This window comes from Epinephelus lanceolatus, chromosome 18 (genome assembly GCF_041903045.1).
Source record: "Epinephelus lanceolatus isolate andai-2023 chromosome 18, ASM4190304v1, whole genome shotgun sequence".
Lineage (NCBI taxonomy): Eukaryota > Metazoa > Chordata > Actinopteri > Perciformes > Serranidae > Epinephelus > Epinephelus lanceolatus.
Window position 1 is genome coordinate 22,686,825 of NC_135751.1, and position 109,712 is coordinate 22,796,536.

Sequence of the window (109,712 nt, forward strand, 5' to 3'; positions counted from 1 at the left end):
GTGTGTAGGATTACGTGGCATCTGGCGGTTAGGTTGCACAACTGAAACTTCTCGGTGGTGGACACGAAAATGCGAATGGTCCTTTCTAGAGCTAGTGTTTGATTTGTCCAGTCTGGGCTCAAGTAGAAACAACATGGAAAACTCTGTGGAAGAGGGCCCGCTCTGTATGTTGATATAAACGGCTCGTTCTGATGTAACAAATCACTATTCTTATTTTTAGACTGTTGCATACTAATGAGAACATAACTATGAATATTATGCACCATTTCTGCCATTAGATGCCCCTAAATCATACAAACTGGACCCTTAATGATTTCCTTACCAGAGAAGCAGTACAGTGTTCTGGCCTCCACTGATCCAAGCAAGAATGCGTCACAATAACTGCTCAAAAACATTAAAGCTCAATCTTGTGTAAGACTGAAGTCAAGTGTGCTACATTGTGACTGTATTATTAATCAGCGGACTTGATCTTTAGAAAGCATGGGTCCATTTAGAAACAACAAACTTCACCCGCAATAGTAACATGTGTCCAAATTCTGCACGTCTGCAGCACCAAAAACACTGATGTTAATATAAAGCAGACTAAAGTCAAAATCAACTAATTCAGTGTTTCAACAGCCAGCAGTCACTGTTAGATGAGGAACAGTTAGGGTTTTAAATCAACATCAACTAACAGATGAGTTACGGTTGTTGTCTCCTATATATATGTACACATTTGGCTTTGGGTTATTAAACAGTTACTACTGTTCTGGGGGGGGGGTATATTCTCTGGTGAGGAAAAGAAAGTGCACTAAAGCTTTGGAAAACACACTGACAGGATCATGCTCGTCTACATCTAGAAATAACATTATAGACTGCATCTTCAAAATGGATACTTTAAAAGACAAATAATACATTTTGGCTTCTAGATTTCCCTCTAAACGTACAATATGTAACTTAGCAGCACTTATTGTCAACATTCGTAACCTCGGCTCAGGGTTCCTGTCACGCTTCACCACTGACCTGTATTGCACATCAGAACATGAAGACCCGCAAGGAGTGTCAGTATACTGCACAGTAAATCACCTCTTGGTGCTTCTGCTTCCTGTGACATCTATTGCAGTGTGTGCTCAGAGTGCCTCCACCAGTACTGAGACTTTTGTAAAGGCACACGTTGCAAAAGATGCTATACTTAGACGAGATAATGGGTTGAGGAGCGTAGTGTACTTGTGCTCGTAATCTGTGCGAGACATCTCTTTCCTGCATCACGCCATGAGATAAACACCAAGACCACCACGCCGAACAGGGCTGTAAATATACTTTGCTAAGAGACCAGCTCATTAACAAACAATAGCCTGTTTTTTAGGAGCCTTTAAAACAAGATTCTTGACCTTGTAATTAGTAAAAATATATTCAAATTTTGGTTGGCAAATCTCAAAGTTTCAGGTTCAAATCTTTTTTTTGAATCTATATTTAATTATTTAAGCCAGTCACCATCTTATGTGCAATTAGGCCTCAAAATAAGACCTATTATTACCAGGATGCTCAATGCAAAATGTGCAAACTGCACATAAATTAATTAGAAACTGTATTTCTCTTGTAAACATAGCAATTTCTCTGAACCCAATTGGCTATTCTGCTGAAATATATTAAGGAGGGAAGACTGCACTAAGTAGAAGTGAAGGCGTCTAGCCCATTTTGTCCCTCAGGCTCTATGCAACCAGTTCATTTATCACCACTTTCACCAAAAACAGTATAACATGTCTGGATTCCCATGGTGTCTTGTGCGTGAGCTTCTGCATAGAGAACTTCATACTCTAATCACAGTCTTTTACAAACTGTCATGCATAATAAACAACAGCAATCGGGACCAAATTCAAGCTAGTTTGATCGCTGTGGTACCCTTCTTCACCCCTGCAGTCATATTTCTGATTCTGCTGTCAAAGGCCTTGATTCTAAAGGCAAAGAGTCCAGATTGCATTCAGAGTCTGACACCATGTCTGTGTTTGTGTCCTCGAGTGCACAGACCTCAGCACCCCTTATCTCCCTGTTTTCCTCCTCGTCGAACTCCTCCTCCATCTCGACTTTTTCGAGAGCCACCTCGTTCTCGTAGCAAAAGGAGTTCCTCGAGCTGGAGGCGTCGGATTTTTTCTCTGCTAGTTCCCTGGCACTACAGTGGGGTGTGCTGGGCACCTCGTAGGTGTTGTCAAAGCGAGAGTAGTCCACTTTGTAGTAGTTCTTTTCTTCAAAGAGCACCGGCTCGAAGCGGTAGCCCCAGAGGATCTCGCTGGCCACATAGGAGCTCCGACACTGAGTTGTCATGGCTGTAGCTTCCACCATGCCCTCCAGAATCACAACGATCTCAAACTCTGATGTCTCCAAATCCTGTTTGCTCATCTCATAGAACGGGCTGTCCTCATCAATCTCGTGCACAATGGTGATTGGAGACACCAGGAAGATTCTGTCGATGCCACTGTCAAAGCCTACATCAATGTCTACCTGATCCAGGGGGATGAACTCTCCCTCTGCAGTGGTGCGGGACTTGAGTAGCTGGGCCCTGACGTGGGCCTCCACCAGGTGACTCTTCCTCAGGTTTCCCACGCGCCACATCAGACAAAGTTTACCGTCCCTCATGGCCACTGTGGCATAATGGCTGAACACTAGGGTCTCATTCCTCTTTTTGGGCTTGGCCATCTTGGCCATGACAGCACCGATGATGAAAGCATCAATTATGCAGCCCACAATGCTTTGGAAGACGACCATGAAGACAGCGACAGGGCACTCCTCTGTCACATAGCGATAACCATAACCAATAGTGGTTTGTGTCTCCACTGAGAACAAGAAAGCAGCGGTGAAGCTGTCCACATTGGAGACACACATCTGAGTCTCATTCTCTAAGTCCCCGTAAGAGAGTGCCACTACCCAGAACACAAAGCCAAAAAACAACCATGACAGCAGGAAAGAAAGGCAGAATATGAGCAGCATCCAGCGCCAGCGGATGTCCACGCAGGTGGTGAAGATATCTGCCAGGTACCGCTGGCCCTTCTCACTCATATTGATAAACTGCACATTGCAGTGGCCATCCTTCCTGACAAAGCGGCTCTGATGTTGGTGCTCTGTATGCACCTTGTTGACATTGCCATTTCCATAGCCATTCGGGACGGCAATAGCAGCCAGCTTCATGCCATCTTCCTCGGAGGACACAATGCTGTAACGGTGGCTTCGCACACTCCCCATCGCTTCCGCCTGGGAGGGCTGGGCCGATTCTGCTTTGGAAAACAGTCTAAGTTTTTGGTAGAAGCGTTGGAGAAACAGTTTTGAATTATCCTGGGGACAAACTAAAGCGGAAATCGTGGAGAACAGGACCAGATCCTGCAGGGAACAGGGGAGAGCGGGCCTGTGCTTCTGCAGGCGTGCTGTACACCTTTCATGCGGACAGGTCACTCCTATCCGACGGCTGCTTTGAACCTCATCAGTGAAGTGGGCTGTGGAAATTACAGAGAGAGAGAGAAACAGTTTTAAAGTAATTGACAGGAGGCAGAGCAAAGATCACTGTATGTGGGTGTGTGGTTACCTGTTGTCTAAATAATGCAGTGTACACTCAAAGTGAGCTGAGCTATTCTTGCATACACAGAAAATGTCCATACAGTGTGTGCGGTGCAGTCAGAAAGCACATGGAATGCATTGTGTATTATCAGTAGTAGATTAAAAATATGATTCAAGCACTTAGATAGCTGACAAAGTGGGAAAGGATGTTTACCCTGCTTAATGTAAGTATTAATTAGGCAGGTCAGTCCATGGGGAGTTGAGTCAAATTACAGATCAAGTCCATGTTAATCCAGCGAGCCACTGGATCAAAGTAGCAGCTCTGTGCAGACGCTTCTTTAAACTCTACACAAATCTGCACATGTAAGTGAGAAAGCAATGCACGCAATTATAATATGATGCATGCGTGAAAAAACTTACAGCATGTTCAGTAATTAATTATTACATTTAATGCTGTTTAATCTCAGTTATCAAGAGCACAGCTTCAGTAGCACATGTAGCCAAAACTAATACACAATCACAGTTTGCATCACTACATCATGGAACAAGATTTAATTAACCTAACAGTATTTCAGAGAGGACGGGTCTCTTTCTCTGAAAGCAACAGTAACCTTGCATCATATGCAACGGAGCAGCAAGGACAGCTAAATTAGAAAAGCTATTGACTCGGCGTGTGTGGCCTGAGAGGTCCATTAAAATGCAACACCACAGGCTACGAAAGGCCATGGTCAGCCAGACATGCTCTGCTAGTGCCAAAACAACTCCCCACCTCCACTTTTGCAACTGTCTCATCTGAGGGTCACGATTGTGTCATAGTGAGGAGATCCATAAAACCCTCATGGACTTTTTCAGTAAATGTTCTGAAATAAAGCTTTGATTTTGTTTTAAAATCACAGCACAGGCGTCAAAAAGGAAACTTTTGTTGACTTTGGTCATTTTTTTTAACCCACCGTCTACTTGTGTGCATGTTAAAGTCATGAGAAGTCATGTGGCATAAGACGTGAAGGACGTGGTACTAAATCCCCATGCATCATATTTGTTTTTCTCAACTAATGATGTCACTGCTTGGTCGACTACAAATAGCAACCGATCTGGCACACTATTGGGAATATGGAGGCTCCATTCATTCACAGCTCAGATGATGCCAACTAAATATACATGATGTATTACAGCGATTTTATATTGTACTGGAAACTGTATTCATTTCATAATTGCTTCTTTTATTCACAAATTACTTACATTTTCTTAGAGAGAAGGGAATCTTACAAGTATAATATGTAGTATCTAGTGAGACTGCACAAAAGCATCAAATGCACCTTTACAGAGAAGTAAGGCTCAAACTATCCAACAAAAAGTGAGCATTTGTGTGACACTTTTCTCTAAAGCACCCTGCAGTCACCAACCAGCACATACATTTTTAACACTGCTGACCCCCAGTGTGAGTCAAACCTCTAACTTCTGTGGTGTTAATGCGCTGACATTGATCATTAATACACACTAAGGTCACACTCTCCTCCCCTCGGCTGCAACTGTGCTCTTTGTCACTGGGCTTTTATCCGCTCACTATATATCACATCACTTATTACTGCAGGTTGGTACGTGGTGACAGACCGAGGCTTCCACAGGCTGCACAACCTGTGATTGTTTGTTTTGCATGTGTTCTCAATTAGAGCCAACAGCTGAGGCAGATGGAAACTAGTTACATAAAGCTGCTCTATTTTTTATTACACCAATCAATAACTATGGCCAATCAGTCAACATATAGCATCTAAGCCTTTGCAACACGTATATAATAGAAGCCTATATATAGTTTTGCAGACATTTGACATATTTGTTTTAAGGTCATATTTATCATTTTTACTGAAGGGGCAAGTATAGTATTATAAATTCAAATAAATTAAATAAGGACAGGGGCAATATAGATGTACATCCTGAAATCTCAAATGGCACAAGAAGAAGCGTCTAATAATAATAATAATAATAATAATAATAATAATAATAGGCTAATAATAATAATACTTTTCCTGAATTGGAATTAATTAAAAGGACATCAGTTTAAGCATTCTGCGTTGACACTAGCAGTTATGGTAGAGTAAGCTATATTTCCAACTCCACATCTCTCTCGTCAGTACAGATAAATCTTATCACACCTACCTGTTGGTCCTCGCGGCGCAAATCTGCCGTTTCCTTGTTGTAATAAGTCCCATATGCACTCCGCGTCCCTTTTCTTCTCGCTGCTCTTTTATTATGCTCACTTAGCTTCCCGTCTGGCGCTGCAAATTCTGCCATAACCCTCCCCAGCAATACTGAAGATGATGTTTGTCGTTGCAAAGACAGACTTTAAAAACACGTGTGCTCCTCCCCGCCCCTGCTGGCAGCGGTGGCCAATGGGAAGCAGCAGCGCCTGTTTGAGGGTCTGAGCCCGCATGGAGGGTTTACATTGTCTGTCTGTGATTGAGTGAGTGAGTGAGTGGATGACAAGGGGTGTCAAACCTTGTTATTTCTCACAGGGACGCTGAAAACATGGAGAAAAGCGTCAGTTTGAGCGCAAAGCATCTGCAGAGTTGCTGCAAAACTGCATTTGTGAAACTGGTCAAACTGTCAACCACAATTGGAGTTTAAACGTCACGAGACAATGTTTGTCCTTTTCTGTTTAACAATCAAATATAGTTTGTGGTGAGGAGTACTTTTATTTTGAAATCTGTGACTTTCCTAAATGAGAATCACTGCTGGAGTGATATTGAGTGCACTCAGTGAACACAAGGTGGCAGTGTGGAGCTGCAAACTGGATCAACACACCCAAGTGCTGCCAAAACATTGTGTGATTAGTATTATCACACGAGATGCACAGTCATCTTGATATTACAGATACTTGCTCAACAAATGTATCCAAATAATTTTTTTCTGGTTTTAGTTAATTAGGATCCCCCACCAGCGAGCACACTGATGTCAGCTAGTCCTTCTGGGACTTGATGCAGTCTAACAAGCAGTCATGTAGGCAGGCTACATTATATCCTCCTGAGACCAGAACTTTTGTTTGCATTTTTTATTTCTCCTCACTATTTGGGATCAATAGGACGCAATAAGTAAAAAAAAAACCTTAACATTGTCTATGATAATTAAGTCCCAATGTCCTCAAACGAGTACTTCTTAGTTAACAGTGTCTTAGCTTGTTACTGTTGCTAAAATTGGTCAAATTTGTTGCCGTATCAAACTACAAACATTATTAATCATAAATAAAAAAGTTTCAACCATACAATGTGATCAGGTTTTGGACCTTGTCCACTTTTGTGTCGGGATCAGCTGCAGACTGACTTGGCAGAGATGGCTGCCATCTTGTTTTTACATGGATTAGTGTATTGTGCAAATTATCCTTCACGAATCGAAACCTTGTCACAACTTTTACTTTGTCTACATAGTCAAGTTTGATTGTCTTCTTTGCGCTCTGCCAGGGCCACTAGATGGGACAAAAAAGTGTCCATGGACAAGGACAACGGGTGTAAGTTAAGTAGAATGAAGTATAAGGTCAAGTAAACCCAAAATGTGATGTCCTTATATGAGGATGCAGGGTCTCAGGAGGACATACATTTAGACATACCAAAAACAAGAAAAAAAATCCCTTTTGAAATGTTAGACACTGTAAACAAAAATCACCAAGAAAAATTAATAATTTACATAATTTCATTTAATTTACTGTTCCATCATACAGTTTATCTCATTAAAAAGCTAATTATTTCTTGAAAACAGCTCTAATATATTTTTTTAATAAATACAAAATACTGGTATTAGAAAATGTATTTAATTAAAATAATTTGTTATTGAAAAATACAAAAACACAATATTTACAAACTGGTATTATCACATTTTAGGCATTTAGTAGCCTCAGTATTGCTCTGACCTCAAAGGTTCAATGTGTTAGATTTTGAACATTAATATAGCACCAGCTATTTGCTATGTAAAGATGTGGTCGAGTAATGGCGTCCTGAGCAGAGAATGAAGTCACACTCCCGCTGTGTTTGCTGTTATCAGAGCTTCTCTGTTCTTTGTTGAGGTAGCCAGGCCAGCCGCACGTGCTTGTGAGCTCCTGTGACTCCCTGAGTGTGTATCCTACTGGCCAGCTAATCGCCATTGCTCTGCACTGCGCTCATATGGCAGTTAAGGATAATAATGCCATTCTGACCAATGGTGGCAGGACGGTGTTGTTGCGAAAGCATAACACCCACCTTCTACTCCATGTTAACACTGTTAGCTCTGTCAGCACTGTTGCTGTTGTTAGCACTGTGAGCAGTGTTAGCCAAAGACGATTCCAGCCCAGACTCTGAATGTCGTAGGCTATATGGCACCTTTACCACCCTGCATTGATGAGCTCTGACATTTTCCCACATCATCGATTTGAGGTGGCCAATCAGGATATATTGGGAGTGTAAGCCTGTGAATTCGGGAGTGCATGCTGGGTGGTTTCTGTCAGTCAAAGCGACCCCTTACTGACTGAGTAAACAGCCAACTGAAACACAAAGTAAAGTGGACAAAGTAACGTACGATGTCCTTTAGATGACAACAAGACTGAGCCTTTTTCAAGAGCGATAAATATAAGAGCAGTGGAGTGAGGACATTTCTAAGATCAACTTTACAAGCAACTTACTGGTGCACAAAACACTAAACGACCATTACAGCAGAGTATGATACAGTACATAATAGTAGAGAAGAAATGAGAGAACCCCCCTCTCACCGATACCAACAACAACAACCTAAAAATAAAGTACTCTCCTTTGTGTACCCTCCAACCCTACAGTCCAGGGAACACAAATATAATAGGGTAGTTCACAGTGAGCATATTGCTGTGATGGGATTCACTTGCATAAAGCCAAAGACTGTGGGCTATAGGGTAATTGTTGTACCTGGGGATACAAAAGTGGTCTTATTTGAGAATAAAATGATATATTAACTAATATATTTTAAGTATTTTGAGTGTAAGAGTACAAGATTTGAAGAATTTTTTTTACAAATTGCATCTTGTTTTTTTCTGTCCAGCAAAATAAAATAATAAAATACCTGCAAGTATGATTATAACAGCAAACACGTTTTAGAGTTTTACAAAAACAGCTTTTGTTTGACTTACATTTATGGATTTTATTCATCTTACACAACGGCATGGTGGTGTAGTGGTTAGCATTGTCGCCACACAGCAAGAGGGGCCCTGGCTCGAACCTGGGATGGGGGAGCTATTCTGTGCGGAGTTTGCATGTTCTCCCTGTGTCAGTGTGGGTTTTCTTGGGGTACTCCGGCTTACTCCCACCGTCCATGCAGGTTAACTTGTGACTCTAACTTGCCCAAAGGTGTGAATGTGAGTGTGAATGGTTGTCTGTCTCTGTGTGTCAGACCTGTGATAGTCTGGTGACCTGTCCAGGGTGTACCCTGCCTCTCGCCTAGTGTCACCTGGGATAGGCTCCAGCCCCCCCACAACCCCCAACAGGATAAGTGGTTACAGAAATAGAAATAAAATTCATCTAACACATAAAAAACAGGCTGTAAACACAAAAGTTACACATAAATATATTTACAAGAGCACATCTTATCACATTGTCCATCACATGCCCGCTTTACAAACAGGTCTGCTGCATCACCTCTTCAATGATGTCAGGATTCACATTGCAAGCATGTCCGTTGCTCATGGTTGATGCAATGAGAGGACCACTGGTCTCACCCCCCTCTGTCGGATGTTCCCTCCTGTCAAACTCCTCCGCACTGAGCAGTGGCACAGGCACCCAGGTGGTCACATTGAACAAAGCGTAATCCACCTTGTAGTGCCTCTTGCCCAGTTTCAACATGTCCTGGAAGCGCTGTCCCCAGCGGATGTCTGCTGGTGTGTAGGAGGTTCGTGTCTGGTGGAGCATACCCGTCGAGTCACCGGTGTAGGTGAAAGACACCACCAGTTCAAAGTCGTCCCCCAGCAGGTTGTCAGGGCCCAGGCTGTAGAGAGGACTGCCAGGCTCCAGTTTATGGATGATGGTGGTCGGTGTGGCGAGGACAATGTCTCGATTCTGGATGTGCAGTTCCTCGTATGACATCACAACAGTCCCAGCTGGCTGTTTCACATGGCGGACTACCATGGCTCTGGCAACACCCTCCAAGATGTGATTACCCCTGAAGTCCCCAACTCGCCACGACAGACACACAACCCCGTCTCGTAGGTTGACCACTGCACAGCTACTGAAACCAACCGTCTGAGCTCTCTTACGAGCTGAAGCCATTTTGGCAATAACAATACCGATGACGATGGTGTCAATGAGGCAGCTAAATACATCTTGAACTGTCACCACAATTATTGCCACGATACAGTTCTCGGTCATGCCCCTGAAGCCATAGCCAATAGTCGCCTGGGTCTCCATTGAGAACAGAAAGGCCGCAGTGAAGCCACGCACGTTCTCCACGCAGGGTGCGCTATCTACATCGTCAGTGTCCCCATGTACATACGCTATGAGCCAATAGCAGAGACCAAAAAACATCCAAGAGAGAATGTAAGAGAGGGAAAAGACAAGGAACATCACCCTCCAGCGGATCTCCACAAGAGTGGTGAAGATGTCCACCAGGAACGGGCTCCAGTGTCCGGGGGCCTTCTGGAAAACCACTGGGAACCTTCCATCCTTCTGCATAAAGCGCAGCTGCTTGTCCTCATTTTGCATGCCCAGTGTATGGATTGTAGTGTTGTAGGTATCAATGACGATCTGCTCGTCCCTTTCCGTGTCCATTATGACCACAGTTACCTTTCAGTCGCCTGTAGGAATACAGAGATGGAAATGCATGTTAGGATGACAGTCATTTAACCACAGGCAGGAGGGACGGCGATTTACTCATTACATATGACTGAAATGTAAAAGGCTCTCAGACTTGTTTGTTGAGCCGAACTCTTCATGTTTGAGCAAGCAGCTTCGGTCACCTCATGCCTTGGGCTATCAGCAGCAAATGACTTGAGCTCTGGGTGTGAAAAATGTACTTCAAGAGCACAACTTTCTTACTGGTTGATTATTTACTAAGTTCCATTATAGTCTGGAAACTTTCCAAATCAGCTAAAGGCTCTCTGTAAACACTTTGTGTTAAAACCAAATGTAATCATGCAGAGGATTCTGTTCATTCAGCTTGTTGTGTGTGACAAATAGAAGAGGTAGCGATTTAATTTGTTATTGCTTATTTCTTTTTTTAGTCTATTTTTTTTCTCAATATGTATCTCTTCTGGGACTTTGATGCATTGTAGGTCAGTTGTTTTTCAGATTTGTCAGTGCACCATGTGTTTGTGAGCACTGATCAGCATGTGGAATTATACAATATACGTCAGAATTTTTATAGTCCATAGTGTTTCCGTTTGTTGACAGCCAGAAGTGAATTCATGTCCCTGAGAAGAGCACCAGCTAGCAAGAAGCACTATAATCTTTTTGACCTGTTGAAGCTAAATAGGTGGCATTTGATATATTTCACACTCTGTAACTGTTATTTGTTTTTTACTTTTAGCAATGTCTGTTACTTTGCCAACTAAATTTTTTTTTGGATTTCCCTGTTTAGTTACTTTCATCTGTTATGTTGGTCAACCCGGTCTCACACCGAAGTCATCAAAATTCGGTGCTTGGGCAGTGACTTGCAGCGTCAGACACTGACAAAAACAGCCATCCTTTAACGTTAGCATGATATGCAGCCAGTCGCTGATATTATTTTAATGGCACTCGGCGGCATCAGGGGGAAACGCGGATGGACAAGAACGTAAGTTAAGGTGATGAAAGTCTGAATTGGGTGGGAAGGGTGGTGGATGGGTCCAACAAACACCAACTTTAACCCAGGAGAGTGGTGTTCATGGTTTTCCCCAAACCCAAGCATGTGCTTCTGTTGCCTAAACCCAACCATGTGCGTTAGTTCTTGGAAGAAAAAAAATACTGGAATTTGCGTAGTTGTACCAAAGAGCATGGATACCAAGAGGCGAAGCTCTGTTGAATTTTTGCAAACAGCCACTAGGGGCGCTGCGGAACCGCTGCCGCCATTTTGGACTGTTGAGCTTGAACTGTTGCACCCAGACAACATGCAAGATGTCAAGGAGAGAGGAGAAAAAAAGTAAAAGAAAACAGCGTAGTGCAATTAACTGCAACAACTATCAGTGGAACACCCCGCACCTGGCCTTCCACCGTTTCCCGAAGGATCCCGACAGGTAAGAACTCCTGAGGTGTAAGTTTTAAAGTGTTTTAATATCAATTTCATATGCCAGTTTTGGAGGGAAGATAACACTCCTGACTATGTGACGTCGCCATTAATGTGTTTCTAGTTAAAATATTGAATTTTTTTATTTTTTATTTTTTGGTAGATTGGCTTATAGGGTGATTTTGAAGGAGTAATTAAGTTAATCTTCTCATAAGTGGATGTAATATGTAGAGATGCCATCTAGGCCATTTTTTTAAAGTCTATATTTTGCTTTACAAAAACGTGAAAAAGCAGCTGTGACCAAGCTATCACAAGGTGAGTAGCATTGTAAGCATAATTAATAGCGATATACTTCAGTTTATCTGTGTGTTTTTGTATGCAAGCGGGTCTGCTGCGGTCTGCTGACAGTCCAAAATGGCGGCGGTAGGACGAAACCATGGGCGAGTCTGTTGCTATGGGGCGTTCTATTGAGCTTCGCCTCTTGGTATCCATGCTCTTTGGTTGTACTGACGTAGTGCGTTTATTTTGAAAGAGAATGTATGTAAACGGTAAATTTCCTGTGAAAACGGGAAGTGCATTCTGAAAGAAGACAATGCATGTAACAGGTAGAATTTGACACAGTGTCCCAGAACGTCAACAACCAACACAGCCAGGGTACCTTTCACGTCATATCTGGACATAGAAAGTCCATGATATTAACAATATTAATAATAGGATCCATATTTAAGTTTATTTCTCATCACATAATTAACTGATTTTCCATATTTGTCTTTGTTATATGTGCACCCTCAAAAGGTGGCGAAGGCGCTGTCCTTTAAGTTGGCGTGCATGGTGCATAGCAGAAAGAAGGCTGCGAGTCTGACACACACTGCACCTGCACTCTCCCTGTGGTGCGAACAAAGGAAACTGGAATAGGGTTTCAGGGGAAATCCCAATCTTTGAGCCATATTTAGCGACCTGCAGTCCCTGGGCGAGAACAAACAGAATAATTACATTTATTGCAACATCATTAGTAACACTGGCAGTTACATAAACAAAACTACAAGCGCACTTCAATATCTAATACAGCTGAATGTTAAACTGTGACTTAACTCTAGGTATTCTATATGTTAAACTGAATCGTTTTAATGCTAATTTTATTAACTGGACCCATTAAACTTAAAGGGGCCTCTCTGCCCTTCACTGCTCATGTTCCCTTTGGTATGTTGGTTTCCGTCAAGGCTATAGGTGACACATAATTGAAGGTCATTAGGACACTGATGACATAATATGTGAAAGAAAAAAAATGTGTGTATGTTTACCATGAATTTTCTCATACAGATAGATACATAGATAGATAGATAGATAGATAGATAGATAGATACGATTAATGAAGGCTTTGGGTCAGGGAAATCTAACCCTCCATGCAGCGAGGAACCTCTTTTTAATCAGTTTGGCTTATCTCTTTAGTTAGTTGGCAAAGTCTGTTGCCTTCCAGATGTGACCCAGGACAATGGCAAGCAGGGGTCACACAGCAGGCATTTGACAGCAGTCCTAAACTGAGTTAGTCAGAGAAATAAAAACAAAAGAATGTATAGCACTCTGTGTCAGTGTTTATAAAAGTTCTTTATGGTTTTGCCCCAAGTGGCTGTAAGTCAAACATGTATAGACAAAATAAGATACAAGCACAGTGTATGTATATATGTCGTTACTCCACAAGCCCTCCGAAAGTATGTCTCGGTTAATTAAGCAAAACCTTGACCTCTATTGTTGTTCTCATGAGGGTAAATTATTATCCTCTAACCACCTCTAACAGCTTTCACCTACAAATGTTTTCTCAGATGTAAAACTTTAACCGCACACCTTCTTTTCAGTCACACTTAAAATACAACACAGTCAGGACACTGTTATCACTTCCCTGTACTGTACTTCTCTGTAGTCTGACAGCTGTTTGAGGTAACACTGATGAAAGGCACGTTATCACTTTAGCTTACTCACTGATCAATATGTTTTTTAGAGCCACGTCCTTCCTTGCAAGAAGTCTGTTAAACTTTTATCTATTATTTATTGCTTAATTATGTCACCTGAGAACACGTAGGTGGTGTTTATCTCAGTTTATGATACATGGCCGCTTAGGGGTTGCAATAGTGCCAAGTGCAGTCTTAGCAAAATATTTAGAGACTGACAAAGTCACAGATTGTGGAAACATGAGCTGTCATGCACAGAACTTTTAGGAGCAAAACTGCTTGTACACAAGTTTTGTGTTTCAATAAAATCTCAAAAGATCCATAAATCAAATAAAACAAAAATGATGAGACCAAAAAAGCTCTCAAAATTGAAACATGCGTAAAATTACTGATTTATTTTGCATTGCCGAAAAGGCCACAACAATGTTGCAGCAGGTGGGGATGGAGTTTAATAAATGAGTTGAGGAAAATGCACTGAAAAAATAGCAGGTGACCAATTCAGCATGCCATAAGTGAGTGAATCCTTGGCTCATAAGCTGCGGTGTCACAGGTCTCAGACTGCTGATTTCTACACAGCAATCGCTGAGTTCATGAGACAGAAAGAAACAGGTTACAGGACAATCAGGTCAAAGAAAAGGGTCAGTGGGGCCCACCTGCCCACCCCACTTTATGATATAGTTACAAAACGAGCACAGAATATTACTAAGACTAGCCTGCGTTACTACAGTTTGATGGTTCTAATATTTTCATGTCTATATCAACTCAACCTGTGTATAGTCTATGTGTAACCTTTTATTTGTCTTTTTGAATCCTTCTGTATGACACTCTGAGCTCCTGAAACTGCAGTCTGTGCTATATGAGAGCACAGTGGACTGATAAACTCGAGTCTGAATGCTGACGTTAATGTCATGATTCCTACAGAATTACCAGATCATGGCTACAGGAATTAATTGTGTTATATTTTGTTATTTGAGTTTAAATTATGTCACAAAGAAAAAGAAAAAAGGAAATAAAGAAAAATGTTCCCATGCCATGATATCTTGTATGATGTTTCTTCATTTCATTAATTGCTGTTGTATTTGTTTGTCAACAAATTAATTTTATGACGTCTAATTATTCTTTTATTTTTATTAATTTATTTAACAGGGACAGTGCACAGCTACTTAGCTGCACCAGAGTTAGCTATAAGCTGATTTTAATCTGTAGTCCCTGGGCAGGAAACAGAGAATAATTTCTCTGCTAAAAGACACTATTATATATAAAAAAAAAAACACAGTTGCAAATAAGAACATGACACAACAGTTTTAGCAACAACAACAGCAAGACAACACAACAACAATAAAATTACAACATGAAGATATAACAAGATTTCATTGTGTTGGATCAAGTGTTTGATAGCCATGATATCATCTTAGATTTACAACTTGTAGTTAATTATTTCCCTATTTGCTGGCTTGACCCTGCTAATATCTCATAGTAATATCCTTTAGATTTAGATTTAGATTAGACTGGAAGTGTTTGTTGAAACACAAGTCTGATTATTTTCCCCTCTCAGCACAGAAAATTGAAAACTCTATGTCAGAATTCTTGTTGAAGTCTTTTAAAAAGCATGTATTTTAATATTCCACTTACTTTCAGAGTAGAAGTTAGGTCAGGTGTCACAGAAGCCCATCAGTTCTGCCAAGCATTAAACGATGTGTTGCCACAGTGGAAGTCACCTCTGAGTTTGTTGGCCGCAGAGTGTCAGGGGCCGGCCTGGTCCTGAGGCAAAGTCCCATTTTCTTCTGATATCACAACACGTCCCTCTGAAACCTCATTGGACAATCTGGAGGAATTTATGACCTATGGAATATTTCCGAGGTTCCTTCGGACAAGTACATCCAGTGTCTTCTGACTGTTTGCTTCTGGATGACGAAACAGAAATTGCATAATCTTCCACAAAATGATAATGGCAGAGGAATATTGATGGTTTGTAGGGTTATTTTTGCAGGTATGTACATTTGAGTTATTTCCGTCCGGATTTCCATGATTCATTAGACAGAAAGTTAACCTTTGCTCCATCAGGTGGAGACGCTGCCATTGGCACAAGGATTTGCTTTGTCTCAGTTGTCTGCAATTAGATTCTGATAAGAGAGATCACAGCTGAGCCGCCAGAACACACTTAACTTTGAAACCACATTTATTGCAGCCATAAGAGCATCTAAAGCTGTTTCATTGAGGTCAGCAACACCAAAACAACCCTGTAGTGTTTTTAAAAATAGAACATGACCACCCCTCCCCCCCCCCTTCCCACCTGATTCATCACGTATTGGATGTTTCAGATGATGTGTGAAGACAGAGATAAGAGACATTCCTCCCCAGATAACCTGCAAAGATCAGTTCATCAGTCGTCATTTACAGGCATCAGATGAGTGTGAACAAAGGGAAAGAAAATGGTATTACTTCCTTTACTGCAGTACATGATAATGCCATAAACTGTAAAAGTACAGGAAGGTTGATTAATTATTTATCTGTTTATGTGTCCTGCACCGTGTGCCACCTTACAAGACACTAAAGCAACATCTAACATCTCAGGAGACTCATTTATATAACAGAAATGTGAAGCTTAATTTACTGAAAATATATTTCGCAGAAATCTTAACCAGATTAATGACTAACTACATATTAGATATATTAGTAAATTAGTAGCACTATAAATAAAACAAGCGCTACAACATTTGCCATGAAAATTAAACAGAAAACGTCTGTCAGCAGAAAAATTATGTTCTTATGCTATTAAGTAGTGGACATGTGGAAACTTTACATGGTGGTAATATGTGGTAAGGTTTAGGCACAAACACCACTTGGTCGTGGTTAGGAAAGATCATGTTTTGGCTTAAAATACCCAGGTTAAGTGGCACAATGCCTGCTGGAAAGTAGCAATGTCTTGGTAAAAAATCAATCACTTTTCATACTACTATCCTGGCAGGAAATGCAGAGATGTCTCAGTAAAAAGCAACCACTTTATCTTGCTACAAAACACCACATGTGGTGCCAAAAAAGCCACTGGAAAGACAGAATTGACTCGCTAAATCACATCTGGTTTTGTTGTTTGTCGGTTTTGAAGAAAAGGTGACATGTCACCCGCCATCCTCTTGACCTCCTGGTGACAAAAAATATGTCTAAAAAATGAAAATGTAATGTTGCAGAAACATAGCCTACAACATTTTCTTCTGGCAACGGGGCTGCAGCGGGACAGGGCAGCTTAGTTTTATTCAGAATGGGCTTCAGATGGATAAAGATATGAGCCAAGAATGCAGATATGAGATTTAAACCTGGTGTCAGATTAAGAGGAGATGTTATATTGTAGTATTTCCTTCATAAAACCTAAAGCAGATACCAAAAGAACCATGCATCTGTATTTCCTAGAGTATACAAGGTGCCAGAGGTGCCAGAGGAGAAGGAGGTCGAGCCTGCAGTGTGGAGAGCCTTTGAAACAGTGAAGGCTGTTGTTTGTCTGACATATTTTAGGGCAGAAGGTGATAACCTCAGAGGTGACTGATAATGATCAGGTCAATCAGGTATGACACAAATGTGACGTTCAAGATAAAGCACCTGTTTCCCAGTGGTCCAATAATCCAGGAAAAAGCAGACAGCTGAAAAATTTAGTTTTACAGAGTATAAAGGGTTTGATATCATTGTCAAAATGCCTTTTTCATAAAGCACTTCACTTGACTGGAGACACGCTAATAGCTGGCAACCTGTTGGAAATTTGTTTTAATCTCCTGGAGATTGTTTTCACTTTTGCAAACTTATAATGAATTCATTTTTGTCTTTGATTAGCGCTTTTAAAATTGTCCTTACCCTACATGCCTAGAGACCATCTTGCTGGGTGTTGCTGTGATCTTGGGATCACCCCAGGATGCGTCCAAGATGCAGCAGTCCGTGAACAAAACAAATTTGGGCCAGGGGCATAAAGTAGGGGTGGGGACGAAATACCTGCCAAGGTACTAAAATCTACTACGATAGGTGTCACATTTTGCCGTGATCACACACACACACACACAGACCAGCTGTCTCTACGTTTTCATGGCACATAATGACACAGGCACCCATTAAACCACTCAAGATATCACCACAGAACGTGTCAAAATTGTAAATAATATTATTCGACTGATTATATGCAAAAATAACTCAATTTTGTGCCTTTTTCATTGAACATCTATGTATGCCTGTAAATCACTGAAAATATTGATAATCCATTATAAAATATTGATCATTTGATATGTACTTTTACATTTTTAAGGGTCCCACAGACACTAAAAGCCCCATAGAGTCATATTATAAAATCATCCAGCTGTCAAAACAAAGACACGCCGTCCCCGGAACACACTGAAACCACAGTCTTTGTCCTGTATCCACGACTAAGGGACTTTCAGGGTAAACCATGTCTCTGTTATTCAGTGTACTCTTTTGTCCAGCAGTCACAGGTCCATTGTAATGCAAAGTAGCATGACCTGGTATAACAACAAATAGAAGCTGGAGATAGCAGGTAAACAGACAGTATGAGTAATTGCATTTGTGTTCTGACTGTTTGCACAAGATCACTGAGGGATGCACTGAACGCTCACTGTAATTAATCACGAGATGGTGTTTTCTTGCAGACCATTGTGGGTCGCTCATATTGTCTTGTTGTGTTGTGAGTACGCGGGTAAACGTCACAGACAGGCCTATTTAAGTGCGAGGAGGAACGTAAAGGGATGACACACAGCTGTCAGTCAATGAGTCGTTTGTGAATTAAATTGTTAGACATGGTGAGATTTTCTACCCACAGCCTGTGGAAGGCAGTCCTCTTCCTGGGTTTACTAATTGTAGGTAAGTGTAAGCTCACAGCTCACAAAACGTTGTTTTAGGGAGAAGTAGAGTGGGAGGAGTATTTCTGAATATATCTTAATAATTGTCTCTAATTTCAGGATGCCCACATGCTGAATCCACATGCAAATCACGCAGATGTCTGGCTGAAATTTTGGTCAACAAAAAGTTTACATCTCAGCCTCAGTATGAAAACTGCAGCCAAATGATTATGGTGCCATTTATTGAGTACCAGACTCTGTCAGTTGTAAGTATCATCTTATACATTTTAAAGTGGAGCTAACTGAAAATTCTTTTTTTGTTTCTCTTTTTAGACCGCTCATAGCTTGAGGAGAGCTCATTACTTTAATTATAATTACAGTTGGTGTTATTATTCCCAAGCTTTGTTAACATAAACCTGCTAAATATGTGTTGAGATCAGGTAAAAAAAAAGTAAAGGATGTCCTTTAACTGAGCAAGGATACAGATTAGTTTCCACCAGCACTCCAATGGTGTTGACACTGCCTAACCACTTTTTTTTTTTTTAATCAGGACACTAAGAATCTCCGCTTAAATAGTCGTCTGCAAGCCTCACTTGTAAGTTTCAAAATACGTACAAATGAACAAAAATAAAACAAAGAGTATGCTTCACTGATTTTGATTTGAAACCACAGAAATGGGAAGATCCTGAGTTGGCATGGGACACATCAGTTTATCCATATGATCAAGTGGTCCTGCCCGTAAGCAAAGTCTGGACCCCAGAGCTCCGTGTAACAAATGGGTAAGTTACGTAATATTTAGTAACTTACACAATTCTTACAAATTCAACGCACAATCTCCTCGATATCGCTTTGTTGTCTCTCACCTGTGTAGAATAACAACAACTATGAGGCACAGCTCGCATGATCTGCTGGTGATGAGTAATGGCACAGTGAAGCACAATGTGATCATCACTGCCGAGGTGAACTGCGAGGTCAATCTTTTCAACTATCCCTTTGCTTGGGACGCATGCCCTGTTGCTATCCAGACTTGGTCAGATGATGGTGAGTTTCGGAGCAAACTGGATGTTATCATTGTACATATCAGTGTTAATCCTGAAGATTTTGACTTATCTTCTTCATGGTGTGATCATGTTTTTCTTTTATGCTTTTAAAAATGTGTCCTACTGTGTGAAATAACCATAAATGTATATTTTTTAAAAATACAAGTTGTTTGTAATCGTCCTGCCAAATTGTTTCGTGCAGCTTTTTTGTGGCAAACCCTCACTTCACCACATTGAATTCAGAATGCCACCAGTTTTACGCATAAAACATCTGTTTACAGTTAAGAGGAACGCAGAACCTTTATTAGCCAAAGGCTTTGACGTCAATTAGAGAGAGATGTATAGGGATATAGCCCTATAGAAGTCTTAGATGGGGCCTTGCAGCCCACACGCTGGGGTAAAGTGTTGGCATTGTATGTTTCTGAAAACCACGGATGTTACATTTGTATGTTTCATACATATGACACAGTTTATTACATTTATATGAGTTATATTAGGTAGGCGGGGGGGTGATGGATGGTGTAACATCTAGGCGACACCACTGTTTAAGTCCAAATTAAACCAGTCAGCTCTCACAAAAACAAACAAACAAAAAAACCCACATAGGTCAATTGTGCAAGCAGGTTATTACAACCAGGCCCCTCCAGGAAGTGCGCTAAGCTTTGAGGTCAGTTTTCATAGTGGCCAAACAGTGGAGTTACAACTCCAAAGCCTGTCATGTGATGTAATTGACCGATGGCTAAGTCCCGCCCTCAAACGCGATGAGCCAATCACAGTGCGTATAGCCATTCCCATACACCTGGACATTCTCTGCCTGGACGTTCATTGAAATGCATTACAGAAAGTCAGTTTTGTTCGGTTTTATGAGCTTTTTTGGAGATTTGAAGTTTAAAAATGGTCAAACGGTGTGCATGGGGTACATGCAACTCCGAAACAAGGTATCCTGAGAGGCTAGGCGATGAGGTGTATTTTTTACACTTTAAACCACATCTCAACCAAGAAAAGTGTCTCCTTTGGATAAAGTTGTGCGGTGACGTTAGACCACAACATCAACTCAACGTGAATAAGATTAACAAGGATGTCTACATCTGTTTTAAGGTAAGTCAACATCGTGTTCGAGGCAACATATTGCCACTTTGCTGGAAAGAAATATAAAGTTATCTTTAACATCTCTAGCTAACGTTAGCTAAAGTTAGCCTAACGTTAGCTCCTAGCTGCATTGTTCATCATGTCACCTTGTTTGCTGGGAGTTCATTAGCCTGTTCTAGTTTTGTACTTTGGTGATCGTACATCATTGTTAGCTGTTGTCCAAAGGGCTCTAGTTAAGCTAACGTTAACTTCTGGAGCTTAGCGTCATTAATTTATCTGTAATCGCAGAGATAACAAAAGTTGGCAAACATTATGCCGAATGATATGAAATACTGTAGCACCAAACTAACGGAGAGACACTCTAGGTAAAGGTGGTAAAAGGCCGTTATCCTTTTCTCATATTCTGAGCCAAAAACCTTAACTTCAGTGGCACTTTAACTTCTTGTCTTTGATGGCGACGGCAACGAGATGCGGTTCACAAGCGTACACTGTGACCTGTAAAATTTGGTTTGTAATTTAAGCTTTTCATCGACCTTCTCAACAATAAAATGATGAATATAGCCTATCCCTCCAATGTGTAGTTTAGGCCCTTTTGATTACTTCTCAATGACATCTGATCGTTATGTCCCCAAAAATCATCAATTGCCTCCTGCGAAATGCCGTGTACTATGACACCTGCCATAGCACCGGTCACTGAATGTTGATAGTTTGTCCGAGTGAGTGGATGGGGGCATGGCTTAGTCATAGGTCAATTGGGCCCAAAAAGACCTTTCCCCATTGACATACATTTGGAAAAAGATGATAAGATATTGTTAGTGGATAAATTTTTTGAGCATCACTTCCCATGCAAAATTATATGTTTCATTATCAGGATTTGATCCATGTGGTCTGATAACCTTTGAAAAGTCTAGCAGAGCTGCAAGATTAAATATTTATATCCCCATTCAAGTTATTCATTCATTTTCTGTAACCGCTTGTCCTGTTAGGGGTCGCGGAGGGGCTGAAGCCTATCCCAGACATTGGGCAAGAGGTGGGGGTACACCCTGGACAGGACACCAGACTATCACAGGGCTGACACATAGAGACAGACAACCATTCACACTCACATTCACACCTATGGGCAATTTAGAGTCACCAATTAAGCATGTCTTCAGGGGACTGTGGGTGGAAGTCGGAATACCTGGAGAAAACCCACACTGACATGGGGGGAACATGCAGTCTCCTCACAGAGGGGCTCCCCCACCCTGGGATTCGAACCCCCCACATTGGTTTCAAACCAGAAACCCTCTTGCTGTGAGGCGACAATGCTAACCACTATACCATCCCATTCAAGTTAGCAGAGTGCTAAACCAGAGGTAGCCAGTTCACTGCCAGAAGTCTCTAGTGTGCTGGTTCTATGGGCCCTGTGATGCAAAAGCCAATCATCTGGGTAATTTCGGACCACTGAAATTGAGCTTTTTCAGCTACATGCACCACTGATCAACTTTCATTGGAATGAACAGGGTCCCGCCTCCAATGCTGTATCCAGGTCTCTTGATACATCCATGATTACGACCGATGGATACGTTTATTGTAAGGCAGTGTCCTCTAGTGGCCATAGTAATTATTACAGGAGCAGAGAAGGAAGTGACGTGTTAATCTCCCGGTGACAGCTCACTAACTCTGACCGTAGTTGGGAACAGGCTAGCTTATTAACATTACCTTGGCTCATTAGTAGCTGGTAACAAGCTTCTAGTGGTCCATACCACTCTGCAGGAGGAAGGATGGCAAGGCGTTCAGTCAACAACGAACATGGCCTCCTTGTGAGGTCGAACAGTAGCCCCGAGCTTATCTAGACACTTCATTCTGCTGACTATCATCACTTCTTGCCACCATGACAACCTGAGAGAGCTGCTTCCCCCCATACACACTGAAGTACATGTTACAATCTCACAGGTTACCCACAAGCCCACCGACCTTAAAGGGGAAAAGGGTGAGCCGGTAACAGACATGATGAAGCATAACAAGTAACAAAGTCCATGCCATGTTGTACGAATACCAAAGAAGACCCCTGTAGGGTGTGTGGGTGGGTCAAACAACCGTAGGACTTTCACCCAGGAGATTGATGTCCGCGTTGGGAAGTCAACATTGACTTCTTTTACTAAAAACATAGCCTAGTATTAGGGCCGTAACAGTACATGTATTTGTGTCGAACCGTTCGGTACGCGACTTCGGCACGACCCTGTACCGAATTATTGGGCACAGGATATTATTTTATTTTATTTAATTTTGTTTTATTTTAATTCCGTTTTTGCGAGCCGAACCATTTAAAATATCTACTTCCCCGACGGACATAATTGAGTGACAGACCGAGTCCGACCGTAAATCTCCGCTTTCACTTTGTGCAGCGCATTCTCGCATTTTGACAACCTGAAGACCCACCCGCAAACCTTAAGTCCTCCATTTGGGAACACTTTGGTTTCAGGGTAAAATACGAAGATGGAGATAAAGTGTGCCGACACTGCAGAACAGTGGTCGGGTATGTACTTGGAAACACGCCTAACATGCTAATGCATCTAAAGCGACACCACCCGAGTTTGAACGTTAACCGGCACGACTAGAAAAAGCAATCTGGTGCAAACTACGATATCGTCGTCATTTGAAAAGAAAGAGCGTTTCCCTGACCATCGCGCTAAAGAAATAACCAATGCCATTGGAGTTGAGTAAAATTGTTTAAGCTGCACTTTAGATATTGAAGCATGTTTTGTTTACTGCACTTTAACAAAGTGGGAAAGCTAAGTAAGTTCCTAGTAAAACTGAATCTGAGCAGGCTTTAAAGCTGACCAGCTGCACCTTACTTTTTATTTTAATTGAGTAAAATTGTTTAAGCAGAAATTTATATTTATATTTTTCATTCAAAAAATGTGTTAAAAAACAGCAGGATTTTATTTTTCACTTTTATATTACTATTTTCATTCAAACAATGTGAAAAAGCAGGATTTTATATATATTTGTTTCATTCAAAAATTGTGTAAAAAGAGTTAACTGCTGTGGTGGTATGTTTTAATAAGGTTACCAATAAGTAAAAGATATTTAATAGTTGTCTATTTTTTTCATTACTGTACCAAAAAAAAACGAACCGTGACTTGTGTACCGAGGTACGTACCGAACCGTGATTTTTGTGTACCGTTACACCCCTACCTAGTATGCTTGTGTGTAGCATGCTACTAGTGACGTCTATGATGTGACGTATGTGACATATGTCGTGAGGAATCGTATGTGATATAATTCACATTACACTGGTGACAAAAGTACTTACGATGTCTTTCCTAAACCTAACCACAATGTTTTGGAGTAAAACTGTTTATTGGCGTTAGGGACATGTTTAAAACTGCTACCATAAGAATGGTAATGGTAATGTAAAGATTCAACATACCCGCTACATATGAAACACATGTAATACATCAATGGTTTGCAGAAATGTACAATGACAGCATTTAGTCTGGTATTTTGGGTTCGGCCTTGACATCAGTTGGAGACTGCGGTGAGAGCAGAGAGAGACAAAAGAGGTAAGGTGGTTAAAATATTCTTAAGTTATGGTTATTCCTAGACAGGGAGCTGCCCAAAGCCTGATTAACTGCTTTAGGCGAATGACTAAAAGTTTGAAAATGAAAAAAATCTGTGAGTGTGGGGTTGGAAAGGAGTTTACAAGATCTCTGCAGCCTTTCAGCACCTCAATGTCCAACGAACTGTTGGAGGGTGAGCTGTGCATTGTGTAAAGGTCTGTTAAATTTCTTCAATGGTTACCCTTCAGTGTTTTAAAGAAGGCTTCATTTTATTCAGGATGTGGCACACGTTTGGAATTTGATCAATTGAAAATGGTCGATGGGACCCATGGAGATTGGCAGACTGACGATGTGTTCCTTGCCAGACAGACGGATGAACGCAATTACATCCTGGTAAGATCACAAATGTGTGAAATAGTAATTTATAATCTACTTAATACAGGCCTTTATTATGAATGGCTGGAGCCTGTCACAGCTAACATTTTCAGGAAGTAAACCAAAAAGCTAGAAACTTGTTTTGGTGTATGCGCTAGGTGAGCAATTCCATTTGACTGAATAGTTGCCATTTTGGGATCTGGTTTCTATGGACCAGATTGGGATAAACAGCTCATTCTAAGGTAATGACAACACAATGATTGTTATTTTTATGTGATTATAAACATATTATATTATATTCTCCTCAGGTGCAATTAAGCATCAAATACACCAACCCCTTCATAACATTAATGCTGCCCAGTATTCTGATCGTCCTGGCTGATGTGGTCAGCTTCGCCCTGCCGCTTGGAGGTGGAGAACGCAACTCTTTCAAGGTCACTCTTGTGCTCAGCTTCACCATGTTCCTCATCATCCTCAACGATCAGCTCCCTGGAGACAGCGCCTGCAGCCCCGTCATCCGTCAGTCAGCTCACACACAGACAGAAATACCCTCACAAACCAAATACTTCAACGGCATTACACTTTGATTCACTGAAACATTTTGTCTTCGCTGCAGGAACCCACTTCTGTATTTGTCTGGTCCTCTTGGTGGTGAGCATGCTGGCGTCCATGGTGATGACACGATTGGCCAAAGATGGCAGCCTCATTCTCTGCTGCTGCTCCCCAGTCCAGAGAAAAAAGAAAGACGATGAAGGTGAGGACAGCTTCACTGTAGTGACTAAGTAGGGTGTTTAGACACTCACAAAATCTTGATTTTTCATAACACTGTATAACCTGCTCTGGTTGCGACTTTAATCCCTACAGAAGACAAAGCTGACATCAGTGTCGTTCAGGTGGATGGCACAGTGGAGAACACGCGAATGCTCCGAAAAGTGGTGAACTTCCTGGAGAATCTTGACGCGCAGACACTGGAAAGTGAGAGACATCAAATGTTTGCCAACAAACTGGATAAGGCATTTTTCTGGCTCTATTTCATTTCGGCCATCCTCTACTTTTCTGCTATGACGTATGTGATGGTAAATTATAAATGCACAGTTAACCATTTTGATTTCTGGTACTAATGAAATGCATGTCGTTACTATAACGACAGAGTGAGCTGAAACAAATACAATCTTACGAATTCTAATTCAACATACAGATTCAAAGACTGATGCAGATCACAGCATACGTTTATCACATTCTCTGTATCTCAAACACTGTAGTGCTGATTTGTATTTGTAGTTCCTCTCTCGTGTCTGATAAAGATGTGTGTGTCAGCATATTTGTGGGAATTTACCAAATAATTTCAGCCTGTTGATGTCATTTTAATCACATAAAGTATGTAAGTATATGGAATAGTTATTTAAAACTGGGGCATCTGCACAAAGGACAAAACCATGTTCCTCCAGCTCCATGTCTTTTTTTTTTATGATGACCCATCTCACTTGGTTAAACACCTGTGCACAGTGTAACACAAGTACACTTTTGTATAATGGAGTCTATATTCAGTTGCAGACTTGCAGTCATTTGTTTCTCTGTGTAAACCTGTTCAGTCTCTGCAACCACTGAGTTCTAGCCGGTGGTTTTGTGTCCTTTCATTTCACAGTTCTAATTTTCTTTGCAATCAGTAAAAGTATCCACAATATATACCTCTGGTCTGTGCCATATGTGTCTTATTTATAGATCCTTGCAAAAGTAAAAATGGATGTGAGGGCATCCACTTCTTTTCTCTGAACCCTTGAATTACTGGACAGTCCCAGAAGATGTTTTTTCTCCTGTTTCTGTACAGTTTCTCAGCATAATGCTGCAGCTGGTTCTTTCACATATGAATAAATAATAAAATGTGTATTAAAACATCTGCTTTCTTACATCCAGCCAAATTCTTTCCATCTTATCTTACTATATAATGATGAAAACTCTGTCTGTGGGTGTGTCTGTTCCATGTTTTTCTCCTCACTGGCTTGGTCAATCCATGTGAAATTTGGCACAGTGGTAGAGGGTCATGGGAGGGTGCGAATGAAGCAATATTACATCAATTGGCCAAAGGGGGGCGCTATAGCAACCGATTGAAATCGCAAACTTTGAATGGGCATATTTCATGCCCCATATGTCGTAGACACATGAAACTTTGCACAGAGATGCCTCTCCTCATGAGGAACAAATTTGCCTCAAGAACCCATAACTTCCGGTTATATAGATTTTCCCCCATTTTGAATTTTTGAAAAAATAATGAACATAATCTAGGGACCAATATCTAAAGTTCCCTCTTGGCAAAAGTTGGAAAACTTACTAAAACTGAGCTTCTATAAGGCAATGAATATTGTGGAGGGCGTGGCTCATCACATAAAGGTGTATAACATCTCAAGGGTTTCACTGATCATCACGTAACTTTGTAGGCATATGACCACACATAATCTGAGGGGACCCCTCCATTATTGACCCCATCAAACAAAATGGGGGCGCTTTTCACTAAACTTGGTAGATATGTAGAACAGGACGCCTCAAAGTGACTAGAGAAATTTAACTCTAATTGGCAACTGGATGGCGCTATAACAAAAGAAAAATGCTTAAAAATGGCTAAAATGCGACTGATTGCTGTGGCTCCCCCTGTGGCCGAATGTTTGGGTTTTTTTCTAATTTTTGGTGTGACTAAGTCATGGTATGGTATGCTGTACATAATCACAGAAACTGTCAGTGTGTCATTTTGTCAGTTGGTCATTATGTCTGTCCCATGTTTTTCTACTCACTGACGTGGTCAATCTATGTGAAACTGCACATAGGCATTGAGGATTGGCATAGGTAGAAGGTGACAAAGCTACCAATGGGTATGGACTAGTAACTTTCTATTGATTCAAAAATCAGAGATTTTATTGTTGAGGATTTTCTAATATTGAATAAAACCCTCCTCAGTACTTGTATTCCAAGATTTTTTGGGGGAATTGAAATCCATAGAATAAAGTGCACAATACACAATAAATGTCTACAATTACAAATACATGAAGGAAAAGACAAACAAAATGATGTAAAGGACTCAGAATCTGCTCAACACTGATGTAACTTTGTTGCCACCTAGTGGTTGAATCATTCACTGCAGACAGACTAGTGACCCTGGTAAGTGTCTGCACAGCTTCTGATGATATTTCAACCAGCTGGACTCTGTCTATGTTCCGGGATAATAAAAAACTATATAAGGCAGCTTATGAGAGGTGATAATGTTAATTTTTAATTACATGTTTAGAAAATTAAACGTTTACACTTTGAACATAGACTACCAGAACTCACTTGTGACATAGTGTCTCATTTGGAATTACAGTTCAATATACAGTAGATAAGACAATCACAGAAGCCACTAAACAGATTGACATTAAGAGCCACAAAAGACAGTTTTAATTTCATTGTTGTATTTATCATTTTATTCTCTCAGAAAACACGATTTTCCAGAGACATTCAAGGTAAATGACCAGTTTTTATATAAAATCACACCCACACCTTCTTTCAAAACATGTCAAACTTAATAAACTTCTCCCAACCATACCTTCTTCTAACAAAATACAGTTTGATTAAAACAACATAAAGCAGTAGTATAAAGGTCCACAATCCAGGTTTGAATAATAGGCACAATATGGTGACAAATATATGTATTTTATCCCCAACAGCCCTTTTTATAACAGTATACAGTACATTCATAGATGCTGCCTGCAGGGCAGAGGCAGTCACAAAAGTGCACATTGCCTTGATCCGAGCACCATCAGGAACCAGGCATTTTAACATTACCTTCCTAAAGGGTAACTTCTGTATCTTCAAACCTGGACCCTATTTTCCCATGTTTTTGTGACTGAGTGATTAATGGAGACAACACATTCTACAACCTGGTCAGTATTGAGCGACTGTGAAGTAGTCTGTAATGTAACCATTCAGGCATGTTTGCACTGTCAATTTACTGCTACTACAATTGTTTATTTTTGCTACTGACAGGCTCAGAATTTCTTTGTAAGTGTCTGCCAACATTATGAAAATGATCTGTAGAGGTCGACCTTTTGGTTTAAGAGTAAAATTCTTTTTGTTTAACCAGGAACAGCCCGGAAATTGCAATTGCCAAACCCACCAGACTCCATTTAAATTAACAGTAATTTTATCATCATAACACACACACTGCATTCGAACTTGACAGAAACAAAATAAAACAAACAAAAACTGCTTTGATTTGTCTTTACGTTGTTCTGAAAATCACCAACTCTGGTTTGGTTAAAATTGATCCTTAGTTCAATCAGTTAGCTGTGAAAATATGCTGGTTCTATACACGCTAAAATTATTGTTTATTTACATGGAGTCTGGTGGGGTTGGAGATTGTGATGGAGATGGCAATTTCGGGGATGTTTCTGGTTAAACAAAAAGGATCTTCCTCTCAACCAAAAACATCTATCTCTGTAGTGATGCTTTCCACAATGTTGTTGTGTTGAGCCGTTCAGTGGCAAAAACAACTCCATAAATGGCCATAAATTGACAGTGCCATATGGCCCGCGTGGTCACATTGCAGCTTGTTTTCCCACTGAAGACTTGCTTAATACTGGACTAACTTCTATAATTGTAACTCCCATTAGGCACTTAGCCAAAAAAACATGGGAAAAAGGATGAAAAATACCGAGGTTACCATCCTGCTTTAAGATAAACGAAAGCCTATTGTGACAGTGGTTTACATTTCACAATTAGCTTGCATTAGTAACAAAAATACAGCTCTGTGTGCTCTGAGCTAATTGGCAATAGGCAAAACCACTGTATGGAATGTATTTTCAAAAGCAGCGATAGTGTATTTCAATTATTAGAAAAGTTTGGCAATTATTCATGAATTCACCAGTCGATGAATTCCGAGGAAACCACATATACAAAATCAGTCCTATCAAAAACTTGAGTGAAATTGTAAGAAATCCACAACCCTCACAAAAGATCATGTATCATGTAAATATAACATGTCCCATCACATTCCAGGTGTGTCGTCACTTGTCTCTCAACTTCAAGGATCTTCTGTTTTCTTCATTGCCTTTAATAAAAAACAAATAAAAAAAAATAAAAATGGAGAATGTAATGAATAATGCCAATCAGATGGAAGCAGGGATATATGATTAATCTTTACATACCTGTTTAAAAATCTGTACACCAAGATAGTTCTTTGCCATGCTACTCAGGTTGGACTTCCCTCCCACCTTGCATCGCACATAGCCATACAGATTGGCCCATTGTAAAACCAAGCCCATGATTACTACAGCCTGCGTGGCACAAACATGAACGAGACAATGAGCAGCTTGTTAGACAGAAATCAGCATTCACTTTCACGTAAACACTGAACTGACCAGCCATTTGATCTTGAACGAGATGATGGTGCTGAACACAAAAACGATCCAGAACATGGGGCACACGATAAGTCCGAGCCAGAAGATCCGTGACTCGGCGCTGGACGTCATGCTCAGACTGTGCGTCTGTCGGGGAAAAGCAGACAAGATTTCGTTTCATGCTATTGAATAAAAATCCAAGATAAAAGTTATAGGCTTTGGAAATTCATGTCAAATGTCTCCATTGTGCCGTATGATATTTCTAAGAGAGGACAATGCAGCTGTTTTATGTTACACTATCTTATATTGTGCAGTAAGGTCACGCGGCTATATTACACTGTAAAAAGGATTAACAAATGTGAGACTGGCACTTTAAAAAAATCGCTGCCAGGTGTACTGAGGCCGTGTAATTGTAGATGCACATACAGGAATGCAGTCACCTCTGTGCTACTTCCAACACCCCTGTATTTACTGAGATCCCTATTACTACCCAAGAAGTGGCGCTGACTTGCTGCCAAGGTCACATTTAATTGTAAAAAGGAAACGCAATAAGGCTGTTTAGCTTACAAAGGATGTTGTTTTTACCAAATATGCTTTTCACGTGAGAAACCTTTGTTAGGAAAACTATTCTTTTCTCTTGCGTTGAAAAGAATCCTGAGCAAATGCCCGCCGGCCTCTTAGGATTGTATCTGATGACCATCTGCTTACCTTCCTTGACTCAAATACCCAGTGGCTCTTCCCATCTTCATCCACTTGATTCCACCACCGAAGGCCCACCAACAATCTGCCAGATACATTCTGGGGCAAAAAAGAAACACATTTGGAAATGAAAGCCTTCTACTTTGAATGAATGAATGAATGAATGACACCTTTACTGCACCAAGGGGGGGTTAAAGAAGTGCCAGCTCAAGACTTTGTGGTTAGAGGTTGTTCAGCAGCTGAATACCTCATGAGACAAATGATATGATGCATCCTGGGCATGCTATACCTGCACCCTGAATGTAAGAGTGCATATTCAGGCCAGAGAGGATGCAATGAATCTGCTTTTTTATAGATTTTAGCAAATACAGGACTCAACTGCTCACAACACTTCTGTAGCACATTCCTATCCATTCTATCAGGAGCGTTGGATTTCCTAGTACTGATCTGGGTGCACCACACTGCCTCTGATGTGACCCGAATTGGTGTACCATCCTCTGTCCAGGCCCCTTGGGGCTCCCACTGGGATGGTACTTTGATTTGATTTGACATGACACACACACACACACACACAACCCCAGATTTAATCTAACAAGGGACACGGAGATGCAAAGAGACAAAATAAGACAAACGTGGAATAAAAATTGTTAAATAAAAGAGACAGCATGTAAATGTAGTTAGTGTTGGGGGTAAGGCGTTAAAAAATTTACAAAAGTAACACGTTACAGCAATATATTATGCTTTAGCAGTAACAAAGTAACACCCCCATTCTCATCCAACTACACTGGCTTCCTGTTCAGTACCGGACTGATTACAAAAACCTTCTGCTCACCTTCAAAGCCCTCCACAACCTGGCCCCCACCTATCTCTCTGACCTCCTTCCAGGAGTACACCCCCTTCCACTCCCTGTGCTCTTCCTCTGCTGGTCTCCTGACTATTCCCACCTCACGCCTCAGGCCCATGGGTGCTGCATTGCCCCCAGGCTCTGGAACCCCCTACCTCCACACATTCAATGGGCAAACCTGCACGCCACTGGACTTGAAATGAAATGTAAGCTGAAAAACTGGAGCTTTTGTGCTTTGTTCACCTGCTGTGAAACATTAGCCTCATCTGATTATAATGCCTAGTTGTTCTTCTGACGTCATTTTGGTGAAAGTAAAGCAAAAGTAGTGTAAATTGTGAATGGAATTTTGAGGAACTGATGATTCTGGTGAATGATTTGATGCTTTTCTTCATCCTGTGTGATTGTGAAATAAACATAGTTGGAGTTGGGATGAAAGAACTAATGTGAATGTGTCACCTTGGGATATTACAGTAGGAACATTCACTGTTTTTCTTTTTTTTTTAATTAAATGATTGTTTACTCGGGAACACAATTTGCAGATTTATTGCAGCTATGAGTAATGTCTGATTGCAGCCCTGCATGCACGGTGTTATGTATTAAACTCAGGCATGAAACAGGAGTATATATATCCACAGTGGTGCATCTGACCTGCTCACCTTGACAGTCCAGAAATCACATGACAGCAGGAGGATGATGGTGACCATGCAGGCGATGAAACGACTGCTGAAGATGTCGCACAGTAAGTAGACCAAGATGGCACTTGTTCGGAAGAAGAGATGGAAGAATGAGGCCAGTGGATGTCTGAAACAGATTTTATTGTTTGTATTTGGTAACAGCGGGACCTTTAATAGAGCAATTAGCCATAACCACAAAGTAGCACCTTATTCTGGACTTTCTCAGCCCGACGTTACCGTCATCTTCGCCAAAAAGAGGCGCATCTTGGGAATCCTGAGAAGATAAATACAACATTAGCAGATTAATGCTAATGCTAATCTGCCAAATTAGCTCTCTGTTTCCAGCTTAGTTCGTCATTTCAATGAGAAATGTGTGAATATTGAAGTGAAAAATATCGATTCAGACGAGGTACACTACACCCAAATACAAATATGTGTCTAGGTAATCACAAATAATCATATTTAGCATCGTTCACCTGTCTCCGCATCTCGACACTTCCGGGTGACGTGGTTGTAAACAAAACCGTGTGCTGAGGACCCCGAGGAAGAGTGGCTTCAAATGTGCCTGACTAAAAGGTAAGCCTGACATATCTAGCACAAATAAATAGTAATTTATGTCGCATGTGATTGTTCCTGTGCTAATAAATGCTTTTATTTCAATCTTCTAAGCTGGGATACACTTTTGCAAAATGACAGGAAACCAGGGGCCAGTTTATAAACATTACAATGTATCAGTTATTAATGAATTGCCTTTTTTTCAGCCTTTCCACGTTTACTGTCCTTACTCATCTTTGTCAAGAGGCAAATACAGAAGCAGCAGGTCAGGTGAAACCTCCACAGGGGCTTACCTAGAATTAGAGGACCTTCTGGGCTTAGACTGGACTTCCATCCGGGGTGTCCTAGGGATCCACCCCTGGCTCATTGTCATGAACAAGCTCTACTTTGATGCTTTTTTTAGTGCACTGTGGTATCTTATTGACAATGAGAGTACAAAAGAGGAGTTGGCTCTGTGAGTTGAGTATCACTTTTGTAAGCTCTTCCAAAAGCTTTAGTTGGTTTCTTTAGTGCATTTAATTCATTGACTTGTTGCATAGTTTTTTTTTTAATTTTTTTGTATTTCATATAAAATCACTCTGATAGATGCATAGGTAGATCAATTCTTTATTGTTATCACCACGCAACCAAGTTGATAGTTTTTTTTGGCACAGCATGGTAGCTCAGTTCAAAAGAAAGAGAAGAGAAAAACAGACAAACAAACAAAAGCAAGCCACATACACCATAAACCATAACAACAGTGCACACAAAATACCACCCAAATGGCATTTATTTCAGAAACTTGCACTTGTTCATTTTCATTTATGACAAAATTTGTTTTTTAACTAAATACAGCTTGATTAAAACAACATAAAGTGGTACTTTAATGCCCGAAATCCAGGTAGCAGCAATAAGGTAACAAAGCTATTTATATAGGCTGAGCAGCATACAGTACATTTAGAGCCTAATAAAGTCTCCCCCCAAAAAAATAATTATGGTTGCAACTAACAAATGATATTATTATCCATTTAGCTACAAATTCTTTTATGATTAAATAAGTTAATCATTTGGTTTATAAAAATTTCCTGATGTCCATGAATTCAGGAAAAAATTCAGCAAAATTAAATCTCTAAAAATAAAATAAAAACTGTTATTTTTGCTTCAAAACTTTGCTTCAAACTAGATGCTAGCTAGAGCTGCTTTCAGACTTTGGTCTTTCAAAATAAGCTACTATAGTTTTTTTCATTAGGTCAACTACTACAACTGTGCGTGCTCTTAATAATAATCACACTAGTAATGATAACACCTGGTGACATAATCATGCTCTCACTCAACTTACATATGCTTGCCTTTATTTTGTGCATAAAGAGGCTGACACATAAAACGAGTCATACAAGATTAGCTTCGCAACTCATTATTTTTTTACTTCTAAAAATAACATTTGGAGTATATTTACACTGTCACGCACACAGGCCACAACATCACAAGAGGCGACGTGTGACAAAGTGATGATATTCGTCAGTCAACATCTGCTTCACAATTTTATGGAGAAATAACAAAGCATCATCAAAACAAACTACGATTTATACAAAACAGCTTTATATTGTCAAAACAGTTGGCTGTACACGTCGGATGCCCCCGCAGCGTTATGTGAGCACAAAGACCTCAAACAGGCTGGCGACTGAGTGCATGCGGTAAAAGATGCCAAAGGGGAGTCCAACATTCACAACCGCAGCCCACATGTTGAATTTGTAGAATCCAGTTTCAGCGTCGTGGTCGAACTGGGGTCGAGCACCGAATGCTGGCATGATCCACAGCTGTCACAGAAAGGAAGGAGAACAGGTTGAGTACTTGGTGAATTTTAAAACAGTGACTTTGAGCGTGTGAGGGAGAATGATACTCACTATGATGTTGCCCATCAGCAGAAACGCGCAGACCTCCTTCAACACCCGTCTCTTCCATGACAGTTTGTGCCTGTGCTCAGGCATGTGGCTGTGCTGGCTGTGTGTTGTGAGTACCGGGCTGGCCTTTGGGTCATTTTCTGATCGTTCAAGCATGCCCAGGTCTTTGCCCGACTGCAACACGTATGGATTCGCAACCACAGTGATCGGATGCACCTCGTGCACCTCGTGGAAGGGCTCCCGGTGTAGACCTTCGATGATGAAAAGGTTCTGCAAGCCGAGTTGGATGATCATCAGGATAGCCCAGGTCAGGTTGAGCCTGTTCAGGTGGCCTTTGGTTCCGGTTGCAGCCATGGCAACAATGGTGAAATAGCTGATGATGAATTGCCCCAGCGAGGCTCCCACCAGCAGCCCCACATCCAGGTTGCGCGTGGGGTTCTTCTCAGACACATGCTCCCTGTGGTCAAACTTGTAGACGGCACAGCCGATCACAGTGGACACAGACATCAGGGTCACTATCACTATATTCATGACAAAGTGCATCATCACTGCGTGGTCTTTCTCGTCCTCCTCACTGTCATCGTCACCCATTACCATCTCATACACGATGAAGGTTGCCAGACCTGCCACGACTAAGAGAATTCCTGCCAGTGGGCCAAAAAATACATCCTTGAGACGGAACTTGAAGTGGTGGTGTCCGTGTTCTTCTGTCAGTCTGCCCACATTTTTCCACATGACGTATGCCATGGCAGAGGCAAAGAGACTGTACTCAATGTTGAAGGGGTACAGGTAGTAGTATGCATTTTTGAAGGTGCTACATGAACCGTGGCTGCACTTGCACTTATCATCTCCATAACCAGCTGTAAGACATGACGGGGCACAGGGAGACAAACGTGTTATGGTTTGTTTAGGGTTGCAGCAGTAAACTGTGGAACTGTATACTGTGGTAGGAAAACTGACAGTTATGATACCGTGTACATTTGCTTATCTATGGTTTACATTACTTTATGGTTCATTGTAACCAATAATAATACTTATGCGTACACCGTGACCCTGAAACTGTACGAGATGGTTATCCAACCATGAAATTCTCGTACTGTTGTAGCCCTTGTTGTGTGGTATTATACTGACTGCTATCTGCTTTAATTACCTTTAGAGATGTACATTTTTCGTCCATGGATTTTAGTTTCGTTCTCCGGATATTCAGGAAATGTCGTTTGGTGAACGGACTCCTCAGTGACCAGAGTCATCCACACGACCAGATTTGTGGAGAGGGTGAGCATCAGCCCACAGCTAAATGGTAACACCAGAGGGAAACAAAAGGAAATCATGATCAGAGACAAAAACAGTGTACAGGAACTTGAATCATCTGCTTTAATGTCAGATTTTAATCTCATATTTATACTGAATATGGGCGCTAACCGAAACTGGTGTATTACAATTTTAAAAAATGTTAACAAATTAAAGTCATTTAGGCAAAAATGACAAAAAAAAAAACACAATTTCCAGCTTTTTGATATATTAAATATGATGTGAATACTTAATGATTTTCTTAGTTCTCTATTATAGTGAACTGAATACCTGGGTTTTTGATTGAATAACCACATTGTGATAAGCATTTTACACTATTTTCTGCAATTTTACCAACTAAATCATTCATCAACCAATCAAGAAAATAATTAGATTAACCAATATTAATCTATTGCAGTTAATTGTAATACAAACAAAATAATAACCGCACGTTTTAAGGTCTGCACATAAAGAGAAATGTATGTAAACATCAGTAATGTGGCTGCAGCTCCAGTATAAATATACTCTCAGTTGTCTAAGTTACTCTCAATTTCTCGGGGAACAAATGTTCAAGCGGAAGAGTTCATTTATAAGTATCAGATAGATTCCCTCAGGGAGCGGACGCTTACAAAGACAGCAAGTGATAAAAAGGGAATCCATTCATCACCAACCGTGTAATGTTCCTTTGTAGCTGCACACAGTCTTTGGCGTGGATCCACAAAAAGAATGTCTGCAAAACGATTGCACAAACATATGAATATTTTGCAACGATAAAAGCAATTATTTTTGGGAAATTTCTCTGTGATAGGTACCTGCACAATTATGAAAAGAAGTTGCACCACAGGGAATGCAACTTTAACAGCAGAGTCGCAGTGAAGGTAACCCACATAGCTGGCTATCTTGAAAATGTCCATGATAATACTGAGCAGTCCAAACAGCACAAGTCCACCTGAAGGAGCAAGAATTAAAATCATGAAACTATTTCAAAATGATCTGTTGATTAAAAAACAAATTCTGAACTTTTTTTCTTCACTTACCCCTGAGCCACACAGGTCCAGCATGACCATCCTTGTAAACAATAGCATTTTCTGTCCTGGCTGTATAGATGACATAATAAATCATCCAGATGGAGGTGAGGAGGATGATGATGATGAGGAAAACCTGCAGGTCAACGCTGCTGATCTTTACATTGTTGTAGGCGCTGCCGCTGACCAAGGCGCAGCCCAGGATCAGAATGTTTACACAGATGATCCCAGACACCATCCATCCCCAGTTGTGACTCCGCTCCCTCGCTGCTCCCATGGAAGGGATGTTCAGGTCAGGTTCACATATGCTCGCCGCTCGGCTCGGTGCGTTGATGTTGTTGGACAGGTGGGCCTCCTCTGCCTCCTTCTCTTTGGCAGTCATCCTGCATGGTTCACAGGGATCACCATCGTTCAGACAGTGGCACGGATAGCCAGTGTTCAAACACATCCTTCTTCTCCCTAAGCTTGGCTCACATCTGCACTATATACTGCATGTGGTTTCATATGAGACATTACAGGTTTAACAGCTACACCCACTCATTGACTTCTTGTAAAGACCGATCCCGCCCAAGCAAAACCTTTCCATGAACACAAAATCAGCATAATTGTCACCCTGTTGGTGCTAAACAAAAACTTCCCTTTCATCCTCTTGGCAAGCAATGCATGTTAATGGTGCTGTAGTGAGTGAGAATCCACAAACATGTTTCCTGTGCATTAGCTGTTATTTTCTCTAGGTAATTAATCCACACTTTCCTTCTGCATCTCTGATGAAATCAGGAGTAACATCAGGACAGGTGAAATATAATCAGGTAAAAGTAGCTCTTGTCAATTTAGCAAACAATCAGACAAAGCGGCGACCTTTCAATAATGACGGAAAGGTTTCAGGACACCTGTAAGCCTACCTGATGCAGTGTGTTTCTGAGAGGCAGTCTGAGCTGTCTTGGCTTTTATACGCCTCCAAAACCCACGGTGGTTTACTGTACAGTCATAAATGTCAATAAATCTGTTATGAACAACACCATATTATCACCAAACACAGGGTGTTTTGCACAAAATATTCATGTAAAGTTCAAAAGATGTTTCCAGGAAATACCTTTAATCACAAATTCCAAAATACCAGAAACCGGTTCCTTTTCAGATAAACAGCAATTTTTTGATATTATACAATACATCTTCTACGTCTTAACAGCATGCACAAAATAAATGTAACAATGACAACAAAACTGCGTGTGACATTAAATATCATTTCCTCATCATCTGTTTTTTTGCAGTTATAAATACTTTAGAGGCTCTATGAGTTGTCTTGTCCCGTTTTCCTGCAGCTGACCACATGCAGCTACGCCTCAAAACTTAAACATGATCTAAATTCTCTAAATAGGCGGAGCAGGTGTTAGTCACTTATCTTTTTTGTTTGATTCACTGCTTGGAGGGAATACTTTCAGTTCTTTAATGCTATTCAATGGCTCGATGAAGTGCGGCTTCTGTATCTTATCTCTGTGAAACGCCCGAGGGGTCGTCCATGAAAAGCCTGGCCATTATCTCTGCCTATTGTTGTGGAAGTTTCAACTGGTTGAGAGCTTCAGTCCAGTGCCTCTGGTGCAACTATGCTTATTTCAGATCGATACTTATTTGTGGAATGGCCTGCAGGAGGGGATCAGGGAAACCATCGCATTGTCTTCCTCTAAATCTCTATTTTAGGCTTAATTTTGATTTTTTTTACTGTTGTTTTATCCTCTTTTGTTGCATTTATCATTATATTTTAATAACTGTTTGCTTATTTCCCTTTTAATTGTATGTAAAGCGCCTTGTATCTTGCTTTGAAAAGCACCTTAGGCCTATAAATAAAGGTATTATTATTAGTAGTAGTATTAGTATGACCATAGTTTAGAAGATTTATTCCCTTTCATCGGGGTGGGGCTGACAGCAGAGGTACTTTTTCATTCAACACTCCGTGGCACTCGTGAATTCGTCCTTTCTCTACACTCATGTGTCTGAGCTGTAAAACTTACCAGCAGTGGAAAGTTTAAAGTGAGAACAATGGCTTATTGAAAAGAACTTGGACAAACAATGACACCAGAATGGCTCTGGCTCTTCCTCGTGTTTCACAATGAGCGAGATGCTCCAGTAATGCTTACACATCCTGAAATGCTTGTGCTAACTATTTCCTGAACAAGTTTATGTAACCTAAGTGCTGTGACTGTTTTTGGCTTGACAATTATTCCTGGGTGAGGAATGAGAGAGGAAAGGAAAGGTTTCAGAAATGTTTTCAGATTTATTAAAACATAAAAAACATATAAATATTCTACCAGATCAAAAGTCCATGGGAATATGACTTTTATATGTAGTCACTGCAGAGACCAAAGAGGTGCAATATGTTCCACAGCACCTCATACATCCTCCAAAATGACCATACAGTTGAATGAACACATCTCTAAAACAACCCTTTTCAAGGTGGGGTTTATTGCAGGATTGTTGCATTACAGTACATCACTTTAATTCTGTGTGCTTAACAAACTGGCAACTATAATGTCTTTTTAATGTGATTACTGAGAGCCTCAGACACACACAGGCTTGAAATGAATGGTGACATCATTAAATAACAGTACGAACTTTAATTTATCTGAGATAAACTACCTGTTTGTGGGCTTATTGTCATTTTGGGGGGATTCCTTGTGTGTGTTGGACCACCTCGGCCACCGGGAGCACTGTTACCCACACGGTGCGCACCGTGGCGTCCCTGGATACCACCGACGCGCTCCTGCGCTGATCAGGAACCACTGGCTGTGAGGGAACGGCGGGACTAAGAGGCACCTCAGCCGGTCTGCTCCCACTCCCATCGCCGCATAACGACGACGATGGTGGTGGTGATGGTGTTGATGAAACGGAATGGAGTCGAGCAGGGTGGATTAATTCTTCACCATGAATGACAGGTACCACAAGGCGGCCCGGGACGGCTACCTGGACCTGCTGAAGGAGGCGACTCGGAAGGATCTGAACGCGCCGGATGAGGATGGCATGACGCCGACGCTATGGGCTGCTTATCACGGCAACCTGGAGGCTCTGCGGCTGATCGTGGCGAGGGGGTGGGTAGCGAAACTTTATTGGTTGCTGCATGACTTTCGAAGGCGTGTGCGCACCACGGTGTCCATCTTCAGCCACTCGTCTTGGGTATTAAAACGCAAAAGGGACTTATTTTACTATTGTCTGTCTTGCAATCAATTTGCAGTGTCAGATCGGGCAGAATGAGGCAAACAATAACGAAAAATCATCCAATTTAGTAGAAATAATAAGGTAAAACAATCTTTAAATACTCAAACTACTTAAAGAGGCATTTTGCATTTAAACCGCACAAAGTCCAGCTACTCAAGTAACAATACACCACTGACAATGTAGGTCATCGTTTACAGAGTCCAGCAACTAGGCTATTGTAGTTGAACATACCAGAGGACCTGGCATTCTAACTACACAGAATCCTCAGGCTTTGCTCCTGGACAAGAGGAGCACTTTGAATCCTTAAAGTGGGTCAAATTTAAACTGTTTCGACATTTGACAGCAGTCAAACCCTAAATGCATTCTTTTAGCCTTAAATTTGATGACTTTTCCTTAAAGTGACCACACAAAAATGGAAATATTTTAAACATGTTATACTTTTATACAGCTGCCATTAAGTTTTGGACATTGCGGCTCTTCTAGGTCAAATTTTAACCTATTGACATGGGTTTTAGATTTTTAAGGCTTTTTGGTTTGGTTGATAGGATGGTTTTTGGCATTGGGGGGGCGGGGCGGGGGGGACGACATGCGGCAAAGGTCATGGTTTGCCCATGTGTGTATTTTTTTTTAACGGGACATTGGTAACAGCAGGGACCTTGTCACTTGTTCCCACCACATTGTCCCAGGTTCCTATCGAGACAGGCACCTGTTGGTCTTATATAACAGCTAATGCATCATCATTCATGGTGCACATAAGGAACAGAGGCCAAAGCATGCCTTGACACTGTCCCCATGCACCTGCAGTGTGACGAGATAATCTCAAAATAAACACACTGACACCCATCAATTCCCAGCTAACCAACAGAGCTCAAAAGCATAATGTAAAGGAACCTGACTGAGATCATGGCAACAAGACTTAGTGTCCAAATGGTCATTGATATGTTCTACAAAGTACAGCAAGCAGAGAGTGGGGACAGTGATTGATGGTTGCAATGGTTACTAGTAGTTATATAATAAACCCCAAAGCAGAGCAGCAGCACTCCAGAATATTCTTGACATTTTCACTCATGATGGCTGTTGTGTTTTCGTGTCTTAGGTTAAATAGGACATGACAGTGTGCAACAGTAAATGTTTATTCAACATAACGAGTGGTGTAAAACCTTAAAATACACTCTTCCTGCTCTATGAAACAGAAATTTAGGATTAATCACCCATTTATTAATGTCAGTCAGACCGATTGGGCTTAATGTGGTCCATACTGTGAAGGTATAGAATATGAAAAGTATTTAATGGTTAACTAAACAACCAGTTTGGGAGGTGCCTGGTTGGCAATGTCAAAAAAATGTTGGGGTAGACACTGTATTTTCAAGATGAAAAATATTTCTGCACATGATGTTAACAGGCCTGTACCCACCATTTCAGGGACATCTTCTTTTTTTTTTTGCATATTCTACATTTTTCCTACATTTCTTTCCGACCTTCACAGTTAAAGCATTTTAAATCGATTAATCACACATTCACCAGATATTTTCATAACTATGTAACTTTATTATCACTATCTAAAAGAGGATTACCAATATGTCATAGCAGGAGATGGTGAGTCATTTTCAAAGGCACACAGAACCATTGACTGTGTAGCTTTCACACCTCTATTCCATTTAACATGATAACACAGTTCAAGGTCAGCTGATAGCAGGAGCACCTCTCATTAAAGTGCCTATACATGGGATAAGTCATAGAGATATTGCTGTGGCAAGTACTGTTCATCAAATGCTCTGCAGTCCTGCACTCAGTGACAGTATAACAACTCCAGCGTCTACATTGGCTCATGAAATAACTTTAAAACATAAGTTATAACTCACTCCTAATCACGATCTGTTATGTAACAGGGAGCATTTCAGTACTTTTTTGGGAGATGGCTATATGGAGAGGCTGTAACCTATCATTACATAAGTGCTGATTTTATATCATCAGATGCAAAACTCAAATGAGCAGCAGATATGATAATTTTAGGAGACTGTGCCATGGTATAAATGCTCGCCTTTCTTCAGCAAAGTGTGCAAATCTGATTGGTCATCACGAACAGCCCACTCCTCGTCATTTCTGGCTGACCTGGTTTGCTTGTCAGCCAGAAAAATGGGCCCCATTATGAATCTGTTTAATTGAGGAAAGTTTGTGAGAGACTTGCTGTGAAAGTGAGTCGACATCTTTCATCTGTGTTTGGTTTGCTGAATGCAAAATACCACACATGAGGAAAGTTTTTTTTTATTAGAACATGCAGGCAACAAAGTGTGCAAGCTTCCTGTGCTATACATGATAAAAAGAAATTCACCATTTCCCACAGAGTACATACAGACAAACTCTGGAGGCATTCAGCTGCCAAGGACATAGCGTGCTTCTATCGATAGCAAAAACATAAACTTCTGATTGACATGAGGTACTAAAATTAAACCGTAATAGCCGCCATAATGTTTCACAGAAGCACCAAACGTGTGAGACCCAAAGATATAATGAAGAGAAGTTTAACGCTGCTTGACAGTTTCATGGGAAAGTTGCCATGCAGTGCTATATTTGGCTGGTATATTGCACTGGGCGGGCTGCAGTAACATCAAGCTGTCAGAGGAAGTGAAGACGCGCACAGCCATAATGTGATAAAGAACGGGGTGAGATTAGTGGGCAGACCTATCACCGCTGCGGTCAGCATTTTACGGGGACTGACATAAATTATGACACATAAAGCTATCATGCGAGATGGTCTCTACCTACAACCAGCATATTGCATAATCTAAGGGTGATAAATATTTCTTCTAAAAATAAAAATTGACTAATTGCTGTTTATCTTTTGACAGCAGTTCATAGCATTGTATGCTTCTTTGTGTATTTCAGCCTAAGGTTATCAGTGCAACTCCTTTGTTTGGTCGTTGTTTAATTGTGTCTTTCTTGGCTGTTTGCCACGTACTGTCCATCACGCTCTGATGACATTTGGACTCGACTTTGCACTGATCCTAAAACTGCCTTTTCTTTCTGAACGTTTAAAAGTAATCCTGTCCGGACAAAAGAAGAGCAAGGGGGCTGAAATCAGAGTGGGACCTTGCTAATCGCTGCCCAGGTTGGGCCCAGCAGATCTGACACACATTCCCTGAGAAAACCTTACAACACAATCCATCAATTATACATTTGCACTTCAACAGTAGCTTCATGTCTATCGTATCAAATATTCAGCAGCCTGTACGTGGCTGCATTGGAAGACAGGGACAAGACACAAGACAGCTCAGTAAACATGCCATCTCAGGGGGTGGGATACAACCAGATGACTCTAAACTGAAAAAACTAAATGTCAAATTACCACTATTTAGTGGTGTTGGCCACAAACAAGCTGTATACCGTTAAAGAATCCTGAACATTATTATCAGTAAAATGCTTGATGGAATACTAGTTTGGACAACATTTTAATAATGGGCCACAGATGGATTATTAAATGGGTCTACTGGGTACAGGCCCAGGGCCCCCAAGTGTCAGACATGCCCCTGGCCTTCACCTGCAAGTTGTTATTCAAATTGATATGTACGGACCAGCAAGAGACACAAAAAGACCACTAATAGATGCAAGGGAACTACCAAGAGACACATATTTACTACAAAAGGGCTAAAACAACCACAAAGAGACACCAAATGAATGCAAAGAAATACAAAACAACCACAAGAAGACATAAATTGACCCTAAAACACACACAAAATAACCAAAAAGAGACAAAATGACTGCAAAGAGACATAAAACGATTACAGGGAGACACAAAATGACCTCAAAGACACACAAAATGATTACAAAGCAACACAGAACAGATACAAATAGACACCAAATGACTGGAGAGAGACACAAAATGACCAAAAAAGACACAGAAAGACTTCACAAAACAACCACAAGAAGACACAAAATGAATACAAAGAGACACAAAACAACCACAAGGAGACAAAGTGACTTCAACAAAGAGACACAAAACTACTACAGGAGACACAAAACAACCACAAGGAGACAAAATGACTACAAAGAGACATACAAAGACCACAAGGAGACACAATATGACCACAAAGAGACAAAAGACAGCCAAAAAAGACAGAGACAAAGAGAGACAAAACCACCACAAAGTCTATGACTCTTGCTCCTGTTTAGGAAAGGTTGTGGGGCCTTCTGCATATCTGTGCCCCAGAGCCCATTGTCTTATAATCTGCCCATGTAATGAGCCATCAAATGAGCCTTCATAGATTTACATGCCAGGCTTATGATGGGAAATAACAGTAAGAAAGTTCCACGCATATCTGTCCTCCACATCATCAAATCAGTCACTGCATGTTTTGACTTGAGGAATTCAGCGTGACATCACCAGCCATGCACAGTCGCGCTTTCGGAGTCAGGCACAACCTATTCGGCCTCCCCTGAAACTGGAGACAGGTAGTGTAGCAGTGGTGCTGGCAAGCCTGTGGTCATATTACAGACAAGGCAGCGACAGTGCAGCACACACAGAGATAACCTTAAGGTCGTGGACTGTCAGCCAAGGGTAAATGTTGCTTATAGTTTTAGTTATGGCCCCTGCGTAGTGGTAAATCCCTTTAACTGGTCGTTTTAATCAGACCATCCTATTTGCTGATTGGTCAGAGCATTTTAAAAAGAGAATTTGTCTATGGCTGGTGTTCTGAAAGGGCAATGTGGTGTTTAGACTATAAATTATTAAATAAGGCCCCATTAACAACCCACGGATGGCAGGTCAGTGCTGAAAACATAATCAAAAAATCACATGCTTACTCATGAGTGAGTCATCTGAACAGAAGGCCAAAGAGGCAACCGGTATCCATAACCTTACTAACAGTCTGAGCAAGAGACGAAAATATTTATGTAGTAAATGTGATACAAAGTCAAAACGCTGTATCTAACATATTTTTTTATGACCCACAGAGGAAACCCTGATAAGTGTGACATATGGGGGAACACGCCGCTCCACCTGGCAGCTGCCAATGGTCACGTCAACTGCCTTTTCTTCCTGGTGTCTTTTGGTGCCAACATATGGTGCCTGGACAACGACTACCACACGCCGTTGGACATGGCCGCCACAAAGAATCACATGGATTGTGTCCGCTACCTGGATGCCATCGCTACCAAGCAGACAGGCCTCAACACCAAGCTGGTCACCAAGATGAAGGACAGGGCGTTTCGCGATGCTGAGCGGCGGATCAAACAGTGCGTGAAGATGCAGAAGAAGCACCACAAACGCATGGAGCAGAGGTTTCATAAGGAGACCTCTGAGGCCTCCGCGTCAGATGTCATGAGTTTTTCCAGTTACACCAGCAGCTCTCTCAGCCACAAGCTGCACAACTTCAATGCAGCCACTGTCAGTGTGCCATATTCTCAGGTCAGGAGTTTTTATATGTCTATTTTTAAAGGACAAGTCTGTTTGTTTTGCAGTTTTGTATGGTTCATGTTGCCAACCATAGACTGCAGGCTATGTAAAGATGGACGATATGTGTTCTCTTCTTCCCACTGTACAAATGAAAGCCCAAATATCCCAGATATGGGCGTGGTCATCAGATGCTGGTGATGTTATTTGTAGCCAGAGTCTGTGCAGTAGTGATAAGGGAGTGGAGCTGTGGTACTGAGCTCCCGCCCATACACTCGCCTGAGTCAACCATAATGTCATACTCCCTTTTTAAAGCATCAAAGAACTAATTAAAACCAAACTTATCAGAGACTCTTGAACATACATCAGCATGATAAGATCAACCTAAAATGACAGAAACGATCACATTTATTTGACATGATTACTTTGATCTTTTAATTTGTCTCCTTTCCTATTCACTAACATGGAGGGGGCAGGGTCTATGACCTCATCTGCAGCCAGTCACGAGGGATTGATTTTGCTTCAGTTTTGAGGAGCTGTCATGTCGTCCATTTTCAGTTTCCTTCTCGTAACTGTATAACATGACAAGACTAAGCTTAATTCCTACATGGTCACAGTGACACTGCAAAAATAATTAATATTTAATGTTTAACAACTATCTTATATAATGTTCACCATCTTAGTTTAGCATGTTAGCATGCTAACATTTGCCAGTAAGCACCAAACAGGAAGTACGACTGAGGCTAAATGGATTGTCACTGGCTTTAAAAGTATTTGGTCATAAACCAAATTATTGGACAAATGGTAATTTTGGCCAGATGATAATGTGAGGGCTCTGACACACCAAGTCGACGGTTAGCCATCAGTCAGTGTTGGGACAATGGTGGGCTTATGTTCTCCTATTTTTTGCAGTGTGTCCCATAGGGCTGTCAAAATTGCTCAAAAATGACGTTCGAATATTCCTTCTAAAAATAACTCATAGGTTCAAACCATTCGATTTTTTTTTTTTTTTTGCATTATGTCCACAAGAGGGCAAACTAATACAAGGAAACATAACTACTTGTAGGTATTTTTATTTCAACATAAAGGTCTTTGAAAACATTTACATACCTACACATTAAAACACATAAAACAATTATCTATAACATTATGTTATAAACGACCGCGGACCTCTCGCTCGCCCCCCCCCCCCCGACCCGTCATGCAGTGCGTTCAGTGCAGTGGCCCAGGCCAACGCCCACTCGCAAAGAGGACAGCTGCGGTGGTGTGTTTTTTTTTCTCCACAATCGAATATCTTTTTTTTTTTTCAAATTCGAATTTAAATTCGAATTTAGAATATTCGTTGACAGCCCTAGTGTCCCGCACCATTGGCACTAGCTTGCCCCTGCCTGCTATTTTTCGCCAGTTTCAGCATGTTGAAATGGCGACCGAGACAGCAGAGCCCGAATGAATGAAATCACTCTGATTGGTAGTTCAGTTCAGTGCATGAGAAGAGAAGAGGAAGTGAGGAAAGCAAACAAATGACTAAATTCAAGGGGGCATGAGATAAACTTGTTATATAAGGTAAGATTATGTTTTTAGCCATTGAGTTCTTCAGCAGAAACAGTTCATAATTGTTTGTGTTATCAGATAGTGCACAGTAAATATAATCTGTTGTCTTAACATCTGGTTGCGCTGTTAATGTGCTAACTGGCTAACTAGCGTCTTGATTCCGACAGGTCGGTCCTCGGTTTCCCTTTTAGATGAATACAGACTACCACCACCTGCTGGTATGAAGAACGTATGTGCCAGTTAACTGTCAGCTGTAGTCTTTGTGGTGTGTTTAAGTAGAATTTTTTGCTTGAAGCACAAGCGACTTGAGGTGAACCAACAGTCGCCCTTCGTCACCACCAGTTTTTTGATCTCTGTATGGTGTGTCTGCGCCTTAAGCAGAAAAGTAAAGGGATTACCAAAGTTAACACAATTCATCTGAACCTCTGTACAAAATTTCAGTGCAATCCATTCAATAGTTAAAAAGACCGATCTTTAAAAACAAGAATGTCAGCTGGATGGAAGTCACATATCACCAAAGTCAGTATTTATCTTCTGGGGCCCATGAATATCTGTACCAAATTTCATGACAGTCCGTCCCGTAGTTGTTGAGATATTCCAGTAGTGGGCCTAGTTAATGAGTCTATCTACCTATGAGTCTATCTGTCTCAAAGCTTTTAACACTGGTCACTAGTAATGTTTGGAAAATCTAACCCTTTGATTTGTGATTGTAATTGCTGTTATTATTCATGTCTTGTTAGGCTACCCTCCACGCCACAAACCGAGGGAAGACAAAGATCCAGAGGAAGCTGGAGAAGAGGAAACAAGGAGATGGGACCTTTAAAATCTATGAGGATGGGAGAAAGAGTGTACGCTCCCTCTCTGGACTTCAACTGGGCAACGATGTCATGTTTGTCAAACAGGGGACTTACGTCAACCCAAAGGACCGTGGCCGCCGCAACATTCGTGACATGTTCCCCAGAGACAATTACGATGCCATTTCACGTGCCATGAGTGAGCCGGACCTCCACGGGCCCGATGTGGATTACTCTGAGATCAGCACTGACTCAGGACACGATTCCCTGTTCAACAGGCCTGGTCTGGGCACCATGGTCTTCAGGAGGAACTATGTAAGTGGGGGGATGTTTGACCTCGGTGGTCGGGATGACGGCAGTGCGGACCAGTCAGGCAATAATGTACGTTTACGCAGTCGGTTGCAGCAATACCCAAGTGCAGATGAAGACAGTATAGGAAGCGCACGCAGCCTGCAGGAGAGGAACGTGGAGGAGCTGCCCTGGGATGAAGTCGAATTAGGACTGGACGATGATGATGAGGCTGAAACCAGCCCTCTGGAAGTCTTCCTCGCCACGCAGAGCATGAGTGACTTTTTCTCCATCTTTAAGAGGGAGAAGATCGACCTCGAAGCACTGCTGCTGTGCTCTGACCACGACCTTAAGAGTATCCACATCCCCTTAGGACCGAGGAAAAAGATCTTAGATGCCTGTAAGAGACGACTGGAAACCATAGAGGACCCAGACTGCATCGAGGACACAGAACTGTAAGTGAAAGGATTTTCAGTTCTACAGTGTCGTCGGAAAGTATTTGTTCATGTAGCTTGTTATGATGTCTTTGTACTCCAGCATAAACCCTTTTCAGTTACAGTTCCTCCTCTTGTCTTCATTCTATCCTGCAGATAATACAAGTTGTTGTAGACGGTCCCTCTTGCTGTGTGCTCATCCACGCTTAAAGGTCAGTGGAGCATTGTGGAGTGAATGTCACGTATGGGCAGAAAGGATGTAATGATTTACCTCTCCTGGTACATCCATGGTCACAAAGCAGAAAGGACACTGTCAAGATGAATATGTCAAGCAAGAAGAGATGAGCCTGAGACAAATTCTTCACAGGATTTTTTCACTGCGTCTTGTTAGCCGCAGCAGGATCCCTGCAAATATCTCTGTATTTCGCTGGTTGGAGTCGCCTGCACTGCAAGGTTTGACAAACTGAAAGACGATTATCAGAGTGAAATGCTATATGTTCACTGTATGGATCAACGGAGAGTTGATTGTGTCGCCTAACCGTGTTTGCCCCTATGGGGTAAATCCTACCCCCTCATGTGCCTGCATTGCTCGTGCCTGTGCATTTGCTTAAACGTGTCTTTTGTCATGAATACCTTTGACATTAACTTTATTATAGCATTATTCTCTGTGTAAATTCCAAGCAACACTTTCACCACTTGAGCCACTTGACTGTTTCCTCACTCACAGGCTACGTTCACATTTCACAGCTTAACGCTCAATTACGATTATTTCCCCAGATATGATCTTTCTGCCTATACTGTTCTTATTCATGCTTGAAGTGACACATATCTGTGTGAACAGATCTCTGCCCTGAAATGCCTCACATGCAGCCGCTAACATGGTTAGTGGTTGCATGACATGCACATTGGAACTACTACAAAAAGCATCACATTTGTGATACAGGCACTGAAATGCAAGCTTAATCTCTCAAATGATTGCCATATTCTGCATAATAATTAGCCACGTGCGTCTGCTTGGCAAAGTAGCCTATGTGGTGTATTTTTGAAGATCTTGACCTTCGGAGCAATGGGTGTTTAGGAGTGGTGGGGCCGTGATGTGGAGGGTTTAATGGAGGAACAGTTCCTCTATACGTTAGGATGTCCAGGACTTCATTCCATTCATCCGGTACATCTCTGTCAGTGCCTTTCGTCAACGCTGTCTCAGCATGCTGTCCCGATTATGAAGCATCTGCAGTTGGGCTCTAATGACTGATGACTGGAGCAGGCTACCACAGCCTTCTGTAGTTTGGATGGACCACTCCAGCACTGTTTGGTGTGCTATCTGCGCCTACACAGTAAAGTATGACGTAAAACCATGGTTGTATGGAAAAACACACATGAATTCCAATATCACCGTTCCCGCGTTGGTTGCATGGCTAGTGATCAGATATGTATCGGATTTAGGACCACATATAAAAGTGGCTCAGATCTTATTGGAAAATATCTTATTTCTGTGTCCACACTGCTCTGAAGAAATCAGATCTGCACCATTTGAGAGCAAAAAAAAGGGATTTGGGCCACATTTGCTTGTAATGTAAACGTAGCCATACTTAATCTCTGTACATGTTTACACACAGCAAGCCGTGTCAGTCCAAGTGTGGCTCACTGGCAATGCAGGCCAAGCACTCACTGAGATTACTCTAGTATTGTGAAGTATATGAAAATACAGTATCCTTAGATAATTTTGTAATACAAAAAATAACATGTTGCAGTTCTGTATTTTGCATGTTCTATCCATACACTAGGAAATTTGTAACCTCAGTGTATCACTCATATGAGTCTTTACAATATGAAAGTCTTCCAGTTGTTTGTATCCTGTAGGTTTATATGTCATAGTAATAATAATAATAATAATCTGCACAGACGCACATGTTGATGTTTATTATCTCAACTTTTTACATTTAGGTGGACCTTTAATTTTAAAAAAGCTGTAAATTACTAACTAACTAATATATGTATACATTTTGCTTTCTTTACTGCACTCTACTTACTTTATTTCATGGGTCAGATTGAAGATATGCAGAATACACAGTAAGATGTGCCTTTATAATGTGGAGCCATGGTTAACATTGAGGGATCCTCTGAGGGAGAACCTAATGTTTTTAATCGTGGCCTGCTTTTTGGGGCAAATTTGTTCCCTTCTTAATTTCCACCAGAATCACACACATAACATTTAGACCATGATGTCAGAGGATAGAATGTAATTGAAAAATTAAATATGAAAGAAAATGTGTCTTTTGTTGTTGTTTTTTGAAGATTTTTTAAAGTATAAAGTAAATGAAAGCTGACTCATCAGTGAACCAAACCCATAAATTCATTGAGTAACTAATATGCTCTGTTTGTATATAAGCATAGTTTTAACAGGTCAGTTAACATCCTGTCTCAGTCATTACCTGTTTACTAAGACATCATTTTACGCCTCTGTCAAGACTTTGGTGTGTGTGTGTGTGTGTGTGTGTGTGTGTGTGTGTGTGTGACGGAGACAAATGTGAGCAGAAAATACTTGTTTTGGCATCTTCAGCCAGTCATAATCCTCACATGCTGCTCAAACACAGAAGACAGGCGTCATTGTTGCCTCAGTGCTCCATGACACAAAGTCAGGAAGTAGATAAATGCCGTTGTCTGGAAGCTCCATGCCTCTTTCATAACACTTATCAGAAGGAAACACTCTAAGACTCTCCCACATGGGTCTTCTAGCAGCACTAAAGTATCCATATTCTAGTCTGATGATACTATACTGATGTTTTTAGTAATTAATCAGCCTTACTAGTGACAGAACTGAGACACGGCTATTTTCTTAGCAACATTACTGTTGATATAAACATTTAAACCTGACTTTGCCAGAGAATGTAACATCAGTAAACATGCAAGGTCATTACTGAAAAAGAGGATGTTCATTTCCCTCCCAGGCTTAGTCACAATACTCTCGTCATTTCCTCCTCTCGTCTGAGGAATCTAAAGTGTCTTGAGCGTAGTGTGCATGGCACAGAGTTAAACAAGGGAGGGGTGAAAAATGAGAATGCTACAGCTGGCTGAGTGCAAAATACCATGGGCGTGGTTTTTTAATTCTTTCCTTATGCACTCTGAGGGTCTCTGGATCACAGAAAAGGCAGTAAAAAGCAGCCGTAAGTGAAGCCTTGTGACCACCTAAAGGGCAGCCAAAACAGTTTAAGGTGACCAGAGAAACTCTTTTCAACATGGCAACTGTCAGCAATGGGGAGAATTTGATGGAGAGTCCAGACGACCCAAACATAAAGGAGGAACCGAGGGATCCTGCCATCGAGACGTCCGGCACGCTGCTCCCACAAGATGTGTTATGTGACTCCTGCATGGACGGCCCCAGCAGGGCCCTAAAATCTTGCCTGACCTGTCTGGTGTCTTACTGTGAGGCCCATCTCAGGCCCCATCTGGAGAACATTAAATTTCAAAACCACCGTCTGGTGGATCCCCTCCACGACATCGACTGTCGGACTTGTGAGGTTCATCAGCTTCCTCTCGAACGCTTCTGTCTGATGGACGGCTGCTGTGTGTGCTTGGACTGTGAGAAGCAGGAGCACGAAGGGCACACGACTGCATCTGTGGGGGAGGCACGCGCACAGATTGAGGTCTTGATAACACAGCAGAACACACAGAACTTTTTTGATTTTGTTGTTACAGTTTCCTCATATCAAGCAAAACAGAAATGTATTTATGTAGGACATGTCAGTTTTAGTGTTGGATCTTTGCAGCATGTGTTACAGTTGTGTTTGTGATGATTATTTGTGCTGTAGATTGAGCTGCAGAAGAAACAAGATGAGATCGGTCGGCGTGCCTCAGCAGCTGAGAAAGCAATTGGAAAGCTACAGAGCAACAATGGCTTAATTAAAGTATGTTACATGGGCAACTATTACACCATAACAGAACACTGTACCTTAATTCAATGCACAATGTTCTGGTTTACATATGTTTTTGATTCTTTCCTCTCTGCCTCTTCAGTCTTCAGTACAGGAGGTTTGTGTTATCATTGAAGAACAATTCGCCAGGCTGCAGACAACCGTCCAGGAGGCCAGAAAGGGGGCGTTGAAGGTGCTGGAGGGAGAACAGAGACAGGCCCTGAAACAGGCGGAGGGCATCCAGGCACATCTGGAGCAGAGGAGAACAGAGCTGATGAAAACTTCGGCTCAAGTGAACAAACTGTCCAGGAGCAAGTCTGATATCGACTTCCTGCAGGTATAAAATATATGTAATATTCAAGATAATAATAAATAAAGTCTCATGTCTCATATGATCTGGGATTAGCACAGGATGTTCTCTTAGACAAAGAGTTTATTTTGGACGCCAGTGTGTTGACAGTGTACACAGAGCAGACATTTCATCACTTCACTTATTTCACAGAGAAAGGTTCTGGATCAGAGAAAAAAGGAGTTGCATGTTATCTAACACCTTAATTCCACATAATAATACGTGTTACTTTTGTTTTGCTTGTTCCAGGAGTATTCAGAGTGGAAGAAAGGAGTGGCAGACGTATGTCTGCCTAGCCCGTACATCAACGGCATGGATCATCTAACCTCTTATGTCCAAGTAGTAACTGATGCTACACAGGAGCTGTGTGACCTCATCCTCTCCTCCTACAAGGAAAAAATGAGCTTGATTTGTGAAAAAGGTACGTGTGTATCATACTGTATGCTTTAACTGTCATCCTCTGGCTCCTTGTGGAGAAAAGATGTGCTTTCTCCAGCATATGCATCTTGTTATGTGCTCTTTTTTGCCACGCTAGCGGCATGGCTCTAGAGATGACAGTCATCTATCTAGTGGCAAGAAATTCACACAAAGGTTTGTGCAGACATTCATCGTTCCAGACAGTTTGTCCCACTGACTTTAGTGCCCCATGACATTTCATCCAGCGCCACCATGAGGTTTTCATTTGTGGTTTTGAGTGAAACTATAAAAATAATGAATGAATTGTTATGAAATTTCCTTTTTACTGCCAAGTACCTAAACGAAACTAAAAACATTCCCAGCCTCAGCTGTGTTGTGCTGCTACTTGGCAAATGTTCATGCTGACATGCTAAACTGAGACGGTCAACACAGAGAATGTCATACCTATTTAAAGGGACATTTCACGCAAATATCAAAAATACATATTTTTCTTCTTACCTGTAGTGCTGCGTATCTATCTGTATGGTTTTGGTGTGAGTTGCCGAGTGTTGGAGATACCAGCCATGGAGATGTCTGCCTTCTCTGCAATTTAATGGAACAAGATGGCACTCCGCATGCAGTGTTTAATACACAAAAAAGTCAACAGCTATCCACAGACCTCGTTGTGATCAGATTCATGTATGAACTATTTTATTTCCACTGAACTACACCCACTAACTGTGTCACGGCACAGAAGGAAGCATGCAGCTACTGCTAGCTCAACTAGCACCACTGAGCTAGCTGACAGTACAGCTCAGCCAAGGAGGACGCCATTATTGTTCACATCTCATAATGTCTCAAGCACATGCCTCTCGTCTGCTACCTTCTGTACAGTGAAATGGTTGGTGGGTGCTATTTGGTAGAAAGAAAATAGTTCCTACATGAAACTGCTCACAACAAGGTCTGTGGATTATCTTGCGTAACTGGGTCAGACATTGCTGTTGACTTTTTTAAAGGTACTTTTTTAGCGCTTTGAGCACCACAAGCTGGTGCCATCTAGTTCCATTATATTCCAGAGAAGACAGACAGCTCTACGGCTGCTATCTCCAACACTTAGCAGCTCATATCAAAATAATCGAGACTGATAAATAGCACTACAGGTAAGAGGAAAAACATGTACGTTTGATTTTGGGATGAACGTCCCTTTAATATCAGCACATTGGCACCACTGCACAGTCTCACAAAGCTGCTAGCATGGCTATAGGCTCTTGTTATTCATTTTTTAAACTCTTTATTTATCAGATATTCAGTACATTGTAGAAATGCTTTCATGTCTTACCAAAATATTGAGCAATCTCTCTGCAAAATGATAAACTAGGCCATTGTCTAAACCTATTGTTGATCTTATTGATAATTTTTGTGGTTTTTGCTATTCATTCATTCTTTGGATGAACTGTACAGCACTTTGGTCAACCGAGGTTGTTTTTAAATGTGCTATATAAATAAATTTTGACTTGATTTGACTTGACTAGGCAAATCCCAGATGCAAGAATCTCGGCATTCATCCCTGCCTGATCCTGAGACACGAGAGGAGTTTGTGAGATGTAAATACACTTTTCAATATATTATAATCTGTATTTCCTGTTTGTCGCATCATCCCTTTTCATTTGACAAATGACATTTCCCCTTTATCATAGATACAAGGAGTTTGACCTTTGACCCGGACACCACCCATCATTTCCTACGTGTAACTGACGACAACAGAAAGCTGACCAACACTAGCCCCTGGCAACACAGCTACCCAGACCACCCCAGTCGCTTTGAATATTGGCGTCAGGCGATGACCTCAGACAGCCTTTACCAGGGAAGGCACTACATCGAAGCAGAGCTGAGTGGGGAGGGCGCGCACGTCGGAGTCACGTACAAGAGCATCGATCGTAAGGGAGAGCAAAACACCAGCTGCATCACTGGGAACGACTTTTCCTGGTGCATGGGAAGGAACAGCCGGGGTTTCTTTGCCTGGCACGCTGATGTGGAGACGCCCTTGGATGTGTCTGATATCACAAGAATTGGCTTATATGTGGACTTTCACAGAGGCTCTGTGTGTTTCTATGATGTAACTGGTCCTATGAAGCTGCTTCATAAGTACAAGGCTGATTTCATAGAGCCCTTATATGTGACAGCCTGGCTGTCAAAGAAAGACAATGTTGTTTCTCTGGTTAATGCAAAATGACACAACGTTTATTGAGGTTATGTAATGAGGTATATTTAAAGTCAAAGTACATATGCAGGATTTTTCTCACGTACATGTCACTGAAGGGTAAATTGACCACCATCTCGTGGTAACTGTGCAACATGAATGTAAGAAACATGCGCAGCAGTAGGAGTGTTAGGATTTTTACTGTAGTTTTATTGCAGCTTTATTGCTCTTGAGTGTGATATGAATGTGGAATAAAGTACACAGTTTTATGCCCACAAATGTTTTATTTGTCTTACAGATCCATTATAAAGCTATAAGAGGATTTATTGTCTATGAAGGGTCTGTAAAATCATCAAGTTAATAACTCTGATAATCATTAACATTCGTAAAGTTCACTTCAGTCAACTTCAGGCATTAAAATCTGTTTCGTTCTCATCATAAACTGGATTTACAAAGTGCACACCTGTCTGAGTCATGGAGATTGAACGATTTGTTTCAGTCCCATACACACCGGGAATATCAGGCAGCATGTTGGGCCTGTCAAAAATAGGATTATCAAAGCCGTGGTCAAGAGGCCCACCGAGTTCTCCAACATCGCTTCTTCGCCTGAGGCTTCTCAGAGATGGCAGCGATAATGGCAGCGATGATGGCATGCGAAGAACTCCCTTTTGAATCAGCACAACCATGATAGTGATGAGTGTAATCAAAATCAAAACTCCAAACACTATTCCGACCCACATCCCAACAGTGCCTCCAGGCGGACCAGTGCTGCCCCCAGTGGAGGCTTGAAATTCAGCCTCAGTGATTCCCAGGTTGGAGCCATGAGAACTGACATCCTTCAGTATGTCCTTGGCCAGACCCTCCGACTGTATTCCCTTCTCTCCATCCACGATAACCACCTGGATCTCAGGTGAGGCACCAAAAGGGACGATCCCCATCAACCGCTGTGACTTGAAGACTTTAGACATGCCAAGCTGAAGGGATTTGTACTGTGGCAGGGTGAGGAATAGGTGATGGATTCGTTGCCTGTAAGTCTCCAGGTTGAAACCGGCAGCATAGCGGATTGTGACAATGGCACCGCACACATCACAGCAGTGTCCCACAGGGAGGAGAGGCTTCTTACAGCTCAGAGAGGCACACGTTACAGTGCTACAGATCTGCTGATGGTTTGCAGAATTCCCACAGTCACAGCCAGTAGGATCCCCACACTCTGGGTTCCCGACAGTGACGGCAGAGGATCCGTGAAACTGCAGCTGACCTGAGCGTGAGCTGAGGTACTGGGAGAACTCAGAATTGCCCTTAAACTTCTTCCCCAGCACAGACACAGATTTGACAGGAATGCTAGACTGATGTGAGCTGGTGTCCACCCTGAAAGAGGAGTGTTCTTTAAAAACCACATCATCATACTGGCAAGGGACACTCTCGTCGTGGACTGAGAACAAGAAGTTTCCTCTCTGCAGGTCATCCAGACTTGCAGCTGCCTGCCAGAGTGCTGGGTTAAACCACTGAAGAGACTCTGAATCTTTGAACTGGGTCACGACACCTGCTCCGCAGCCTGGATCTTGTCCACTCACAACATAAAATCCAGCTCCTGAATTGAGGATGAACTCTCCATCAGTTGGCAGCCACATCTCCTGCACAGCATGCATGTTGTTCACAAACACTGACACTTTCCTCTGGGCCGGAAACTGAACTCTGTCATTGCCACAGGGAACAGCTCCTTTGTCCCAGTTGGTCTTATTCTCATAGTTGGTGTCAGGAATCCACTGTTTGTGCAGGGCATCTGCTGCCCCAACAAGACAGAAGAAGAGAAGGAGCATGTCTGGTGCTTTGAGCATCCTGAATGTTTGTGATGGACTGACAGAACATTAGGTGACCTTTGTTTCCAACCTTGTGACTAACACATGAGTGCACACAGCTCACCAGTAAAGTTGATGAGCTCTGCATCACATCAGTCAGCTCAAGCAGGTGACCTGTAAAAGATTTACATTTTCTGCAACAACCAACCTGCTGTACCTGTTTTTTCTCTCCACCCCCCCCCCCCCCCCCCCCCCTTTTTTTTTTTTTTTTTTTTTTACTTTGTCTGTCACCAGAATATCTTGAACCAGCATGTGTGGATTGTAAAACAATAGGCCCCAGGGCACAGATATGCAGAGGGCCCCGCCAGCTCTCTTTTTTTTCTGTTTTGCACCTCTTTGTGAATCTCTTTGAAATCATTTTGTGTCTTCTGGTTGTTTTGCATCTGCCTGTGGTGATTTTGTGTCTCCTTGTGGTTGGTTTATGTTTCTTTGTACCCATTTTTCGGCTCATTGAGGTCATTTTTTGTCTATTCGTAGTCATTTTGTGTCTCTTTGATGTCGTTTCATGTCTCTTTCAAGTCATTTTGTATCTTTTTTGGTTGTTGTGTGTCTCATTGTTGTCATTTTGGGTCTCCTGGTGGTTGTTTTGTTACTTCGTGATAATTTTGTGTTTTTTAGGTAGTGTTTGCCCTGTTTATAGTAAATTTGTGTCACTTGGCAGCTCCCTTGCATCTCTTTGTCGTTTTTTTGTGTGTCTTTTAGGTCACTTTGAGTCTCTTGCTGGTCAGCACATGTTAATTTGAGTGACATTTTTCAGGTGGCACACTTGGGGCCCATGGGACTGTGCGTGGTAGGCCTATTCAGTAATTCATCCAAATATGCAAACTAATTAAATTACAGATATAAAAATGAATTTAACAACTTTAAAAATTCCTTTAAGACCTTTAGGACCAATTTTATTAATTTAATTAGTGTTTATGAAATGTGTTGCCCCACCTATTGTTTTTGTAAAAGCTTCATAGAATTAGGAAGCGAACTGCTTAGCTGTATTTCTAAGGTATGTCTTGGGTTTTTAAATGTGATGAGTCAGCAGCGTTGCACTCAGCAAATAAAGGCCTAATCCTGCTTTCTGGCACAGGTACCAGGATTATGCATGACAAGATAAAAACATACACACGCCCTCACTGAACCTGGCTGTCCCCTGAGGCTGTGTCTCACCTGTGCCACAGTTGCATGTTATTAGAGATAAGCAGTGTGTTTATATGGAATAGCAATAAAATGCGTGGCATGACGGGAATTGACGTGGACATGACGATAGGAGCGGCACTTGAAGGTGTTGGATGAGCCCTGTGGCCGCGGGGCAAGACGTGAGAGTAATTAATCAGATGAAACTAATTACACCTGTCTCTTTGTCCAATTACTGCACCTTGAGGTGCGCGAGCTGTATGTCCTGCAGAAAGAGGAACGCATGTCCACTTAATGATTTCAAACTCTCTGTATTTAAACTACCTATACAGTTCATCTTTAGACACGATAAAGACAGGTCCAACGCTCCTGAGACTTGCCTCTGATTTTTGTTTTGTGACGTACAATCTCCGTTTGGTCGCAACACCATGAAAACTATCGCTGAACAGCTGTTCCGGACCCGCATCAAACATTTCTCGAGGTAAACTTGTGGTGATGCATTTACAATGAGGAGGATTTTTGTTACACTTTTTTTTTAAATCAACTTTGCTCTTTGCTACCATTTAAGACTGCAGAGCTTTATTACTTAAACTACAGTGTTAAAGGGACAGTTCACCATAAAAGCATATTTTACATATAGTACATATTTTTACTCTTGCTTGTAGTGCTATTTATCAGTCTGAATTATTTTGGTGTGAGTTGCCCAGTGTTGCAGATATCGGCCATAGCGATGTCTGCCTTCTCTTGGTTATAATGGAACTAGATGGCACTTGGCTTGTGGTGCTCAAAGCGTCCAAAAAAATACATTTGAAAAACTCAACAGCAGTGTCTCTGTACAGAAATCATGATCAGTCATTGCTGTTGTGAGCAGTTTCATGTAGGAACTGTGTCTGCGCCATTTCAGTGCACCACTGATGCACCACTTAACAGGTAGTGGTAAAGGCCAGGAATGTTGATTAAATGGAGCGTAATCGGCCAGCCAGCAGCAGCAACTACTTAACTGTCAGCTGACAAAACAAACAACAATGTTGGTCTACAGGGCAGAAGTCATGGTAGCTTTCCTAGACAAATGATGCGCAGTGATATGGTTGGTGGGTGTAGTTCGGTCGAAAGAAAATAGTTCCTACATGAAACTGCCCACAACAAGGTCTGTCTACATTATCTTGAGTAACTGGGTCATGATTTCAATGGGAGTAGTAGGAAACATCTTGTGCCCTGAGATGAACTCGCATTTTCATGGATTCTGGAGTTTTTTTTTTAATGAGGGAGAGAGTGGATGCAATTTCAAGAAATTTTCAATAGATAATTGAATTGTGTGCATGTGTACTTATTATGTTGAAACAGACAGACTGCTGTCTATGTATGGTAACACTCCAGTGAGTTTTTTTGAGACCTTCTCTACGCCCACAATATCATGGGATTATTGCTATTACTCTGAGACGCACTTTGACTTGTATACTTTGTAGAAAAAGGCGAAATGATATTGTGGAGGCCCATCCGTCCAACATTGAGACAGCAGCTGAGATGGACAACATCCAACATTTGACCAGCCCTTCCTCTGGTGTGGTGGCTGTTAGCGACAGCGTTCACCATGTGGAGGCAATGATGGAGAGGGCCCACCATGGTGGAGGATGGCTCCTGTCTGGCATCATCTGCATCAACATCCTGATCCTGGGCTGTGCTCTAGTCAGCGGCAGCGCCTTCAACAGCGTGGCCATTACTGCTGTGCACAGGCAAATCTTCCTCATCATTCTCCTCCTCCTCACGATGCTGTGGATGCTGTTTTACACAGTCTTCACCTCCAAAAAGGATCAAGCAATCTCGTTCAAAGACAGCCACGCAGGGCCTGTGTGGCTCCAAGGTGAGTACCTCTGACTTGCTTGGTCTTTGTTTTCGATAAGTTATTTCAAGGCTTAATCACTTAAATGTTTGCATTTCAGCTGGACTTCTGCTGTTTGGGCTTCTCAGTCTCCTCATGGACGTCTTCAAGATAGCCAACTATGTGGGCTACCTTCACTGTGATTCTGCTGTTAAAGTCGCTTTTCCCGTCGTCCAAGCTGTATTCCTGTTTGTCCAGGTTATTGCATTTCAAGAACAAGCACATGCAGCCTTACTTACACTTTCAATTATTGTGAAACTTATCAAAACCCGTTTGTTTTAGACATACTTCCTCTGGGTTCATGCAAAGGACTGTGTGCAGCTACACACAAATTTTACAAGGTAAGTTATTTTCTTTACTCACCAGAGAACCGACCTTCGATCTTGCATGACACTCACCTTTCCCTTCTTCCAGGTGTGGGCTTACTGTGACGCTTTCAACTAACCTTGTGGTGTGGATGGCTGCTGTGACCGAGGAATCGATTCACCAAACTGAGATTCCTGATCTAAATGTCAGTGTCTCACACAAGATGTACAGAGGTATTAAAGCATACTTTATTTAACACTAGTCAGATCCATTCATGGTGTCATACGGAGGAACAATAACTGAAATCTTTCCATTTCAGACAGCTATGGTGGTAAAAAGTGTAAATGCAGTCACTCAGCATGCGACACCTTCAAAGAGGCCTTCTACTACCTGTACCCCTTCAACATAGAGTACAGTCTCTTTGCTTCAGCTATGGCCTATGTCATGTGGAAAAATGTTGGTCGTTTGGTGGACGATCACAGTCACCACAGCATTAAGTTCCGTCCAAAGGATTTGTGTTTAGGACCCGTAATGGGAATACTCCTGGTGGTGGCAGGCCTTGTAACATTCATATTGTATGAGGTGGATGTACTGCAAGAGGACGGGAAGAATAGAAACAGGGCCCTGCTGATTCATTTCATCATGAATATAGTGATAGTGAGCCTGATGTGTGTGTCCACTGTAATCGGTTGCATCATCTACCGGCTGGACCACAGGGAGCACACGTTGAAGGAAAGCCCCTCTCACAGCCTGGATGTGGGGCTGCTGGTGGGAGCCTCCATGGGACAGTTTATCATCAGCTATTTTACCATCGTGGCCGTGGTGGCGACGGGAGCCAGAGGGTACCTGAACGCCCTGAACCTGTCCTGGGCCGTGCTGACGGTGCTCCAGCTCGGCCTGCAGAACTACTTCATCATCGAGGGCCTCCATCGGGAGCCCTTCCACGTGATGCAGGAAGCGGCTCTGCACACAAACGCTCACGCCCTCCAGGAACACTCAGACATGGACATTGTTGAGGAGAAAAGTAAATCCAGCTATGCCCTGACAAGCCTTGATAAGCCAAGTTGGAAGAGAAGAGTACTGAAGGAAGTCTGTGCTTTTCTTCTGTTTGCTAACATTATTGTGAGTTGTATTTATGGTTCTATTCTTTTATTCTCCATTGTTAAATATAATTGCAACAAACTGATGCTTAATGTGACCTACTTGTTCTCTCTCTGTATTGACAGCTGTGGATCATGCCCGCCTTTGGTGCTCGTCCCCAGTTCGATCATCACATCGAGATAAGGTTCTACAAATTCGCAATGTGGGCAGCCATCGTGAATATTGGACTTCCTTTTGGAATCTTCTACCGCATGCACTCTGTTGCCAGCCTGTTTGAGGTGTACTTAATTACTTAGACTTATTTTTGAGTATGGAGAGAAACTTTGTAATGGTCGATTTTATTTATTAATTCATACATGCTAGTCCTCTGGTCTAAGACAGTTCAAAAATATTAGTAAACATGAACAACTCTGTCCCATTTTTTTTTTTTTTTTTTAAACTGGAGAGCTAAAACTCAAATTTGTGATGTCATAGAGTGTGAAGTCTGGAACTGCTCCATAGACGATAAAGGGAGAAAACTGCTCTAGGGGAGCTCCAGGGGAGTGTTCTAAGTAAATGGGTACATTTTCCGTTTCAGAAGTGAGAACACAACAGGATAATAAAGCTAATTTGAGTATAAAGAAGACAATCAAATATTCTGTGGATCCACAAAATCAGTCTAGAGCAGCTCCAGATTTTACACCCTATGACATCACAAGTTTGAGACACTCTGGTTTCTGGCTTTGGGAGAGAGTAGCTCATGTTCACAAATACTGATTGAACTTTCATAGGCCATGAAATTAACTTTGGAATTCTTAATTTATGTGGTGTTCATCTTTTAAATGTTTAATTGAACTTGATATAAATAATAAATTTTAACTTAAAAGAAAAAGGAAATGCTGTGTATTACTTTAAATCCCCACGTATTCATTTTTATCAAGTAAATTGTGTGTTTATTGAGGTGCTGAACACTTAAGGTAATTTCATATACTTGTGTGCTTATTTGAGATCATGAAATTTCATCGGTCATCAAACTAATTAGTCAATTAAGTAATGGAAAGTAATTTTCTTTAAATGGGGGGCTGGAGCCAATTCCAATTGACGTTGGGCGAGATGCGGGTACATGTTGGACAGGTCGCCAGACTATCACAGGGCTGACATATAGAGACAGGCAACCATTCATGGTCACATTCACACCTATGGGCAATTGAGAGCCCCCAACTGACCTAACCTGCATGTTGCTGGACTGTTTGAGGAAGCTGGAGAAAATGAAGAAAACCCACACTGACATGGGGAGAAACTCCAAACGGAAGGGCCCCAGCAGGCCGGTAGGTTCAAAGCCGAAACCTAATGGTGCAAACCAATGCACCCTCTTGCAACCCCTCTGGAATCCCATATTGATGATCAACCATTACAAAAAATAATAGTATTTTTTTTTTTTTTTTTTTAAAAAAAGCACATAAGCAAATTGGATGCTCACAAAAATAAAATAAAAAAGGTATTTGTATACCACTGCAATAAAGGTTTTATGTTTTTAATTGTGTCACTATAACTGTGCTCCTTGCCTGCTGCCTGCTGCAGGGGGACATAGTGCCATCTAGTGATCATGGTGTAAGGGGCAGCTTTCTCTTTAAATGACACGTAGCCAAGCTACATAGAGGAGTTGGCAAAGTAAAATACCTCCCAGTAACATATGCAGTGGATACTGATAATACATTTTGATTGATCTTGACTTATAGTAACATCCAGGATCCACACAGGTATTACAGTTTGGTATATCTAATTCATTTTTATTTTTAGGGACCGAGCCCTAAGGCAGAGGACTGCTCATTTTTATTTCATTTTTAATTTTTGTTTCAATTAAATTTCGTTTCAGTTAGTTTTTTTAAAATAAATTATAATATGGGACTTATTTGTCTAGGACTGTTTTTTTCTAATGTCTAGTTTTTATTTAAGTTAACTAAAATGTTTTTTACACCTAATTTTAGTTTTTATTTAGTTAACTATAACTTTATCTACATGCTGCACGAAGACTAACTCATGACACTTTGCACATATGTTGCTTGAAAGAGTTTTAGAGTTCAGTAATGCAACCAATACAGAATTCACAGATGCATATCAATATATATTTTCAGGATAATTTACGTAAAATACAATTTTCAAACATCAAGCATTGTAAGCATAGCCAGCCAGATCCAAACTTTAACCTGGTCATAAACACAAAAACATACAATCTGTAGTATTGTCTCCAAAATCCTGTAAAGTTACACTGTCACGTAAACTACAACCATAATAACAGACAACTCATAAAGAGTGCATGTGAAAGCATTGGCAAGTACGACAAATAATGTGAAACACCAATATTGTGCCGTCCAGGATAATGTTACAAGCCTCTGTTGGATAGCATCACATCTTCTATAACAAGTCTGGCTGCCAAGTCTAACAGTATTTCCTCGCTTCACTTCGATGCCGTCAAGGAAGGAGCCTCGGCCTTCAGGAAACATTTCACACATTCTCTGGTCTTGAGGTCTCAAGAAATGTACAAACACGAGTGTTTATGGACAATGTTGATAATTCTATCATCTCCCATCTTAATCCGAGAGGTATCTCTACCTCACCTGTCTGAATGACTCTCCTGCCCAAGTCGGTGGTGTACGCATTGTGATGGTTACAGAGGCAAGTTAAACACAGTGAGGTTTACCGGGAAACCAGCAGATACTGAAGGGAGGAGGAACACCGGAACTGAACGGTTCCATTTTCCTGCCTACATCCTCTGAATCTCAAAAAGGCGAACATCAGTGTCATACCAGATAGGAGGGTCCACGTTGCTGTAAAAACAGAGTAAGATGTTAGTAAGTGCGGAGAGACGACTGTTTGCATAATCCTCAGCTCTCTCGTGGCTGACTCACCGCAAATACACGACACCCCACATGTAGGTGCGAAACCACATGGCCGTGCCTGCGTTGGCCTGATACTTTCGGATGAGGATGGGGTGAGGAACTGGCAGCAGGCCCACTAATGTGCCGTGCTGGAGAAACTTCAAGATCTCTGATTCATCTGTCAAACCCCTGCAGTGAAATATTTGGTGATATATCAGAGGAATCACAGCCAATATATGACTTTATATGCTGAGCAAAAAACGAATACATACTTGTCGATGCAGATCTTCTCCACCTGAGGGACTAGCACTTGTAGAAGTCGCATGATAGTCTGAAGGGGTAGTTTACACTTCCAGGAGAGGACCTGGGACAGAAAATCCACATCAGTTACACATTCTGCCAACATAAGAGAGGCTTAGGGTAAAAGACGCTACTGACCCAGTCTGGTGTAGGAGCCCAAAACGATGTTGAAGACGCACTTGACAAACGTCTTCTTTCCATCTCTGCTTCAGTGTAAAAAACATCCTGATAATGTGAAGAAATAAAGTTACTAACATGCATATGGTTTTATGCAAATACACACACTCAACCACACACACTTACTTCATTGTCTCGGCCTGAGTTTGACTCTGTGTCGCTGGTCCCGGCGACTGCGCTTTGGTCTGAGTGGACTGTGTGTGAAGGGTCTGTCTTTGGAACCGACACCATGGTGCCATCCTCTGACACCTGGGACTTCTCAGTCAGTTTATCGATACCTGCAGGAAGCCATGAATCACAGGAAACCAGTCACTTGAAGGACAGGTCTGCTGATGGTCTGTTTTTCGTAATGTCAACAAATCCCATGAACAGACCATAAACAAGAATAGAATTATCCTAGTTACAAGTATTGTCAACTGATATGGCTTATTCCTCTGTACCATAGAGCTCAATTTTTGTCCATAAAAATAATGATAATTTGACGCCTTGGATTTTGGATATACTAATATTGCGAGTGTTGCCTTTTTTTCTGGTTTAAAAGACTGCATTACAGTGATGTGTTTTAATTTTTCTGAACTCCCCAGACTGTTCTAGCTGTTCTCATTATTTGCCTTTATCCATTTAGTCATTATACCACCATTACTGATGAATATTTATCAAAAAATGCACCAGTAATCATGCCTAAAATATTGCAGTAACATTAATATCAAGGTATTTGGTGAAAAAAATCCTGATATTTGATTCGCTCCATATCACCCTGCCCTATTCTGTCTGCTCTGTCTTTATTTGTAAGATTTTTTTCGGCATTTTAGCTCTGACACTTTTACAGTGAAAAGGAAGACAGGAAACAGGGGAAGAGAGGGGCGTATGACATGCAACGTAGGTCCCCGGCTGGGTTTGAACTGGTGATGTTTCAGTTATGTGGCATGCGCTGTAGCCAATCAGTGCTCCAATTCTAAATATACTTTCTTGCTGCTCTACATAGCCACTGATGCAACAAATACACAACTGAAAATAGTCCCTCAGAAATACAATTTTTTTCTTTAATTTAATTTAATTTAATTTATTTTAATTTAATTTAATTTAATTGTTGGTTATTTTATTTTATTTTATTTTATTTCATTTTATTCTATTTTATTTATTTATTTATTTATTTATTTATTTATCTATGTGTTCGGTAGAAAACAATAAGTTTGGGGTCAACAAATAGATGTCAAAAAGTTGATGGACTAATGCACTGCTGTTTTTGGTTTGAAATATAAAATAACCAGTTTTTGCCTTTGAAATTATTTTTTCAGAAACTTGCCTTTTTTGAGAAAGTAACCCACTGGTTCACTTTACCTTTATTAACCTATGGTATATTCCAAAAAATATTAATAAAACAAATATGATCATTCTGAATTATTAAACACTCATTTCTCTTAGTTGTAGTTCTCGTCAGGTGCTTAATGTATTCTATGCTAACATGTAAGTTTGTGCACGTGACTGACATCCACTGCACAGCCAACAGATGGTGGTAATTTTATAAATAGTACAGTAACCAGTTGACCAATGAGCCAGTTCAACAATCAGTAACAACTAAGCAGCACACAGAGTCAGTACCTGGAATAGCGACCAGACTGGCCTTCAGTGTACCAGGCTCTGCCGGCACAGCAGGATGAGAGCCCTCCATGGATACAGTCTCCTGCGAGCTTGTGCGGGAAATGACGTCTGGAGACTTCCTCTTCCTCTGCAAAGCCTTCTGGATGGAAGCGGGATCGGAGGGCAGGTTGGCCAACTGGTGGAAAACGTTGCGTTTGCGGATGATGGCGTACACCAAGTTGCAGTTTCCTGGAGGTGAGAGAAAGCAGGACAGATGCATTTTATGAACAGATGTGTTCCTTAAAATATCTTGACACAAAAATTTTAAAAAGGGAAGCTGTTGACATACATACAAACCTAGACGTCTGTTACATGTCAGCTTTCTCTTACCGTCAAACTGATACTGGATAATATTGTTGAAAGCCTCGAGAAGGAAGAACACAAGGTGATGGTTCTGGGCTGCAGAGAACAGGAACCAGCTGGTGGAGAAGGCCTCCAGCAGGTGGAGCAGTTTATTGGCTGCCACCATGGACAGGCTCTTCAGATAGGGAGACACTGCAGAAAAAAAGCAAAGTTAAGAAGATGATTATGCAACAGTAACAGACATTTTTATTTGATTAAGTGGCATCTATTTCTAATGAGATATTAAAACTTTAAATTAGTTGATGTTGGAAATAAAGTGTGTCGGACAGATGGCGCCAAAGCAATTCACCATTTACAACAATAGTGAGTAGGCAGTCGAACAGAGGCTGGAGACGCTGGTGGCCTGTGGTGATAATCTTGTGAAACACCTACAAAACAAACACAGTGACAGCTGTGAGCATTAACGGTGTCTCAATTTGGCGGCAATAAAGAACATTTCCGATGATGTAACACGGTAAACACTCACCACTATGAGCAGGTCAGCATGAGTCCCTGTAAACACCGGGATGTCCATAGGCACATGGACGGTGTAGGGCTTATTCAAGCGCACGCCAAAGTTCCTCTCACCACTCAGCAGTAGCAAAATGAACACACCGATGTGCATGAGTCCAACACGGGCTGCAGCCACAAAACACATCAGAGGTTAATAAACATAAATACCTGTAGAGTTTTGTTAGGTGCAAGGACAACACTGGGATGAGACTCACACTGATCAGCCCGTGCATCATTCAGATAGAAGAGTATAGGAACCAGAATATCCAGCACGTCACTACTCTTCAGGACAAAAAACAGGAACTTCTGTCAAGGGAACACAAAGGAGATTTTGTTGAATAAAAGCACAGACTCTTAATAAAAGACAGTCTTCCTTCTAGTCCTTTGTTCTGACCTTGTTGAAGTCACAAAGCTTCCAGAAAAGCACCAACAGTTCCTGGTGGAACTGGATCTTCTTGGTCGAGTTAGGCAGGTACGTCTGTGTCAAAGGGTTGGTCAGCAGACGCGCGAGGCCCTTCAGCACAAAGTCAAAGTCCTGCCGATGGAGAGACAGAAAGCGTGCTTTGGACAACTCCACAGGGAAGATCTGCGTGTTTCTTATAGAAATGATAGCATACCTCCTCTCTGTGAATCCTCGACAAATAATTCACAAACAGGTTTTCAGGGCCTGTAGACTGCACAAAGATGAAGAGATTTATTAGAGTGACAGCAAACAAATGCCACACTGGACTGATTATCTTGATTTGTCTTGGTGTCGCACCTCTTGCTCCTCCATGCTGGATGGAGAGGGGGGCCGGTGGGGAACCCCTCCATCATGCTCCAACGTCACAATGAGGATCTGTACAGCCTGCTCCACCAGCTGCTCCCGGTAGTCCGAGAAGAGCAGGTGGTTGTACGGGATGCCGTAGCCCACTGGATCATAGGCACACACCACATTCAGCAGGGAGGTGAACAGAGGCAGAGCATGTCTAGGGAAAAAGACATAAAGACCATGTTAGAGAATCATGTGCAATAATTTACCAGTGCATTTTTTTTTGATGAAAACTATAATATGAATTATCCTATTTTAGTCAATACAGAAAGAATGCAGTTAGGTGCAGCAAATAAATTAAAATGCATTTGCATAATATCTACATTTATATAAAATAATATGGAAGAACAAAGACTCTCACTTAGGAAATACATCCACCCCATGGTCCACTTTTAAAGGAGCTCTATGATATCCAGAGCATATCTATGATTCAGAGGTTGTCTGCACATGGCTCTCAACATGGAGGTAGCTGCCAGCGACCAGCAGCTAACAGTGCTAACAACTCAAACAGCTCTAAACAACGGCAACAGTGCTGACAGGGCTAACAGTGTTAACAGCGGGAAACCAGAGGGTGGGTGCTATGCTTCCAGGATGAGCCGTCCTGATATCAGAAATAACCGCTGTATAAGCGTAGTGCAGAGCGCTGGCCATAAGCTAGCAGGGATACACACATCTACTTACATGCTTGTGGGATACACACATGGACTTACATGCACACATGGCCGGATCATCTTCCACGATAACGGACAGAGAAGTAATTCAGAAAGCACAGAGAGAGTGTGACTTTGTTCTCTGCTCAGGACGCCATTACACCACCATATCTTTACATAGCAAATAGTTATTTCCTGCTATATTAATGCTCTGTACTCACATAGAGCTCCTTTAAGCTTTTGTTTCGGACGTTTAATCCACATCTCACTGACAACTGAGCCACAAGCAATCTCTGTGGTAACCAAGCAAACTAAACTTGTGATGAAGACCATTAAATGTGGTTGAAACCCCTGAATAAATCCCAGTAAGTGGACCATGAACCATATTTTTTGTTGTTTTTTGTTTTATTTGGGTCAAACAACAGCTCTTGCATTCTCTGCCACGGCCAAATTCTGCTTCTATTTATTCACATTAATGTAGACTCTCCTAACCAAACTTACTTCTTGTGGCATTTAAAAAAATCACTTGACAGTTGCATGGACTCACATCATCACATAATGTTTGTCCATATATATGTAGATGTGCCAACATGATCTGCCCATTACCTATTTTCTGTGGAGCAGAAGAACGTCACCCAGGGGTTGAGCACATTGTTGTCCGATGAAGGAGGCAGGTACATGGCCTCGGAGAAGCAGGTTAGTAACAATCTCAGCAGCTCTGTCCTGAAGAGAATCCGGGGGAAAAAAAAAAAAAACAGCAAAGAGGTGCACAGAAAAAAAGTCAGCCATGTAAAAACGAGAGAGTAAAGCCTGTGTATTTTTCTTTTTTTACTGCAGATGCTGCCAAGCACAGCTGCAAGCAGCCGGCTGACTCACCTATTTAGATCATGGATGTAGTTGAGAGGGGGGGACTGTGCAAAGCCCACGCCTGCCTCCCAGATGTATTCACAGCTGTCTATAGACTGCATGTTCTCTACCGAGTCCTGGTGATCACAGAAAAATATTTATAAATCAAATTATTTTATTCAAAGTGCAGGATTAACATTTCTCCAAAGACTTGTTCAATTACATCGCAAATGATTGTCTGTAATGTTGCATTCTAAAATGACACCAGGGTGTTTTCTGATCCCTCTAGCTAGGATTTAGTTACATTTTGGCAACTAACACTACTTTGGGATAGCAAAACATCATGTAGCACAGCACAGAAAGTATTGTTAGGGTACGGTTAAGGTTAGGGAACTAAAATAACCAGGTTATGGAAAGATGCTGTCTTGGTTAAATGGAAACTGAAGGAATTGAGATGTGCATCCATCTCGACCATGGGCAGACTATATGATAATGGGCCCCTGGGCACAGATATGCAGTAGATCCCACCACCTCTTCTAAGTTGGAGCAAGACACACAGACTTTGTTTGCTGTTTAGTGTCTCTTTGTGTCAATTCTGTGTGATCATTCTGTGTCTCCCTGTGGTCTGTTTGTATGTCTTTGGGGTCATTTTGTCTCATTTTTTGTCATTTTGTATCACTTTGTGGTCATTTTGTGTCTCTACGTAGTCATTTTGTGTCTCTTTGTGGTCCATTTTTGTCTCTTTGTAATCATTTTGTGTCTCTTTGTGGTCCAAGTGTGTCTCTTTGTTGTCATTTTGTGTCTCTTTGTGGTCCATTTGTGTCTCTTTGTGGTCCTTTTGTGTCTCTTTGTGGTCATTTTGTGTCTCTTTGTGGTCCATTTGTGTCTCTTTGTGGTCCTTTTGTGTCTCTTTGTGGTCATTTTGTGTCTCTTTGTAGTCCATTTGTGTCTCTTTGTGTTCATTTTATGTGATCATTCTGTGTCTCCCTGTGGTCTGTTTGTATGTCTTTGGGGTCATTTTGTCTCATTTTTTGTCATTTTGCATCACTTTGTGGTCATTTTGTGTCTCTCCGTAGTCATTTTGTGTCTCTTTGTGGTCCATTTGTGTCTCTTTGTGGTCATTTTGTGTCTCTTTGTGGTCATTTTATGTGTCTTTGTGATCATTTTGTGTCTCTTTGTGGTCATTTTATGTCTCTTTGTGGTCATTTTGTGTCTGTTTGTAGTCCATTTGTGTCTCTTTGTGGTCATTTTGTGTCTGTAGTCCATTTGTGTCTCTTTATGGTCATTTTATGTCTCTGTGTGGTCATTTTGTGTCTCTCTGTAGTTGTTTTGTGTCTCTGTGTAGTCATTTTGTGTCTCTGTGGTAATTTTGTGACTCTTTGTAGTCTATTTGTGTCTCTTTGTGGTCATTTTGTGTCTCTTTGTGGTCATTTTTTGCCTCTGTGGTCATTTTATGTCTCTTTGTGATCATTTTGTGTCTCTTTGTGGTCATTTTGTGTCTCTTTGTGGTCATTTTGTGTCTGTTTGTAGTCCATTTGTGTCTCTTTGTGGTCATTTTATGTCTCTGTGTGGTCATTTTGTGTCTCTCTGTAGTTGTTTTGTGTCTCTGTGTAGTCATTTTGTGTCTCTGTGTGGTCATTTTGTGTCTCTCTGTAGTTGTTTTGTGTCTCTGTGTAGTCATTTTGTGTCTCTTTGTGGTAATTTTGTGACTTTGTAGTCTATTTGTGTCTCTTTGTGGTCATTTTGTGTCTCTGCGTGGTCATTTTGTGCCTCTGTGGTCATTTTGTGTCTTGTAGAGGTCATTTTGAGTCTCTTTGTAGTTGCTTTGTGTCTCTCCATAGTCATTTTGAGTCTCTTTGTAGTCCATTTGTGTCTCTTTGTGGTCATTTTATGTCTCTGTGTGGTCATTTTATGTCTCTCTGTAGTTGTTTTGTGTCTCTGTGTAGTCATTTTGTGTCTCTTTGTGGTCATTTTGTGTCTCTTTGTGGTCATTTTGTGTCTCTTTGTAGTCTATTTGTGTCTCTGTGGTCATTTTGTGTGTCTTTGTAGTCCATCTGTGTCTCTTTGTGGTCATTTTATGTCTCTGTGTGGTCATTTTGTGTCTCTTTGTAGTCCATTTGTGTCTCTCCGTAGTCATTTTGTATCTCTTTGTAGTTGTTTTGTGTTTCTTTGTAATCATCTTGAGTCTCTTTGTGGTCAGCACTTGTTGATTTGAGTGACATTTTGCAGGTGAAAACCAGCTGAGCCCCTGACACTTGGAGCCTCGGGGGGCCTGTACCTGATAGGCCTGTTCAGTAATCCATTCATGGGCTCCATCACTACAGCTTGCATAGTCTTACTTTTCTATTTACTTATGCACCTCTTCCTGCTTTAACACTATCAGTAAACAAAGCTTGTCTTAAGAAACAAACAACCACTGCTGTCATTCTTCTGAACTTCCTTTAGGAACTTTCTCTGAATGCATTCTCCACGATGCAGTTTAGGGAGGAAATGTACCAGAACTGATGGTGAAATAATGAGCATAATATGCTACATGGAAGTTATAACCCCTAAAGAATTTACTGAAAACAAGGCTGCAGACTGACATGCAACATTCCTCTCTTGCTCATTAGAGATGAGGAATTCTTCCTGGTGAGACTGACAGTGTTCTGTCAGTCATGATGTCTTACTACGTTAGTCTTCACAGGAACTAGAGAGACAGGTTAGTTGGGCAACGTTAGACCAGGAAGAAGGAAACAGTGCTCAGAAAAGTATCGTTAACAATCATAAAAGATCATGTTAAGTAATGTGTCAGCACTGAATAATTTTGATGGATGGGGAAGAGATGAGTACTCACTGGGCCTCTCCTGTGGCTGTGCACAGTGAAGTCAGGGCAGAAGAGCAGGTCGGCGATGGCCAGGAGCAGCGACTCGGCCAGTGGTCGAGCTCCGTCATCATCATCCAGCTCGTCTGTCTGGACAGGATGCACATATATGCATGTATGAGACTAGAACTAGGTGATGAATATCATTCTCAAGCATTGATTAAAATATATTGTGTAAATAGTCAAATGGAAGAGGAGCATGGCTTGGCAGAAATGGCTCAGTGATATTTCCTGCTCCACACATCCTTACAACTGGAATGAGGAAACCAATTTAGCTCATCAGCTGAGTGAAGGACACACACTCATGGAAAGAACAGGCTGATAACCTCATTGTATCACTGGAGTGAGTAAGCATCTGAGAGGCCTGACACAAACATTGTATTCTTTTGTAACTGATCGATCATATTTTTAGCAACAAACACCATCTTCTGTTCAAAGTACGACTGTGCAAATGACAGCAGCACATTTTGTTTAAAAAAAAGTGTTGTAAGAGTGATTAAAGGGTTTGTCTTGATGCTTTTTGCAAGTGCTTTTTCCTTTCCTGTGCCCACTCACCCCCGCCCGCCCAGCGCCGGGCACCGTCGACCAGAAGAATCCTCTCCAGTCCTGGTCCTCGAAGATGTAGGGAAGAATGCGGCTCAGGATGCGAGTGCAGTTCAGGATCACCTGCTTCTCCCTCTCTGTGGGGCAACCAGACTCTGCACCCTGCACCAGCTTCTCCACAGCCTGAAGAGACAAGGAACATTATCGGGTGGTGCGTGAGAGTGAGGATGGAGGCATCTGCTGAACCAGACACACTGTACTTCACACAGAAGAAGCTTGATACAGTCTTTTAATTTTAACTATGAAAATCCAATTTACAATGACAACACTGGTGCCTCTTTAAATGATGTGTCTTTTAGGGCTTCCATTTTAGGTATTGAAGTTTCAGTGAGCAATATCTGCGATAAATGAAAGCTTCGCCAGGGGGTTAACTTAAGTCGGACTTTTTTGGATCACTGGTTTTCAGTCAGGGCAGCTAAAATAACATGACAGTTAGCTTTGTTAGCATGCAGGTAGCACATTAGCCATAATAGCTACGACCAATTTGTAAGACTGCTAAGCTGTTTGAAGTAGACTTGTGATAAGCCAGTTTCCTTTGGCATATCTGGCACTCAACTTTGGGGGGATCATCTTTTGTAGCTATTCCAGATGCCTGACTTTTGCGACATCTTGCTAGCATGTCAGTAGGCCTGTCACATGTGGTCAAACTGTCCCAGTTTCAGTATTGCAGGACTGCTGGTGACTGACGTTAGATGAGAGTTTAAATGTCCCTGTCTGAAAATAACTAATAATAATTAATACTGATGCAGAATGAATAATGTTGGATAACTACTTCTTCATTTTGGGGCACTGGGGATATTTGGGTTATGCATATACGTAAAAAACAGAGCATTCAAATAATGTTTGGACATTGATTACCACGGCAACGATCAAAGCTTCAAAGCATTCAAGTCAACCCTCGTGTCTTTGTGTATGTGCTGTGCTCCAAATTACTTCTTTGAGGACAAACCCATTTTCTAAACTACACAATTTTCTTACTGCTAGTTCTAAGTTGGTTAATGAGGCATTACCCAGTCAACATGCACAGAACCATAACAAACATCTCAGCTTATTAGACTTGTTTCATTAAAAAATTATGCTTAATTTCAAAGTGTTGAATGATTCCATGAGGCTGAAAAAGCCTTTACAGTGAGCATGCTCTTACAATATAATATTTCTCTGTTACCGTCAACAGGACACTAATGATTTTGTTTTGGAGAACAAAAGTACATGTGTCTTATCGACACATAAATTGCTCATTGAGTCTGTGTATACTTGATATAATTTACACTAGGAAGTGCACTTGTTATCTAAAGTTTGTTACATTTGACAATAAAGATAATTTTCCAATTAGACGAGAACATATGTTGTTGTTTTGGGCCTTTAACAGATAAGATTAATGTTTGAAAATGACTCACTATCTACATCTAATCAACAGCATGTTGCAGCCTCTGTCTAAAATAGGTAACAAGCCCCTTTGAATCAGCTCAGCTTCAAGGGCTCTCATCTCCTCCTCTTTATTTAATTAGGCCTCTAAGTATGCCGTATGTCTGTTTTGTTTCTGATAGGCGGCTTCAAACGGAAGCTGGTACCAAGAGACGGGAAGCGAAGGGAAAGGAAGGGCAGTTGACTCACTTATTTCCACATCTGAGAGCATGAGGCAGTGCCTTGCTGACGGGCTCTGACAAACATTGTTCCATGATGTAGTGCCCCCACCCCTGTGGAATCTCATGTCATACACAAGTTTGTAGTATACAGACGTGTTAACACTTCATGCAGTGTGTACCTTATAGCAGAGGGTTGCTAAATTGGAGGGGGACTCCTCTCGAACAGCTCTTATCTCTGCAGCTGGCACCAGTGCAAAAACATCCTGGACCATGGTGGTGGTGTCTGCCCAGAACTGGTCCCAGAAAGCATCGTCTGTGGCTTCCACTGGCTGTGGAAAAAAATATTTGCTGTTCAGTTCACATGTATTTGATTCAAATAGGGCATTTTATGTCAGTGACATTTGAAATAAAATGGCCTGACTGATCTTGCAGTGTATTTAAATGTCAGGTTTTCATCATAATGCATATATGGTTATTTGTTTTTCATTGTAAAGCATATCCATGGCCTACATAATAGCAATGCAAACACAACCTCTCCTCCAGCAGCAGTGAGGAAACATTATCTGGCACACACTCTAAGCACAGTCCACCTGCCGCATCTGCAAACGTGGTCATTGCCAGACCTACGTCATCAGATTTGATTTCGCTACGCCATCATTTATTTTAACATCAAAACTGAACATGCACAGGCTAAATAAAGTGGCCATCTGCACCGCAAAATCCACCATCATATATCCCATGATAAATACGACATATGTGGAATACAGTGCATGCAGTCTTTCTACATCCACATTATAAACATTTCGATTATGGAAAGTAAATGAATATGAGCTGAAAAGCGCGCATGCAACATTAGATTATGTTTGTTTTCTGCTCCCACATCAGAACGCGTTATCTCATCTCCTCGGTGATGCTCTCCGGCGCGCTCATCGGCACACTACCTCTCTATGTAATCCTTTATTCTGCTGTACTGGAAGCTCATATACCTGTGTTTTGGTTGTCAGCTGAATCACTGCTTTCCTGAAGTTTAATTTTGAGTCGGTGCTGCCCATTGCGATTATTTCCCTTTATTCTAGCAGGACCGCTGCTGCCGACGATCCCTGTTAATCTCACCTCCGTCCTTCGCTTGAGTCATTGGCGGAGGCGTTTTTTTTACTCTATTGGCTGGCTGGACCTGCTGCACTGTAGGGTGTAACTTCCGGGTTGTGAAGATGTCAACAATTCGGTCGGATTGGAGGCTTTGTTTCCAGCATTTTTACTGCTATAATAAAAACTGTCATTTTCTTAATGCCCTAAGCCTGGAAATCATTTCATAAGTACTCTAGTGTAAAATAGCCACACAGATTTTACGGAAATATGGGCTGCAGCTCACGTTTTGTTACATTGTATATCTGTTTTTATTAAAGACCCTTAAATCAATAATAACATTCGGCTACAATGCGTTTTATAAAACCTTAGACAGCGACATCTTTTGGCAGACCATAGGTCAGTAGGCCCTATTTGTCGATTGCTGTGTCTGATTAAGACCAATTACAGTCTTAGAGCAGACACACGTTAATAAAATTAATAAACTCACAATACTTCACCAACTTCAATGAATCAATCAAGTTAATTGGCAGCTTTCTTGTACTGCGCTGCAAACTGCGCCTGTGTCATAATGTGCTGCCTTTAGGTGCTGCTCGTAACCCCCTTTTTTCCTCATCGAAATCGTCTTAACTGCACACATAGGCTGCGTGTAACCTAGAAAAAAAGCAATGCTGTTCATCACTTCATTCACCATCACTGTTATTAAGACGATCGCGATCGCAACACTTACATATTTGGTACCACAGAAAACTCTACTTTGATTCTCTAACTAGCGTATGAACTTATTTTTTCCGACAGCACTTAAAAGCGCCATTACTCGTCTTCGCGCAGGCGCAGTGCCATGTAAACACAACTGCCGCGGTCGGTTGTGGGTTTAGCTCTAACTGTTGAAACGTACGTTAGCTAGGTTGAACTAAAACAGGTGTAATTTTACTCGAGCTCTGGCACTAAGCTCGTTAGAGTTTTATATAAAAGGGCAGGATATTTTTTTGTAATATGTGCTAGAGTCGGCTAAGAGAGAGAGTATTATCTACGAAGGTTAGCTAGCGGTGACGTTAGCTTTTAACCTAGCATTTGTGACTGGCTTTTTTTTTTTTTTTTTTTTTTTTACACCCGGTCTTTATGTAATTTTATAGCCAGTTACCCTCAGTGTCGGCGTTGTTAATTAGATTAGATTATTCTCTAGTGTTGCCAAATGGGTAGTAGTATCACATCAGTATTCAACATAGTTAGCTAGCCAGGGAACACTATTTTGCTAACTCAGGTGATAGGCCATCGACTGACAGGAAACAAGCTAACGGAATCGATAACGTCAACCGGTCGGGTCCCCCAGTCTGGTGTGAACAAACAAGGAAACTCGTCGAGATTGATTTAGTGTCATCATATGTTGACTGAAAACAGGTAAGATGAGCCTACAATACATTATGTAACGCTAACTGAAGAGATGTAGCTCGAAACAACTGTTGGAGTAACTTGCTGTGGCCTGTATTCACCACTTGCAGCAGCCATTTATATAAAAACATCGACACATGTAGCAGTTGGCCGTGCATAGGTTACAGCAACGACATACATGGGTGTGTGATGGCAGTTACTATACACCTGTGTTAAATGTCTGTCTATGTTTGTACCCCAACAGGAAACGACAGCGCAGCGGTGGTGATGAGGAGAGTGGCCACCTGGTCCCTCAAGCCAAAAGGCAGAGCAGAGCTCATCCGCTCTCTCCTGAGCCAGGCCGGGATGCCTGGGACTCTGAGGTACTAACACATGTCAAGGGAAATGCAATCATACAAATTTAGAAACCACCTGTAATTAAGTTTTTAAACTGTAAAGAAGACTAATCGTCGCCTTATTAGTTGGTGCTCACAGCTAGCTTATAAACTAATGGGTAATTATGTGTGGATGGATAATGGGTGGATCTGAGGTATCGTAGAGTGACAAACAGGGAGAAATAGGATTCAAAAAAGCATCTTGTACCTGAATATTACCCCACTGTTTTAACTATGCTCCACTGTCTGATTGGGTAAAGACTTAACGTACCAGGTAAAATCCTCACACTCTGGGGAATCATCTGTTTCATGGGAATAACGCATGATACAACTCCAGTGAAGTGTTCTTCCTGAACAAAGCAGTTGTCTCTGCATGGTGAAAAGTTATAGTAGTTATCCACAGCTGCACCAGGAGCACCTCACATTCCCATCGACACACCAGTCCTTATTCACCGTTAGGCACACTCCTCCTCTCCTTCTCCCGTCAGTCCTCTGCTCTGTCTGACCAGCATATAGAAAAGGAGCCTCCTGGTTGAATGGCACTGACTAGCAGGATGCTAGTTCAGGTCCCACTCACAACAGATTCATTTAATAGTTAACATTTTGTATTCAAACTAAGAATTACTATCTACCATTTTAAAATGTTGTGGTTGGTCTTCTCTGCTGTCACACCACAAGTTGGATTCGAAGCAGACTGAGACCTCCTTTCCAAGCCGTTTTGGTACAGTTTGACAGCTTTCACACTAGCATGAACTAACTGAACGAGATACGCAAACGCACCAGAGTTTGTTTGAGCTGCATTAAACAGGTTAGGCATGAAAGCACCCATGCTTGGTTAGAAACATCGTGGCTAATGAGGTCTTTTTGAGGTCTAGTTTTTGCATGTATGCCCCCAAAGCGTGTCAGTTGTAAGGCTTTGAATTTATCTAGACAAAACAAGCCTTGATGTTGATGATCATATCTAGCTGGCACACGGTTAATGCTGACATCTGCTTTTCAGTCGTCCAACAGCGAGAGCAGCAGCAGCATCAGCAGTCCAGAGCATGCAGCCGGGAGTTGTGGCAGCCAGTGCATCGTGGGCCCCTGCAGTCCCCTCAGCTCCGGTGACCCCTCAGAACTGGCCGGCCCTACGAGCCTGGCGTCCTACCTGCAGATCAACCGCATCCTGAAGCAGGCCCACTTCCAGAGCCTGCAGAGCCGATGTCAGCTCAGAGACACATGACGACCTAATGTCTCCCTCTGTCAGCCACCAGAGGACTGAGTCCCTGAGGCGTGCCAGAGCACCACACGCTGATTCACTTCACTCAGCTCTTCCCACCCATCTCCAGTTACTGTGATATCTCGCAGCTCTACATATCTGTGGATGGAGACCAGCTCCTGGTCAGGTATCTGGAGGGGGTCCATCATTCAAATAAATCAAAAGTGATAATCATGTTAGCAATAATAACCGTGTGATCAGCGTAAACATTTTTTGTGATCCACTTGATTTCTGACCAGTCTGGTTTACATGCTGCTCTCAGAGCCTTATTGTGACTGAGTGATGATGACGACGAATCCCCGTGTTTTGTCTTTAATGTATGAAAACAGTGCTACTGCAGCTGCAGGAATGGCACCAAACAATTTTTAGGCCGGTCAGTGTGACTCGTTTAGTCTGCTAGTAGGGTACTTGGGTTGATTAATGCTGAATCTGATGTCTGTGTGAGTACATGGACCAGTCTCAGGGAAGATTTGCACTTGTCTTGGACTGCTCATTTGCTTTCATATTCAGACAGGGCCTCCTTTACAGGGACCTGTAGAAGCCATGGGTGGCAACTTAGCCGACGAGGTTATGTTTTTTGTCCTTGTTTTGTTAGTTTATAGAGTACCTAGATTTTAGTTAAACTCAGTGAAGAGTCAGGAATACGTGATCTGGTTTGAGCGTGGTTTACAATTTTAAAATGATTTCATAACACTGCAAGATGTGGAATTTTTAGGACTTTTCCACATTTTCCATCAACTACTGCACTTAAAAAACTAAAGTGGCACATTTATCCTGTATATAACAATTGCATACAGTATGTTTAATGTTCCTAATGCAGATTAAGATCCTTAAAGCATAGCTGATTAGTAAAACATTGTGCAGCCTTGGCAGTGGTGTTCACAGGTGCTGCTTCCCAGCTGTGTTTCATTTTCATTATCACCTAAGTTTATGATCTCAACATAACTCGTCCTGTCTTCTCATGATCACTGAATAATAACGCTGTAGATGTGACATGGGGATAATTATCTATAATCAAATGTCACTGCTCACATTTGACTTCAGAATCTAACACATTTATTGTAAACTAATGCAACTACAACCAAAGGAAGAGTCTGTGTAATGTTACTATGATAGAGAGTGAGGGTGCACCCGTGGTTGTCAGCAGTTATGTAACAGCAGCAAAATGATCGTGCAAAGCAATGTCAAGTAGAGATTGCCTTATCTGTATTGATTATAGATAATTACAACATCTGGCGTGGCTTTTCTAATAATCATGAGAATACAAATTGACTCATAGCAATATTGGTCATGATGACAAAGCCTCTGGTGTCGAGATCATGAGAGAAACATTTAGAATATTTCGATTATTATGACATTAGGAGATAAGTAGAGCAGTTAGGGTTATTTTTGTTTCTTGTGATCATAGAAAAATATAATGATCACATCACCAGCGTTCTCTCGTGACCACAAAAGCAAAATGATGGCTACACCCATGAACCCTACAACCTCCCGTACTCCTTTAGGCTTTCTCAATCTTCTATTGATTGTATGGAGCGCTGTTTGATGTGGCATTTGAGCATGTAGGAAAATGTAGTTCTTTCTGTCTGGAGGTTGCAGTTCACTCTTTAGGAACAAAAAGACATTCCCTAGGCTTTTGTTTGCAATATTACTGGAGCCACTAAAATGCTGTTTTAATTGCAGATGAGCCTCTCTACCTGTGCACTACCATTTCAAGGTTGCTGTATGCGTGTCCCTGTGCACTGAACATCCAGGTACAAACACTGACCATAAGGCTGTGCATCTCTCCTGTTACTTAGAGCAGGATTGGTTTCATCGCTGAAGCCTCATCCCAGGAGTAAGCTCAGCTATTTAATTTCTTTTATTTTTCTCAGACTGGTGTGTCAGGAATGAAAGCATTTTGAAGATGTGTTTTTTTTTTTTAATGATATATTTTTTTGTATTTGGTAATGTACATGACATTAGCCTGCCATTGACTTTTTTTCCTTGTAAATACTCCATTTCAGAAATAAAAATTAATGTTTTTGAATAAAGGCATTATTTACTTTTTTTATGAAGCTGCATTTGGACCCGTTAAATAATTAAAGTCTGTAACATGGTGATGCTGGGAGCATCTCGGTTTCTACTCTGTGAGAAAATACCTATTTGCTTTGCATGCTATGTCCTGTATGTGAGGGCAGGAATTCCCTCTGTCCCCACATCCTCCCCTTTTCCTCCAAATGGCCAGTAATGAATGACTCCCCATGCATTGAGACCATCATTAATGAGATATGACCTGTGTCTGAGCGAGGAGCAGCGAAAGGTTTCTTTAATTAGCACACTACATGTCCTTGTCTTGTCACAGACACAGTAACAGATTACATACATTAATGCACCACATGTAACCACGGTTACGTTGCCGGGGCCACTGTGGGTCCTCATTACTTGCCTTTTTTTGATTCCCTTGTTCCACCTCTACTAAGTTAGAGATGAAGAACGAGCCAATGATAATTCAGGATTAGCAATCTCCCTGCTCGGTAACAATGTAGCTCTTTTCCTTTCTCAGGTGCATGCCTTCTCGTTATCTTGAACCATGCAGTGCAGCAACATACAGAGAGGGACAATTAGTGAGCTGTACGTGAACCTTTCATCTTGGCATCATCTGAAGTATGCCTTTTTTGAGCGGCCTGTTGTATATTGAAGCAAACATCATGTTAGAGCCGGGCATGTGCTGTGTAATTAGTTGGCGAGGATGCAATTAGCAGCAGCTTGGATAAATATTTTCCCGGTGATAATCCAAATTACTGTTTGAGGAAAAACATCAATATTAAAGAAATTATTTACTCCAAAATGGAAATTCAGTGAAGCCTTCATAGTGTCCTGTTGACATTAAGTAACGCTCTGGTAAGAGATCAGTGTTTACGACAAGGAACATATATGATTTTTAAGAATTTAAAAGCACAATGACTCAAACTTGTAACACAGAAAAAAAAAGTCTCACATTACATATCAGTGTTTCTCACATGCTGCTTGGCGCATCACACACGGGCAACTCTCCCAGCACCAGCTTATGTGTGCTCACCTATCTCTTGTGATAACTTGACTCCTTTACAAGAGTCAAGTAGTCCGCAGAGGTCTCCTCCTCTCCTAAAGAAACAGACCAGGGTTCTCATTTATAAACATTGCGTATGCACAAAACAAGGCCTGAAAGAGGCGTATACGCTATGTCCCACGCGAAAGTTGTAATGTATAAAAACAGACTTGATGAGAGAAAATTTGACCCATGCTTATGAACATTTTGGAGATGGAAAATTGGCTTTTGTCTGTAGGTATGATTTTAATATGGATCCTACGCACGGTTTTATAAATGAGACCCCAGGTGATTTAAACCAGTAAAAACACTGAATAAAGTGATTTCATGTTTTAAAAAAAACCCTGTTTTTCCAACTTCTAACTACAGTGGCTGATGCTAAAACACAAATGGTCCTATCTAGAGCCAGTTTTTGATGTGTCAGCTGGGGGCTACTGTAGAAACATGGCGGTGCAACATGTCGATCTCCGTAGATGAGAACCTGCTCAATGTAATGGTGATATACTTGTATCCCATTTCTGTGAATATATCCCCCTAAATCATCCACATTGACCTTTAAAGTGCAGCAGCCGGTTGTTCCATAAGGACATCACAGTGCAGATAAATTAGCTTTTTGCTATTTTACCATTAACAAGAGGAACACTGCATGGCATACTGGATAAGACATAGCAAAGTGAGTTTATTTAAAGTTTGGACTGTGAAACATTTAAATTCTGGATGGATGGTGGATGCATATTCTGCCACTGTTTACATAGACACACAAAATAAGTCACAGATTTTAATTTATACAGAACAAAGAGTAAAAAGCACACATTTATGAAGTATAAATCTTTGATAGTGTGTTTGCCCACCAGCAGATGTTCTGAGTCCAGATGTTCATGAAAAGAGCAGTAGAGGGCAGCACACTCTGAGTGTTAGCTGGACATAAACTGTATTCCTGCATCTCATAAAAGCTGGGGGAATTCTACAACAGGGTCAAAACGTGTGGGCTACGTAGAAGATATTTATCTTTAATCTGTTTTCACACACACACACACTCACACACACACACACACATACACACGCTGTCCTTTCCGGGCAGCACACAGATATGAAGGTGGGCGGTGATGAATGGCTCATATCAGTTGTGTGGAGAGGCAGGAGAGAGTTAAATGAACTGTCCTTGTTCTGGGGTCTATGTATGCGCATACATTGTTATATTTTTACCATGGCCAGCGAAAAAATCTGGGTTAGTCTTTCGTTCCTTTTCTTTATGTCCTCTCTGCGAAGATCCACATCTCTCCTCAAAGGCAAAAGCACGGTGAACATTAGCTACACACAACAAATACAGACAAGCAGACAAACTACTGTATGTTTTAGATTTATCAGTGTCTGGTTCACCTTTAGCTTCAAGACTTGTGTAATCCATACAAGATTGTTTTGGAAGACACACTGGTCAGGGGACAGTCCTTCAAGTAAGTGGCTTTGGTATATTCAAAATATGAATTATGTCAAAGCTAAAAGAACATGAGCAAAGAAAGCAAAAGTGAACTGAAGCTGACCTGGTCACCCTTGTGTCTCTTTGCCAGACTTTGGCTGAAATGTATTTGGGCAGCTGCTGCTTAGCATGAGATGGTGATTGGGTTGGCATCAAGTGTACAGCTTTCCCTCGCCAGCCAACACAAACATCTGCTTTGCCTCCCCACCACCATTTCGCCCAACATCAAACAACAAAGCTCGCCTGCTCTGCTGCCCCCATGGCCGTCCGAAGAATTAATGACCCACCAAGCACATTAGCGGTGCCCTATTGCCCCAGCCTGGCTGGAGCAGGGAATAGGGAAAGCCGTGGCAGGCGAACAAGGAGAGGGAAGGGTTAGTGGGTCAGGATGATGAAGTACTTCACAGGTCAGGAATTAAGATGGATAGATATCCAGGTGTTATTGGGATGTTTACTGCATTTATGCATGGACGGATTACCGAACGGGCACTAGGCACAGGCGCAGGGGCCCAAAGTGTCAGGAGCCTCCCCCCTCCCTCAGCCTTCATCTGCAAAATGTCACTCAATTTTACACGTGGTGACCAGGACGAGACTCAAAAAGACCGTAAAGAGATGCAGAGGAACTGCCAAGAGACATAAATTTACCATAAAAAGGGCCAAAATGACCCCACAGAGACACAAAATGATGACAAATGAACACAAAATAATCACAAGGAGACACAAAATGACTACAGGGAGACACACAATGACCAAAAAGAGACAAAAAGGCCTCACAGAGTCACAAAACATCTACAGAGAGACACACAACAACCGAAAAAGACACAAAATGACTGCAGGGAGACAAACAATGACCAAAAAAGGACACAAAATGACTTCAGGGAGACACACAACAACCACAGAGGGCACAAAATAACCTCAAAGAAACACAAAATGACCACAAAGAGACACACAACTACCAAAAAAGACACAAAATGACCCCAAAGAGAGACAAAATGACTGCAGGGAGACACACAGTTACCAAAATAGACACAAAATGACCCCAAAGAGACAAAAAACATCTACAGGAAGATACACAACGACCAAAAACAGACACAAAATGACCAAAAAATTACACAAATCGACTATAGGGAGACACACAACAACCAAAAAAGACTCAAAATGACCACAAAGAGTCACAAAATATCTACAGGGAGACACACAACGACCAAGAAAGACACAAAATGACTTCAGGGAGACACACAACAACCACAGAGGGCACAAAATAACCTCAGAGAAACACAAAACCTCCACAAAGAGATACACAACAACCACAAGGAGACAAAAAATGACCACAAAGAGGCACAAAACCTCTACAGGGAGACACACAACTACCATAAAAGACACAAAATGACCCCAAAGAGAGACAAAATGACTGCAGGGAGAGACACAGTTACCAAAATAGACACAAAATGACCCCAAAGAGACAAAAAACATCTACAGGAAGACACACAATGACCAAAAATGACACAAAATGACCTCAAAGACACATAAAACCACTGCAGGGAGACACACAACAACCAAAAAAGACACAAAATGACCTCAAAGACACACAAAGTTGTTACAGTGGAACACAAATTAACCACACAGTGACATAAAATGATAGCAAAGAGACGCACAATGACCAATAAAGACACAAAATGACCACACTCAAAAAAGAGAGACAGTAAACCACCACAATGTCTGTTATGTCTTGCTCCTATTTGGTTGAGGTGGTTTGGCCTTCTGCATATCTGTGCCCAGGGGCCCGTTGATTTATAATCCAACCATGTATTTATGCAAGTCCTTTGTCATCTTGCAATCGGCCTTTAGCATTAATTTGACAGCCATGTTGACAGATAAAACAAGTCCTGGATTTGAAACAGTATTATTGTTAAAAACTCTGGATTTGCCATCATGTTGTGTTTTCTGTGAAAGCAAAGTATTACTTTCCATGTTTGGCACTTGACCCGGTAGTTGACTCAGGACAGAGGCTGTTAAAATACAAAATGTATGGCTATGAAGGCACAGCACTCAGACAGAAACGACCCGCTCTTGAGTGAAAACAAAAACAGAGGAGGATCTTCTCCCTTATCCTCTATGAGCCGGCCCGTGCTGCTGCTGTTAGTGCTCACTCTTTCCCCAACTGTTGTTGTCAGGGTGTGGAGAGGAGGACTGGGTTATCTCACTGGCTGTAGCCTAAACACATGGCCACGATGCAGCTGAGAACCAGTTGTCATTTCCCTAAGAAAAGGAAAGCAAACAGCTCAGCCACTCTCTATAGAGCTGTCTGCAGTTTTAAAGCTTTGAACGGACTGACCAGGAAAGTAAGACAGCCGACAGGCTTGGCACACTTGGGTCAGTGTCTCCGGTTCCACTTTATGGCCTCCCTATTCAATTTCACACAATGCGCTCCTGAGACAATGTACAGTAGACTGTTTTCATTGCACAGCGAAGTTACAGTCGAGGCCTCAATCAATCATAATAAATGTTCACCCCAGAACACAGAAAGAAAGGCTGTGAGCAGTTTCTTGTCCCACATACAGGCCACAACCGTCCCTCCTTTTATGGTCGCTCGTGAGAATATTCACACACCCTGTCTCGTATTTGTAAAACGTGATGTTTACGTGGTTCAGTTTTGCCCTGTTCGGCTGTCAACACTCACAGGCTTTCAACCCGGAGGGAAGAAGTGCAATAGTTTAGAGAGAGTCGTGCTAAGTGGGACTGTTTAGGATTGGCCGGGTAGAGCATGCACTCAGCGCACCGCCATCCAGACCGCTGTTTTCTAAATGGCCCCTATTAACTGAATGGGAATATGCTGCACTCAGGCCTGTGCTGTTAGCACAGAGAGGACAGGCTACATGGCTCACACAGCCTGGTGTTGTCTCCACACGGCTGACCTGCCACACAGGCATGTTTCATCACCAGAGGACTGATATGGCGCCGCTCACAGCCACCAAGGTGCAATTTGTTGCATTTGGACTATAACTGTCAGGAAGAGATATACCCTCACTTAAATAGCCACCCATAATCTGCCCCTCTCCCTGTATTATCCTAATTGAACCCATGGGCAGCCAACGCCATCAATAGCTGAGCTCATCTGCAAATTAATAAAACATGGGCCCTCACCAAATCTATGCTTGTGATAAAGCTTGAAGCTACTTAGACACACTAAAGGACTGAGTGTTTGTGATTGTATTTTCAAGAGAAATGGAGGCACAATAAAATGTTCTCATTTTGTTGTTCAGCAGTGATGAGTTCTTATGACTCCCGTGGTCCTACGTGTATCCCACATGAACTTCCTCTTCCTCCGTCCTTTTCGTAAATGCTTATTAAAACTATCAAACGCCATTTAACTACGCATGCTTTTGCAATTTACCCTGATGATGTTACATCAGCAGCCACGGGGCTTTGAGGTGCAGATTCCAACTGATTCAACAGGTGATCACAGAGCACGATGTTTTGTTTTCGTCTCACTGCTGACTGTTGTGAAGCCACATTTTCCTTGGTCAGGACTGAGACATGCTGGCACCATCAACACGTGCCACATCAGCACAAGTACAGGGGGGCTTTTGGCTTTGTGTTTATTTTGACTGTGTGGACTGACACCCAGCATGATGTGGGAGTCGATGAAAGAGGTGGTCATCATAATAAGACCTAGATCTTAATAACAACAAATCCTGGAGGACACTAAAAAAGCAGCCAGAGGTTATTAAAGTCATCTATCATGTCTGTTGGGTTAGTAGTCACTCAGTTACCATCCTTTCCTCCTCCTCCTCCTCTCGCCATTCATGATCACTCCTCTGTTAAACATGAAACCAAGGCCGGGGTGACCAAACTTTCTTCTGCTTTCTGCGTCTCTTTTTCTCTCCCACACAGCTTTCTCACGTGGAGCACAAGTCCCTTTGTTTTCACACGTACAAAACCCAAGGCAGACTTTCAAAGACTGCAACCTCCGACTGTTCCTTCAAAAGGAAGGCCAAGCCCAAAGTGGCATCACGCTCCGAGGGAAGGCGGGACTCCTCCAGTATCAACACAACATACCTGGCCTTGAGTGCACCTCAAAGCTTTTGGTCTGCTCACGGGCTTATTTTACAGCGCAGTCAGTGTGCGCTGATGAAAACGCTCGGGACATAAAGAAAGGAATGCTGTAAAAGCTGGAAGGCTGTGACAACTTGATGAGCCATCAAGATCGACTGTGAACAACCTAGAAACATGGAGAGAAAGGGCTGACATCACAGAGCGCGGGTATATGGAGTCATGGATATATGGACAAAATAGAAAAACACACTGACTCTCCAAAGAAAACAGTGAGTAATCCTTGGACAGAGTATTGTTTGGGCATGCACATGATTGTTGAAACACCTCGATGCCACAGTGAATGACAGTGCACGCTTGTCTATGCTGGACCAGTTACAAAGTGGTGGGTGTAAAAACATGACTAATCATCAAACCAGAAGGGAAACAAGTTCCCATGAACAATATACACAAAGACAAGCCTTTTCATCCACACGGTCTTTATGGTTGAGCTTTACTTATGCACGCAAAAAAGGAGGAGAATCGAAAACATTTTGAGAGCGATTCTCATCTTATTTAAAGACACAGGCTGCTGAAGGCACGATATATATACTGTAATATATTTGTACTTTGTGAGACTTTATTCCACTAGATTTTAAAGGAAAAAAACTGTACCTTTAAAGGAATACGCTACTAATTTTACTCAAGTTCAGTTTAGTCATCACAAACCAAAAGAAGTGTTTCATGAGTCGGTTCGCTAGTGGAAGGTGAACGTCACGAGCAAGGTTACTTAAAAGAACCAGTCTTCTCATCGGTAGCATTGGTTGTCGCTGCAGGTGGTTTTGCCGATGCTAATGTCGCTGCTGGCTACCGACGTTAGCTTGCTGCTCCCAGCCTGCATTTAGTAACGTAGGATTTGACTTTCAAAGCTCTGTTGTGCCATCTTCTGACTCTGTTAGTGTTCTCTTTGCATTGCCCTTTTTAAGCCAGCCAAACATTATTGTAATGTAATGTTACGACAGAGAAAAGCAGGCAGGCCTGAATGGACACAGGTGAGCGTCCCTCACATAGTGCCCCCTTGGTAGCATACACAGTTCCCCCAGTGCTCCCTGGGGAGTGCACTTTATTTAGGGCCATTATAAATCGCCAAGAGAACCTGATATGGAGAAGACAAAGAAATAAAAAGAGTACCGACAGCAGCTTGTGAGAAGTGCAGGTGTACAAAAACAGTCACAGTAAATCAATGAGTGAAATGTAGACGTGCCGACTGGTACTGTGTACCAGTTAAATCCGGCCCATTTCAAGCACATCTGGCAGGAGATTTTGTTACTATAGACCGAATCACCATGACACCGTGCTAACACTTGTGAAACTGTTTATTTTTTGTTGTCATTTACAGCCAGGACATCAACCCGGTCTTGCTCCGAAGCTGTCGAAATCCGGCACTTGGGCAGTGACTTCTGGCGTCAGACACTGATGAAAAAAGCCGTCCTTTAACATCGGCATGATACACGGCTGGTCGCTGTTATAGTTTAACAGTGCTTGGCAGCGTCAGGGAGAAACGCGGTGGAACAAGAACGAAAGTTAAGGCGGCGAAAGTCCGTGTAGGTAGATTATTAGATAGTAGATTAAACAGCCAAACCTGTTCTTTTTTCCTGAACCTAACCATGTGTGTTTGTTGCCTAAACCCAACTACCCAACCAAAATACATCGATTTGTGTTGTTGTACTGATGTAGTGCATTTATTTTGAAAGAGACTGTATGTAAATGGTAAATATCCTGTGAAAACGGAAGTGTATTTTGAAAGAAGACAATGCATGTAACAGGCAAAACTTGAACTTTCACATTGTATCTGGACGTGGAAGGTGACGGTCCATGACCAAACATCGATATGTGACAAGGTCAGAGTGAGAATGTGTTTCCTACATAGTCAAACATGATGGTTCAACCTATGTGACCATTCTGCTCTGCTTATATTTTATGTAGTGCTTTACTTTTCCAGCATTTTTGCTAAACTAAATCTACGGGATTGGATGCTAAACAATGAAGTACTGTTGACAGGGGCCGCAGCAAAATGTATATTAGCCAATGTCCACTATATTTGGAATATTTTCACTGCTCCACCTTACCCAGTAACCGATCAAAGCAGCGGTAGACGAGCAACTCCCGTGTTCTAAAATGGCTGTCCTTGTCAATAGAGTTTGGTGGCTTTGAGATTAGGGCTTCAGTTCCTTGTTAGAAAGGGCTGTCTGACAGCAGGGTAAAGCAATGAAAATATTCTTTATATAGCATATTGATTTTTTAGTTGGTTTTCACCTCAGAACGTAGTTTTGATTCGGTCTATTGGACAGAGCCACGCTAGCTGTTTCCCCCTGTTTCTAGTCTTTATGCTAAGCTAAGCTAACCAGCTGCAAGACTGATGAAAACTGTATTGATCTTCTCATCTCACCCTCCACCAGTGAGCAAAAAAAAACAAGTCAAACGTTTGCTTCAAGAAAATGATTGCTGCCTTCTTTGTACTTAGCTTGAAAAGATATATGATAATAGGACAATACACTGATGGAGTTGAGACCATCCAGCTACATTAAAATACTCCCTACAGCTTTTTGCTTTAATATTTTAGCTCTCTGGAAGGGGCCATTTGTCACAAAAAGTGCTGTTACTTTTGATACAGGAGAAGCAGATTTTATTGCCAATACTTTAGTACAACTTCTCCTGTCAGCCTGTATCTGTATTGTCACTGAAAATGTCATTTTTAGGGCTGAATCGCAGTCTGGAAACAATGCCAAAAAAGAAACCTAACGCAAATTTATTTCACCAAGTGTGGCCTTCTTAACAGCAAAGTATCATGTATTGGGCTGTCTGCATTCTCTTTAATGATTTACTCCCTCCAAACTTCAGTGGAAACATAATATTTTACATCCCTTTGAATGTCTTGTGTAGTGCAACAGAGCGTACTGTCGACTTTCATTACCGGAGCGGGAGTTTTGGAAAGAGTAAACCTTGGAGTTTACCCAGACAGCCTTGTTGAAATTTGCTGTGTTGATTAACATTTTTTGAAAAAGAAGTCACTCACTGTCATTGTCACTACCCATAAAAAGTGGAGCCCAAAGGACATTAAGTGGAGGATTTATGGCCACCGTATATTTGAGTGGAGGGCTGCTAAACCTTATGAAGTCTCTCTTGGCGCTGGAAGGTTTTGCTTTCTCTGTCTCGCTCTGTTGGTTTTTTCCCTGTTGCTTCAGAGTGCCTACAATTTCCCTCTCTTTATTTTCATTGGCATTTAAAGAGCTCGGTGCTCTGTTGAATGTACTCATTCAATAGTGAGCTTTTCAACACACACACACACACACACACACACACACACACACACACACACACACACGCACACAAACACATAAGGACACACGCGCATGCACACACACAAAGAAAGCAGCCGCGAACATGCAGAGAGTATAGACCCTGACTCTCCTGCTCAATGCCACAGGATGTTGGAACCCAGCAAGTTTCAAACGTACACCAGGTCTGAAAGCATTTCTCCCTGTCTGTGCTTGTCATTGTTGGGGGGCATTAATTGATTGGCTTGGTTTCTATTCCCTTTTGTGAAGTGGCTTTAGTCCTGAAGGTTGCTGAAATCCATTCAGACCATTCTCTTTGCCTGGTGGAGCAGAGCACAGCGGTGGAGCAGCCACTGTCTCCACCTTTATTGGTGGAAATCGCCCTTGCACATTTTAATCTGCCATCTCCTGGGGTCTCATAACACTTTATGGCTTTATATGTCTCATCAGGTTTTATATTCTAGGATCATACAAAAAAATTACTCCTTTTTTTATTCCTTTGGTTGCCATCTTGATTTTTTTATAGTTGTTAGATATTTCTACCCAAATGCATGAACAGATGAGTCTTAAATGCTGCGTGTGTGTCAGCGTGGAGTCAGTCTTCAGGATGTAATTGACCACACATGAGATCAAAGTGTGTTTGTGCAACAACATTTCATGATTGGCTTTTTTTTAAACACACAAGTGTGACAAGATGCCGAAAGTCTCCCAACTATGCTTCAGTAATTAAATATTTACCTGTTTTTCATCCCATAAAACACCTCGAGGCTATCAGGATCTACAATCATCCCGACAGGGGGGTAATTGGAGAGGTAGGTGTAAAAATCAAATCATCAAAAATAGTGGCATTACTCGATTTGACTGTAAGCTGTAGCTTCCAGTGCCTGCTTCTTTTAAGAACACACACACACACACACACACACACAGAGTAACAGCTCATGCAGATGGGCCTATATCCACATCTGGCGACAGCTGGAGTTGTGAGCACATCTGTTCCGTCCTAGGTGGAAACCGAGAGGGTTGCTTCTGCTTTAATACTGACCTTCTCTTCAATATTTTCACTTTTTTTCGATCCACTGTGGTGGCACAGCGGCCAAAATCCAACAGCAGCGGGGGTTCTCTTACGTCCCCCCGATTCAGACAGAATGGCCTATCAAGCTCGCCCGAGGGGAACAAATGTCTGCCCAAATCACATCGTTTACACTCTCTCACACACCGTTTCCCCTCCCTCTTTGTGTTCTTGCTTCTGCGACTTCACTGACTTTCCTCCTTTGTTCTTTTACTTCTTTATTCGCCTTCTACTTCTCCCTCCTTCTTACATATGCATATTATTGCATATTATCACTGCAGCTGGTGAACTGCTTTGTTCTGTGGACCAGAGACAGCTAAAATCATCATCTGGGTGAGTGGGAGATGCACGCCAAGTCATCATTTCTGTAGCTGCAAGGGTTTGTGGTCATTTTGTTGACCCTCTTTTGATGACATTTTGCCTTCTGAAACCACCTCTGCATCTCAGTTCAACAGACGTATTTCTGTGATCTTTAGAGAGCCGCAGGGATTTTTCAAAAGCCTCTGTGGCAAGCAAACGCTTATGACACTTAGACGTTTTGTTCAGCAAGAGAATCCTCACACCACTTTTATGATTTTTGAAACTAAAATGCAGTCACCAGGAGGAAATAGCTAACATTAGGCTATAAACGAGCAACACCACAGTCGCATGACTTCATCGCTGCCACCACAACGAGGCTGTAAAGCCTTCATCAGCGTGATGATGTTACTGTATGTAGTCTCATTTAGCCACTTGTTAGCAACCACCTTTTTTAAGACACGTAAAAGCTTCAAATTCACAAGTGGGACATTTACTGACGAATTTTATGTTATAGAACAAAACGTCAAAGTCTCTTACGCTTGTGTGAACCACACACCTTATTTTTAGGCATTCATTCAAAAATCCATTGACTTCAAGACGAGAGACCCGCATGGAAAAATTGTAACTAAACTGCTAGATGTTAGCACTTATTCCTGCACTACTCTATAAGGGCTGTGATACTCAAGTTAGGCCCACTGTCTGTTTTCTAAATTGACAATGAACATAAATTGATTCACACTGGGAATTTTTTTTTTAATTGATTGTAATAAGGTCTCACTCTGATCTCGTCATTTGGTCATGGACTTTCCATATCCGCATATGACATGTAAGGTACCCTGGGAGCATTGGTTTTCGATGTTCTGGGACATTGTGTCAAGTACCTGTTACATACATTGTCTTCTTTCAAAATACACTTCCGTTTCCAGGACATTTACTATTTACATACAGTCTCTTTCAAAAAAAATGCACTGCGTCGGTACAACACCACAAATTGACATTAATTTCCTTCAGCAACTAATACATGGGGTTGGGTTTAGGCAAGGGAGAAGGTCGGTGTTTGGTGGACGCTGTGAAGGTCGGTGTTTGTTGGACACATCCACCTCCCCTCCTACCCACCATACTCAGACTTTTGTCACCTTAACTTTTGTTAGTGTCCCGCTGTGTTTCCCCCTGACCCTGCTGGGTGCCATTACACTATAACGGCGACCGGCCGCGTATCATGCCAACGTTTACGGATGGCTTTTTCGTCACTGTCTGACGCCACAAGACATTGCCCAAGCGCCAGATTTCAACAACCTCGGAGTGAGACCAGGTTGACAAAAAAAGCATCAAAATAGAGCCTTAGAGACGTCTGGACTAAGACCTGTATGTCCTCAAATCCTAGAAACACCCCTGCTTACACTTGACTTGTGCAAAGCTGTTGAGACTGAATTCACCTCATATATTCATTTTACCAGATAAATATTATTAAGGTTTGTTTATTAATTGGCTCCTACCCTGCTGTCATTTTGTCATTTTGCAAAAGTGGCCCCTGTGCAAAGCAAGTTGAGTATGCATTCTATAGAGTCTGAGCAGGTGGCACGATAGATTGACAAGATGCACAAAATTTGAATTTGAAATTTGAAGCCCAAGACACATGGCCTGTCTCTTGCTCATTTAATTCCACTCTCCCATTCTTCTTTCTGGAGATCCATGAGACCTATTTCCTTTCTCCTCCATCACCTTCTACTTCTCTACATCTTACTTTTTACTTGCCCCATTTTGCAATCAATCTGCTGTTCATCTTATCTAATGAGCTCATTAGGGTGTCTTAAGCAATGGTGATTGATAATAATGGCTTAGAAATGTCCCATTGATTCACTTCTATATCAGGCCTGTAGAGTCAAGGCTCTCTGCATTAAAATCATAGGTCACTGAACCCTCTCTCCTGTCTATCGCCTATCTTCTCCTTTGTTTTCATCTCAACCTCCCTTCCCCTACTCCGATTCATGATGAGCTGGTTTGTACTTACCACATCTCTTTAGCCTGGTGATGAACATTTCTGTAAAGCTTCCTGCATTACCGCTCAGAGGATACATCAATGACTCCTTTGCAGCATTTTTCCTTCAACGGGCTTAAATTTCGCCATATTTTTACATGTTTAGAGAGACCGGTGAGTGAAACCGAATGTTAACAGTAGACATCATATTATCCCAGCCAATCAAAACAAAGGAGACGTGTTACAGTTGGTCAGTTTGCTGGAAGTCTTTAATTTTTATGGCTGGGCTTCTTAACAGCCATGACTGATGGAGCCATTTGACTTTAAAGCTGTAAGAGCTACTGTTTGTAATGCGGGCGAGTTTGCGAGGCCACTGGCAATATGTCTGAGGATATACTACAGCTTTTATGTATGCCGTTTGTGTGTTTGCATTCGTATGTGTGTGCATGATGGAAGGAGGGAGAGAGATGGAAAAAGAAAGAAAGAGGAGGGGGGGTGCTAATGATAATTTGGGAGGGTGTGTGTGCGACAGAATTTGCACCCACATGAATAGCGCACAGTCAGCATGCGAGCTCAAATCACTTCAATAGTTTCACATCAACCAATTTAATGGCACAATCCCGGGCCAGTGAAGTTTTTATTCCAAATCCTGTCCATAATCTAATGGCCTTTGAAAGTCTGCCACTTCCCCCTGGCTGACAGGTTGTGCATTTGGATCTAATTGAATCCATTTACATCCTGCACAAATGGAAAGCACATGGAGGCCTACCCACCTGGTTCTGATCAGCTACCGAGTTGGGAGAACCACGCTCTTCGGAGTACGCCTGATGCCAGCAGGGGATACACTACACAGCGAAGTGAGAGCGAGAGGAGGAAGAGAGAACACCTTTTGATATTACTCTTGGCTCTAATTTAATTCAGTTTGAGTTCAGTTACCTCTTCACATTTCCGTTTATTCCTATCTGTCTGGCAGACTGTGGTCTTTTTCCAGTTGTGTAATATTTTACCACAAGGGGGAGTCCAGCAATATCCACTCATGTATCACTGTGTCTGCTAATGTGGACCTGCCAGCATTCATCTACTGTACAACAGAGAGGAAAGCTGAGCTTTAAAATGTAGAATTACCACAAGACTTCAAGGTTCAATGTGACATCTGGGCCAGGTCTTCTCTGATTTAGTGTAAGATAGATTATTCCCACAGAATCACAGGGGGTTGGCAAAATACTGTGTCCACTAATAAATTAATTAAGTGAATGAACTCCTTGATTAATGTTCACATTCTCTCACAAAGTGGAGTGAAATGTTAGTTTGAAGGCTAATTAGCAGTATTTGTCAGTGAATAAAATTTTGTGAGTTTTCAAAACAACGTGAGGCAACCGACAACTCGCAGAGCTCCTAAGAGGCCGAGTGATTTGGGCCCACACTGCAGGTGTGATAGTGAAAAAATATTGAATATTCAAACCATTGCAGTGTATGACAAACACTGGCAAACTGCATCACCAAAACTGAGCAGTGAGCAGCGATGACAATGTTGCCAGAAATTAGCATGCAACTAATATAATACATCAGCAATGCTTCAGATGCTTATTTAGTTAGTTAAACATTGAATCTACAGTTAGTAACTTTTATGAAAGGATGCTGGAAACATTCCCAAGAGATTTTGGTCCATACTGACATGATAGCATCACACAGTTGCTGCACATCTGTCGGCTGCACATCCATGATGTGAATCTCCCGTTCCACCGCATCCCAAAGGTGCTCTATTGGATTGAGATCTAGTGACTGTGGAGGCCATTGGAGTACAGTGAACTCATTGTCATGTTTGAGATGATTTGAGCTTTGTGACATGGTGCGTTATCCTGCTGGAAGTAGCCATCAGAAGATGGATACACTGTGGTCATAAAGGGATGGACACGGTCAGCAACAATACTCAGGTAGGCTGTGGTGTTTAAACCATGCTCAGTTGGTACTAAGGGGCCCAAAGTGCGCCAAGAAAATATCCCCCACACCATTACACCACCACCACCAGCAGCCTGAACCGTTGATACAAGGCAGGATGGATCCATGCTTTCATGTTGTTTACACCAAATTTTGACCCTACCATCTGAATGTGGCAGCAGGAATCCAGACTCATCAGACCAGGCAACATTTGTCTAATCTTCTATTGTCCAGTTTTGGTGAGCCTGTGTGAACTGTAGCCTCAGTTTCCTGTTCTTAGCTGACAGGAGTGGCACCTGGTGTAGTCTCCTGCACATTCTGCTCAGCACATTTCTAAGGTAGCAGTCACTTATAAGGGCCCGTTCTCTGCCCAACACATTGTTGGAGGGCCCACTCTCTATGAGTCCCCCCACCTCGCAGGCCCCAGTGCAACCGCACTGCCTGCACTGTCTATATTTACGCCCCTGCTGAGCATGCTTCTTCCCTGTCACTCTCACTGGAGCACCTGAATACATCAGAGCCATCGTGTTATTAGTAACACCTGTGCTTTTCCTACAATCACAAGTCAAAATGTCTGCTGTGAGACAGGCCTATTGTCATGTCTGTAAGATAAATATGAGGACACAGCCAACAGCTTAGCACAAAGACTGGAAAGTGTAAAACCACAACATGTAATTTTTATGTTCCTGTACTATTTGCACAGATTAAACAAGATATCATGTTTTAACAATGAGCTTTAGAGGTGCTGAGGCAGATTTTTTTTATTGGACAAAGCTAGTCAGCTGTCCCCCCCTGTTTGCCAGTCTTTGTGCTAAGCTAAGCTAACAAGGTTCTGGCTGAAGGTTCGTATTTACCATACGTACAGAGAGGTATCAGTCTTGCCAAGAAAATGAACAGGTGCATTTCCTAGTACTACTCCTGATTTTAAAGGCAATTTAAAGGTCCAGTGTGTAGGATTTAGGGGGGTATATTGTCAGAAATGGAATATGACATAATTCTTATGTTTTCTTTAGTTTATAGTCACTTAAAAACAAGAATCGTCATGTTTTCATTACCTTAGAATGAGCTCTTAAAACCGAGCAGGTCCTCGTCCACTTAGTTAGCCATGTTACACAGACGTGTTTCTACAGTAGCCCAGAACAGACAAACTGTAGATAGGGTCATTTGAATTGTCACGTCAGCCTTTATGGTTAGCAACCCCTCTGCAATGAGCCAAACAGCATTGGAAAAACACTGATTTTTAACGTGAAACTGCCCTATTCAGTATTTTTACCGGTTGAAATTACAGGGTTCATTTGTTTTGGAGAGGTAGAGACTTCTGTGGAAAATTCGGCTCCCAGTAAAAACCTCCGGAAAAGATCTCGGAGACGACAAAAAGTAAAAACGATGAGCACACATTAAGTTGTAAGAGACAAAAGGTAAGCACACATTAGCAGGTGCTGGGCTAGTGGCCCGTCTGCTGCGAGCTGAGCTTTATAGTGTTTTTGCCGGTTTAAACCAACTGCTCTGTTTGGAGAGGAAGAGATCTCCATGGACAATTTGGCTCCTGGTAAAAACCTCCTGGACAATGAACCTGAAGAAATCCTCACTCACTACTACAAAGTTTCAGCTGGTTGCAATCTGCAATCCTTACCATTAGATGCCACTAAATCGCACACATCCATCCATCCATTTTCATCTGCTTATCCGGAGCCAGGTCGCGGGGGTAGCAGGCCAAGCAAAGCACCCCAAACGTCCCTCTCCCCAGCAACGCTTTCCAGCTCCTCCTGGGGTACTCCAAGGCGTTCCCAAGCCAGATGAGATATGTAATCCCTCCAGCACACCCTGGGTCTACCCTGTGGCCTCCAACCAGTGGGAGGTACCTGGAACACCTCTAACAGTAATGTCCAACACACTGCTCCTTTAATGCAGTATGTTGTCTTTGTGTTACAGTTGCAGTGTAATGAACTCTATCAGGTGGTGTCCACATCATGAGTGAAGTGCTAATGTATTCTGGTGAGTAATGACATGTGGAAAGTTGTGATTTGGAAGATTTATTTGAATATGCACCACAATACACAGTCCAGGCATTACACGTGGCCTACATTCATGTGTATCTGCAAATATGGTTAATGGGGGCAGTGGATAACATCATGACCTTCATCAGGTCCCCCCTCGTGGTCCATCCCAGCCCCACCTCACAACACATCTGGTTTGACCATCTCCACCCCAAACCCCTGCCAGCCACCCCCGCCTGCACCTCATCAATCCTCTGTGTCATCATTGCCACACTTCTGGCTATTGCCAAAGAAAGCCATGACACGAAGACGTGAAAATGATGAATGGACTTTTCCGGACAGGAAGCGGCGATGGTTGGAGAGACACCCCACCCTCACTCATCTTTCCCATCCATTTTTCACTTTCTTTCCTCTGCCACGTCTGTCCCTCTTGAGTCAATAGGAACCAAGCGATCATGTTCCACAAATACAGCCCTCCAAAATATGTGGTTGCATTTTCTCGACAAAGTTGAGTCCTCACGTTGGCTTCGAATGACCAACTTTTTTCTGTCAGAAGTCCTGTTGTGTTCATTTTAAGCAACGTTAAGAACTGAAGAAACTGAACAGATTTAAATACACTTAACTCACACTTAAATTCCCTCCATCTGCATCCCACTTTTTCCAGTCTTGCCCAAAATCTTTTGTATGTACACAGTTCAATCTGTGACAACTTTAGTCCTCACATTCACAACCACAAGACTTACAGTGAACCCCGGAATGTCTGTATAATGTCCATTGTTGTGTCTGCCTACCCATAACATGTCCATTCACTGCAGGACAATACTGTCCATTAACTATTATATGAGTTGCTGTGGTTTTATTGGTTGTTGATGTGAACAGAAGTCCCACTGTGTTCCACGAAAGACATAATCAATCTGGATCGCCATAAGTATCGGTTATAACTTGTGCTGTGAGGCTTCTGCCCAACACATATGTACAGTATGGTCCCCGAATGCACTGAGGCTCTCATAATGGCTCATGACTGAGATATTCATCTTAAACTTCGGTCAGACATGGTTATTATCTTCATAAATTGTAGTAATTTTCTCTGTCATATGCCATATGATTTTAATGTTTGTGTCAGGGTGTGTGTTAAGGCTTTAGGCGCATGCTTTCGAACAGAGCCAGCCCTTAAAATCCTTCCATAGTCATTGCTTGCATTTCGCCTTCATGAACTCTACACTTCCAGTATCAGACCAAAGAAACACTCCCTTGTTTCTATGCTCCCTCAGGGCAAGTGGCACTGGTAGATATTTAAGGGATTTAAGCCTCCTTTGTTTAGGGAGACCGAAGCCACTCCTTCCCTAGCAGCCTTATGTGCAGTATAGCAGCAAGACCACTGAGCTTTGATACAATATCTTCATCATCTGTATATCTGATTTAAGACACGGGAAGAGTTTTGTTTCCATCAAAGAGGTGATGAATAAAACATCCACTCCATGCAAGTTTTCTTGAGACCATTTGTTTTCCGAGCCTTTCAAAATAATTCTCCATGGAGTTGCACAGTTTGTCTGACATCAATTATTTCAAATAAGACAAACTGCTTCCGTTAAATTCGCTTCACGCAGCAGGACAGATGTGAATATTCAATAAAAGACCGAAAACTGCAGGTTAAACGCTCCCAAATGTAGAAGTCTTTGGTGCTTATATTTTATTGAATAGACATATAGAAACGTATTCCTCCATATTCAGAGATTCTCTTTCATGTAATTTGATTAGTGGACCAGGATTACAGCCAGCCCTCCCTCATTTACTATTACTGAGAAGAAAAACAATTAAGCTATACATGGTAGCTATCAAGGAGACAAGGCACCCATGCACAGGCACACCAATGGATAAAACACACACACACACTCACACAGGCACATACACACACACAAGTCTCATTTAATCCTTTATGATGCGCCTGGAATTTGTAATGATTTTAATTAGGAAAGGTGCAATAGGAGTCTACTCCGTGGCAGTGCTGACACTCCAGGGTGCCCGGAGCCAATTAAAAATATGTGCTGATCAAACAGCCTGCCCTCGCCATGCACGACTATCCCCGGAGCCTCTGCTGCTGCAGAGGGACGGCCAACCTCAGGGCCTCTTGCTCTCACCGAACAGGCTGCAGAGGAGCCGGCGGAGCTCCCGACACTCTCCACCCTGAGATCTGGTTCAAGGCTCAGCTTCTCCCATTAGCTGAATGCTACGGTGGGCAACACAGCAGCCAAGCAGCCCCATAAGAGGAGGCCTTCAGTTCACAATCAAACGTCTGTGAGAAAATCTCACACACCCATTTGATCCCCACAGAGATCTTTTTTTATTTCCACAAGGGAACTGGCTCAGCCCAATTTTCACGCACACTCTGAGTGAGAACGCCACATTAAATTAGAATTATATGACAAGTTAGAGTGACAATTAAGCCTGGTATTAATTACACTGTTCCTTTTGTTTCGAGCAATCTCTGCGATGTTGCCAGACCCAAGGGTGCCCAAAATAGATCAATTTAAATGAATCAGAAAGTGACTTATATTTTCCAAATGTTAATATTCTTGAGGAATCCTTCATCTCTGTCATATCCTTTTCCTCCTCCCTCTGTGAAGTCCCTCCTCTCGCTATCATTAGGCATCTCTGTCCCCGGTGATTAATGATACTAATGAGCATGTGCAGCCATTCACTCTGCCACACATTATTCTATCCTCTGGCCTCGGCCATGTGTCATGTCCTCCTCAGAAGAACATGGCTCCCTGGTCATATTCAGCCAAACAATAATATTAACTTATATCTTTTGCAATATCTGTGTCACTGGGGCAAGTGGCTGGCACACATGCACTGTATGTGCACAGGCGTATGCAGAAACATGCTTACCTTCATTTTGAACAACAACAGAGATATTACATTTCTGAAAAAAAAAAACATGATGAAAACAACGGACGTAGAAAAAGGTATTTGCATACACTGGAGGAACAGATTAATAATAAGACAACAAATTACTGAAACTAGATTACATTTTAGGTACCTCTGTGTTTGTTGGCAAACAATGCCTGCTACATATCAAGTGGTTTAATCAAATGTGACAACTATAGCTGTGGCTGCAGTGGTGGGTCTTCCTATAGGCGACATACCACCCAGGAAAAAAAGACAATATTGTTTTTTTGTTTGTTTGTTTGTATTTTGACATTTTAAAATCCGGACATAAAGATAGTGGAGTGGATTGTAGGTAGAGAGCAGTAAGAGAAAATGAAAAGGCAAAGTTTGCAAGTTTGGGACTTGCCTGGGCTCTGAATGTGCCAGATCTGGCAGCTGACCTGCGGGAAGACACTGAATTTCTGTGGAGCCTGTGTTGACATGAGCCATTTTTACACAGAGATCACGCTATAGGGCCGCTAGGAAGTCCCTTCTCTATGCCGCCTTGCATTTTTACACAAAACCAAACAATGGCAACATCATGCTGCTCCAGTGTGTGATTTTAGATACCATGCCAGCATCGCAAAAGAGGCATGAAAGGCATGTAACTAGGGTTGCAGTGGTATGAAATATTCACGGTACGATAACCATCTCAGAAAATATCACAATATCACGTAACACCATAGAAAACCAAATGTACATGGTATGATAACCCGTCAACTTTCATACCATGATATATTGTGGAACCGATATACCACTGCAAACCTACATGTGACACAACAGTGTCGGCGTCTATTGTGACATATAACATACGTGTCAGCAGTGCTTTGGAAACAATAATATTTGCATTAACATGGCAATAACAGTCTTTTTCCATTCCTGTTATATAGCGGCTGATCTCATCCTCTGCTTGGACAAAAGGAGCTCCTGGATGTCACTGTTTTCCCAATTTGCCTACATTTGTCGCCAATGTTCTTCTTCTTTGAGATAGCTGCTTACTGCTACCAGCTACTTTTTATATCTCCTGCAGTGGGTCACGCACGTAACACGTTGTCAAAATGTCACACCCATCCTGCCCATGGTCCTGTCCTGCCCCTTTAAAGGCCCACACACCAAACTGACAATGGAGAACTAGCAGTGGACAAAGGAGTGGACAAAGTGGTCTCGCCTTTAAGCCTGCATCGGAGGTAACAGTGCCAAAAAGATGTCTGTATATAGGCCCCGGCACACCAAGCTGACGGTCAGTCGTCAGTAAGTTGGGCCATTGATGAGCGTCTGCTGCCCTTATCAGTGTGGTGTGTCCTACACTGAAATCACTCTGATTGGCAGCTCAGCTCAGCACATGAGAAGAGAAACCGACACAAGGAACGTAAACAAAGAGCTAAAGTTCAGAGGGAGTGAGGTCAAAACCAACTTGTTCAATGAGGTAAGCATGTTTTTCTTTTGCCGCTGAGCTCTTTGGCAGCAATGTTTCATGATGGTTTGTGTTATTGTTCACTGGTGCACGGTGAATATGCTCCGTTCTTTACACAATGGATTGTGTTGCTTATATGCTAACTGGCTAACTAGCATCAAGACGGCCTTCCGGTTTCCCTTTTTGAATGACAATTACAGATTACTGTCATCTGCTAGTGTGGAGGGGTGCATCCTCTCAGGCCAGTGCAGAACATAGTTATGGCCTTGTTGGCCATTGGTTTGGTGTTTTCATGTGCAGCTTTTTGGCCGAGACACTGTGACTACAGGTGACGCAGCAGGGGGCTGTCGTCACCATGTCTCGGCCAAATAGTTGCACATGAACACACCAAACTGATGGCCAATGTGCACAGATGCTCCCAAACGGCTCAACTTACCATCAGCTTGGTGTGTCAGGGCCTGTATACAGACATCATTTTGGCACTGTTGCTACCTCCAATGCAGATTTAAAGGCGATACCACTTTGTCCACCCAGTTCGCAATCGTAGCTTTTAATACTGAGTGGCAAGGCAGCATAATAGCATCAAAGTCCCACCTTAAAGAAGCAGTGTAAAAAGGATATGGTGCACTCTCTTTATCTTATCTTTCTCACTTTTTGTTTTCTGAGGGCAAATCAGAAATCAACAAACTATCGTAAAAAAGCGTTTTCATGTTTATATGTTGAAAAAAATCTGTTGTGCACGATCCCACCTTTTCTACCTGAAGCGTTCCACTGAGGGTTTTAACGCACATGTTTCTTATTGAACTGACTGTGTCCTGCTGCTGTTTCTTCTTTCCTCCACTTTGGCATTGTTGCAATTATCTGACACTGTTAAACTTTTATCTTTGGCACACGTTGCAGGCTTGTCAGGTGGGCATCGAGAGCGATAACTGCATATTTGAAGATCCATAAAAAGGCCCTCATATCTTTGGGAAGTCGTATCAGACGGGGACACTGAAATACAGCTCATCACTTTTATGTCGGAACCCCAGTCGGCCACTGGGATGTGAAATTAATATGACAGAGGGGGCATCTGCAGTAGGGGTGCACAATGGCGAGCAGGAAAACTGGTTTGGGCCTCGCAGAGGACATTTTTAATTGGACGCTTCATGTAAAAAGCATATACATGTCATATAAACTGATTCGTTGGTATGACGGTGGAGTTGGATTTATGGCAGCAGGCAAAGAGACGTAGGGGGAGAGAGAGATGCTTGGAAGGAAGAGAAAAAGTAGTGCATGGAGGCAGACAGCTGTACACTTTAGTTATTACTCTACAATCATGCATCACATCAGATAACTGCGAAGGAATACTCTGATTGTTCAAAAGTTGCTTGCTATCAGAAGCCATTTTAACATGCTCTGACTTCAGTGCATGCTTGTTATTGCTGCTGCTGTTGTTACTGTAGATAAGCACCAACATAAGGCTTCTAACCAAGCCGCACATTCTTAGTTAGGGCTGTAGCCCGCTGTGCTGCGAGGCCTGAATCCCTATTGATCATTTATCAGTGACTGGTGGCTCCGGTCTCAGCACCTTCTTGATTCAGTTTACAGAGAGGTGGATGATTGGAGGACGCCGCCACTGTTAGACTCTGCCGGGTTCATTTTCTGGCCTCAAACATGTCGGGCTGTCAAGTTTTCTTACTCAGAGATAAAATAATTTTGTAGCCAAAAAGAGATCATATCCATTTAAGGGAATTACACACTGTTCAGTCTTTATTCTTCCTTACTGTGACATTGCATGATAAACTCGTCTCCATCGTCTCATCTGCATGCAGAGGATTGTAGCAGTCTGTTACCAGTCATCTTGAAGGAGCCTCTGCTAGTATGACACACATGCTTGTACAAGGGCGTAGCTTTTATTTAAACATTGGGGGGGAACAAATATGAAACTGGGGGTTTGGAGGTCCTCTGCCAGGACTTTTTGAGCATCAAACACTTCATTTCTTGCATTCTGGTGAATTTTTGTGCATTAATTTATGCTGGAAATGTCTTTAATTGCATCAAAAATAAAAGTCCTCTGCTACTTTCATGTTTTCATTGGGGCAAACAAATGCACAAGCTTTAAATATTGAGGTGGACATGTCCCTACGCCTGTTATCTTGTATCACTACAGCAGGAAAAATACATATCATTTCATTGCCAAAAGATTTCCCTGTGGTGTTATTCCTTTATCAAACTGGCAAGAGAAATCAGAAAATCCTAATAAGTCAGCCCTAACAAGCATTTAGGGCGTCATGAGAGGAAGACGATAAAGCGTGAGTTGTGTAAAACGAATGCAGGGGTAGCTCTGTGAATGAAAAGAGGAAGAAGACCTGCGCCTGGGAGATACCAGGCCTGTGTCTGGGACCCTGAACTTATCTACATGATCGCTGGCGAGCTCAGCCATGTGATGCTTAGGCAATGCTCCACCAAACCTGCAGCTGGGGGAGAAATCAGTCACACCACAAACCCCCTTTTCTTCTCTCAAACAAGAGCTTTTTAGTGACAACAGCCATCTTGATCACATGACCATGGGAGCATCATGCAACAGCCCCCACAGTCCCCCAGCACCCCTCACTGCAGATGTTGGGTAACAACATGGCTGATGAGTTCAATAATGGACACACAATGTTGCTCTTGTGTGTTGTTAAGCCTCCATCAGCTGTGTTACACATCCACGATCACAAGACTTGGTCAAGAAACAGAATGACTTCATGTGTGAGACAGTCTGAGGCAATGATCAATATAACGAAAGCTGTTTATTATATTACATTATATTATATAATATTATATTATGTTATGTTATATTATATATTAAGTGCAGGGGGAGTGGGTGGTTGTATGTCATGTCAAAGAAACGCTGATGTACACATATACAAATTGGCACATTTAAATCTGTGAGCACTGGTGAATCAGTACAATTCATTAGTTGCAATAATTAGCTTTCACTTCTTAAATCTTTTTGTCCATTGCTATGAGCGTTGAGTTGCACCAGCAGCCGCCAACTGGTGATGAACTTTGCAAATGTTGTCATTTCCACTGTGGGCCAGCAGGGCTGCAGGGAGAACAGTCCTCCTGCAGGCCTCCTGTCATCCCCACTGAGGTAATGAGGGGGTTAAAATATAATGTCAGGTTCTCTGGGCTGGTGGACTTAAAGGTAGAGAAGGGCAAATGTGTCAGAGGGTGTCACAGGGTTGCAGGCTTGTGCAAATGGTTGCATCTTACATGTGTATGGACAAATACCCAGCATGCTTCAGCAACAAATCCCTTTATTTTATTAATTAAAAATATACTTATTCATCATAATTATTTTTTATTTGGTGCGCCGCTGTACTATAGGCCGTTCAGTGCACTGTCTGTGTCCACCGTCTTCTGAAGGCACTCATGCCTCCAGTGATTTTTTTGTTTTCAGTCAAAGGAAGTACATGATGCGAATTAACGAGACCTGGTTTAAAGCAGACTATCTTTGGCGTGTTGCTAAACTGAAACGTGTTTGAGCTGCCCTTTCGCGAGAGTTTCATCTCGGCTAGAATTATCTAAAAAAATAATATGAGCACTTTTTATTAGTGTGGTGAAGATCGGGGCTTCTCTCCTCGAAGTGAAGACAGATTCATGTAGCAGAGCTACAGTAGGCTTCTGGTTATGCCATATGCCACTACAATTCAAGCAGGTCTTACGTAGCGCGCACACACACACACACACACACGCCCATCTCCACCTCGATTATGCCGATTCATCCATAATAAACATATTTCTTTTATATTATGTAGGCTGTATATTTTTTAAAATGCGAGCTGTTGCAAAAATGTTTTAATTTACGCGTAAAGATAAGGCTGTCCATGCGTGATTCATCTCAGCTTAATTAACATATTGACTGATATACAATTGGATCATGCACACACACACACACACACACACACACACACACACACACACACACACACACACGGGTCAAAAGGCTATCCGTTGTCAGCTCACTCCAAATGATTTTAGTTTCATGACCTAACTTGACCAAACTAAACTGATCCCACTCATGCATTCACTCGTTTGGGATGATTCAATTCATTTTTAAGCAGCAGTGAGATATTCAGCATTTAAGCTGATAAATAATGAAGACGAGCTATTTTTAAGACGCCCATACAACTTTAAACTCGCGTTTTTGTTTCCCTGTAAAAACAAATATTTCCACACCATGAATCCTACATCACTGTCACCTGCTCCTCATGATGCTTATAGAGTATTTTATGTGTGAAAATAAAAGCATATAGACAATCAGCTCGTCTATTCTTAATATCCAAGGGCCCATTCTGCGCCTGTGTAGTCGTGGGTGGGAGGCACACACTGTCAATCATCAACGCTTCATTGATCAAGGACAATCCTCGTCGTAAAAAATGGTCCCTTTTTTTTTCTTAAGAAATCACTCACTCCGCATTAATTATCACTCTGCCTGTTGTATGTGCGCGTGCGTGCGTGCGTGTGTGCTCGCGCGCGTGCAGCTAAGCACCTTTGACTATTTTTCACATTTCATGCAGTCGCTCGAGAGGAGCCCACGATGCACGATGAGATGGAATTCCAGCACCTTCTGCTAAAATACGAGTTAGTATTCAAGCGGAGGAGCCGACCTTTTGTGCAGGCTCTCACAGCAGGGCAGTGCGCGGGGAAATGGTGTCAGCTGTGGCACAAATAATAAATTAATAAAATAAAAATAAATCCATGAAATTCAGCTTGACATTAATGTGTGCAAGTGAAGATAATTTTAGAATTTTTTTTTTTTTTGGTATTTATTTTTATTGATGTGGGTCTAAGGTGTAAAATATTAAGCTACAAAAAATAAAGTGGAGCCCCAAAAATAAATAAATCAAAATGAATAAATAGAGGATATTTTGTGTTTCTGTCAGACCATAAAATGCTCAAAAAAAAAAAAAATCAAAAATTCTCATATGGGGTAGGGGTGACTAACACACACGGAAATGTGGAAATAATTTAACATAAATCTTTTCTTTTTTTTTGCCATCAGTATTAACACCTCCTTGTGTGTTTTATTTTCCTGTGATCTGAAAATAAAACATTTATCCCAGATTTTCTTTTGCAAAAAATAAAAAAATTAAATTAAATAAATGCCAGTTTATTGCATAGTTGTGTGTAGAAAAACACAAAATTAAAAGTTAATGAATAAAAGCATCTTTATTGTTCTTACAGAGCAAGCATACAATTAAAAAAATGTATTGTAGCCTGTATCAGATAGTAGAAGATATTTATTCACCCAGAAATCACTAAGGGGGCCTTCGAGAAATATCTCCAGAAACACTGTAATAGATTAAAAATATTAAATATTTTGGCTGCAGCACATTTATGATCGCCTTCATATTTCTCTATCTGGCTCCATCTGAGCATTTTACACCCTAATCTGAAATTACTTCAACAGACCACAATTACAAACAGCATGCGATGCTATCAGCCGATTACCTCACAGTCAAATTTTATTTCACATAAATTCTTTGAATAAAACCATTTCTCCGCACTAACCCACTACGACAAACCTCATGCAGCCACACTTTAAAATGGTGAAAAGACTCCATGCAGACTGTCTCCATTAACGCGGACTTGAGCAGGGCGATCCACAACCGGAGCTCTTTTTCCTCTCTCTCTGTCTCTCCCTCTTTCCTCGCAACCCTCACGTGCAGCCTATAACCTGAATTGTTTCGAGGCTCGTTTCACTTGTTTTCATAACTTTTCATAATGATTAGGCACCGCTGGTCCGCATTTATCCGAAAACTAACCTCGATTATTTTAAATATCCAACATATAATTTCCCTCTCTCTGCAGTATTCCCTTTGATTCACGCTTGACTCATATGGCTCCAGGGCCAATAGGGGTCCGCCTTTGGGGCGTCTTGAAACCGCCTCTTCTTATCCCCTTTCATCATCTAACCCGGGACGCCTTGAAACCGCAGGGCCAGTTATTGCCTTTTTTTTTTTTTCTTTTTTTTTCAGACAGCCCAATGCGGACTGGCCAACAGCCAATCAGAGTCTTGTTTACACTCTGTGACTGACAATGCTCTGGAGCGGCGCCAGCCAATCAGAGGCTCGCATACGGGGGGGGGGCGGGGGGGGGGGGGGGGGGGGGGGGATTCATTTGTAAACATTTAGCATAATGTAATAACCAAAGTCCATAGTAATAACATGAGGGAAATATTGGAATTACTGTCTTGTCTGCATGATTCAATGTAGGGGTGCAAGACACTGGCTTTAAAGGCACTGAAGGAGGAATAAATATATAGACAGGGAGTGTTTGATGTTCATTGTGAGTAAAATGTTATTTCAATAGGGTCCTTTCAGTGACAGCTGACGAATACATATCAATCTGTGACAGAGACACTTCAGTCTTGTGTTGCAAAATATCATTTAGTCAGCTGTCCTATTTATAGGAAACTCCCAAACTGATGTTTTTGTAAACACTGCTGGGAAAAATGATTTCATATTTTCTCATTCATCATTATTTTTCAGCACTTTTTTTTATAATTTAGGGATATGTGTGACATGCTTACATGTCCAGGTCACATATAAGGGATGTAAAACTTGTTTTACCAACTTTTAAAAGATGGTATCAGTGTTTTTTTTTTATACAATTTTTTATCCCATTATTGACATGTAAAGCACTTTGTAACACTGTTTTGAGAAGTGCCTTATAAATAAAGACTATTATTTTGGATTTAGATGCCAAACTGAGGCTATTTAAGTTACATTAAGATCATACACATACATGCACATCCCAAAATAAATAAATAAATAAAAAAGAATTGTCCGTTTCATTTTTGTTTTGTTTTACATTATTTATTTATTTATTTATATTATTACACCCTTTTTATTTTTATTCATATTATTTTATTTATATTTTTTTAATCTGCATTTTAAGATCTTTGCATATGCCATACAAGCAGGGTATTTTATTTTTATTTTTTTTTTATTTTTTACTCCTGCAATTTGATATTCTTTATTTTATTTTATTCCTGTATATTTCTAGTATATCTTGATATATTTTTTAGTACTATTCATGTTTGTGTATATTTTATATTTCTATATTCTAATGTCCACATACTGTTTGATAGCTTGCTGCTGTAACATAAGTATTTCCCAGTTTGGGATCAATAAAGCACTATCTTATCTTATCTTGTTATTTCTGGAGCATTATCCAA

At 41.7% G+C, this 109,712-nt stretch overlaps 11 protein-coding genes across 15 annotated transcripts; 5 read left to right on the forward strand and 6 right to left on the reverse strand.

Moving 5' to 3' along the window:
* Positions 1-706: 706 nt before the first annotated feature.
* LOC117267736 (inward rectifier potassium channel 2-like) lies at positions 707-5,828 on the reverse strand. The gene is made up of 2 exons (XM_033643727.2): positions 5,680-5,828; positions 707-3,464 (listed from the first exon to the last, which is right to left on the reverse strand). The coding sequence occupies exon 2, from the start codon at positions 3,214-3,216 to the stop codon at positions 1,900-1,902; it is 1,317 nt and encodes a 438-aa protein (XP_033499618.1). The 5' UTR covers positions 3,217-3,464; positions 5,680-5,828; the 3' UTR covers positions 707-1,899.
* Positions 5,829-7,305: 1,477 nt separating this feature from the next.
* On the reverse strand, positions 7,306-15,426 carry LOC117267989 (inward rectifier potassium channel 16-like). Its single transcript, XM_033644091.2, has 2 exons — positions 15,285-15,426; positions 7,306-10,300 (listed from the first exon to the last, which is right to left on the reverse strand). Exon 2 carries the CDS (start codon positions 10,272-10,274, stop codon positions 9,126-9,128), a length of 1,149 nt encoding a protein of 382 aa, XP_033499982.2. The 5' UTR covers positions 10,275-10,300; positions 15,285-15,426; the 3' UTR covers positions 7,306-9,125.
* A 2,260-nt stretch (positions 15,427-17,686) lies between these two features.
* On the forward strand, positions 17,687-26,291 carry LOC117268678 (5-hydroxytryptamine receptor 3A-like). Its single transcript, XM_078161397.1, has 9 exons — positions 17,687-18,506; positions 18,605-18,750; positions 19,035-19,079; positions 19,157-19,263; positions 19,356-19,525; positions 24,436-24,551; positions 24,842-25,052; positions 25,150-25,287; positions 25,398-26,291. Exons 1-9 carry the CDS (start codon positions 18,443-18,445, stop codon positions 25,652-25,654), a joined length of 1,254 nt encoding a protein of 417 aa, XP_078017523.1. The 5' UTR covers positions 17,687-18,442; the 3' UTR covers positions 25,655-26,291.
* A 1,671-nt stretch (positions 26,292-27,962) lies between these two features.
* Positions 27,963-32,679, reverse strand: LOC117267815 (Golgi apparatus membrane protein TVP23 homolog B). Of its 3 annotated transcripts, none has more exons than XM_033643836.2 (7): positions 32,593-32,679; positions 32,323-32,390; positions 32,099-32,243; positions 30,608-30,697; positions 29,921-30,046; positions 29,708-29,836; positions 27,963-29,610 (listed from the first exon to the last, which is right to left on the reverse strand). In XM_033643836.2, exons 1-7 carry the CDS (start codon positions 32,602-32,604, stop codon positions 29,584-29,586), a joined length of 597 nt encoding a protein of 198 aa, XP_033499727.1. In that variant the 5' UTR covers positions 32,605-32,679; the 3' UTR covers positions 27,963-29,583. The 3 variants fall into 3 exon arrangements, with proteins under 3 accessions (XP_033499727.1, XP_078017566.1, XP_033499724.1); XM_078161440.1 differs by lacking the exon at positions 32,593-32,679 and having other exon boundaries at positions 27,963-29,211; positions 29,560-29,610; positions 32,323-32,426; XM_033643833.2 differs by lacking the exon at positions 32,593-32,679 and having other exon boundaries at positions 32,323-32,426.
* Positions 32,680-33,261: 582 nt separating this feature from the next.
* On the reverse strand, positions 33,262-37,759 carry LOC117267719 (proton channel OTOP2-like). The gene is made up of 6 exons (XM_033643696.2): positions 36,879-37,759; positions 36,654-36,790; positions 36,513-36,571; positions 35,702-35,844; positions 34,555-35,411; positions 33,262-34,467 (listed from the first exon to the last, which is right to left on the reverse strand). Exons 1-6 carry the CDS (start codon positions 37,312-37,314, stop codon positions 34,297-34,299), a joined length of 1,803 nt encoding a protein of 600 aa, XP_033499587.1. The 5' UTR covers positions 37,315-37,759; the 3' UTR covers positions 33,262-34,296.
* Positions 37,760-39,649: 1,890 nt separating this feature from the next.
* On the forward strand, positions 39,650-50,822 carry ush1ga (Usher syndrome 1Ga (autosomal recessive)). Of its 2 annotated transcripts, XM_033643697.2 has the most exons (4): positions 39,650-39,949; positions 45,027-45,480; positions 47,757-48,553; positions 48,689-50,822. In XM_033643697.2, exons 1-4 carry the CDS (start codon positions 39,786-39,788, stop codon positions 48,690-48,692), a joined length of 1,419 nt encoding a protein of 472 aa, XP_033499588.1. In that variant the 5' UTR covers positions 39,650-39,785; the 3' UTR covers positions 48,693-50,822. The 2 variants fall into 2 exon arrangements, with proteins under 2 accessions (XP_033499588.1, XP_033499589.1); XM_033643698.2 differs by lacking the exon at positions 48,689-50,822 and having other exon boundaries at positions 47,757-48,557.
* Positions 50,823-51,469: 647 nt separating this feature from the next.
* On the forward strand, positions 51,470-57,905 carry LOC117267773 (tripartite motif-containing protein 16-like). The gene is made up of 6 exons (XM_033643777.2): positions 51,470-52,176; positions 52,342-52,437; positions 52,547-52,780; positions 53,042-53,213; positions 54,721-54,792; positions 54,886-57,905. The coding sequence occupies exons 1-6, from the start codon at positions 51,769-51,771 to the stop codon at positions 55,419-55,421; spliced, it is 1,518 nt and encodes a 505-aa protein (XP_033499668.1). The 5' UTR covers positions 51,470-51,768; the 3' UTR covers positions 55,422-57,905.
* Positions 55,408-57,226, reverse strand: amn (amnion associated transmembrane protein). Its single transcript, XM_033643778.2, has one exon. The coding sequence runs from the start codon at positions 57,224-57,226 to the stop codon at positions 55,796-55,798; it is 1,431 nt and encodes a 476-aa protein (XP_033499669.2). The 3' UTR covers positions 55,408-55,795.
* A 367-nt stretch (positions 57,906-58,272) lies between the features above and the next one.
* On the forward strand, positions 58,273-64,273 carry LOC117268180 (proton channel OTOP2). Its single transcript, XM_033644402.2, has 7 exons — positions 58,273-58,853; positions 59,839-60,233; positions 60,313-60,449; positions 60,534-60,592; positions 60,666-60,790; positions 60,877-61,679; positions 61,784-64,273. Exons 1-7 carry the CDS (start codon positions 58,801-58,803, stop codon positions 61,952-61,954), a joined length of 1,743 nt encoding a protein of 580 aa, XP_033500293.2. The 5' UTR covers positions 58,273-58,800; the 3' UTR covers positions 61,955-64,273.
* Positions 63,742-76,445, reverse strand: hid1a (HID1 domain containing a). Of its 2 annotated transcripts, none has more exons than XM_033643965.2 (19): positions 76,425-76,445; positions 75,028-75,177; positions 73,215-73,385; positions 72,633-72,749; positions 69,827-69,933; positions 69,557-69,673; positions 68,250-68,457; positions 68,107-68,163; positions 67,884-68,024; positions 67,705-67,795; positions 67,464-67,615; positions 67,287-67,365; positions 66,965-67,129; positions 66,596-66,823; positions 65,120-65,271; positions 64,955-65,041; positions 64,789-64,880; positions 64,547-64,705; positions 63,742-64,465 (listed from the first exon to the last, which is right to left on the reverse strand). In XM_033643965.2, the coding sequence occupies exons 2-19, from the start codon at positions 75,118-75,120 to the stop codon at positions 64,402-64,404; spliced, it is 2,280 nt and encodes a 759-aa protein (XP_033499856.1). In that variant the 5' UTR covers positions 75,121-75,177; positions 76,425-76,445; the 3' UTR covers positions 63,742-64,401. The 2 variants fall into 2 exon arrangements, with proteins under 2 accessions (XP_033499856.1, XP_033499855.1); XM_033643964.2 differs by lacking the exon at positions 76,425-76,445 and adding an exon at positions 75,835-75,994.
* Positions 76,446-77,017: 572 nt separating this feature from the next.
* Positions 77,018-81,057, forward strand: LOC117267792 (protein VCF1). The gene is made up of 3 exons (XM_033643805.2): positions 77,018-77,335; positions 77,571-77,688; positions 78,701-81,057. Exons 1-3 carry the CDS (start codon positions 77,319-77,321, stop codon positions 78,920-78,922), a joined length of 357 nt encoding a protein of 118 aa, XP_033499696.1. The 5' UTR covers positions 77,018-77,318; the 3' UTR covers positions 78,923-81,057.
* Positions 81,058-109,712: the final 28,655 nt, after the last annotated feature.

Excerpts from the sequence above, each read along its gene's own strand:
- amn (XM_033643778.2), bottom strand. The coding sequence starts at position 57,226 with ATGCTCAAAGCACCAGACATGCTCCTTCTCTTCTTCTGTCTTGTTGGG.
- LOC117267815 (XM_078161440.1), bottom strand. The coding sequence starts at position 32,411 with ATGTTGTATTTATCTTCTCAGGATTCCCAAGATGCGCCTCTTTTTGGC. Across the intron at positions 32,244-32,322 it reads CTGAGAAAGTCCAGAATAAG|ACATCCACTGGCCTCATTCT; the intron begins GTGCTACTTTGT and ends AATCTGTTTCAG. Across the intron at positions 29,611-29,707 it reads GTGTACAGATTTTTAAACAG|GCAATGAAGAAAACAGAAGA; the intron begins GTATGTAAAGAT and ends TTTTTATTAAAG.
- LOC117267989 (XM_033644091.2), bottom strand. The coding sequence starts at position 10,274 with ATGGACACGGAAAGGGACGAGCAGATCGTCATTGATACCTACAACACT.
- LOC117267719 (XM_033643696.2), bottom strand. The coding sequence starts at position 37,314 with ATGTGTTTGAACACTGGCTATCCGTGCCACTGTCTGAACGATGGTGAT. Across the intron at positions 35,412-35,701 it reads AAAAATGTACATCTCTAAAG|CTGGTTATGGAGATGATAAG; the intron begins GTAATTAAAGCA and ends CATGTCTTACAG. Across the intron at positions 34,468-34,554 it reads TGCTGATGGGCAACATCATA|CTGTGGATCATGCCAGCATT; the intron begins GTGAGTATCATT and ends TTTCTGTGACAG.
- ush1ga (XM_033643697.2), top strand. The coding sequence starts at position 39,786 with ATGAATGACAGGTACCACAAGGCGGCCCGGGACGGCTACCTGGACCTG. Across the intron at positions 39,950-45,026 it reads CGGCTGATCGTGGCGAGGGG|AGGAAACCCTGATAAGTGTG; the intron begins GTGGGTAGCGAA and ends TATGACCCACAG. Across the intron at positions 45,481-47,756 it reads TCAGTGTGCCATATTCTCAG|GCTACCCTCCACGCCACAAA; the intron begins GTCAGGAGTTTT and ends ATGTCTTGTTAG.
- LOC117267773 (XM_033643777.2), top strand. The coding sequence starts at position 51,769 with ATGGCAACTGTCAGCAATGGGGAGAATTTGATGGAGAGTCCAGACGAC. Across the intron at positions 52,177-52,341 it reads AGGCACGCGCACAGATTGAG|ATTGAGCTGCAGAAGAAACA; the intron begins GTCTTGATAACA and ends TTTGTGCTGTAG. Across the intron at positions 54,793-54,885 it reads ACGAGAGGAGTTTGTGAGAT|ATACAAGGAGTTTGACCTTT; the intron begins GTAAATACACTT and ends CCTTTATCATAG.
- LOC117267792 (XM_033643805.2), top strand. Across the intron at positions 77,689-78,700 it reads GGGATGCCTGGGACTCTGAG|TCGTCCAACAGCGAGAGCAG; the intron begins GTACTAACACAT and ends TCTGCTTTTCAG.
- LOC117268678 (XM_078161397.1), top strand. The coding sequence starts at position 18,443 with ATGGTGAGATTTTCTACCCACAGCCTGTGGAAGGCAGTCCTCTTCCTG. Across the intron at positions 18,507-18,604 it reads CCTGGGTTTACTAATTGTAG|GATGCCCACATGCTGAATCC; the intron begins GTAAGTGTAAGC and ends CTCTAATTTCAG. Across the intron at positions 25,053-25,149 it reads CGCCTGCAGCCCCGTCATCC|GAACCCACTTCTGTATTTGT; the intron begins GTCAGTCAGCTC and ends TCTTCGCTGCAG.
- hid1a (XM_033643964.2), bottom strand. The coding sequence starts at position 75,900 with ATGGGCAGCACCGACTCAAAATTAAACTTCAGGAAAGCAGTGATTCAG. Across the intron at positions 68,458-69,556 it reads TTCTGCTCCACAGAAAATAG|ACATGCTCTGCCTCTGTTCA; the intron begins GTAATGGGCAGA and ends CTTTTTCCCTAG. Across the intron at positions 64,706-64,788 it reads GAGAAGATCTGCATCGACAA|GGGTTTGACAGATGAATCAG; the intron begins GTATGTATTCGT and ends ATTTCACTGCAG.
- LOC117268180 (XM_033644402.2), top strand. The coding sequence starts at position 58,801 with ATGAAAACTATCGCTGAACAGCTGTTCCGGACCCGCATCAAACATTTC. Across the intron at positions 60,791-60,876 it reads CTCACACAAGATGTACAGAG|ACAGCTATGGTGGTAAAAAG; the intron begins GTATTAAAGCAT and ends TTTCCATTTCAG. Across the intron at positions 61,680-61,783 it reads TTCTGTTTGCTAACATTATT|CTGTGGATCATGCCCGCCTT; the intron begins GTGAGTTGTATT and ends CTGTATTGACAG.
- LOC117267736 (XM_033643727.2), bottom strand. The coding sequence starts at position 3,216 with ATGGGGAGTGTGCGAAGCCACCGTTACAGCATTGTGTCCTCCGAGGAA.